This window comes from Lepidochelys kempii, chromosome 5, assembly GCF_965140265.1.
Source record: "Lepidochelys kempii isolate rLepKem1 chromosome 5, rLepKem1.hap2, whole genome shotgun sequence".
NCBI lineage: Eukaryota > Metazoa > Chordata > Testudines > Cheloniidae > Lepidochelys > Lepidochelys kempii.
The window spans coordinates 38,924,226-39,066,176 of NC_133260.1; the positions used below are offsets into that span (position 1 = coordinate 38,924,226).

General features: G+C 43.2%; 1 protein-coding gene across 1 annotated transcript; it reads right to left on the bottom strand.

Annotated features, from left to right (window-relative positions):
• Positions 1-55,472: 55,472 nt before the first annotated feature.
• Positions 55,473-116,800, bottom strand: DEPDC1B (DEP domain containing 1B). The gene is made up of 11 exons (XM_073346190.1): positions 116,721-116,800; positions 114,506-114,771; positions 94,273-94,408; positions 81,046-81,173; positions 79,376-79,506; positions 78,177-78,224; positions 71,920-72,060; positions 65,583-65,749; positions 63,439-63,615; positions 57,201-57,386; positions 55,473-56,504 (listed from the first exon to the last, which is right to left on the bottom strand). The coding sequence occupies exons 1-11, from the start codon at positions 116,766-116,768 to the stop codon at positions 56,343-56,345; spliced, it is 1,590 nt and encodes a 529-aa protein (XP_073202291.1). The 5' UTR covers positions 116,769-116,800; the 3' UTR covers positions 55,473-56,342.
• Positions 116,801-141,951: the final 25,151 nt, after the last annotated feature.

Consider the following 141,951-nt stretch of genomic DNA (forward strand, 5'->3'; position numbering starts at 1 on the left):
AGCATCTCATACTTTTATAGTAAAACACACAGAATATGGAGGGTCAAAGCATGGCACATTTCTGAAAAAAATTCATTTGAAATAAAGCTGACAGGAATTTATAGCCTGATGCTGCGTTAACCCTGTCAGGTTGATAGCCCCAAGGTGAATTGTATTGAATCTCATACAGTACAGTATCTCAAATGTTAATCAGCAGCTAATACAATACTTCCTAATTACAAGCATTCTTCTTTATAGTATGTAATTAACTTGAAAAGTCAAAATTACTCACAGACTCCTGAAGATGCAATAGCAAACTATTTAAGACAGGAAAGTCCAAGCCAATATTATAAACACATATAGGAGCAAACATGCATAAAGTCAGGAACTGACAGGCCTCTGGATTACTGCAACTGTAGCAATCACGCTCATACACGCTGGACTATAATTTATGAAACTGAGCTCAAGAACCAGCCAATCAGTTAGCTCCTCATAACAAGTCTAACTGGCTCCAGAGAGCTGCAAGTGCTGCAATAGAACAATAAAGATGAGCTACCCCACACATTAATCTGCTTATCTGGGATTGCTTTCTGTCAGAGAGGGAGAAAAATAAAGAGAGAAAAATCACAGCTTCATTGTTTAAACCGAAGAACAGGTGACTTGTGTCAACCTAACAAGATACATGGAGACGGATCTCTTACTATTTTTAGATCACACGGGGTATATTCAGGCATGCCTGGGCTTAGGAATCATAACATCCATTTCCACTGGAATATTGTAAGAGCAAACAGAACCATCCTTCCCAGTAATAATTATTGCTTCATTTCTCTCTTGCTGGTAATTTAAAAGATAGTGTTGCTGTTTAATGTGGTTTGACCTTTCACTAATCTATTTAGAGCAAGTTTTTGTTTAGACTGCAGGTGGTCATTCAGATTATCAAAATGCAGTGAAGAGCAAGCAGGAGTCGCACAGTCCTAATGTAAAGAAATATAGGATTTAAGATTTAAAAGGCCATGCTTTTCCATAAGGAAAAAGAGGAGGATCAGGAGTGAGTTTAATCATTTTTAGGTACACAGATTATATAAAAAAAAAAAACCCACCCCCAATACCTCAGAACAATTAAGGACAGATAAGAGTTAGAGACTGGTTTCAGAGTAACAGCCGTGTTAGTCTGTATTCGCAAAAAGAAAAGGAGAACTTGTGGCACCTTAGAGACTAACCAATTTATTTGAGCATAAGCTTTCGTGAGCATCCGTGATGCATCCGATGAAGTGAGCTGTAGCTCACGAAAGCTTATGCTCAAATAAATTGGTTAGTCTCTAAGGTGCCACAAGTACTCCTTTTCTTTTTGAGTTAGAGACTATATCTGTGTGGGAACTGGAATCTCCATTTAATGGAAAATGTGTTATTTCACCTTTTGCTTTCATTCCAATTTAGAAAGAAGAAAGAATTTTGAAATTTCCTGCAAAATGATTGCTAATTCGTTTTGAATCAACTGAAAAATTGTTTTGATTTTGAATTTTTTAAATTGTATCAAAATCAATTAAATTCAAAACAAAGAAAAAATCAAAAAATTTCCATTAAGGTTGAAACACAACTTTGACCCTAATGTTTTTATTTTAACAAATATCAGCATTTTCTGATGGAAAATAATTGTGTTCAAAAATGTTCAGTCAGCTCTATTAGCTACATTTTGCGTATAGTTAGAACAAAAAGAACAAAGATGGCTAAATGGCTCTTAAAGTGAGCAGTCACCCAATTTGTGCATACAATCCTGGTAATTTTTCATAAAAACATAGATATGTAATTTCACACACATTTTTGGGGTGTGCACATAGGCCTCTATTTTTGCTTTAACATATTGATTCGTTCTTTTTAATACTCCTCCTTCCTTCTGCCATTTCTTCCATTGTCACTCATGTTTTAATCACTGCAGAAATTCCTCTGATGTGGTACATGCTATTTATCCCCCTCCACCTTTTGCAATCATGATACCCATACACACCAGTTTAGCTACATATTTTACAGCTTTGGGTCGGTCTATTGCTGCATATGGACCATATGGACCATCTTGTCCTGCTGGACACCATTATTTGGTTTATAGAAATGTGAGGTTTCAGTCTTTGCAAACAAAAACTTGTCATATAAAACTTACAAAATCCCTTTTTAGGTTCCCTGCCTTCCAGCCTCACTACTACCCATAGTCTGGCATATGTTATTTCTGCACTGCATCTTTTTAAATTTATATAACTTTTTATTCGATGCTGATACCAAAAAGACAATGCACATTATCAAATAAAGTACCAGTAATGCACTGAAAAGGTACAAAGTAATAATCTAGACATTGGATAGTCAAGATTTCCGGGTGTCCAATTTCAGTCTATTAGAAAATAAAAAATGCTTTATATCATATGGTAACTGACATTGTATTTCATTTTCTCTAAACTAGAGCCAAACTAGAAGCCATTCATCTTCAAAGATTGCAGCATCCCACAGTCTGTACCAATAGTAAACAGTCTTTAATTGAATCCACTCTTCTTGAGTTAGAAAATGCATCAGAATCCAATATTTGAATATTAGGATTGCAATTTTATTGGACAAGCCAGCTGACAGAGATGAAGCTTGGAGTTCAAAGGGATGAGAACCCAAATACAGATATTTGGACCTAAATTGTGGGTCTGGGGACAATACTACATAGAGTTGTAAGAAGAGGGTGGTTGGCTACATTTCTTACTTGTCCTGGAAAATATTTTCTACTCATTATTATAAAACATTTGGGGAAATTAGACACCTATAATCTGTAGACATCTGTACCCCTCTCAAGTCCCTGACTACCATAAAGTTATGACCAACTTTTAATGCACAGAACTCTTCTTCCTATGATATTACTGTTTTATATATATATATAATCTTTAAGATTATAACTTGAGTTCTAATGAAAAATCAAAGCCCCAAACATTTCACTCCTATTTAACGACAATTTCACTAATGCGTGTATAGCTGTTGTCCTTTTGCCTGTAACATTCATTGTAGGAGTACATCTTTGCTCTACATGTAATGAAAGATGTGGTTATTCAGATTAGATTTTGTGTGTTTCAGTGGAGAAAAGGGTACTGTTTTTAACTAGGGTAGGTCTTTACAATGATGTATTCCTTTCTTGAACCAGAAGTAAATTAACAGGTGTTTTTGTAATAGAAAAGACAAACAACATGACAGGATTTTATGCCTTCTCTTAAGCCTATTCAACAGAAGTTACAGCTGTACATAAATGAGGGCAATACCACTTTGAAAAGGGATCTAATACATTTTAACATGTATACATTATGTGAATGTCCCTACCATACTGCTTTTTCTGTGATAAAATGCTGCAATGTATGCCTTACAGTTCATTCTACCAAGTATTCAACGAGACCCAGCAAGACCCAGAAGTATGCCCTGAGGTTAAGAAGATAAAAGACCTCCCTTAAAGGTACGCATCCATAGTATCTTAAGTGGAACCTGGGACAAGTTTGTAGGAGTTTGGGGTATATTTACAGATAAAGCGTAAGTGTGGAAGTATAATCAGTTTTGTTAGGACAATTTTAACCATTATATCTACTAGCACTCTTATCCATCAGCCCAAGTTATTTTTACAAGTTGCTTGAATAAAAAGGGAAGTGTAATGGGATCACCACCCACCCCAGGAGTTTGGGGGTCACCACCCTCTCAAGATTGATCCCAAGAGAAAAAATAAATATGTTCAATTTTCATTTTCCTCAAACCAGGGCAGCAGGAAGCTAAAGCAATCACCAGTTGGCTTCCTTCCACCTAACCCAAGGAAAAACCACCACGCAGAGCTGTTTCCGTTGACCAAAGGTCCCAATAAAAACAAACACAAACAACACAAGTTCCTTCAGCCTAGGTCAAGTGAGATCCCAAGAAAACAGTCCTTACTATAGCTGTAGTGTTTTGGGAACAAATAGCTCTCCTGTGTCAGTCAAGAATTTAATTTTACCCTATTGCCAGTCCTGAGCTTGATTCAGCAGGTTCCTAGATCAGAAAAGAAGAAAAAAGCACCACTCAAACACCTCTGAAAGCCTCTGCTTCTTTTTATGGTTCCCCAATTAGCAGGTACACCTGCCAGCTCCCTCTTCTAACACCCAAATGAGCCACTATTGTCAGCTCCTTCCTCCAAGACGAGCAGTCTTTGACAGTTCATTTTAATTTTCAGGCCAGTAAAGAGGGTTAACCCCTTCCCAGTTCAAGTACGCATGGGGCACATACATGAGCTTTGATCAAATGAGGATGCTTTGTTTCCCAGACAAAATCCACCCAGGTACCATCTTAATTTGGGATCAGTCCATCCTCCCTGCATAACTTTGACATACAAAAGGACTTCCAGTTTAGTAAAGTTAAATTTAGGGTAGTAATAGTAGTTCTAGTAGGCATCCTTCAGCCTCGAGAGCCCATGGATACGCACCCCTGAGAGGTAAAGAAGTCACTCAGGGCAAAGTTGGGGGCCTTCTCCAGGGCACAAGCCTGGACAGATGATATGGAGCCTGAGTTGCCCATGCATCAGGACTCCCCCTCCCCCCGGCATCACTGGTAAAATCCAGAGGAGAAAAAGAACCAATACATCTGGTACCTGATCCACTGCAGGAGTTGCCGGAAAGATACTAAAATGTTAGTACCTGACCTTCTTAGGGGCTCCACTCCAGATTTTCTGTCTGTCTGAGTGTACTCTCATCGCCTTACATTCTCTTGAATTCACCCACAAGGCAGGGGGGCTTTTCTGTCGGGAGTTGCTCCCTTAGCCTTATGCCCTCCTGGCTACCCACAAGGCAGAGGGTTTGACAAGCTGCAGATAGTACCATCTACTCTCATTATGGTAGCAGGCATAGCCTGACCTGACTACAAGGTTAAGTTTATTGCCAGATAATTTACCACAATCCTCAGATAACAAAGCCTGAGTTGAGTGATTAAGACATTTACAGAAAACAAGGGGAAGGGAAACCCACAATACTACCTCGTGGTTGCTACCCAAATCAAATAATGATCTATTCTTATTCATGTATTTTTGTCAAGTTATTCACCTCCATAACTTCACCCCAAAATGTGTGTGTGTGTCTAATTGAATATTCTTATCCCAAGGCGGCCTTTTGGAATTTTTTGATCATCAAGTTTTTGGTTTCACAGAATGGTGCTCCCTTAGAGTCAGCTAGTCTTATCAGTGATGCTAACAATACCTGTGATTCCACCACCCCACTTACATCTTTCTTTTAAAAGTCTGGAAGAGAACAATGATTTGTGGGTAATGTTTTAATGTACCTCTGCTGGATTAAGTTCTAACACACCAACAGCCATAGAACTTGCACAGGAAGACACACCAAGTACCATCATCATCAACAATTTCAGCCTGGAAATTAGCCACAATTTTCATATGTGAAAACCTCTTCCCTCTTAAAGCAGAAGATTTCATTCTTTAGGCCAATTGATAGCATACTCTTCTGCAAAGCAAGGGATGCCACTTCTAGTCATATTAGTGACCTCTTTCTTCCCCTCCACGTGGCCCCCCCCCACCTAACAATTATGTTTTCAAGTGGGAAATATGCCCGTTCATTCAAAGGAATAGCACAAGAAATTAGGCTGTATTTCCGAGGCAGACCAGACCAGGCTGAAAAGCTTTTTGTTTAACAAGAGCAATACGTATTGCTTGTTGCTTTTCTACCATATTCTTTTCTTTAAAGGCTGATATACCTGTGATTCTAAGTCAATACCTTAGAGTTATTGTAACCCACACACCTCCTGCGTGTGATGCTCTGTCCCATCTTGTGGCACTGCAACCACTTAGAGAGAGATTAATGAGTCTTCTCTACAGCCTTAGCTAAGGACCGTATGGCTTTTAGCTCATGCAGTAGAAGCTCATGCATTTAGCTCTAGAGGTCCCAGGTTTGATCCCACCCACCAATGACCGGGGTCTGCTGGTGTTACATTATCATCAGACAAACATGAACTGAAAAATTTGCAAGGTTTAGACCCTGATTTTGCAAAGACTTATTCACATGCTAAGCTTTACACATTGCAAGTAGTTTCAGTAAAGTCAATGGGACTAATCATAGTGCATGATGTTAAGCACATGAATAAGCCTTTGCAGAATCAGGGCCTTAACAAGTAATTTATGTGTAAATGACTTCAATCTTTCTGTATGTGTTAATTTGCACACTGTTCAAAGACTCCCTTTACAAAAGCAGAAATATTGAAAGTATGTATGATCCGTGAACACTTTAGCTGTGTTAAAAACAGAATCTTGACCAATATGCAAGAGAAAAGCAACCTACCAAAACAACAACTACCAGAAATTGAAACCGCAGCTTACAGTAAATATGGACAACCTCTAGATAAGGTCAAACTGCGCATGACTATGAAATCATGCAGAAAGAAGACAAGGCATGTAGGGTAAAGTTTTCAAAACACGCAACTGCCTAAATTTATTTAGGTACTTTAGACAAATTTTACCCACTATCAAGTTGTTCTCCCTCCTATATTTAGGACAGTCATCGCTATGAAGCCTCTTATTACCCACTTTTTTTTTTTTTTTGGGTGGATCATTAACTTAAACCAGCTACATACAACATCGTGTATGCAACTAATTTCTTCTCCTCCTCATCTGCATCAGCTAAATATTAATTACTACTGCTAGTAACCTACCCTGTCCTCGCATTCTGCTCCCATATTTCTGGAAATGCTTGACCCCTCTTCTAAAACAAAACAAACAAACCTTTATTAAGTTGAATACTTTATTCAAAAACAGAGCAAAAGTTTATTTTCTGTTATGTACTTAGCCCATGGAAGGACTCAAGTAAAATATTGCTTCAAAAAGTGACCTCATTTATTATTGTTTATTTGTATTTCAGTAAAGCACAGAGACCTCAGACAAGATCAGGGCACTATTATATTAGAGCCACAAAGTTTTAGGCCAGAAAGGACCATCAGATCATCTAGTTTGACTTCCTGTATATCACAGGCCACCAACACCACCCAACACCCAACACCCGAAAATAGACCAAAGTACTACAACCTACAGGAGATTAGACTATTGTGTGCCACAGGCAGAGAATAGGAAAAACCAAAGAGCACCAATGCCTGAGGCACATGCAACATCAGGGAAATTATTAAGTACGTGTAAGCAGAGTCAGGATGAGCTCTACCCTGACATCTGGTGGTGAGTTGTGGCAGGTTGTGAAAAAGAACTTCAGGGGCTGATCTCATTTGCATAGGTACACCCACCCTGCCTAGATGGTCACTTTGGCTGCTGTGGGATCCCCAGTTTCTCTGTTATTGGGGCAGGAAGAATAAAGTGTTATTATCCTGATTATGTGAATCAAAGACAGTGGATTTGGTTTTGGTTTTTTGTTATGATGGACTCGCCATCAACTAAGTAGCACTCGCTAGGCAAGGGACATGGGTTCCAAAAAATCAGTGAACAAAAAGAAGTTGGGGACAGGCATTTGTGCCTTGTGGTATAGGCCCTGTCTGAGGGCCTCGAATGCTAACTGCACTTTTTTCTCTCTCCACTGCATAATAGCAGAGCTAATTTTGATTCCACTGGGAGTCTGGTTACAGATTGCAGAGCTGAATTCACTTTGGGCCAATAGTGCACCAGCACTGGGGCTCCCCTACTATGAGCTGAAATCACTAAGTACTGTGTTAAGTAGTAGGGGGCTGAAGATATATTGCTGAGCGGCTCGAAAGACGGCTACCAGGAAGGAGCAGCTGGTGGAGCAGCTTGCAGGACAATTAATGGAGAGGAGCAGCTGGTGGAGTGGAGCAGCTGGTGATGAAGGCTGCAGCAGAAACCCCCGGAGAGGCTGGGCAGTTGGCCATCGGAGCATGTAAGGTGCCCCTTTACTCTCCCCCAGCCCCATTCCACACAGGCTGCGGGGGTTAAAACTCTGCAGATGAACTTTTGAACTCTGGACTCACCAAGGACAGACACAGAGACTTTGGGGTTGTTGGTCTTTGGGTGACTTTTGGGTTGCTGGACTCAAGAACCAAAGGGAAAGGACACAGCCAAATTTGCTTGGGGTGGGTTTTGCTCATGGTCTATGTTATGAAACCTGTTGGTGGTGTTTCCCCAACATGATGCCACATTGTTTCTCTCTGTTATTAAAAGGCTTTTGCTACACTCAGACTCTGTACTTGCGAGAGGGGAAGTATTGCCTCTTAGAGGCGCCCAGGGCGGGGGTGGTATATATTTGTCCCAGGTCACTGGGTGGGGGCTCAAGCCAGTTTTGCGTTGTGTTATTGGAATGGAACCCCTAGATACTGAACCCGGCCCTTGTTGCTGCCAACTCTGACGGGCAGAAGGGTTACATAAGATACACTCACATAATCCTGGCATGTGTCCACACACTCATGCTGCAGAGGAAGGCAAAAACATCCCCAAGGTCAGGCCAATCTGAGCTGGGGGAAAATTCCTTCCCAACCCATCAGTTAGACCCTGAGCACGTGACCAAGAGCCATCCAGCCAAGCACTTGAGAGAGAGAATTCTCAGTGCCACCTCAGAGCCTTGGCCCACCCCACCCAATGTCCCATCTCCAGCCTTGGCTATCCTGGATTCTTCAGAGGAAGGAAATTTTTAAAAATACCCAGGGGCCAGAAACAGGGAATCCCTTCCTGACCCCAGAAGGTGGCTGGGTGAAATCCTGAAGCATGTCTTATCCTAAAAGCATGTCTTGTCCTAAAAGCTGAAACTGAACCCCAGGACTGTGTGCCCTGCCCCAAACATTACAAGCAACCCCATCATACAACTGCACTCATAAATTTGTCCAGCTATCTTTTACAGCTAGTTAAGTTGTTTGCCCCCACAACTCCTATTGGGAGGCTATTCTAGAACCTCAATCCTCTGAGAGTTAGAAACCTTCTTCTAATTTCTAGCCTGGATTTGTTTATAATCAGTTTATATCCATTTGTTCTTGGGTCAAATAGCTCTTCACCCTCCCTGATATTTACCCCAGTGCATTTAGAGAGTAATCATATCCCCTTTCAGCCAGACTAACCAAGCCAAACTCTTCCAGTCTCCTCTCATAAGACAGGCCCTCCATTCCTCTGATCATTCTAGTAGCTCTGCACCTGTTCCAGCTTAAATTCATCTGTTTTGAACATGAGTGACAGTACTGTACACAGTATGCCAAATGAGGTCTTACCAGTGCCTTGTACAATACTTTTCCTCTCGCTACTGGAAATGTCTTGCCTGATGCTATCCTAGGATGACATTTGCCTTTTCACAGCCATGAGTGATTTATAGGCATCTTGTGATCAATCTACACACCCAGGTCTCTCCCCTCCTCTGTCACTCCCAACAGATAAGTCATACTCCTACTTTTTGTGCCAACCTTATTAATAAAAATATTAGAATAAGACTGATCCCAAGATCAATCCTAGAGGAACTCTTCTAATTACCAGTACAATCATTTACCTTTCAGCAGAACCTGTTGCTGTCTCCCCTGTAGCCTGCTCCTTACCCACCTTACAATTCTTATGCGGATTTCCATCATCTCTAAACTGACTAATAATTTCCTATGTGGTACCAAGTCAAATGCTTTATTGAAGACCATGGATATTAGAACTCCTGCACTTCCTTTACCTTAAAAAAAATCAGTTATTTTCTCAAAAAAGAAAATCATGTTAGTCTAGCATGATCTACCTTTGGTAAACACATGTTGCATTACATCCCCTTTATCATTTATGTCCATGAATTTAATTATTCTTTCCTTCACAATCAGTTCTAAAGCCTTGCATACTACTGAGGGCAGACTAGCAAGTCTAATTCCCTGCATCATCGTTTTTCCCCTTTCTTAAATCTAGGTATGACGTTAGCTATTTTCCAGTCATATTTACTACCCCCCAAAGAGAGAGACTGATTTTAAATCTTTTCTATTGGACTTGCAATCTCATCTGCCAGTTCTCTCAGCATTCTGAGATGGAAATTATCTGGTCCTCCCAATTTGAATGCATTAAACTCTAAGTTTTTCTTTCCACTCAGATGTGATAATTTCCATTTCTAGACACTCATTTCCATGAGCCATATGGCCTTCAGGCACATGTTCCATTATCATCATCCTTAGTGAAAAATGACGCAAAGTATTCATTTAGTTTTCAGTCCATACTTAGAATATCTTTAGTCTTCTTTCCATCCACACTGCATAGCAGCCTAACCTCATCCTTCCTTATTCTCTTTATTTATAACTAAAAACCCTCTTATTATTTTCATTTTCTTGGCAAGAGCTAATTCAGCTTGACTTTTAGCCATTCTAACTTTATTCCTACATTTTCTAGCACCCATCATGTAGCTTTGTTTGTTGATCAACACCTTAGTCGCTCTGCTTTCTTCTATAATAAACTTTTTGAAGTGGTTATTCATCTAGCTGAGTCTGGAGCCTTTCCAGACAATTGTTTTCCTTGCTTGGAATGCAAATTTCAGATAGGTTTTTTTAATAGCTGATCTGAAGAAATTCCAAGCCTCCTCCACTTTTAACGCCCTAAATCAGTCCAGCTGACCTCTTTAACCAATTCCCTTAATTTCCCAAAGTCTGTTCTTTTGAAATTAAAAGCCATAGCTGATTAAATGAAAGGACAATCAAAATGAGGTAATGTAACTGGATCAATGCATGATTATTAGATAGAAAAGTATTTCTGACAACTAGTCCTTTTAGGATGTCTTCACTACTTACTAAAAGTAAGACTAAAACTGCATCACCTCTTGGTGGTTCAGTGACAATTATTTGATGAAGAAAACTCATCTATCACATCCAGGAATAACTTGCCCTAGAGTATGAGTAGTATTAATTCTCATATCTACATCTGGAAGTTAAAATCTCCCATTATGACAATTTCCAATAGTATTTCTCTCTACCAATATTAGAGAAATCTCTATCCATATCCGAGTCTGACCCTATGGGTCTACAGCAGACCCCTAACAGAACCTTGTGATGGGATGTCCACCCCACGTAAGACCTGAGAAGATTAATGTGGGTCAAAAGGGGCCAATTAACCTTACAGGCTACATCTGTAGGGGACCCAAGAATTAATATGGCCTAAATGCAGATAAAGCCCAGCTGGGTGTGGAGCTGGCATAGGAGTATAAAAGCCAGGAACAAAGAGCAGAAAAAGGTAGCAATGAGGAGGTCTGCAGTCACTCCCTAGATGGAAAGGGAGTTGGCCAGAGACAAGGAGGAGATTCAGGGGGAGAGTAAGCCCTGGGATCCTGTCCTGGACTAAAGAGTCTGACAAGAAGCTGAGAAGGGTGAAGTAGCCATGGGGAGCAGAGAAAACCCCAGAAGTAAACCAGAGATAGGCAAGAAGATAGCGAAATTTGGTACAAGGGAGCCTAGGGAAACAGCAACAGGGTCTGAGACTGAGCAGACCTAGGATTGTTAGTCATAGGGTCCCTGGGCTGGAACACAGAGTAGTAGGTGGGCCTGGGTTCACCTACCAGCCCTTGGGAAGTGGCACAGGACCCGGCAATGTGGGCCGGAAGACTGTTGGAGGCAGCATCTGGAAAGCTTGTCCAATGGGATTTTGTTACCCTGGAAATGCGGGGGGAAAAGGGGTGGGGAAACATAGCAACCCACTGAAGGGCTGAGTCACAAAGAAGGAAATCCCCGAGTCTTGGAGGGGGAGAGAAAAAGAGAGCAACCGATGAAAGGGAGTGCCAGATAGGCGAGAGCTAATTCCAAGACCTAGCAACAAGGAGGCACACTTTTGGTGTGTGGATGCTTCACAAACCTCTTTTACAATCCTTCTCCAAAGTGATTTTGACCCAAACAGATTCTGTTTTGTTGATATTATCACGTTTTATTTCTTTACACTTTACTGCTTCATCGATGTACAGAGCTACCCATCACCTTTATCTGTTGGTGCTAAGCACAGTGCAAACACAGTAAGAGAAAGTCCCTGCCCCAGAGAGTTTATAATCTAAATAGACAAGTATATTATTCTCTTGGTTTTACAGATGCGGAACTGAAAATTAAGTGATTTGCTCAAGAACATAGAGGAAATCTGGATTTCAAGTGTCGGAGCCACAAATTGAATCCAGTGCTCCCAATTCTTACAGTGCTTTAGTCTCAAGACTGTTCTTCCTCCCCAAATACATCACCCATGCCATTTATGTACATAGTACATAGATTCCAGGGCCAGAAGGAACCACTGTGATCATCTAGTCTGACCTCCCGTATAAACACAGGCCATAGAACTTCCCCCAAAATATTTCGTAGGGCATAGCTTTTAGAAAAACATCCAATCTTGATTTTAAAATTGCCAGTGATGGAGAATCCAGCATGATTCTTGGTAAATTGTTCCAATAACTGCATACCAAAATGGAAAAAACACCAAACCCTACATTAAAAGAACATATTTAAGTTAGCATTTGAAAGTTCCAAAATGCTTAAGTTCCAGTTGCCCAGGCAAACTTAATTCTGCACCCTTGTGCATCCAGCTGGTACACTGACTGAGGGATAAGTCCTGTGGAAAAAATAGTGTCTTCTGCACTTCGGAGCATTCACATGTTGACTTACTTGGGCATGTTATTAGAATTTCCCTGAGGAACACAAACAAGAGAAAGGAAATGGCAATTTTTAATGGTTTGTGTCTCAGCTAAATCTGAATGGAATTTTATGGGATAGAGAAGAGACATTTCCCTGGCTCAAAGATGCTCCCCCTGCTAAATATCAAAGGCCTGTTGCAAACTAAAAAGGCATGAGAGCGTCAAGAAAAATAGGTCACTAGAACCTTTTATAATGGAAAGCATTAGACAACCTTACTAAAGGGGTGACTATGAGATTATGGCACAAGCTCTAGTTACTGCACAGTACAGCCAATAAGAGGCCTCTGATTCGGGGGAGGAGGGAAGGGCCAAACACATGAGTCTTAAGATGTAGAAGGACTATATTAATTCCAGCAGAAGATGACCTAAACAAGGAAACAAATAGAGTAATTCAAGATTATAGTTATTTGGTATACAGTCTCTTTAAATGTTACATCATTTGTTAATGTTTTGGCCGAGTCTGATCTTGAAATGGGGTTATTAACCATTTTCTGTTGTGCAGCAATTGGGATTGTTTACTTTGGCAGGCTGGAAGAATTGTGTGTTCTTTTTAACAGTAGCCCATATTGTACTATCCATTTTCCAGCAGAACTACCCACTGATTTGGTACAATACAGTCTAAGGTTATCATCATAGTTCCAAAACAATGAGTTATTTATTTTCAGAGAAAGGGAGCTCGCTAAAATGTGATGAACAGAAAGTGTTCCAGGCTTCTCTGAGTCACACTTAGATCACACTTGGAATTTAGAATTTAATTAATCCCATTTATTTTTTAGGGAGCAATGACTATTTTGTTTTATTAACATACACACGGATCTTCACCTTTGCTTTCAATGCATCAAGTAAGGGAGAGTCTTCTTCCAGACATCTAAGCAATTAAGCCCCTAACAAAAATTGAAATTTTAACAGTAAGACAGTACCTTGCCTGACTCTGGTGCTATTCACCTAATGCATTTAGACATGAAATGAGGTTGGGAGGTGTTTGGCAGAGTAGGCAGCACCTAATATGACCTTTTGTGCGGCAGAATGAATTGTGAAATAACTTGGTCAGACTCCATTGCTGGAATTTTAAGAATAAATCATTTCTAGAAAGAGAGAACAATATGAAGATCATTTCTGCTTCATCTAAATTTGTTGAGAGGCCTTCAGTTCAATAAATCAGGATTGGAGGTGGAGGGAGAAAAGAGAACCAAGTTTAACATCAGATATTTTGGGGCTGTACACAGTCATCATAAGCAGTTTTTCTATTCTAGCATAGTACAGGAGAGCCACACAGATCTCCATATCTGGTACTGTAACATCGTGTTAGGCAAAGATTATCCAACTAAGGATATTGAAGGTTTCCCATACACAACCTAATACATGCTGCCTCAGGTTGTGCTATAGCAGTCTAGTCAAGAATCTACTTCTAGGTCAAGAATCTAAGTTCCCTTTGTTCAAGTGGAAGGGGAGTGCGATGTGGGATATCTCCATTCCTGTACACTGTGTGTGCAAGCTGAAGACTTGGGACGCATATTGAATGGATGGATTTGTTACTAGAGATTGGTCCACTGCAACTAAGAAAATATTGAACACCAATACGTTTTAAAATTTTTCTTCACATTTTCCATAATTGACTTCAGGCCAGTAAAATCTCAGGGGAATGGTGGCTCCAATTTTTGATTGTTTGAATACTACAGAACCAGAGAAAGCTTTCGGCCTCCTATTGATGCCATGAAAGGCAGCCCTGAGTAGAAGAGGAAAGTAAGATAGGAATGTAGAAATTACACCGGGCCGAAAGAATGTATCAGATACTGTGAAAGCTTGTCTTGTAAAAGTAGGCTACATGCAGTCACAGACTAATTTATTTATTTCTCTTTAATCATTTTATACACATATATATTTTGCAACAGGAGAACGGCATTGCTTGCTAACACTAAGGCTACGTCTATACCGGCAACTGAACGACAAAACTTTTGTCTTTCAGAGGTGTTAACACACACACACGAAAGACAAAAAAGTTTTGCAGACAACAAGCACCGGTGTGCACAGCACTTTGTGGCAGAAGAACACTCCTGCCGACAAAGCTAACCCCACTCGTTGGGGGTGGAAGTTTTTTGTCAGCAGGAGAACTGACAAACGGTGGCTATCCTGCACGCCTTGTAGCAGCACGGCTTTAGTGACACAGCCATGTCCCTAAAAGCTGTATAGCATAGACATAGCCTAAGAGACCAGTCTCAGTGGTTAATCTGACACATGCTTTTATTACTGGAGCTTTTAAGTATTCTGAGTTCTGGACTGGGTGTTGTAAGGATACGAGAATAGTCATACAGGCTGAGCCATAACAAAAAGCTTGTGTAGGGAATACGAGGTTTCTTGGGCTTTTTTGCTGCTGCTGCTGCTTTTTATTGCCTTACACCTTCTGCTCTTTCCACCCATAAAATGTAATTTGATATGTTTAGTCGCTGAGAATGGACTGGAATGTATCTTTTAAATTATACTTTTAATAAAAATATGTATTATGTCTCCTTGAATTAAAGCCATATATTATTATGGCTTTTCACATGCCTGTGTTTACTAGGAGCATTCATACTGTTGCGTATGGAGAAAATGAAGAAATCTTAATTGTCCCAACACCAACTAATCATTTGTATCCTCTTGAAGTGGTACCTTGGTCTCCGCCCATTCACTCTATCCTGGGCAAGACAGCACCAATATACATTTTGTTGATAATATAACTGGCCAGGACACCATCTTGAATATAAAAACTTCAGACCCAAACCAAATACTCAATGTCACAATGCTTTTCAGCAACAATACGTAGATATTAAGGTAAGCAATGTGAGAAATCCACAGGTGATTGATCTAACATTTCAGCTATTTTTGATCTTCCAGCCTACACGAGGGGGCCTTCAGGCACTTGGGAGTTGTCTCAGGCGATGCTCCATCAAGATATCTGCACACCAAGCCAAGCGGACTGATGATTTTGTTGTTGCGGTTATCCTGATCTGCCTTGTCCCTAACCCTGAGGTCAACAATAATCCTTACTCATTGTGTTATGCCCAAATAGAGGCTATTAAATCCTAGAGCAAACCATTCTTATTTGTCTGTAAGACAGCGTGCACATTATGGTACTATATGAATATAATATTCATATATATTCATATAATCAGATTAATAATTAAGTAGTACTGTTAACTACAGCATCAATCTAAATAAAACTTCAGCTATGAAAAGTTTAACGGAAAAGAGTTTGAGAGAGTACAATGGCAAAAGAAAAACAAAAAAGTTTACATGCTCCCCTACAGAAGACTTTACTAAAGTTGTATGCTTCACTAAGACATGAATTAGGAGGCCATTTAAAGCTAGTGAATCATACAAGTTGCTACAAACCCTTCAGCCATACCAAATTAAATATTAACAATCTTGGATAGCTAAAATATATAGGTATGCCCCTAGAAAGCAAAATTTTCTGACAATTCACTCTGATCACTAGAACATACCTCATTGTTTATACAGTAGTATCTTTTAACCCAATTTCTTTAACAATACAAACTACTGAAAATCTGAATTTATATGTGAAAATATTTTTTTTCTTTTTTTCTTTTTAATTGGGGCCTTCACAAAGTTTTCTGATTAAAAGTCAAACATTACATTTCATATCATTACCTCCAATTCTGAGAAATGTCTCTTCACCTTGTATTTTGCGCTCAACACTCCAATATTTTTCCATTAAGGTACACACATTTGAAGTATTATTTTAGTCCTGTTACTGTACAGGAGTACAAGCTTTCAAATTCTAGCTTGTCAGGATTGATGCAGAAATAACAAGGCTAAACTCTAGCATAAATGACAGTAGGCTTGACTTGCTAAATTCTATGTTCCATTTAATACAAGCTTTAGAAATCGAAACAATTTAGAAACCAAAGTTGCACACATCCTCTCATTTCTGAAAACCTCCAGTTTCACTACATACATTTTACCAGTTTCATAAAGGCTCCATCAGAGAAACCCAGTCTACAAAGAAAGTAATTAGCAAAAGACAGAATCCTTGGCTTCAGACAGACAGGAGTGCACACATATATTCTTTAAAAGACAAAAAACCCACCATAGCTCAGCAGCCCAGCTGGGAAGTATTCAGTAATAATAGTTTCAAGTGTGCTTTGGCTTCTTTTTTCTTTGCCTGAGCAGTTTTTTTTTTTTTTTTTTTTTTTTCCTTTTAGCCTTTTCTCACTTCAGTTAGGTCAGTAGTGACCAGCTGCTGGATCAGTGGGGGAGTTTTGGGACTTGGCGTGAAAAAATGATCTATTAAAATCAGATTATAAAACTGAGCAATATCTGATGTTTACAGGCTGGCCAGCCCCCCCCTCAAAAATTCATATTTAGCATCCATTTGTTTGAATACTTGACAAACAGCAGCTCAGACAGTTCTGATAGCTCACATAGTGAAACTGGTCTAACAGGAATAAAGCCTCAATCTGCTTTTGAAAAAAATCAATGGAGAATTTTTAGTGGGTTTTTTTTTTTAAGATTATAAAGTTCATGAAATGAAAATCGATATAATATATTGGTATTACTTAAGAAGCAAAGTCACCAGAGCTCCAAACTAGCGTAGTTATTTTGGAGAGACTGCAAGTTGGATTTTAGGGTTTTCTCATAGCTGGAATTCTTTTACAACCAATAGCCAATGGATTACTCAGGAGTCTTAGAAAATGGCCCTTCCTCTAGACGAAGGATTTAGGCTGCAGACACCTGCAATTCACTGTGGTTATCTCGGTAGTCTGACTTAAGTACAGAACCTCAGGGGCAATGGCCCCTAAACCTGTCTCTAAGTATCCCACCCATTGGAACACTAACACTACGGTGCAAAGTCCTACCCATAAAAATTCTAATTCTCGCTCAGGGACCCCAAACCATAGGAACCTCCAAGTTCCCTATACTTAGGAACCATAAGCCAAGGGCAGAGAGTCCCATTCACAGAAACCCCAACCCCAGCTGCATCTACCCTGCCCATAGGAACCCCAACCCTAGCTCCAAGTTCCTACTCATACAAAACCTGACCCTAGCCCCAAGAACCGTACTCATAGGAACCCTAATCATAGCTGCAAATATTCAACCCACAAGGTCCAAGTACTGCACCCACAGGAACCCTAACCCTATGGCAGGGAGCCCTACCCAGAGGATACATAAATCTAGCTCCAACTACAATATCCATATGAACCCTCACCCTACCTCCAAGTACCCTATCTATAGGAACCCTAACCCTACCCACAGAAACCATAATGCTAGCTCGAAATTCCCTCCCCATAGGAATAGGAATCCTACACAGGGGACCTCTACCCATAGCAACCCTAACCAAATGGCAGGGAACCCTACCTTCTTTGTGTTTTGTCAAATCTGCAGTGAAAGCATTCTTAAAATGAACAACATGATGGGTCATCATCCGAGAGTGCTATAACATGAAATATATGGCAGAATGTGGGTAAAACACAGAGGAGGAGATATACAATTCTCCCCCAAGAAATTCAGTCACAAATTTAATTAACGTATTATTTTTTTAACAAGCGTCATCAGCATGGAAGCATGTCCTGTGGAATTGTGGCTGAAGCATGAAGGGGCATACAAATGTTTAGCATATCTGGCACGTAAATACCTTGCAATGTCGGCTACAAAAGTACCATGCAAATGTTTGTTCTCACTTTCAGGTGACATTGTAAATAAGAAGCAGGCATCATTATCTCCCGTATATGTAAACAAACTTGTTTGTTTTAGCAATTGGCTGAACAAGAAATAGGACTGAATGGACCTGTAGGCTCTGAAGTTTTACATTGTTTTGTTTTTGAGTGCAGTTATGTAACACAATAAAATCTACATTTGTAATTTGAGCTTTCACGATAAAGAAACTGCATTATGGTATTATATGAGGTGAATTGAAAAATACTATTTCTTTTGTTTATCATTTTTACAGTGCAAATATTTGTAATAAAAATAAATATAAAGTGAGTACTGTACACTTTGTATTCTGTGTTGTAATTGAATATATTTGAAAATATAAAAAAAATCAAAAATATTTAATAAATTTCCATTGGTACTCTTTGTTTAACAGTGCAATTAACACTGTGATTAATTTTTGAGTTAATCTCATGAGTTAACTGCAATTAATTGACAGCCCTACTTCTTATAAATATCTGTCAGAAATAAACACTGCAAATACCCTTTGCACAGTTATCCTTACACAGTTAAAGTTAAGGCAGTAAAGTTAACAGTACCTGAATGACCCTTTCACTCAATCCTATGTCCTCCTGCTCCAGCACTCAGGCCTTCCAGCCCCACTGTTTGAGTCCTCCCATTTACCACTCTGTCCCTCCAGCTCTTACGCACTGCTACCCAGCCTTTCCTCCACAGCCAGCTCCAGGGCTGCCACCTTTGGCCTACTACTCCTGCTCTCATGCAGCCTCTCGCTGTCCCCTAAGACAGGTCTCCCTGACATCAGGCAATACTACCCTTGCCTTTGCTGGCTAGATGTTGGATGCAGAGGTTAACACTAAGATTCATTACAATACATGCAGTCACTATTGCCAGCTCTCGCTACTTTATGGTCAGTCCTCTGATATTTGGTGGTTTCTTCATTTACTATAGCCCCAGCTCTTGAATCATGAACATGAAAACCTCAGCTTTCATTAAAAAATGGTTTCTAGCCCTTGTTTACCTCCACAGTTTTGAAGAAAAGCTTGAAAGTGTCACCTAAGTTTGTCCTAAAAGCCCAGAAACTGGAAGGTAAAGAAGATTGTTGATTTTTTTAAATCCATGCCATTTTCATGATTTTAGGGGTCCCGTCTCATGATTCTCGAATGCTTAGGGTTCGCAATATTACTGAATTAGAAACTAGTACTCACCATTTTGCAGTCCTCAAAATTTGTTTTTCTGCATAATTTAAAACGTTCACAGATCAGTTTACAAAAATTCTTCTTTCACAACTTTGCACATTTGAGATTCTGCACAGTTACAGTGACAACCATCTTTGGCAATTATGGCTTTTAAAGAAAAGATAAAATGGGGTAGACCACCACTCAAAGTAACACAAATATTAGATATTATTTAGAGAGAGATACAAACAGGTCAACTCTGGATGGAAGGGGCCAGAGACATACACTTCAGTTCAGCCTCAAGGAATTCGTGGGATCTATTGGTTTCTGCATCAACCAGTCAAGAAGTTGAGAATTTAAATCAGAATTTGGGACCGCAAAATTCAATTAGCCAAGTCTGAGGTGGTGGACATAGTAGTGCTGATGACAACAATAACTTGGCAATAGATAGAGGCACTCTGTCTTCCACCATGACCCCACTGTGTAATAAAATAAAATAAAATCACTGATTCTATTGGCCTGAATACTGTGAATGCAAGGGGCAGAAAAATAAATGTGTGACCCCCTTACCTCACCTTGACCAAACCTCATAAAAATTTTGCAAGTGGGGAAATTCAAAAGATTCACAATTTGGATACTTGTCCAAGACATCAGAACTTCTGGAAGATCCCACCAGGCCACGTGGCCTCTAGTTCCTCAATACCACATAAATCTTACTGGCTATTTGTTTTGTTGCATCCCACTTAGCATCTTTGGTGGCTTCAGGGGACAGACAGGCTCATTTTTCCTTAAAATTCTGGGTAGTTTGTGCTCGTACATGTGTGTTTAGATGGAGGGGAGATAAAGAACCCTCTCCTCCCTCAATCCACTAAAGCTCCAGAGAAAAGCCAAAATGGTTTCTGTTAACCAGCCTAACCATGGTGTTGTTTCTTACGTCCTGATTGGCTGCACCTACATGTTATTTTGATCACTCAACCACGCATCTTAAAAATTAGAATTGGGACATCATCGGAATGGCCATACTGGGCCAAACCATGGAGGGTTAGACTTTCTCCACACCATTCATATTCTCCAGGGTCATCTTTTTTTCCAGGCTGAATAGTCCCCAGCCCTTTTAATCTCTCCTCATATGGGAGTTGTTCCATTCTCTTAATCATTTTTGTTGCCCTTATCTGCACCTTTTCGATTTCTAATATATTCTTTCTGAAATAGGGCAACCAGAACTGCACACAATATTCAAGGTCTGGGCTTACCATGAATTTGTATAGTGGCATTGATATTTACTGTTTTATCTGTCCCTTTCCGAATGCTTCCTAAAATTCTCTTAGCTTTTTTGACTGACACGGAGCAGATGTTTTCAGAGAATTATCCACAATAACTCCAAGGTCTCTTTCCTGAGTGATAACAGCTAACTTAGACCCCATCATTTTCTATGTATAGTTGGGATTGTGTTTTCCAACATGTGTTACACTGCATTTATGAACACTGAATTTCATCTTGTTGCCCCGTCATCCAGTTTTGAGAGGCGTCTTTGTAGCTCTTCGCAGTCAGCTTTGGACTTAACTACCTTGAGTAATTTTGTATCATCTGCAAACTTTGCCACCTCACTGTTCACCCATTTTTCCAATGTAATGAATACATTTCCTCAATGTGAATGAGTGGTCAAATATTAAAGAGAGTATGAGGTTGCATTAAGAAAAGAAGAGAATAATAATGAAAATATTATAGCACCAATATATAAATTGATGATGGACTCTCTTTTGTTCAGATCTGAGCACCCTATCTCAAGGGGAATAAAGCAGAAAAATAGGTCCAGAGAAGGGCTACAATCTGCCTGAGGACAGATTAACAAAACAGTTTTATTTAGAGAGAAGTAATAATATCAAAGGTATATAGAGTAACAATGAGAACAGAGAAGGGTAATAGAGACTTCTATGTGCTTTTTCCTCTAACCCAAGAATAATGGGACACCCAATGAAATTAAAAAGGCAACATTTTAAGTTGACAAAAAGGAAAAAAAGTTTTTAAAAGTTACAGCACAATTAACCTTTGAAACTCACTGCTACCAAGTATTTACAGAAGGAGAACTCAATGTCAAAGAATTAGACATTTATATTGGGAATATTATCCAGTTATACTACCCTGTAGCTAGAAAAGAAATTTACATAGGATTTCAGCTTTCGTGTTTAGGACAGTGTGCTACCTTGGGTTCCTTCCTATACGTATATTATTGTATAATGGTCCACCTTGGGAATTCCTCTAAAACATCCTTTACTGTCCATGGACGGTGAAACAATACCAGACAAAATACACCAACAGTCCGATGTGGAACGGTAATCCCTATATTCCTTTAAAATAGAAAAAAAAGTCTCTAATAGTTCACTTATTTTCTATGCTTCTGGCTATTTTATGAGCTAAATACTGGACCCTTTTTGTGTGTTGCAATAGAATGGTATTTGTTCTTCTTATTTAAACACAATTGTTCAGTTAAGTTTCTTGACAATGGTGACATTATACTGCATGTATTTCAGTCAGATGACCTTTAAAATGTATTTGTTTGACTCCACTAAGCACTTTTTAATAAGCATAAATCTGGCACTAGATAAACTCATGCATCATTTTTGTTTTCATAATATACATGCCTGAGCTCAGTGAGTGACTATTTAAAAATAATCAGAGAGTGGCTTTATTGTCAACAGAACTATTATTCAGTTTCCCCTCTCCAACCAAACATAGGTAACAAACCAAGTCCTCACCTTCCCAGGGTAGTAAGTAGAGTGCTCAGGGAGGTGGGAAGGATTCCCCATTTCTGTAACCTACTACATACTCCATGATGCCTTTTTCCTGGATAATTTATTCATAGGTTATAGATTGCTAAATATTACATCTGCATTACCCTTTGAAACGTTGTCACTACTTGGGATCTGTCCTTCTATTTGGGCACTTTGACCTACTTTCAGGAGGCAATCTCATTTTTCTATGTATCACAAAACACCTTCTTACAACATCAAGGCAGCTCTTGGAAAGTTTATGGGAACCCAGATTAAATAGATATTTCTTAATTTATACTGATCAATGCATTATTATAGTCACTCTAGTTTCCATATATTTTCAATATTTGACTGAATGTTTTGATGTCCACATACAGAGTGTATGGGTTTGGCTACCTAGGAGAAGCTTTTGTTTATTAACTTTAGTGAGTTCAGAATAAACTGCCTTTATCCCCACAAGTTTTTCTTCCAAATAATCTGGTGTCTCATTCTGCATTAGTTAATTCACATTGGAAGTGGAGTAGCTCTACATTACAATGAGTTATCCCCCTGAAGCCTTAGAAACACGAAGCAAGATGGGTCACTATGGAGCTTTGAAGAACTCTGAGACAAACACACTGCCTAACACACAAGCAGTCACCCATACAACACACTGGGATCGCAGAAGAAAGAAAGGAGCTGTTAAAAAGTGACTGCAGCCATTTCCACCAGGGACCACAGACAAGTGAAAACCTCATGGTTAAAAAATATTAGAGCAGGGGTCTCAAACTCAATTTATCTTAGGGCCAGGGCCTGTCCTCAAATCCTCCCAGCGGGCCAATAATGTCACTGAAGATGGTGTTCAGAAAGGAAAATGTTTATATTGTATATTTTATTTCGAATTTCTTAGAAATAATAAAACTGTCCTACAACTTTATACAATTCTTCACCGGCCAGAGAGTTTTTAGTGTTTGCCAGACACCTGGCAATGCTTCAATTCTGTCAGTTTGTTGACGTTTGGCCTCAGCGACTGAGCAGTTGAAACCTTCAGGATTGCAGCGAGGTGGGCATCAGATAGTTGGGTTCGGTATTCAGACTTGTTTATATTCGTTGTGGAAAACAGGGACACTGTCTCCATGGCAGACTCTGCCCAGCAACTAATGATGCTGCCTCCATGGCTGACTGCCCAGCGACTAGTGATGATATCTCTGTCCCTCTCTCCCAGCCAATGATAGCTGCGGGAGGCAGCACCTGCAGCAGACAGAGCCGGCAGAGTGGCTGCATGCGTCTCTCCTCCGCAGGCTGCAGTGGGAAGGTTCTCGAGCCGCAGATGGGCCGTAGGCCGGGACTTTGAGACCCCTGTATTAGAGGCTAATGACAGATCTATAACAGTTGAACACTTATTCTTTGTCTATCACTAAATCATCATCCTACAAGATCAGTGTTGTCTTTGCTCTACAGCCAGACAAAGCAGGAGGTGAAATTAGAAAAGGAACTCAGGACTCCCAATCTCCCCAAGCTGCTCAGCCAGAAACCCTTTCCAAAAGAGGGAGGTCAGGGATAGGAGATTACTGGATAGACGGTCATCCTCAGAAGATTGCCTCAAGAAACAGTGCCAAATAGTTGCTAATGTAAAGGAAGCTAACTCTTCAGCAGCAATGGACCCAATTCTCTGTGTATTCAGAAAAGTAAGCTACTTTGTTTTGTGGGCTGGGGGGAGGTAAGAGGGGGAGGCTTTATGTATCCTTGCTAAGTGTGTCAGATAACACACAATGTTTTAAATCACACTATTAAACTGCTAAAATCTATAAATAGCAACTACAACAACGCTCTGTCGCAGACCAATGCTAAGAATATTCTTACTATAAATTATGACAAAGTACAATCATCTACCAAAGAGAACCTTACTTAGGCTGAGAAAAAGTCAAATGGCCTACATTCTCGTTATGTTCACGCTTTGCAGTAAATTTATTTTTATTAGCGAAACCAAAAACTTTATCCCATTCCCAAAAGCCGAACTCCCTGTTCTAGGCTGGACCCTTGGGAAGATATACACCACATGCACGGTGAACAAGGGGAAATGCAGCACAAGTGAAACATTCAGACCACAGAACAACTGCATCATTTAACACATTCTTTTGGGGCTGAAAGCTCCAAGGTACCTACCAGAACATTAGGACTAAAAATTATCTCCCCATGTAAATAAGATATTTATGAGAAGCCGCCATGTATCACAGAATTTAGAGCTGGAAAGAATTACAGTACACAAGCTAGATCCCCAGGTGTTACAGAGCATTGTGCTTGAAGATTTTTCCTAAAAAGTGGCAATTAGAAGCTGGGCTGATGTATTTTGTATAATATTATTCCCCAATACCTGTTAAGACAGTACGTCCCCAAACCTATTCATGAATCTTCGGCTATCCCTTGATACGAGGATGATGTCTGAGTTTTTAAGTGGCTGAGGAGCCCAATTCTTGCCCTGCAGATTTTCCCCACAGAAGTGACAGGTGTAATCTTGGAGGTGGTTTAGGTTGGACATTAGGAAAAACTTCCTATCAGGGTGGTTAAGCACAGAATAAATTGCCTTGGGAGTTTGTGGAATTTCCATCATTGGGCATTTTTAAGAGCAGGTTGGACAAACACCTGTCAGGGATGGTCTAGATAATATTTAGTCCTGCCTTGAGTGCAGGGGACTGGTCTACTCTAGATGACCTCTCAAGGTCCCTTCCAGTTATAGGATTCTCTGTCTCATGAGCATATCTGTTCTCCTCAAAGTGAGCTGTGGCTTGCTGTATGGTGTGGTGCCACTGTGTTCTGTTCCACACCACGTTCTCCCAGTTTGTTGGGTTGACTCCTCCCTTTGTAACGCTTCCACTGCCCTCTGCAAGCCCTTCTTCCCTGACTTAACTGAGAGAAGAATACTTCCTTCGAATACGTACACAGTGGCCAGCCCAGTGAATGTGGTATTTCTTGACCTGCACTTCTATACTGCTGATGTTGGCTGCAGAGAGAACGCTGATGTTAGTGCATTGGTCTTCCCAGCTGATCCTGAGAATCCTCCTGAGGCAGCGCTGCTGGAACCACTCCAGCCGCTTGAGAGGACGTCTGCAGTTACCCAGGTCTCACACCCATAGAGCCAGAGATGACAACTGCCTTGTAAACCAGGGATCTACAAACAGGTACCAAGGTCTTATCATTGAAGACTCATTTGAGTGTCTTCCAAAAGATGTGCTGGCACAGTGGATCCTGTATTCTATTTCTGTGTCAGTGTTGGACGTTTGGAAGAGGTGGCTGCAAAGATATGGCAAATGGTCCACATTTTCCAGGGGTTCTCTGCTGTTGGTGATTTGTAGAGTATGAAGAGTAGTTTGTGCAGATGAGGGCTGGTAGAGGTACCTTGATTTTCCCAATGTTGAGAGACACACCCAGGCTGTGATAGGCATCTGCAAAAAGATTTAGGGTGCTTTGCAGGTCAGCCTCTGGGTGTGCAAGAATGACACAGTCGTCTGCATACTGAAGGTCAGTGATGCCAATTCTCATGATCTTAGATTTTGTTTGGAGCCATTGAAGATTCAGGAATTGGCCATCCATGCGGTACTCAATCCCGATTCTGTCATGAAGGCAGTCATGCATGAGAATCAGGATCACGGCAAGGTAAATGGAGAAGAGTGTTGGAGCAATGACACAGCCCTGCTTGACAACAATGTGAATGGTTTAGTCTCTGAGCCGTAGCACAAAATGGTGGCAATCATCCCATCATGGAGTAGTCTAATGATGGAAATGAATTTCTGTTGACAGCCAAATCTACACAGCACCTTCCATCGGGCATCATGATTGTTAGAGTCAAAGGCCTTGATTAGGTCAATGAATGCCATGAACAGTTCCTGCTATTGCTCTTTGCAGTTCTCCTGAATCTGTTGTGCCGTGAAGATCATGTTGGTTGTGCCTTGGGATGGCCTGAAGACACTCTGTGATTCAGGGAGGAGTTCCTCGGCAAAGGGGTGGAGGCAGTGTGACAGAGCTCCTTCTCTGCCTCGCTGGATTCTGCTCTTGCACTTAGCGGTGGGTTGGGATATTCCTCTATACCTCAGAATTTCCCCACGCCCCTAGACTTGCTGTCCATACCTTGTCTGAGCAGGGTTCCTCCTGGCCTCCCTGAGGGGGGAGGGGAAGGGGAGCCTCTAGTCTCTGGTAGTCCCTCCAGGCATGGTGGCAACAAACCAGGCACCCAGTTTAGTCTCTCCCCCTGGCAAGGTCTCTTCCCTCAGATGTCTGGGGCTCAGAAGGGTTGTTCACCCTGTTGGGTAGGGTTTCCCCTTCCCTTCGCCTCTGTGCCTGTGGGGTTTTCCCTCTTGGTGCTTGCCAACGTCTGCACCGCCCAGCTCTCCAGTAGTGCACTTTCCTCCCACTACTCCTATTGCACTCCCCTATCTGGCTGGAGGGGAGGCTTTTAGCAGGTTCTGGCAGGCCCTTGATTGGCCCTAGATGTCCTTATTAACCTAAAGTAACCTCTGTTTAGTTACCAAGGGAAAAGGGATCTGCATATCCTGGGGCTAATATACCTGCCTTCCAGCACTCTCCTGTAGCCATCTGGCCTGATCCTGTCACAGCAGCTTAGTAGGATCTGGGCAAGAATCTTCCCTGCAATGGAGAGGATAGCAATACCTCTGCAGTTCCCGCACAAAGATTTTTCCCCTTTCTTGAATATTGTAACAATGTTGGCCTTCTTAAAGTCAGGTGGAATTTCTTTACAGGTCCAGATTTTGTTGAGTAGTTGGCAAAGTTTGTGCTGGAGCATTGTTGCACCATCTTTTAAAACCTCAGCTAGGATACTGTCTGGGCCTGGTGCTTTGTGATTTTTTTGTCTGAGCGATGACATGCCAGACTTCCTCAAGAGATGGCGAACCAGCAAGGTGTTCCATTGCTGAACATTGTGGAATGAACCCGACGGTGACTTCAGAGACCATGGATTTGTGGTTTAGTAACCTCCTTTCAGAGTTGTTTAACAGCTTCATTGTCCTTGAGAAGGGTGGCGCCATCCTCAGAACATAACGGGGTTGGGCCTTTGGAGCTTTTGTTGCGTGAAAGAAGTTTCTCATGTGATCCTGGTCTACAAAACCCTGATCTCAGAGGCCTTTTTCAGTACAAATACTAATGAGCGAGTAAAACAAAACCAAACTGATCATGAATAGATTCTCATAAAGCTGAGAGGACTTCCAACCTAGTATCATGGCTCTCTCTATACCATTCAGCAAATAATGACCCTAAATCTAACCTGAACAGGCTTCAGTCTGAAACACTGAAGTCTAAACCAAGACTACTTCAACATGAAATTAGGGCTTACACTCGTTAAGCAGCCTGGGGAAGGAGCCAGCTTGTGTCTCTTTAGAGAGTGCCTTGCTCACCACAAATATCCCATGAGAACTCAGCACACCTCCAGGCATTCACAAGGAGGTGGAGTGAGAGAGAGGGAGAGAGAAAGAGATGCTCTCCAAAAGGACAATGTAAAGCATTGGAGTGGGTGAGGTAATATCTTTTATTGGACCAAGCCTTTGCATATGAATCAGCAGGGGGATGGGAAGTCCATAGGAAGGGAAGAATAGCAGGAAGACTTCCTAGCTCTTGAAAGAAAGCAAGTGAATTTTTAGGTGATACGAGGCAGGCAAAAAAACATTTGAATAGTCTATCAGTTGGGGGAATTCAAGGGGCTGGAGCTCTTGAAATCACAGAACATTGGGTCCTTCAACCAAGGAGGTTGATGTCTCTGGGAACTAAGTTTAGGTAAGAAACTTAAGCAAAAATTTTAACTTGCTGAAAATTAAGTTTTAGGCTTAGAAATGCATTTTCATTTTTGTTTGCTTGTAACCCTTTCTATCTTTATTCCTTACACTTGGTATCTCTTAACTTATGACTTCTTGTTAATAAACTTGGTTTTACTTTTACACTATATACACACCACATCAGTGCTATGATTGAAATAAAAGTGTTTGTCAAACACGAGTTAAATTAATGAACTGCCAATTACTGACTCTTTAAAAGGAGAAACAAATTTAAGTTCTGTGAATATTCCAGGAGGAGGCTGAACACGCTAGAGACAGACAGACAAATCTGGGGAATTTTGGATGGGGTGTTGGGGTGACTCTCCAAAAAAGTAACAAGGCAGTAGAAACCAGGGTGTGACCTGCATGCTTGAAAAGGTGGCTGCTGGTGTCAGAGCTGTGAGTCACAGCAGCATAGCTTTGAAGGCACCCACAGTTGTAGGGCAGTTGGTAACACAACCCCTCACTGGCTCTGGGTCGAACTCCAAAGTGTCAAACCACATTCTGTATTATTTTCACTACTGCAGTTTGCTTGGTTTAAGTATAAAGCAGCATGTGGCAATATTAATTAAGTTCTCTAATAATACCAGACAAATCAAACATGGTTGTATAATTGTTACCAGCACCCACTAAAAGTGTTTTTTGTTTTTGTTTTGTTTCTCTGATATCAACACCATGAAGATTTTGTTTAACCTGTTATATCTCCTGGCTTATGCTCTGCAGCGTACTTTGTTACATTCTTATCACTTATACCTTCATTACTTTTGGCAAAATTATAGGACAGTTTTATAAGAGATGTTTTCAATTTTTTTGCCTCGATCATTTCCACTGTATTTGTTGTTGTCTTATCAACTGACTTTTTGGTCACATTTAAACTGGATCTTCCTGTGAGCAATGCATGTGCCAACTAAACCAGGTGGGTCAGAGCTTCACTTGCATGTCAGTTTAAAGAACCAAGTGAAATCTCATGACGTGTCAACTGAAGACTAGACTATAGTCATGCAGGTCATCGCTAGAATACATACATCAATAGCAACTCTGAATAGGCATTCAGTACTTGACACTTATTATAAAGAAAATGCAAGGCCTCATTAGTTTGAAAAGGAAATAATACAATACCATAGACTTCAAGCTATATTGATCACACCATAGATCAGTGAAGACATCACCTCCACATGATTTATTTTTAAAAGGAGAACACCTAGAAACTAGTTATTGGAAACTTCCTTAAAAAAAAAAAACTCCTATGAACATGTCTCAGCAGCTGAGACTTTAAGAAAAATAAAGATTGTAACAAGCAAAAAAAAAAAATCACAACATTTTGGCTCTATGACAGCTTGTGACCACTTGGTACAATTATAATTTATGATAGTATGGAGGCCACCCTGTTGAGCCCTCTTTCAGTCAAGCATGTGTTGCAGGTGAGCTCTGCCTCACTTCATTTGGGTTACAAACAAGTCCAGACAGATCCTTTTATGAAAGATCATCTAGTCTGCCCTCCTGTAACATGGGTATAACCCTAAGACCCCTTTATGTCAACTGGGAAAGGCACATGCAACATACTGTTGCCAGAATATTGAGCCAAATAGTGTCTTGTAAGGTATCATATAAAAACTGGTGAGATGCTGATCGTTAATATTATTGCATGATGTATGTACAGTTAGCATGTATAAAATTGTGTGTGCGCTGGAAATGTTACTAAACTATGTTAGACCAAGCAATATGAGTTCAGTGATTAAACAAGTTTGTTGTTGACAAAGGGAAGTTGTTCTGGCTGTTTCTCCAATATAAATTGAGCAAGTTGAGGCCAGAGACAATGGAAGTACATTTACATCTAACATAAACAAAATGATTAAGGCCATAGAAAAAGCAAATTGGCCAGAGGATGAGGAAGATAGCATGATGTCTGTGACCCAACAGGGGAAAGGAACTTTGTCTGGGTTTTCTGGACTATAAAAAACCAAGATGAACCCCTCAAATACTCTTCACTTAGAGGATTGTCTAGGAACTTCTCAGATTCTCACTAGCATCTCAACTGGCCCCTCCAATGCAACAATCTTTTCTCCTAGCACAGACACCAACTTGCCGTTCATGTACATCAAATCCCTTCTGTCTGCAGGCTGGAAAATAACGTGGCATATCCATTACAGGTCATCACCACTGTTCTATTGCTCACTGTCTTGAGTTGTGGGTTAGCCAATTGCAGGGCCTTTACCAGCTTCTCCCTCAACTGGGCCCTTTTCCTTAATTAGTCATCAGGCTTCAGAGTGCTCAGCAAGCCAGCCCTTCCCTGCTGATACCTCCTGGTGTCTGCCCTGCTATGCAGAAGGAGGCAACCCTTATGCTGGCTCCCTTCTCCAGTTGGCTGGGGGAGAGAGAGTCTTGCCCCACCCTCTCTACAAGGCTTCTGGCCCCAAGCCCTTAAACAGTAACAGGATTTCCTCCCAAACACTTCTTATTCCCAGGACTACTTCCTCCCTCCCAATATCTTCCAGGTCTGTGTATATATAATTGGACTCTTCAAACTTTTAAAGGGCTCCGCCACATGATGGGGGTGGGCTGACAATTAGGCCCCATTATCCTTAAGGGGCAGACTAAACCATTATGTACCACAAGCTGTTACTTTGTACTAACAACTTCCAGCTTTAGCCATTAAACGGTATGTCTACACAGCCCACAGGAGCAAGCCTCCCAGCCCAGGTCAACAGAGTCAGGCTAGTGGAGCTCGCACTAACTCTCTAACATAGCTGTATTGACAAAGCTCTGAAATTGCAGCCCAGGCTGGAGCTTTGGCTCTGAAGCCTACCTACCTCCGGCCCTCCCTAGGCTTCCGAGCCTGAGCTCCATCCCAACCCACAACTTCCAAGAGCCTTCTACACATCTATTTCTAGAGCATTAGCACGAACCTGAGTCTGTCAGTCCAGGCTAGGAGACGTACTTCTGTAGGCTGTGTAAACATACCCTAATCCTACACATTGACCTACATGGGTGAACCTCTGTGTCTACACGGAGGCCCACGGATTTCACAGTTCAGCTTGCAGAGTCAGGCTTTAATCTTCATTTGTCCATTCCAGGAGATACTCCATTTCCTGGTTACAGAATGTTTAGATCCCTCTGTTATAAATAAAACAGTGTTTTGTAACTATGTGAAGGTGACCACCTCCTCCACAGTTCCCCGAACAGAGGGGAAAGGAGAATAGGTTTTAGGGCTGAATATGCTCAATGATTTTTATATTTGGTGTAACAGAGGAATTATTTTGTGCTTATAGCTATTTATAGTGCTTAGGTTCTATAGGCAGACCACTGTGCAGCTTGCTAACCAAATGTTCTTTGCAGGCCACTTTAATACCCTGCTCCTTAAAGAAAATCATACAGGTGAATCCTAGGAACTTTCATTGAGCCTGATTGACAACAAGTGGGGTTCCTGGCAGGGCAAAACTCTATCTACACACCTCTTAGTGAGAGAGAAAACCTGGCTCTGTCCAGAATTTGTCTGTCTCTAGTCCAGAGGTGGCAGTGTTCTGCCAAACGTACCCAGAATGCTAATGAATTACCCCAACATGAGCCAACAGTGAAAGTAAATGACACAAGCGAATCTACTGAGTTTTTGTATTCCATCTACTAATCGACGGTCTCGAAATTTTAAGATGGAATAATTTATGTACCAGAGATGCGAGTTGTGAATTTTACAAGTGAATACAAGAATTCAAAACCCTTCTTGGCATCTTAAGCATTCAGTCAGATCATATACCCAATACCAAATGATTTATGCAACTAATCTACATGATGTGAATTACAAACAGTGAATATACACAAACTGTCTGTGAGCCAGATGCAGACAAAGATTTATTAGCTAAAGAAATTCATGAATAAAGAAGAGCGTCACCATCAGCTCATGCAACATTCCGTGCAGCTGTTGAATAAATTTATTCACTCAGCTCATTCTTTCCAGATACCTCCTACTGTCACTTTTCTAAAGAAAGGGCTGTCCTGATGGAACTACAACTCTCACAGAGTCACTATGGTGTGGAGAGAGAATGGGGAGTTTTTCCAAGAGACTTATATTCAAATGGGTTTGTCCTATATGGAGGGGAGTGGTTCCCTGGGACCCAAAGTAATGTTTTCCTACCTCTATTATGGGATACATCTGGGAGGCATAGCTGATTCCCCCAAAACAGAAGTCAAATAGATTTGGCTCTGGCCCCGCAAATGCTTCTTCCTGCAAAAGAGTCAGTCTCTATTGGTGAGGCCTCTACGAGGAGCTTTGGGTACAAATTTTGTGGGCCCCTTTCCCACTCTTCATCAATGGATCCTACCTGAATCTAATCCTGGGAAAGCTCTATACAAGTATTATAATTTTGAGCTACAATTTGCGAGAGACTGGTGCTTTGTCAGTTCCTCATGAATTTAATTCCCTTGTCCTGTCAAGATGAGAAAGCCTTTTTATCATTTCACTATCTTCCCAGGACAATTTAGCCCAGTCTTGAGAATTTGACCTCCAGTTTCTCTCATGAATAATATGTCAAAGTGTATTAATTCAAAATCATTCAGTTCGAAGAGTATCAAGCTGACCTGTCACTAAATTTTCAGTCTGGCTTAATGGCCCTACTGCTTCCTTGATTGCCTGGCTGCTTGCCCCTCAAATATTTAAAGCATTTTTCATTACGTTCACCTTTATTAATATTTGCACTGGTAGTTCTTGACAGAGTACAACCTCCCAAATTGATCCTCAGGCCCAGTGCAAGTTGTTTTTCCTTAATTATTTTCAAAATTTCTTCATTCACATACGTGATAATAGGCATCACAGAAACTTGATGGAACAATGATAATCAATGAAACTCAGCAATACCAGGGTACAAAATATACAGGAAAGACGAATAGATCATGGTGGTGGGTGAGTGGCACTATAGAGTCAAATATATTAAAAATCTTAAATGAATCAAAATGCCACAGAATCTCTGTAGACAGAAATTCCATGCTTGGATAATAAGAGTAACACAGTAGAAATATACTACCCATTACCTGACCAGGATAGTGATGGTGACTGTGGAATGCTCAGGGAGATTAGAGAGCCTGCAGAGAAAACCCAGCATTGACTGGGTACATCTCACCTGAGGACGGGATGCAGAGATAAAGTGTATTGACTCTATTAATGATCGTTTCTTGGAGCAGCTAGTCCTGGAACCCACAACAGGAGAGGCATTCTTGATTTAATCCCAAGTACAGCAGAGGATCTAGTCCAAGAGGTGAATATAGCTGAACCGCTTGGTAATAGCAACTGTCAAGGTTCCTTCCCCACTCTGAATGCTAGGGTACAGATTTGGGGACCTGCATGAAAACCTCCTAAGCTTATCTTTACCAGCTTAGGTCAAAACTTCCCCAAGGTACAAAATATTCCACCCTTTGTCCTTGGATTGGCCGCTACCACCACCAAACAAATACTGGTTACTGGGGAAAAGTTGTTTGGAAACATCTTTCCCCCCAAATACTTCCCAAAACCTTGCACCCCACTTCCTGGACAAGGTTTGGTAAAAAGCCTCACCAATTTGCATAGGTGACCACAGACCCAAACCCTTGGATCTGAGAACAATGAAAAAGCATTCAGTTTTCTTACAAGAAGACTTTTAATAGAAATAGGAGTAAATAGAAGTAAAGAAATCCCCTCTGTAAAATCAGGATGTTAGATACCTTACAGGGTAATTAGATTCAAAACATAGAGAATCCCTCTAGGCAAAACCTTAAGTTACAAAAAAAGATACACAGACAGAAATAGTTATTCTATTCAGCACAATTCTTTTCTCAGCCATTTAAAGAAATCATAATCTAACACATACCTAGCTAGATTACTTACTAAAAGTTCTAAGACTCCATTCCTGGTCTATCCCCAACAAAAGCAGCATATAGACAGAGACCCTTTGTTTCTCTCCCTCCTCCCAGCTTTTGAGTTCTCCCAGCTTTGTTTCTCTCCCTCCTCCCAGCTTTTCAAAAACAACTTTTGAAAGTATTTTGTCTCCTCATTGGTCATTTTGGTCAGGTGCCAGCAGGGTTACCTTTAGCTTCTTAACCCTTTACAGGTGAGAAGAGTTTTCCTCTGGCCAGGAGGGATTTTAAAGGGGTTTACCCTTCCCTTTATATTTATGACAGCAACCATAATGTAAATAAATTCAACATCCTTATTGGGGTGGGGGGGAGAAATACTAAGGAAACCCACTACAGTAGCATTTACCTTCAAAAGAGGAACTATGCAAAAAAGTGTGCAAGCTGATTAAATGGAAATTAGAAGGAAAAGTCAGAAGAGCGATATGCCAGCGAGCTGCATGGAAACATAAGAGGCTCAAACTAAAGATATACCCCAAATAAAAAAATAGTAAAAGGACGAAAAAATGGCACCATGGCTAAACAGCAGAGTCAGTTAGAAGCAAAAAAATCAGCCTTTAAAAGCTGGAAGTCAAATTTTACTGAGAAAAACAGAAAAGAACATAAATGCTGGCAAGTCACATGTAAAAATATAATAAGGCAGGCCAAAAGATTTGAGATCAACTAGCAAAAGACAAAAACTAAACAGCAAAAAAGTTTTTAAAATGTGTTAGAAGCAGGAAGCCTGCCAGTGAGGCCAAGATACTGAAGGAGCACTCAAGGAAAACAGGGCCATTGCAAAAAAATTCATTTAGCTTCTCTGCATTTGGCTTCAGTGCACAGGGTCAGAGAGAGATCCTCAGATCGGCCACCTTAAAAGAATGCTCAGATATGGGGAACTGTCCCACTCTGAGGTTTCAGTTGTGGAGATTTTGGAACAAACTGATAAATTAAACAATAAGAAGTCACCAGGACCAGATGGTATTCACCCAAGAGTTCTGAAGGAATTCAAATATGAAATTGCAGAACTGTGGTATGTAACCTATTGCTTACATCAGCCTGTGTACCAAGTGACTAGCGGATAGCTAATATCATATCAATTTTTTAAAAAGGCTCCAGTGGTGATCCTGGCAAAGCGGTTGAAATGATAGTCAAGAATGCACTTATCAAACACATAGATAACCACAATATTTTGGAGAAGTGTTAACACAGCTTTTGTGAAGGGAATTCATGCTTCGATGTATTAAAATTCTCTAAAGGGATCAACAAGCATGTAGATATGCATGATCTAGTGGATATAGTGTACATGGGACTTTCAGAAAGCCTTTGACAAGCTCCCACAGCAAAGGCTCTTAAGAAAAATAAGCTGTTATGGGTAAGAGGGAAGGTCCTCACACAGACCAATAGCTGGTTAAAGGAAAGGAAATGAATGGTAGGAATAAATTATCAGTTTTCACAGTGGAGAGAGAGGTAAATAGCAGGGTCACCCAAGGATCTGTACTGGGACTTTTCAATTCACAGATTACGTGGAAAGGAAATAAACACTGAAGTAGCAAAGGCTGCGAATGATACAAAATTACTCAAGACAGTTAAGTCTTAAGTTGACTGGAAGAGTTACAAAGGGATCTCACAAAACTGGGTGACTGGACAACAAAATGGCAGATGAAATTCAGTGTTGATAAGTGCAAAGTAATGCACATTGGCAAACATAATCCCAACTCTACATACAAAACAGTTGAGTCTTGTGATGGGGGCCACTCAACTCCAGGATGCCTCCTGCTGCTGTGAGCAGTTCTGCAGTCCTTTTCACACTCCTGGCACCCCCTGTAGGTTGTCGATCTCACTTGGTGGGTCTTTGGTGGCTCAGCCCACCAGCTGGATCACACAATCAGAATGATAGCCTTCCAGGGAAGCAGAAAGTCCAAAAGAAACTGTCTATCTGCCCTCTCCAGGGTCTTCAGCCACAGCTCTGGGCCGTTTAAAATTCAGCCTTTCGCTTGCGCTTCCAAACAAGCCTTGTCCCCTTCTTGGGGTTTACACCACTTCACCAGTGGTGACTAACACTTCCTTATTTACTTTCTCCATACCAGTCATGATTTTATAGACCTTAATCATAGGCCATTAGTTGTCTCTTTTCCAAGCTGAAAAGTCCCAGTTTTATTAATCTCTCCTCACACAGAAGCCTTTCCATTCCCCTAATAATTTTTGTTGCCCTTTTCTGAACCTTTTCCAGTTCCAATATATCTTTTTTGAGATAGGACAACCACATCTGCACAGAGCAGTCAACAATTGGGTGTACCATGGATTTATATAGAGGCAATATGATATTTTCTGTTTTATTATCTATCCCTTTCTTAATGATTACCAACAATCTGTTTGCTTTTTTGACTGCCTCTGCACATGGAGTGGACGTTTTCAGAGAACTATCCACACTGACTCCAAGATCTCTTTCTTGAATGATAACAGCTAATTTAGACTCCATTATTTTATATGTATAGTTGCGATTATGTTTTCCAATGTGCATTACTTTGCATTTATCAACATTGAATTTCATCTGCCATTTTGTTGCCTAGTCCCCCAGTTTTGAGAGATCCTTTTGTAGCTCTTCGCAGTCTGCCTTGGTTTAAACTATCTTAACTAATAACTAATGGTTCATGGTCATTCTTTTCTGTGTTATGTTTTATTTAGTCCATGGTCCTGCCTTATTTAGGCCAGGTGGATTCCTCTGCCTATATACAGTCAGTTGCAGGATTGAGGCTCTAGTCTGAAAGCTTCAAGGCATTTTATTTTGGATATAAAACACAGGCGCCAGCTTTCCATGGCACCAGTGGGAGCTCGCTGCCCCTTGGCCCCACCTCTTCCCCAAGCGCACCGCGTTCCTCCTCTTCCTCCCTGCCCCCCCAGCTGTTTCACGGTGCAAGTGATGGGAGGGAGGGGGAAGAAGCAGGACTCGGCAGCGTGCTCAGAGGAGGAGGCGGAGGCGAGCTGGGGCGGGGAGGGGAACTGCCGGTGGGTGCAGAGCACCCACCAATTTTTCCCTGTGGGTTCTCCAGCCCCGGAGCACCCACAGAGTCGGCGCCTATGGTATAAAATGTCAGGCAAAGCCATGGTGCTGTACACAAAGCTATATTATATTAATAAATACATTAAAACAATGTTATGGTTGGACAGTCAAGCACTCAAAAGTTAGCAAATGCCCAAAATAAGTTTCCCTGAGAAACTTTAATTTGTCCCCTTATGCATAGGCATTATGACACAGTCTTTAAATTATATGACAGTACTATTTTTTCTTACAGGACCTCTGCCTCATTCAGAGCACAGGATGGATGGTGGTCAGGGAGAGAATCAGGAGTGTGTTGCTGTTGTCTGGAGGATCCCCTGCTTCATTTGTTGCAAAAGCTGGAAAGTATGTGCCTATTGTGGGTACCTGGAGATGATGGGCCTAGGCCTGCCTGTAGCTAAAGGCCCTTCCCTTTAGCCAGGCAGGAGGGGCTAGTGGACCCAGGATATAATTGAATACTGGGGACAACAAATGAAAAAAAAAAAAGGGATGGGAGTGAGTGTCACTGGGTGGAAAAATCAGGGAGAGGAGACCAAGCAGAGAACCTCCAACAGTGCCTTTGAGGAGCAGTGAGCAACTAGGGAGTTAGTGGAGGCCACCCAGAGGATCTCTGCTCAGAGACATGACTTCACAAGGGATTGGAAATAGGCACCACCGTTGCAGAGCACCCCCATCCAACTTCCTTCTCCTGGCATGGGGGGTACTAGGCATAGTTTGACTTCTGTATTTGGAGGCAGGGGGTTTAATAACATTAATAGGTATAGGTCTAAATTCTAAATATACGGATAGTTAGTGGTACTTAAATTACAGCGTACTTAATGAGTGAGTCGGGGTAGAGGTGGCACTCCCTCCCAGAGCTGCCTGGCGTCATTGCTAACCCCCATCCCCGGGGGTTGTGCCCCAGTTTGAAAACCTCTGTAGATCCAGAGGTGATGCATGGGGCAAGTCATATGCCCCCCAGAACATTTAAATTGTGCCCCCCCACTATCAATGTATACAGTTGGGGGGGCAACGCCCCCCAGTCTCTACCCATGGGTGGATGGCCATCTGGGCCAGTTCCAGGAGCACATTGATGAGGAGGTCCTGAAACTTTGTAGGAACAAGGATGGGAGGTGCCAGGATCAGGAGGTGAGAAGAAAAGTGCAGCCAGAACCTCAGTAAGAGGCTCTGGAGGAGCCAGAAGAGGGGCTGCAACCTGACACACCCTATGTAGATGTGTGCCAGGGTCTCCCTCTCACTGCAGAAGGCCCAAGCACCAGGAGAGTTCATGATCCGCACCAGGCACATGCCTGTGCTTATGGCTCCATGGAGGAGCAACCAACTAACATCCCCAGCAGGCTGTGCGACCAGAGTGGAGTACAGACTGGTCCACCAGGGTTCCTCACACTCCACAATTGGCGGGACACAGGGGTGCAGAAGTGGACAGTGTGAAGCATGAGCACATACAGATATTTTCTGGGTGTGGTATGGAGGTGGATTGGCTGGATACCATACAGCCACCTCAGAAGAATGTCAAGGGTGGCCGGGGAGACTTGCATGGCAGGGGCCCAGTGATGAGTTCTGGAGGGCCAGGGGTAAGAAGCGCATAGAGAGTGCCCGTCTGCAGGACCTGCTCAAGGAAAGGAAAAGAAGCAGAAGGCAAGGCTGCCCTCACCTCCCAGAGCATGAGACAGGAGATACTCAGAGTGAACAGCCCCATGCACTGGTTAAGTGCCAAGCTGGGAGGTCTCTGGTGAACAAGGCAGAGGATTGCAGGAACAGTAAGGACAGTCTCCCTATTTCCTACATTTTTAAAAAAACAAAGTGGAAAAAAATATCAAGAAATTCAATCTTGTGGAACTATATTAACTCCCCCATGGTTCATCAGCAGTGTTAGAATGCCAGCACAGACCTCTGCCACTTCAGCTAATGGAGAACTGACAGCAGTAGTAGGCTTCCATCCTTTGTGGGCCAGTCATTAGAGGGAGATGGACATATTTCTTCAGTGGGTTTCATAGCTATTTGCTGAAAGCAAGGGAAATGGGTTCTACTCCAGATTCTGAAAAGAGGGCAACCTAAGTCACAGACCCTTGTTTCCTTAAAGCCAGACATCTACTGTCCTGGCCCCACAAGCCTCTCTTTTGTCCAGTCCCAACTTTGTTTCTACAGCCTATCCCACCCCACCCCCAGCTTTTTGACCTAGTCACCCCCACTCTGTACCACCCAGGAGTTGGCTCCTCCCCCCCTGCATTCCAATTAGGCTTCTTTCTTTTCCACCAGGTTGCCGGAGCTCCAGCAGGGGGAGCACTGAGGGCACTAGAGAGATTCTCCAACAAACCAAACCAAACCAAACCAAACCGTACATTTAGTCTGAGGCAAACAGCTGGCATAGAAAATTTCAGCCCAGCCAGCGAAAGTTTGGTAAAGTTTTAAGAAACTGCAAACAGAGTCTTACAATAGAAAGTTTTGGACAACCTAAACTATAGGCATTACTGCCTGTGACACTTCTGATGGTGCACTGATTTTCAAAATCTTTTAAAGTTGATTGACAGTAAGTTTACTGTTACTTTACCCTTTACAACTAGATACAATGCAATTTTTTTCTTTAAGAAAAACAAAACAAAACATGACTTTATAATCCAACAGAACATTTCTCACATGACGAGTTAGTGGTGCTGAAACTGGATGTATTTCAAATGTGTCCAGCACTTAAGAGGAGGCAAACCCATCCTTAAGTACTGTCCTGTATATGGATAGGCTTAAGCACGTGGTTAAGAGTATTTCTGAACTGGCCCCTTAATAAATTGCATGTTCTAGGAGCTTTGTTTTATGATCATTTCCCAATTTTACTCATATGAATGATTTCTGAAGTACCATAGCACTGAAAAAGGTCTGAGAGTCACATCGTGCCCCCTCCTCACCGAGCACTCAATTGGAGAGAGAAACTGTTTGAGGACAGATGAGTTCACTATAAAAGGGATCCTCCATAATCTTTCCTATATGCTTTAAAATTTGTATAAGATGGTAAAATGTGTGGTCTGGATTTAATTTAGAAAAATCTTTCCATCATTCATTACTGGAGAATATCTCTGCATTCCTCGAGTTGATTGATGGTTTGCAAAAGTCTGAAATGTTCTTGTTATGAAAGATGGCATCTCTCAGGAAAATGATTAAAACAGAGACTACTTGTGGATATTTTTAATATCTAGCAACTTAACCCTAGCATTTAGCTTCTTAAATGCAGATTATATGGAAGAATGTGTCATATTTCTAATCATAAAGAGGAAAAGACCTCATTTGCCAGATATTGTGCTGTGCTTTGCAGAGCTGTAGCACAGAACTCACAGCTGAGGCAGCTAAGGTGACTTGATCCAGGGGCCAAAGCAGCCCTAAGTGTAACTTAGCTGTGAAGGGCAGCCTGTCCTAGGCTGCCTTTGTGAAACTGCTCACAATGTCCACATCCTTAGGTGCTGTGGCTTTGCCCCAAGCCCTGTCCCAGCACACCCCACTATGCTAGAGTTTGTGAAGGGGTTCTTAGACAAAAACCTGCAGCTGTACTCCTCGGTTTCTGGATCAGGAGGGTTCTTCATCAGAAACATCCACAAAGTTTAGAGCCTCTTTCCCCAGCATATGGGGTTGGGGGAATCTCACTCCATATTTCTAAGGTACTTATTGTCATGGTATCTAAGTGCCAAGCATAGCTGTGGAATTAGTACTAAAAGTGCCCCAAATGATCACATCTCTCAGTCTCTCCACACTGCCAATAATTAGTTTTCTTCTCCTTATATTCCATCTCCTTTCTTTGTGGGAAAGAGGTCAGTAAGGAAAGGTTACTCTCCTTGTGCAGTAACTGGAGTTCTTCGAGATGCGTGTCCCTGTGCGTGCTCCACTTCAGGTAGTGATGCGTCCCAGCACCGATCAGAAATTTATGGTAGCAGTATCCATGCGGGTCATGCATGCGCAGTAGGCGTCTCGCGGTGCCATTTGTGCCGCAAGTAACGCGCACACAACTCAAGCTCTCCAATTCCTTCTCTACTGCAGAGTCCTCACTGCGAACTCCAAAGTAGAGGGGAGGAGGGTGGGTAGTGACGCACGCTCAGGGGGACACACCTTGAAGAACTCCAGTTACTGCACAAGATTAGTAACCTTTCCTTCTTCTTCTTCTTCGAGTAGTGTCCCTGTGGGTACTCCACTTTAGGTGACTAGAGAAGTGCCTCTCTGAGGGCTGAAGAGACTTTGGGTTTGTTCGAGTCATTGAGGTAAGTACTGTGAGGCTCACTATGGCGTCAGCCCAGGGGTCCTGTGTGACTGCACAGTGCTTTGCAGATGTGCGGACGGAGGCCCAAGTGGCCGCCTTAGAGATCTCTAGTATTGGAACGTTATTGAGGAAAGCTACTGAGGTTGAAATGGATTGAGTAGAATGTGCTCTAACATGTTCTGGTGGTTCTGTATTCCGGATATGGTAACACATTTGAATGCATGTGGAAATCCATTTGGATAATCTCTGTGTGGATATAACCTCTCCTTTCAGTAGTAGAGATAAAAGTTCAGGGGATTTCCTGAAAGGTTTGGTTCTTTCAAGGTAGAACGCTCATGCCCTTCTAACGTCTAGTGTGTGTAGAGCAACTTCTGTTGGAGTACCATGAAGCTTAGGGTAGAATGTTGGTAGTTGAATAGACTGGTTCATGTGAAATGCTGAGGCTACTTTCGGTAAGAAATTAAAGGTGTGGACATAGCGTGACCTTGTCCTTGAAGAATGTTGTTTATGGAGGATCTGCCGTGAGTGCCCCTATCTCGCTCACCCTTCTGGCCGAGGTAATGGTGACGGGGAAGTCTACTTTCATTGATAAGTGGAGTAATGAGCGGGTGGCTAATGGTTTGAAAGGTAGTCTGTTGAGGCATTTCAGTACCAGATTGAGGTCCCATGTTAGTGTAGGTTTTCACACGTCTGGGTAAACATTTATGAAAGAGTTTTGTAGTTGGGTGTGCGAAAGTCAAAGTGCCATCAATCTCTCGGTAGAATGCTAAAATGGCTGCAAGATGGACTCTGATCAAGCTCATCGTTAAGCCAGTGCTTTTTAACTCGAATAGGTATTCTAAGACTAATGGTAATGGTGCTGAATCACTCATCAAGTGTCTTCCTTGACACTAGATAGAGAACCACTTCCATTTTTGAAGGTAGGTATTTCTCGTAGTCAGTTTCCTGCTGTTTAATAACACGTTTAACTTGTTCCTAGTAGGTTATTTCAACATGGTGGAACCATTCAGGAGCCACACCTGCACATGGAGTATCTCCAGATTCAGGTGGAAAATGTGATCATTGTGTTGAGAGAGCAGATCTGGCCAGCAAGGGAGAGCTTGCGGGGCGCATATCGCCATGTGTAACAGGCAAGGATATCATGCCTGTCTGGGCCATGTTGGGACTATAAGGATAATGTTGGCCCTGTCTGCTCGTATCTTGTGTATCACGCGTTATATCACTGGTGTTGGTGGAAACACATACATGAGTTGTGCCTCCCATTTGAAGAGGAAGGAATCCCCTAATGACTGTAGTCCCATGCTCTGCTCTTGAGCAGAGCATGACGCATTTGCGATTCATCAGGGATGTGAACAGGTCGATGGTGGGAATGCCCCACCGTTTGAAGATTGAACTCAGGACCTCTCTGTTCATCTCCTATCCATGATCCTGAGAGAAGTACCAGCTGAGCATGTCTGCTGTCGCATTCTAACAACCTCAACCTGTGCCGAGATGTTTACATTGTGTTTTATGCACCAATTCCAAAGTCTCATGGCTTCTGTGCACAGAGAATGTGAGTGAGCTCCTCCTTGCCTGTTGATGTAGAAAATGTAGGTGATGTTGTCGGTCATAATTCAAATGGATTTGTTCTGTGTAGGAGGTAGGAAATGTCTACAGGCAGGAGGTAAAGGGAATAGTGTATCCAGACTTGATAACTTCCAACACCCATTGGTCTGATGTTATGGTGGCCCAGATGTGGTAAAAGAGCCGGAGTCAATGGCCAAAAATTGGGGATGGGTTGGGTATAAGTGCAGTTTTGTGAAGGAGGTCGTTCAGACCCTCGACCGACTTTTCAAAATTGTGGTTTTGGAGATGCTGACTGAGAAGTCAGAGCCTGAGATTGAGATGTTCGCCAGCGTTGCGATGGTTGACGCTGGCATTGATTATCGTATGGTCGCTGTTGTTGTTGCATGTTTGAAGAGTCTCTAGGTCTCTGATATGGTTGGTATCGCCTTCTCTTTGCAGGGGCGGGTGTAAATCCCCAAAGTGTGGCCCAAGAGTCCTTCACTGAATGAAGCACCTCATCCATCTTCTGAGAGAAGAGTTGTTCCTGGTCGAAAGGTAAATCCTCTACTTTTGTCTGGAGTTCTTTTGGTATCTTTGAGGCCTGAAGCCATGAGGCTCAGTGCATTAGTACAGCTGTGGTTGTCATTCTGATTGCCGTGTCCAATGCCGCTTTAAGGGCTGTTTTGAATATGAGCTGGCCCTCGGTGACAATGGCCTGGAATGGTGTCTGTTTTTCCTCTGGGAGCTCAGATGTGAACTGGGCAAGTTTCCCATAGTTGTCATAGTCGTATTTGGCCAGTAGTGCTGAATAATTGGCCACTCGAAACTGAAGGGTGCTGGAGGAATATACTTTGTGTCCAAACAAGTCAAGTCTTTTGTGTTTGTTGTCATGGGGTGTAACCTTCAATTGTGGCTGTTTGTTACAGTGATTTACTGTCTTGACAACTCGGGAGTTGGCAGGCAGGTGTGCAAATAGAAAATATTATGTGCCATCCCAGGAGGCACACTTTCTATCTGCTCTTTTGCAGGTGTGCAGAATAGAAGCAGGTGTCTACCAGACTGTCTCTGCAGGATCCAAGAAGGCCTGGTTGATGGGAAGGGCAGTCATGGAGGTAGATGCCAGTTGCAGTATTTGTACCAGCTTGTGCTGGTTTGTCTTTACCTCCTCTAGTAAGATGTCTTAGCTTTGCACAACTCTCTTGAACAGCTCTTGAAACTGTTTAAAGTCACCCACCAAGGTTGATGGTGGGGGCATAGCCACCTCATCTCGTGTCCCTTTGCCTTGTAGATCCCTGCTGGGTTTGCCATGGCCTCATGCTGGTGGAGGTTGGAATGGCTTTCTGGCAGATTGTGGGGTATGCATGCCCAATGAGCGAAAGATAGCCTTTGTGTCCTTCAACCCATGTAGTCTGGCATCATTTGATTGGAGAAGATCCCAGCTCCATCAAAGGGGAGGTCCTGAACTGAGGCCTGCATATGCTGGGAAAGGCCCACCGTTTGCAGCAAGGAGCTGCATCATATAAGCACCGCCAATGCAACCACCCTCACTGCTGAGTCCACTGCATTTCATGCCATTTGCAGGGAGCATCTGGCTGCTGCAGTCCCTTCCTCTACAAGGGTACTGAACTCCTGACCCTGACCAAGGGAGTCCTGGAACTCCTGGAGGCTGTGATGGTGCACTCCACAAGGCTTTATGGAGATATGCTTATGAATGTATATATGAGATAACTGGAACATGTTTTATGCTACATATGCCATGTAACATATCTCTGTAAAAGTTATGATCTACTGAATCTATTCATTCTCTTTGTATGCATGTATCATTTTTGTATTCGAAGTTATGAATATTGTCTGTGTACTGGCTTGATTTTTAAGTAACCTTTGTAAAGCATTTGGTCAGCTTCTGGAGAAAGGAATGTGCAAAGTAAGTGCCCAATCAAGAAGCACTTAATGAACAATGGATCTTGGAATGCTCCAATCCACATAAGAAGTCTACTTGAGGATGTTCAAAGAAGAATGTGAACCATGGTTGCTACCTCTAAGAGAAAGTCTATTTAAACCCCAGGGAGACCCCTCCATTTTGTCTTCAGCTGGCTAAGGAGATAGCCTCTCCACCCCCTAGGATACCTGAAAGAAACTGGAACTACAGGGGATGTGAGTGATTGCTGAGCCTAGACTAGAAGGAGACTAGTCTGCAAAAGGAAGCTTAGTGGGTGAGGATTTTATCTGTATTCAGTTTTATTATTGTACTAGACTTAGACTTGTGTGTTTTATTTTATTTTGCTTGGTAATTCACTTTGTTCTGTCTGTTACTGCTTGGAACCATTTAAATCCTACTTTCTGTATTTAGTAAAATCACTTTTTACTTAATTAACCCAGAGTATGTATTAATACTGGGGGGGGGGGGAGCAAACAGATGTGCATATCTCTCTATCAGTGTTATAGAGGGCTGTCATAAATATAAAGGGAAGGGTAACCACCTTTCTGTATACAGAACTATAAAATCCCTCCTGGCCAGAGGCAAAACCCTTTCACCTGTAAAGGGTTAAGAAGCTAAGATAACCTCACTGGCACCTGACCAAAATGACCAATGAGGAGACAAGTTACTTTCAAAACTGGAGGGGGGGGGCAAAGAGTCTGTCTGTCTGTGTGATGCTTTTGTTGGGAACAAATCAGGAATGCTCTTCATAACCCCTCAGAACTTCTGTTAAGTTAGTAAGTAATCAAGCTAGAAACGCATTAGATTTTCTTTTGTTAAATGACTGGTAAAATAGGTTGTGCTGAATGGAATGTATATTCCTGTTTTTGTGTCTTTTTGTAACTTAAGGTTTTGCCTAGAGGGATTCTCTATGTTTTGAATCCGATTACCCTGTAAGGTATTTACCATCCTGATTTTACAGAGGTGATTCTTTTACTTCAATTAAAATTCTTCTTTTAAGAACGTGATTGCTTTTTCATGGTTCGTAAGATCCAAGGGTTTGGGTTTGTGTTCACCGATGCAAATTGGTGAGGATTTTTATCAAGCCTTCCCCACGAAAGGGGGTGGAGGGCTTGGGGGGAAGACGTCTCCAAGTGGTCTCTTTCCCTGTTCATTGTTTAATATGCTTGGTGGTGGCAGCATAGGATTCAAAGCAAAGTTTGTATCTTGAGGAAGTTTTTAACCTAAGCTGGTAAGAAAAAGCTTAGGGGGTCTTTCATGCAGGTCCCCACATCTGTACCCTAGAGTTCAGAGTGGGGAAGGAACCTTGACAAGGGCAAACAATTTATGAGTTTACCCTGAGTACAGGATAAAATGGATTTATTTGGGTTTAGACCCCATTGGGAGTTGGACATCTGAGTGTTAAAGGCAGGAACAGTTCTTAAGTTGCTTTCAGTTAAGTCTGCAGCTTTGGGGCACATGGTTCGGACCCTGGGTCTGTGTTGGAGCATACTGGCGTGTCTGGCTCAGAAAGACAGCATGCTTGAGTCCCAAGCTGGCAGGGAAAAAAGGGCAGAAGTAGTCTTGGCACATCAGTTGGCAACCCCCAGGGGTTTTCTGTGATCCAACTTGTCACAGAGGCCATCCCAGAGGTTAAAATTGTATCAGCCCAGCAGGACCTGATGGTTTGCCACCCAGAATTGTAGGCTGGTAGTTGAATAACATTTTTCTGCCAAATAAGTCAAGATTCTTGGCCTCTTCTCTCTTGGGGGTAGAGGCACTGGGGACCTGCTTGTCCTTGTTGGCTGCCGACACCACCAGCAGAGGTGGGTATACAAGTACTCGAAACCTTTGGCCGGCACAAAGGTACTTTTTCTCGGCCCATTTCGAGGTGGGTGGGATGGAGGATGGGGACTGCCACAGAGCCTTAGCAATCTTAAGGACCCCCATTGTGTATGAATAGGGCGATCCGGGCGGGCATAGAGGCTGAAAGGACATTGAAAAGGGTGTCCTCCTGCTCCACCATCTCCTGCACTTCCAGCCCCAAGTTCTTGGCCACCCACCTGAGAAGGGCTTGGTGTTCTTTAAAGTCATCTGGGAAGAGGAGGCTGCCCTAGTTGCTAGTGGAGGTGCTGAGGGCTCAGCAGCTACTGGAGAGGAAGGTTTTGCAGTGGGCACCAGATCCTCCACCCTCAGAGTGAGCTTCCGGTACCGGGCCCGGTGCTGGTGGGGCCATCGATCTTCGCTCTGACTCAGCCACTGATGTGCTTTGCGAAGGGGGCATCGTCATCACCAGAACGCCCCATGCTCCCCAATACGGCCACTGTGTTGGCCACTGGCCTAGCTGCCACTGCGCTGCTGTAGACAGCAGAGCCATTTCCAGTGCCCACTCCAGTTGCGGAGATCGGGGAAACTGAACTGGGCCTCCACGCTGGAGGAACCACTCTCTGTGACCAGGGAAGAATCGTCAACGCCTGGATCTGCTTGCTGGTCGTGGCTACGGGTGAGTGCTGACCAGGTGTAAGCATCCAGTGACTATACCAGGAAGAATGGTCCCGGTACCAGGGAGATTGGTGTCAGAGATAACGGTGCCAGGGGGACTGCTAACACAAGGGGGAGCAGTCCCGTGGTGCCAGCAGCTGAGACCGACATCTAGATGTGGATCAGCGACCCCTCAGTGGGGAATAACGTCTCAAAGTCCGGGGGAGAGTTTGGGCAATTGGCGCTGCGGCTGCAACCTGCCACAGGATTGCTTTTCCAGCGACCTACAGTGCTTACCCACCCCCAGAGGGGTCTTAGCAGTTAGCTTGCCCTCTCAGGGAACCTTAGTCAAGAGAGGTGCTCCGACTGACCACCACAGGCAGTAAGAAGGAACTGAGAGGGCATTGGCCAGCAGTGCCAGATATACCGCAGCGTGAGCATGGCACTCGAGAGGGCACTACAGCCAGCCCCACGGGTACTGCTAAGGCAAAAAATCTCTGACAGCTGCACACATGGGCATGTGTACACCTAAAATGGAATCGACATCAGTAAGCACACAAAGAAGATGAATTGCGTACAGGAGATGTGTCATGGTCTGAGCCTGTCTCCGTGTCCTCTCCTCATTCCTGTGTCTCCAAGAGTTGTGGTGTGGGAGACTCTGGGTTAAAGCACAGTTCATGTACATGCACTGTGAATGGTCTAGAATGCTGACCCCTAGATGAGCTCCATGGTTCCCAATGGGCCCATTACATTGGGAAAGCCATAGGAGGGTACATCCATGGGGATCCGCACCATGGTTGGTTCAGCTGGTGACTTGGACCCAGTGGCTCCATGTTGGTTGGTGGGCCTTAGGTGAGGAGTGATGGGGAGATAAGGGGTATTTTCCCTGCATCTCCTCCTCCTCCTCAGTGGAGAACTGTGCCATGTCTTGTGGGCTGTGATCACCTCTGCAGTGAAAAGTTGGGTCACATTATTTGTTCTGAGTACAGTCAGCCACCGGCTGAAATTGAGTTCTTACATTTTGCAAGAAGTTCACTGCCAGGGTCCTGCCAGTCAATCAAAGTCCCATTAGCGACCTCGTACATGGACTAGAATCTAATTTTCAAGTGTGTGAACCTAAAGTTAGGCACCTACATAAAAAGGAACCTGATTTCCAGAAGTGCTCATCACCCACAGACACAGACTTCATTAACAGCCTTCATGAAGGCTATGTCTGCAAGGGGAGGTTAATTGGCATAGCTATAACAGACTAAGCTATTCCGCTATAGCTATGTAGTTAATGTCCCCTTGTAGATAAACCCTAAGAGGAAAGGGCACGGTTTCCTTAATAGCAGAAGATGGAACAATATCCGTCTGTTGCAATCCAAAATATGCGAGGAGCCTAGCATTAGTTTTAGGATTTAGTACCACATTGAGAGTTTGTGGTCAGATGTCCTCACTCACTGATGAAGTTCTAATATTGAGAATTTCCTTAAAGTGTCTCCCTTTCACATCACTATCTGAAACAGCCCCTGTTTCTGACTCCCAGTCACATACTCTAGCCACCAGACCACAACCACTTTCCCTGAAGTAGACTCCGCTAGCTGGGATTATGGCTAGGTCTTCCCTGCAGAGTTAAATCAAATTGTCTACATCTGAACTAACTCCTCCTGAGTTTGCAAAAAATCACACTGTGAAATAAAACTCAAACTGAGCAGAGTGTTATTAGCATCTGGTCAGTTGTACAACTCAAGCTATAGTCAATACCTATCTGATGAGTCAGCCAGCTGGAATTAAAAGCACCATCAACAGTTGAGTTAAGGGGTTGTTTGTGTGGACAAAACTTGAGTTAAACACGGCAGTGAAGACAAGCAGATTGCTAGTAATCATGTATTACTGGTACAGGCCTATCAATGACAGTGTTTATGGGACACTGTAGTGTCAGTGTTTTACATGCTTCTATAACCTCTTGTGCTACTGAGCTGCTGTGTGGGGGAGTGAGGGAATTCTGCTGTCATCACAAACAAAACCCCATGTTTTTGCAAGAAGTCTAATAAAAATGTCATGATTATGTTCTGGCTCTGAAAGTGACTCTACAACTAACACTCAGTACTCCCAAAGTTTTATTGAACTCATTAGTGATGCTAGGGCACAAACCAGGAACATAAAACAAATGTTAATTAAATGTGTCATTATAAACATGGGAGTGTAGCATTATGTTGTGATAAAGTAGAAGTGTTTTAAGAAGGTATTTCAAAGAACAAAAAACCACCCCTATTTAAATAGTTTATTTTTTATATTCACTCTTGATGATTTTTTTTTTTTTAAATTTAGCTTCTCAGACAGCTCTGTAACGCTGGAAATACAGCCCTGTTCTGTTCAACCAAATCAACAGCTGGATATTTGTTTATTATGCTGATAGGCAGGATATTGAGAGATAGTTTGTATTTTTGTTTAAACAAGCAATAGGCATTTCTGTGCTATGTAATGAGACTTTATTGGGGGGGTTGAAGATACTGTAACCGTAAAGCAGTAATATCAGACCAGTTCTGAGATGGCAAAGTGTGTGGAATTTCAGTTTCATTTTATAAAGTAAGATCTATATCAAGTGCACTACAATTAACTACACAACTCTGTCTCCATTCTTTTCCTTCAGTTATATAGGTAGAATAATGTCACAAGGCTGACCTCTACTGGGAAGCTTTTGACCTCTAGCTGAATCATGAATTATTGAATGATAGAACTCCTAAAACAGAAGCAAAACAAAAACACACACACACACAAACCTCTTGTGTGTTGCTCGGGGAGGGATGGGGGGGGGGGAGAAAGGATCCTTTCAAACCCCAGATATTTAATGTAGGTTCCATCACCAAAGCTGTTTACTATCCCTTTGGCAATAGGAAAGCTGCCACTACAAACACATATTCATCAGAGAATGAACTATCCAGAAGCTCACTCTCCCTCCACAATTTAACTGTAAAGATAGAACATCAGATAGCTGCTTTTAATAACGTTTACTCTAAGCATGAACATTATATTTAAACATTAAAATTGCATAATAAATCTTGATAACAGGAGGCAAAGGTCAGGCTGAACACACACACACACACACACACACACAGTTGCTTTTTTAATCTATTTTTCTACCCTCCTAATGCAGGGGCTTCCAGGGGCTAGACAGTCCCCTGCCAAAAATTGATTGTCAGGAAGTACAGCTGAATTACAGGAAGGTTCTCTCACTATAAACTAATCCTAAAATTCTAGAAAGTCATGTGATAGATCTAAGTATCATTATCACACAGGGGAAAACAAAAAACATAGCAATGAGAAAGGAAGCATAGGAGGCCCAAGGCTCATACGGGTACAAGAGACAATTCATCATATCACTTTTGAAGTCGAAGATAATTTTCTATTCCAGACATCAGTTTTACTCAGAGCAGTTGCACATAGCCCCAGATAAACACTGAATACGTTCTTAGCCCCCATGCCACATTTTCCAGGTATCAATCAAGTTCATAACCAGTGCAAAACAAAGAAAACATTAAGAATCATACTTAGCATTTGAGAGCCAATCAGCAGAATATACTTCAATGCCTCTATCCTTCCTTTACCTTTCAGTAGAGACTCCTTGCATTAGAACAAAAAGACTTAGCTGCTAGCCTGACTACAGTCCTGGGAAGAGCACAGCTGCATTTGCTTACCCCACAATTAGAGTAGGGGAGGGAAGCACCTGTGCCTTGTTAATTGTAGCTGATGGCTTGTCTTTTCCTATACCTGCATAAGTGTTATTGTTTTAATCTGTAGAACATAAACTGAGTACTTCTGACCCATGAGGATTTCCCTGCTCAGTCCTAAAGGATCTGTAGACTTTGCTACAGGACAGGAGAGCAAATCAAACTTTTAATGACATATATTGTTAGCCTTAAATTGCTGTAAGTGAAACTAATTAGTTAGTACAGAGTTATGTTCCTGATGTGAGGAGATTCATGGTTTAAGGCCAGAAGGGACTGTTAACCCATTTTTTCTGAAGTCTGACTTCTTGCATATCACACTCCATTAAATTTCACCCATTTCTGTGGCTCTTTTCTGCACTCTCCAATTTTTCAACATCCTTTTAAAAATGTTGACACCATTTAGTGCAGTATTCCAGTATGAGTCTCATCAATACCATATACAGAGGTAAAATCACCTTCCTCCCCCATAATACATACAATGATTGTGTTAGCCCTTTTTGCCACAGCATTACCCTGGGAACTCAGGTTGAGTTGCTGGTCCACTATGACCCCTAAATCCTTTCCAGCATCACAGCTTTCCAGAATACAGCCCCACATTCTGTAGTTATGGCCTGGATTCCTTGTCCCTAGATGTATAACTTTGTACTTGGCTGTATTAAAATGCATTGTATTTGAATGGACCCAGGTTAACCAGCAATCCCAATAGCTCTGTATGCTTGCCCTGTACTCATCATTTACAGTTTCACCAATCTTTGTGTCATTTGCAAATTTTATCAGCAGTGATATTATATTTCTATCCTGATCATGGATGAAAATGTTGAATAGTATCCAGCCTAAGACTGATCCCTGCAAAACGCCACTAGAAACACCCCCATTCAATAATGATTTCCCACTGATGACTACTTTTTGAGAGTTAGCCACTTCTTAATCAATTTGTGTGTGCTTTATTGATATTGTATTGTGCTAATTTTTAATCAATGTCATGCAGTAATAAGTCAAAAGCTTTACAAAAGTCCAAGTAGATTACATCTCTACAGACACCTTTTATGGTTTTCCATAAAGCCATTTTGACTGGCATTAGTTATAGTCTTATCCTTTAATTCATTCCCGTATCAGGTTTTTCATTATTTTGCCCAGGATTGATATCAGTGATCTGGCTCATCTCCCTTTACCCATTTTGAATATTGGCACAACTTTAGTGCTCTTCTAGTCTTCTGGAATTTCCCTAGTATTCCAAGATTTATTAAAAATTAACATTAGCAAGCCAGAGGACTCTGCAGCCAGCTCCTTTAAGACTCTTGAGTACAAGTTATCCAGGCCTGCTGTTTTTAAAAGGTTTATCCAGAGTAGACATTTAACATCCTCCTTGATTAGGAATGGAATGGAAAATACTTCATCATCCTCAGGTGATACAAGCACATGATCCTGCTCCTTTCCCACGACAGAGGGTTAAAGGGGGCCTTGTCTGTTGTTATTTAATTTTCACAACAAAGCTTTATTTTGAATAGAAACTCACTTCTTTTATCAGAATCAAAAGAGCAACAAGAGTTCATTTTAAAAATTCATGTGAAATAAGTGAATGGCAAGTACTTGAGCATGAGGTTCAGAGGCAGGTTCCCTAGGATTCTCATCCCATGTCTGTCACTTTGCATTGTGGAAATTGCACACTCCTGCCTCAGCATCCCCATATCCAAATTGACAAAGACAGTAACATACTGGCATACACTGCAAGGATGGTAAAGCACTTTAGCTGTTCAGTGCACAATATATTAATTTGACAAATGCATGTGCATTCACACCCCTGGAGGGGTTGCCTGTGGTGATTAAACTAATGATCTGAAAGCATAATCTATACTTGAGTTGAAGGACCTGCTCCATAAACTTGGAGGCAGTGGCAAATAAATCTCTGTGAGCAAGTCACTAGGTGGGAGAACGAGCCCAGTGTGTTAGCATGGGTTACAGATAGAAAAAAGAAGACCTGTAGTAAAAAGGAATTTATATTCTATGGTAAAATTGATCTTTCGAAGAAAGATGAAGACCACTGCCGATCTATCTCAGCAACAATTTCATTTTTTTTTTTAAATGGCCAGTTAGGCTGTTGACACTCCCTTCTTTAAGATGGAACAAGAGAGAAGCCAGTAAAAATTGGGAAAGGGGTGGGAAGTAGTGCTTTGCCCAAGCCTTGTTCTTACGACTATTGTGGAATTAAAAAGCAAAATTACATGGGAAAATTGTTTCTGAAACTAGTTTCTGAAAACAAGTCCTAAGTGTCTCAGTTCTAGAGGTAACTGCACCTGACTGATTTGTGGTTTCCTTGGGGGTACCTCACATCTCAGACCTTGAGCGGTCACTCTCCTTGGGATGGGATCATTCAATCCACTCCTGCCTGACCAGGGATTTAAGCTGCAAGCTCCTACAACTCACAGGGAACACCCTCAGGTCTGATTATAGTTCAGCACCTAGAGCTCTGCTCTCTCAGGGGCAATGACAAGATTAGCCAGTTACCAACCAGCCTTCATACTACAGCCAACCTCTTTGTATTCCTTGTAACTTGAAAGTGGGAAGTTGATCAAGGTTTTTTAAACCACCCTCAACCCTACAACAGAGTCCACTGTGGAGACTCAGACTCAACTCTTTCAGAACTGTGGCTCATTACAGATATGAAGGTGGGACGTTATTGACATAATCTGGGATCGTATAGATCATCGTTGCAACCAAGGTCCTATAGTGGCACCAAATCTTATATAAAGGGGGTCAAATGAGCTGTCTAAGACAAGGTTATGGTTTGCTGATTATAATTATGCTGTCTATATGTGTGTGTCATTTTTGTAGTTGAAGTTATGAATATTAGCTCTATAATGTCTGTATTTCAAACTTATGCTATGCTTCTGGGCCCTGGTCTACACTAGGACTTTAGGTCGAATTTAGCAGCGTTAAATCGATGTAAACCTGCACCCGTCCACACGATGAAGCCCCTTTTTTTTACTTAAAGGGCTTTTAAAATCGATTTCCTTACTCCACCCCTGACAAGTGGATTAGCGCTTAAATAGGCCTTGCCGGGTCGAATTTGGGGTACTGTGGACACAATTCGACGATACTGGCCTCCGGGAGCTATCCCAGAGAGCTCCATTGTGACCGCTCTGGACAGCACTCTCAACTCAGATGCACTGGCCAGGTAGACAGGAAAAGAACCGTGAACTTTTGAATCTCATTTCCTGTTTGGTGTTTAATGTGCTTTAATGTGCTCCTAATTGCCAAAGTGAGCTGAGCGGCCTCCATGCTTGCCTTGGTATGGCATCTGCACAGAAAAGACACGGAACAATTGTCTGCTGCTGCTTTCACGGAGGGAGGGAGAGAGGGAGGGAATGGGGGTCTGATGATATGTACCCAGAACCACCCGCAACAATGTTTTAGCTCCATCAGGCATTGGGCTCTCAACCCAGAATTCCAATGGGCAGCGGAGACTGCGGGAACTGTGGGATAGCTACCCACAGTGCAACACTCTGGAAGTCGACGCTTGCCTCGGTACTGTGGAAGCAGTCCGCCGAGTTAATGCACTTAAAGCATTTTCTGTGGGGACACACACACTCAAATATATTAAAATGATTTCTAAAAATACGACTTCTATAAATTCAACCTAATTTCGTAGTGTAGACATACTCTGGGTGACACCCCAGACAAGTTGGTGTCAGCTCTGCCTAGCCTGCTTGCTGGCCTATTAAGTACCATCAGCTATACAACTGACCCAATTGAGAGAAGGCAAACACGCCTTGTGACTCAGCAAGGTATGCAGGCATGTGCCTATGGTCAGAACTCTGAGGTTTTTCCATGCCATGTGATGGACAGCTTGTCTTTGGAACGAAGAAAGAAAGACCACATGGCAAGAAAATATAAAAAGCTGCTGCAGCTCCTCCATCTTGTCTTCAATCCTGCTTCATACCTCTGGAGGAACTTCGCTACACTGAAGCTTTGACCCAAGGACTGATGACCCATCCCAGCTGTGGATAGAACAGAAGTACTTGTGGCCCCTTAGAGACTAACCAATTTATTACAGCATAAGCTGTCGTGAGCTACAGCTCACTTCACTTGATTTGAACCTGCAGTTTATTCTATCACTGCTGCAAGCCTGAACCAAGAACTTTGCCATTACTCTGTGTAATTGATTCCATTTAACCAATTCTAGCGCTCACCTATATATTTTCCTTTTATGAATAAACCTTTAGATTTTAGATTCTAAAGGATTGGCAACAGCATTATTTGTGGGTAAGATCTGATTTGTATATTGACCTGGGTCTGGAGCTTGGTCCTTTGGGATTGAGAGAACCTTTTTTCCTTTACTGGGGTATTGGTTTTCATAACCATTCATCCCCATAACGTGTGGCACTGGTGGTGATACTGGGAAACTGGAGTGTCTAAGGGAATTGTTTGTGTGACCTGTGGTTAGCCAGTGGGGTAAAACCAAAGTCTTCTCTGTCTGTCTGGTTTGGGTTGCCTTGGTGTGCATAGAAACCACAGCCTTGGGCTATAACTGCCTTGCTTTAAGCAGTTTGTCCTGAATTGGCACTCTCAGTTGGGTCTCACCAGAACCAGCATCATTACAGACGGCTATGATGAAAACCACTGCCTCCAGGGAATGACCTTTAAAAGTTTTGTTTTAATAACTGAAAAAATTGGAAGTGCTGCAGTTCAAGTACAACCAAAATATATACAAAAGAACAGTAGAATTCGTTATATAGAACAAATGCATCCTCATTAAAAATAAAATCTGTAGTTCTTATTTAATTTTTGACCTTGCCACAAATACCTCCCTTTTCACAGAAAATATAAGGCATTTGATTTTCAGATAAAAATGCGTAACTTCCATCCAGTTAGTAACTAATTTTGTACAGCAATATTTAGTAAGATCATGTGAGTTTTCAAAGGCCTGGCCATGCACCAATGAAGTCAATGGAACTTCAACAGGTGCTGGATCAGGCCCCAGTGCAACATAAGAATGAGGAAACAAAGGGTACACTGTTGAAATCAGCATTATAAAATATATCAGGGCTACTACCTGAGACACAATCAGCAATGCAGTACAAGATCCAGTGTTTCAAGTTCACCCAAGTATGTACAATGTTTTAATCCCTCAGGCATGCCAGCTATAAACAAAGATAATACAATCTCCTTTTCAGGAAAAATGCTGTTGACCAGTGACAAACAAGACAGTGAAATATATACATAAAAATACATCTAACACTTGAAATGACAACTAAAAGTATAAAAGCAAAGAATTTTTTCCATATTATCATTCATAATGATTATAATGATATAATGACATCATAATGATCTTGTACTTAAAAATAACAAATCATTAAAAATAGCCAGTGACAAAAATACTGATAATGGCTCAATATAGCATCCCCTCCAAAACATTTTGCCATTACAACCTTTTCCCACTGTTTCAGTAGTTAAACTTTTTTCCAGTCATTAAATGCTATTTAGGTTACATTTGCACAAGATCTATCTGATCGCTAATATACGGAGATACAGTTCACTAATGACTCTGGAAATGTTACATTCGAAAGCTTCTGGTTCTTTGAAATGGTTGAAAAGGCTTTTTCAATGCCCACATCAGCAGTTGTGGTTTCTGTTTATTTTTTTCCGGAAACAGCACTGCCTCACTTTCATGAGTAGGAAATCGTTCTTTATACACTTCAGGGTAGGATTTCTGAAACTAAAAAAGAAGTACAGTTTAAACAAAACTCCACAGCAAAAGCTTGACATTACTAATTCAACTACTTAAAAAAGAAACAAACAAAGCAAATCTCAGTTACACAAGTCAGTAAAAATATGCTTTCCTGTGCCATGCAGTCTAGAACTATGCATTTAAAACTTGGTCGTCTTTTCCAATAGGATTTGTTTTACTGCAAAGCCCCTACTGTGAGAAATTAAAGTAAAAATAAATTACAATTATTCAATCTACAAGAGAGTGTCTACATTCTAAGTTTTAACGCCAGTTTCCTTTTCCTTTTGAGAACTGGAAGCTTATAATTTGATACAGACTTTTTTATGAAAACGCCTCAAAATCTCAAAGTACACAAAAAAACATTTCCATCTTTTAACTTCATTAATCTAAAGCCATGTCTACACAGGAACACTCAGGAAAGTAAAAGGAAATCAACCAAAAGTGCAAAGTCAATTTGCATACATAAAAGTATGTTAACACCCCTGCATCCCTCCCCATGAGGATGTTCTCAGTCACGATTTGATGTGTCTTTAGTTCACTGTAACTTAATCCTCAAGGATTAAAAAACTATAAAACTGGTCTTTATACAGATGTAAAAGATGAGAAGCAAATAATATCAAATCCGTCACATACACAGAGGTTGAAAAGAAAACACAAGCAATGATTTTTGAGAGTTTTCTTTACCTGCTTCAGCTTCTTCTTCTTGTCTTTAACAGATATTTCTTTATTCATTGTAATTTCTTCCAACAGAGCTGCCAGTGGTTCTTGAGAGCCATTTACTCTTTGGTATTCAAATTCATCTGTACTGATTTGGCGACAAAACGACGGAGCAGGAAGAGTTGTATCAGTATCAGCGTCTGCATATTTAATCTGAAGGAGAAAGGGGGTGGGGGGGAAAGGACTGTAATTTCAAGAATAAATCTGGAAAAATTGGCTTGATTAAAGAGAGGGCCGGTGTTATTCACTGACCACTGTGTGACCTTGATCAAATCAAGAAACATGTTGATGCTTCAGTTCACCCAGGCCATTTATTGTAGAAATACAGAATCACTAAAGCACTTCATCATAAATTAAGGAGAGGAGGAGGAGAGAGAACCCTGGCACCTGTGGAAAGAAGGTAAATAAATAGAGGTGTTAGGAAACAGACAGTGTGGAGGAGAGGCGGGGGAGTGCAGTGATAGGATCTGAGTAAGTGAGGATAGCACCAAGAAGCAGCTAGCTGGCAGAAGGAGAGTGAACAGCTATTAAGCGGCTTCTTCTCCCCCACCCTCCCCCACATACTTCCTCCATCGGGAAATTGCAGAGTCTGCCAAAAGGGGGGGGGGGGGAGGGAGAGAGAGAGAGAGTGTGTGTGTGTGTGCAGGCATGCACAAAGAGGGATTTGGCAGTCTCAGAAATCCATAACCCTTTGATTGGTCCTCTACTGTTTCCAACACCACTTTATTGGCAGGAAGGGATGAATTATATTTCCCAAAATCCCTGTAAAGCAAAGATTAGAAAGTTGACTGAGATCCTTGGTTGAAAGATGTCAGAGAGGGGCAGAGTACTATTATGACCACTAAAAAAACCCTTGAAACCATGTAAAACATGTCCCAGAATCTTAACATGGACAGTTTAATATGTAGGACACCCTGCAATCTTAACTCAGTTGCAGAACACTACAATAGAATTTCCTGTGCAGATTTAGATGAACAAGCATTTACTCCAAATTAATTAATTTAATCTTACACTTTTTCCTTGTCACTCAGTTCTACGTTATTGCATAGTAATTGGGAGCAAGATGACAACCTTCATGTGGTGCTTCTGTTAAGTGCTGGTGTTTTTTGTGCTCTGTGTTTTGTGCAAATCCACCAACACAACAATGTTGGCAGTTGGTCACTGGAAGTTGTTTTACCGACCTCCCAGTGAACGCAGCACCAATTACACTTCCTCAAACTATCCTTTCTAGGACCAAAAAAGAACAGTTGGGCCAGTCCTCCGAATATACCAACTTAATGTTGGAGGGATGTCCAGGGGAAAAGCGGATTACCCCTCGTGAATCCTCGAAGACCATCCTATTCAAACAATAATACAATAATAATAAAATAACAATATGTGAAATGGACTAGTGGATGTGGAAGTTTGAAAGAATTAGCGACCAGTGGAAGTGATTAGAATCAGGGACATCGTTATAGTAAACATATACAAGCCACCTAACATCATGTGGCCTGATCCCATCTTACCTTACCTTCCTCATCTGGCCATTTACACAGGTGACTTTAACAGCCATCACCAAGACTGGGGATACTGCTCAAATGACACAGCCGGGGAGCAGATCACAGAATGGGCCTTCCTTGAAGACCTCCACCTGCTCTATGATCTGAAGCAACCTGGATCTTTCTGGTCTACGATGTGGACAAAGGATCACAACCCTGACCTGTGTTTTATGACCTGTAATAGCGCAGGTGTCCTACTGGCCACAACAAGAACCATCCTGAGTCACTTCCCGCATAGCCAACATTGCCCAGTCATCCTCCAGATTGGCCTAGAAATGCCTCTTCTGCAGTCTGTGACAAAGCCACGTTGGAAATTCTGCAAGGCTGACTGGCCCGCCTACACTTCAGAAACAGAACCTCGGATCTCACGGCTCGTAACCGGTACCTAGAAACTTTGGTCATTTTACAAACATCCTAAAATCAACCACTAAAAAGTACAATCCGTGTGGACACTGCAAGGCTTTCATCCCCTGCTGGACAAAAGAATCAGTCTCTCCTGAGGGAATATGAAAAGAGCGGCAACCTAGATAAGCCCTATGCTGCTTTGGTCCTTGAATTTGGCGCGCCTGGAAAGGTGGAAAGTGACCATTGAAAGCCTTGACTTCACCCATTCAAGCTGCAAGGCAAGGGCTTTTTTGCAGCAACTTGGAGGAATCCAGCCAAAACGCAGCACTTAACAAAAGGTGCTCTCATCTTCTTTCTAACAGCAAGACTCCGACAGACAAGATTACATGTCAGAAGTTCCAGCGGGAACTCTGAAGAAACCTTCAACAATGCCCAGAGGAATCCCCATTCTCTTCCCCATATTCTGTCAAGGAGATCAATGTTGAGCTGTTGGAAACCAAAAGCTGGAAAGCTGCAGGGGTTGATGGTATTCCTCCAGAGTATTCCTCTCAAAAATCTGGGGAGAGGGGGACGGCAATGGCTGGCGGCGCTTTTTACTGTCATGCATAGAACTAGAGAAGTGCCAACAAGCTGGTGACAGGTAACAGTGGTTGCCCTACTGAAGCCTGGGAAACCCCCAGAGGACATAATCAGCTACTGCCCCATCTCTCTCCTCTCAACCACCAGCAAACTCATGGAACACATGCTGCTCCACCGTCTGGCTGATATTATTGAAGACATCCTCCCATTGGAGCAGGCAGGATTTCGCCTGAAGAGGAGCTGCTGTGACCAAGTAGCTTCACTTACCAGCCACATTGAGGCAGGAGACCAAGAACTCTTAACTCGGGCATCCCTCAGGGCTCTGTCCTGGCCCCAATATTTTTTAATCTATACACTGCAGATATACCAGCAACGGAGTCAAGGAAATTCATGCCCTCGCTGTTCAGCATGCAAGCCTCCATACCATCAGCTGCACCCTAACCCAGGATCTTAGCACAATTGCTGATTATTTCCAATCCTGGAAATTTAGGCCTAATCCAAAAAAAACCCATGGTAACTGCTTTTCATCTGAACAATAAAATGGCTAACACCAAACTTGATGTGCAGATCTGCGGTGACAGCATCAGCCACGAAGCTAATCCAAAGTATCTTGGCGTTACACTGGACCAGAGTTTGACCTTTCGACAACATCTCGAGAACACCCACAATAAGGTCAAGTCCCTTGTTGCGCTTATCAGAAAATTGGCCAGAACATCCTAGGGCTCCAGTCCACGGATCTTACGAACCGCAACAATTGCCTTGGTATATTTTGCAACTGAATATTGTGCACCAGTGTGGTCTCATAGCACTCACACTAAACTCCTTGACACTCAACTCAATAATGCTATGCGCACAGTGTCGGGGAAGCTCAAATCTACTCCAGTTGACTGGCTCCCCGGTCCTGTCGCACATCCAGCCTCCTCCACAGTTTAGAAGAGCTGCTCAAACATCTCACTTTCTTAATCATGTCAATGCAAATACGACGATCCAACTGCACCATGACTTGCAGAACCCACCAAAGACTAGATTAAAATTCCGCACCCCTCTATGGAACCGTATTAAGATCCTTACACCCAACTTTGATGCTGAGGCTCAATGGAGAGTCACATAGAGCACCTTGACTGCTCAAAACAAACAGCTTGTCGTTGATCCTGTTGAGGAACCACCAGGTTTTGATTTATGTCGGAAAGACTGGTGCAGATTGAATCGCATCAGGACATCTCATGGGAGATGTGGACAAACCCTCTTTAAATGGAAAATGAGGCAAACACCTGTATGCGACTGTGGTCACCAGGCACAAAACGATAGAGCACATCATAGCTGAATGTTCCCTTCATTCTTTTGCCGGGGGCCTGAAGGACGTTCACCAGCTCACTGCTGCGGCAATGTGCCGGCTATCAAACTTAGATATAAATTTGAGTAGGTAACAACAACTACAAGCCATATGAAAGAAAAAGAAGAAGACATAGTAATTGATTAATCAAACAATCTAAGGCGCTATAGGCATAGTAAACACACCTAACTCTATTGGTATGGGGGAGGGAGGAAGATTTGCATGTCGTCCAAATAACTGACAATAAAACATACAACCACTCATTTATGAAACAGAGTAAACAAAACCACAATCCAAACTAATCTAACAGGAGCCGGCATGTTACAGTGTTATACAATAGCAAACTTCACAGCTCTTCAGAGACACGAAAGCTTTGAAAGACAGAGCAGAAAAGTATTAGAAAGTGTGACACTTAAGGCTGCAGTTCTATGTGTGTTACTGTGAAGATTTTACAAGATAAATCTATCTCTTGCTAAATCAGTCACAAAAAGGACTCAAACTTTGAAGTCATTATTTTAAATTTAGTCGCGAAATCAGTCTGAAAAAATAAGTAAAGCACAGAGTGAACTACATTAAACTCCCTCCCATCCTACCTTCAAATAATCAGTGAATGACTTGGGTAAAACTCAAACAAACAACAACAAAACGCAAACAGTTGAGAGGTTCTGCTAAGTCAGCGAAACACAGTGTTAGCTAATGGTTTGTACAACAGCCTCAGTAAGGAGTTGATCTTGCTTCTCCCCATTGTTCTAGCCTTCTGATCCTGTATGTACTTTCTGTATGAATAAATTGTACTGATGGCTTTGGGGCAAATGACTCACAAAGGTTTGCCTAACTGAACATGCCCCTACAGATATTCTCAGAAGCTGCGCTGGGAGTTATCAGGGGAACTAAGTCCTCTCTCATAAAGGGTAATGAAGGATCATTAAGACTAATGTCTATACATGCAGGATTGGAAGAGGGCAAGGAGGATATTGTCCACCTTCCATACTTGGGGAGGGCTGGGGTAAAGGGTGAGGTTTGGGAACATGGCAGAATGGGTAATGCAAGTCCTTTAATACAAGGGACAAGGTTATTAAGGGAAGGTATAGGTCTTGAGACAAAGAATCTCATTTTTCTATAAAGCAAAAAGAAATTTTCCTGAGTTGCAGGAAACATCAATCACCAGGACTGGTGAGAAAGTGAAATTAGGATTATGAAGAACTATTGAACATAAAAAGGTTGAGTGGCGCTAAGCCATTGTGAAGCTTGACTTCCCTTAACAGATTTAACAAAAAGAGGCAAACACCTTCTCTCTGGGAGGGACTAAAAAGAATCAAAAATAAATTCCTGCACAAGACTACAAGGGTGGCACTGTGATTATGGCATCTAATATCCAGATTTTTTTAAATATAAATATAGTGGCAGACATGTTAGAAGAGAAGACATCCCTTGAAATTCCACAAGGCTTCCCTTTTATATGACATTTGAAACCCATACTTCTGAAGCAGAACCAGCCCAGGAGGAGAAAAAGGAAATAATTAAGTTTCCTTTTTAAGCTTCAAAATTTGTGAGCCAGCTAATTTAGACCATCTGCTGGAGTTGCTGAATGAGGATCTGTGTTGACCTCTGTCCTGCCATACTGGAAAAGATACTTCCTGGCTCTAGGTGAACAAGATAGCCATTAGTATTGTAGGTTAGGTATGACTGAATACATTCCGGAGTTCACCTGCAGTAAGTGGATAGGGATTTTTATCCCTGACAGAAGAAGCAGTTAAGGATTCATTTAAATTTGGCTGAGTGCCTTCTCGAGTCGGTTCATCTTAGTACGGCTGAAAATAACTTACATGCTATCCATAACTAGGGTTCTTATTTCTCTTTGATTTTTTACTTTGTTTTCCTCTTCATCCTTTTAGAATTGGGATCTCCCTGGAGATCAAGAAGAATAAAATGTTCTCCCCCAAGCCATGAATCACTAGCTCAGCCACTGCTACAACCCCCAGCCTTCCCCACGTGCAGGTTGGTGTTTTGTCACTGAATTAAATTTTAGATAAAACTTTCATAAATGCGACTGGGATTTAGGAACTCAAGTCAGTTAGGAGCTTTTGAAAATTTTACCCTAAATCAGGTCGCAAATCCCCGCCCCCACCATGTTTCATTAGACCATCACCAAAAAGCAATGCTTCATGACATGCAATGGGTATAGTCTCCCCCTTCACTATTACTTTGCCTGAACTACCTGAGGTCTACTTAGGGTTTGTATAAATATACAATGTATATAACGTGTTGCTGGCAGCAGCAATTCATTCATGCTATATGCAATGCCTAAGATATCAGAGAGATAGCAAAAGCTGTAAGACTTGTCTTGTTTTTAGGAACAGAAGGGAGAAATGTCATGTGATGACAGAACGAACACTTCTATTAGCCCTACCTGGACTCTTCGGAGATGTACTACATGCTCCTCTATGACAGTCTGTAAGGAGGAGGGAACATTCAAGATCTCTTGGCAATTGTCCATCAGGAATGTTACTAGTTTAGCAGCAAGCAGTTCATCCAAATCCACTTCATCTTTAGAGCAGAGGATGCAACGAGAAAACGCTTGAACCATCTGAAATAAAAATCAGGAAACGACGTATATATTTTTCCTTGTTTGCAGGAAAAATTGTAAATGGTTTCAAAGTGTAGACTTCAACAGAAGCAACGTGTTTCCAATACACAATACTTGTTTAAATATTGGTGTAAGTGAAACTGTTAAACCAGACTGATGAATGTATTGTTTGCACTATATATTAGATTGTTCCAGGGGTGCAGTTGCATAGTCTAGCCTTTATTTCAAACCTAGACTACTGGAAATAAACTCCATTATTGTTAAGACCTGAAAAGATAGCCATTTCACATGGGATATCAAACCAAACAGAAAACAAGAGTAGTATTTCATTATAATAAATCATGGACTGTTACGTAGTGGAAAGTCACAAGGTTATCTGGATTTCCTTATTGTTAAACAAAGAAAATGTTTTTAAGTAATTCTAACTAGATTCCAGAAAGCTGTCCAGCTCATTGTCATGCAGCTCTGGACCCAAATTACCACAGCTGGTTAGACACAGGTGCAAGCTACCACATTAGTTGTAATAATTGTAATAATTAATTGCAATCATCTTTTGTCTATTTTCCAGTCACTACTTGCCACTGTAAGCACAGCAGGCAAATGGAGTTCTACTTCTCTGCCACATGCAACAGACTAACTTTTCAACTGTTACATTAAAACACTGTATAGAATACACACAGAGGATAGATTACACCACTAAAAATAATGGCACTTAGGAGGTTTTAATCAAGTTATCATGTATAGTTAATTAAAATCTTAATCACTAAAAACAAATATAGGAGCATTCACTCTGATTTCATTTTACAGTGAAAGGGACATGATTAATTTTCTTTTGTGCTTTTATTTGCAAAATACTCAAAGGCAAGAAAGCCATATTTTCACTATCCCCTTGGTTCTATGTCACATGGAATCTTTGCCATTTATGTCTAATAGAACAAATGGCAATGTGACTTTGCACTGCTTACTGTACTTCCTTGTCCTCACTATACTGTCATTGGTGTTAGCAGCAACACAAACACAGGAAACAGGGTTGGAGAGAGGGTCTGAGCATAAACCATGACTTTGTCAAAATCTAATAAAAATGGCACTTAAAGCCAACATTTTTATAGCAGAGTGGTGAACAAAAATATTGAGAGTCTGGCATACATTTTCCTATGGATGAGCACTAAGTAAATCAAATTCTGGGCTCTGTATACACACAACAATCTCTCTTTAACCTTTAATCTATGTCTGAAAAAGGCAGTGACTGCAGTCCACCTGAAGCATCTCCCATCACACACCGTCCCCCCAGATGCAATTTCTGTGAAGGGGGAGAAAGGAAAGCAGATTACTAGAGGCACCATCCCTCCCACACACACTACTTCCCTCTATAGCAGTCCATCCGAAATCCTGCTATCTGGGGGAGTGGGAAACTAGCCATCCCTCCCCTCCCCTGAAGCACTCTGCTGCAGTAAAAGCCTCATGGCCAAAACCATTCTCTGTGTATCCGATACTCCATATTAAAACCATAATAATCTTTAAGTGGCCCCTACTTGTTCTCTCAAACTGCGGTAACATAGCCATGAAGTTTTTCCTCAACTGTTAGAATATAAAAAAAAAGAAATATGGTATCTCACTAGAATCTTTTACAAATAAATTGCTTGTCAAAGTTTCACCCTGAAGGCACCAGAGGTTCTCAAAGTACAGCAGCCTGTTCAGTTTAAACAAATTTGATACTGTGGGAGACCAAGTATTTAGGTTACAACTCATGACTGTTATCCATTTCCATGAAAACAGGGAGAACTTCCAACTTCCAAATGGTGCTCTCATCAATCACGATCTATATGGCTGAAATCATCAACTGAACTTTGTTTGCTATCATCTCCAAAGTGTACTGTATTTTGTATGTATTAACAAGAATCTTTCATCTATGTTGTTTCAAGATTTCATAAGCCTTGCTCGGTTTTTCACATTAGAAATATGCATACCAGTGTTCTGGTCCCAGCTGAGTCACAAAGAGGTGGCAGATCTTTGTTGAGGCTGATCCTTGCCATCATCTTCATCAGTAGTTGCAGCTTTTTCCGATTTTCTGGTGGCAGCAGAAGACAGGAAACCCGAAGTGCTTCAATGGCCTTTTTGTTTTTCTGTAGCAGACCTAGTTTAAACAAGATTTGAGAGATTTATTTAAATTAATTACCTTTCCTAGTTACAGTTTCCCCCCAAAAAATCTTAAGAACACACATCTAAAATCTATTTTCCAAATTTTGCTACCTACTCCTCTGACCCCCTAGCAGAATTCCATCACACAAAGTTGAACAATAATACAATTTGAACTTATATGTTTCCCCCTTGTGTACTAGTTCAGGAATTCACGTAACTTTCTTCCAGTAAATTTGAAAATGAAAAATGTAAACATTACCACCACCACAGCCTGGTGAGTGAGAGAGGGAAAAAGTCACTTTATGGTATTTGTGGTTACGAAAGGAGCAGTCACAGTCTTGTGAAAGAAATGCTGATAGAAACAAAATAGCAAGAAGCTTGAACTCTCTCATCACGAAAGATTAATGTATTGGTACAGTTACCATGCAAGAATGTTTGAAATTTAATAACCGTGGCTGGATCATCTCACCTTGCTGTACCATGCAGCTTTCCCCTCCCTGAACTCAATCAATCATGATTGGAGGGGACCTTAGGAGGTCATCTAGTCCAACCCCCTACTCAAAGCAGGACCAATCCCCAATTTTTGCCCCAGATCCCTAAATGGCCCCCTCAAGGATCGAACTCACAACCCTGGGTTTAGCAAACCACTGAGCTATCCCTCCCCCAATAGGGTTGCTTTCCATATAGAAATGGGAGATCAGACAGCATTGCCAACAGCAGGGTAATGTGAAGTTAGGCATTCTCTCTGACAAGGAATGATTAGAGACCCACAAAGGTCCTCACCCTATACATCCAAGTGAACGTATCATGTCGATATCAAAGCATCTCAATTATTTCATTGCAGACGCTCCCTGGGTTACGCAAGACCCGACTTATGCAAATTCACACTTACAGAAAAAGTTCCATAAGCCAGAAATAGGATTTTCGAGTTGCGGAAATGTTTGCGTAACGTACAAGTATACGTTTCCGACTTATGCAAAATTTGAATTACGCAAGGCTTTCCGGAACAGAATGATTAGGTAAGTCAGGGGGCGTCTGTATTTCTTTCGTATTGTTTACCTTTGCAAGGTATTATTTAATTACATATTAATTTATCCATTTCTGCAAATTTGTCTGGCATTGTTCTCATAAAACGTGTTCTGTTGCCCATTATTAGGTATTCTAATTTTTTTTTTTCCAGTGATTCAGGAGCCATTGCCTGGGTCCAAAGATTTAGGACTGAATTTTTTGCTATAAAGAGCAAGAGTAAGAGTAGCTTCCTTATTCCTAACTTAAATCTTCTTAACAGACCAACTTCAGACATGTGTCTTCAAGTCCTGTTCCAGTTCATATTACATATTGTAATATGTATACCCTCTATGCTCTCCTGCTATAAAACACATCTGCTCTCTACCCATCCTATCCCGTTGCTAACCTTTCTATAACTGTTGTTCTTCTATAACTGTTGGACATGTTGCACATGTCCAACCCACATTTGATGTGTGTGCTCCCCATGCAGTCACCCAAAATGTTTCCCTCAGTGGTACCCGTCAGGTTGGCTTTGGCGCCCTCTGGTGCCATGCGCTCATGGTGCTCTATAAAGAGACCGGCCAACCCTGCACCATTTCAGTTCCTTCTTGCTGGCTAACTCCGACTGAGGAGTAGGAGGCTGGGACATAGAATGGACATGTGCAACCCATCTTGAAGAACAACATTTACAGAAGGCTAGTAACTGTCTTTTCTTCAAGTGCTTGCATATGTCCATTCAATGTTAGATGATTACCAAGCAGTTCCTTAGGAGGTGGGCTCGAAGTTCATGGACATGCGGATTGCAATACTGTCCTACCAAAACCAGCACCGTCCCTAGCTTGCTGGGTGATGGCATAGTAGAAGGAAAAAGTATGTGCTGCCGATCAGGTCACCGATCTACAAATGTCCTGGATTGGGACTGGGCAACAAACGCTGCTGAAGAAGCTTGTGCTCTTGTAGAATGGGTGGTCAGGATGGCAGGTGGTGGCATAGCCGCCTGCTCATACTACATGAGAATGCAGGAAGTGATCCAGGATGAAATTCTCCAAGCCAAATTGGGTCTTTCACCCTATGTGTTACTGCCACAAATAGCTCCATGGATTTATGGAACGGCTTGGTCTTTTCTATGTAAAAAGGTAGGGCATGCCTAACATCCAGTGTGTGCAAACACTACTCCTTCCTATTCTTGTGCAGTTTCAGGAAGAAAACAGACAGGAAGATGGTCTGATTACTGTGAAACCACCTTTGGGAGGAATGCGGGATAGGGGTGAAGTTGTAACTTGTCCTTAAAGAACACAGTGTACAGGGATTCTGAAGTAAGGGGCCTAATCTCAGAGACCCTCCTCGACAAGGTAATTGCAAAGATGACCTTCCAGGAAAGGTATGACAGAGGCTCAAAGGGAGGGCCTGAGAGTCTTGACAGGACCAGGTCTAAGTTCCACAGGGGTATGGATTCCTGGATCTGTGGGTAAGCCCTTGAGGAAATGAATGGACATTTCATGCGAAAAAAATGACCAACCATCCACTGGAGTGTCGAAAGCTGAGATGGCCGCTAGATGTGCTTTAATAGATTAAATAACCAGGCCTTGCTGTTTCAGCAGAAGCAGATACTTCAGCACAGTCTGGAGAGGTGGCCTAGCGGACAAGAGGCCTCAATGGGAATGACCAAATGGAGAAACGCTTCCACTTGGCGACATAGGTAGCTCTAATAGATGGTTCCCTACTAAAACCTGGCAGTCTTGCTCCAAACAGGCCAGCTCCACTGGATTTAACCATGGAGCTTCCATGTGGGCAGGTGGAGGGTGTTGTAGGTTTGGCGGTGATCTTGCAAGATCAGGTCCAGGAGGGGAGGTAATGGCATTAGGGTCAATTACTGATAAGTCCAATCAAGTGCCAAACCAGTGCTGGTTTGGCCAGGCTGGGGCTATAAGCTTAACCCTTGCCCTGTCCCTCTTGGCCTTCAGAAGACTTAGTGTGGTCCTGAAGGGCTTATTGAACTTCTGCTGGTAGGCCCAAGGACTGGAGCCAAGAGCACCTTCACATGGCTATCGCGGATGCCATAGCTCTGGCTGCTGCATTTGCAGCATCCAGGGCCACTTGTAGGGAAGCCCTGGCTATAGCCTTCCCTTGTTCCACCAGAGTGAAGAATTCCTGCCTGGACTCTTGGGGGAGCAAGTCCTTAAACTTTTATATGGGAGTCCCAGATGCTGAAATCCTACCTCCCTAGCAATGTTTGCTGGTTGGAGATGTGGAGCTGTAAGTTGCCAGTAGAACGTACCTTTCTGCCAAAAACGTCCACCTTCTTTGAGTCTTTTGCTTTGGGGGTCACCCCTGGCAGCCCCTGCCTCTCTCTTTTGTTGGCCGCCAAGACCACAAGGGACCCAGAAGGTGGGTAGGAGTAATAGTACTTGTACCCCTTGGTGGGAACAAAGTACTTCTCTCTCCTCTTCGAAGTGGCAGGCAGAGAGGATGGTGTTTGCCACAGGTTTCTGACTGGACCCATGATGGCCTCATTTAGAGGTAGAGCCACATTCGACCACCATGGCCAAGTGGTTGACCAGGCTGTGGGAGGACTCTTTAACTACATCCACTTCCGGCACTAAGTTCGAGGCCACTGTCTTCAATAGCTCCTGGTGAGCCATGAAGTCGTCCTGGGGCATTAAACTGCCCATCCCCGACATTGACTTGTCTGGGGAGGAGGAGGCCTGCACTGGGCCCTTCTCCTTTCCTTCTGCACAGACCGAAACCCGCAATTCCAGCTCCTGAGGATCAGTACTGGGATCAGTACCGGAGTCTAGGTTGGGCACTGCTCGGTGTTACAGAGGAGCCATTCTAACACCACGGAGTAGGAAAAGCTAGAAAGAGGGTCAGACCACGGGGGAAAACCCCCCGGGTTCCAAAAAGGCCATTGCATTTGCACGGGCCAATGCCCACTGATCTGGTAAGAACCCCCCCACTGTGATCCACCACCATGTAGGGCTGTCTGGTGGGGCACTGGTAACGGCCCCTCTGCTGGGTGCACAACTCCACCTCAAACTCTGATGATGAGTCATCGTCAGGAACCACAGAGGTGCTGTATGCGTCAGCTCCAAGGGCCAGTGCAGCATATCCGGGGATTGGTGCTGAAGCAGGTGAAGCCCATGTCAACATCAACAGGGCCAGCTTCTCTCTAAATCAGGTGGGCAAACTGCGGCCCACGAGACCCTCCTGCCCAGCCCTTGAGCTCACGGCCAGGGAGGCTAGCCCCTGGCCCCTCCCCCACAGCCTCAGCTCACCGTACCGCCAATGCTCTGTGCGGCGGGGCTGCGAGCTCCTGCCGGGCAGCGTGGCTGTGAGAGCTGTCTGCCTGCCCTAGACTGTATGGCAGTGTGGCTGGTTCCAGCCAGGCAGCATGGCTGCGAGTCCTGGTGCTCTGAATGACATGGTACGGGGGCAGGGAACAGGGTGGGGGGGGATTGGATGGGGCAGAGGTTCTGGGGGGGGGGCATTCAGGGGACAGGGAACGGGGGGGGGGGGTTGGATAGGCGTGGAAGTCCCAGGGGGGGCCTGTTAGGGGGCGGGGGTGTGGATAGGGGTCAGAGCAGTCAGGGGACAGGGGGGTTGGATGGGGGTGGGGGGGTCCCGGGAGGGGGCGGTCAGGGGACAAGGAGCAGGGGGATTTGGATGAGTTGGTGGTTCTGAGGGGGGCAGTCAGGGGCAGGAAGTGGAAGCCAGGCTGTTTGGGGAGGAACAGCCTTCCCTACCCAGCCCTCCATACAGTTTCGGAACCCCGATGTGGTCCTCAGTCCAAAAAGTTTGCCCACCCCTGCTCTAGACGGTAACAAGGGCTCCAGTACTGAATGAGAGCTCAGGGCAGAATGTTTCCTTCTGCTCACCCTCACCACCGGTGCCGACTCTTGCACTGCCAGCTACGGCAGTACCGAAAGTGCCAGCAAGTCCTTGACCACAACGAACACCTCCCTGGTGGACGGCACCACAATCCTGCTGGTGCCACGATGTTCCCCAGTGCCAACAGCTGGTCCCACACCAGACTCAACAGAGCCTGTCAACGGGGCAGAGTCAGTGGTGCAATCTGTGGAGCGGGGGCAGAGGACTGGCCAGACACAGGTTGCACTCCACTCCGCTTCATGGGCTTGTCCTTTCTTAGGCCCAGGGAATGCCCTCTCTTGCACCGCTGCTTCTCAGGTTTGAAGCCTATTTATTCAGATATCCTTAGTAATAACAAGCTTTAACATTGGCTCCAGTACCATTATTTGTAGAAAACAATATTCCTAATAAACTTTTAAAAACACACTATACATTTCTGCCACAAGACAGAATTTTTCTTACGATACATAACCATTATATTTTACTACAGACCAGGTTCTCTTTAGAAGATGGAAATGCAACCTCCTCAATGTTACATATAGAACAAAGATTCTCCAAAGGCCAGCTACTGGAACATTGGTGTCTGTGCTCTTGGAGTAAAAACTTTCAGTACTGCCTACATCCTATTTTCAAAAGTGCATAAGTCACTTTTAACTGGAAGTGTGCAAAACTTTTTTCATTTCCACATAAACTTTGGTATAAGTGAAGTGGGGGGGGTTGTATTCTATTTGTGAAGAGTACTGCAGCTGTGAAATAAAACCCTGTCAGTGCTGTGTGAAGTGAAATACAATGTACAATGGAAGTAACACACACACACAAAAAGTGTGTGAAAGAACAGGGAAAGATTTTAATTGAATAGGATTTTTTAAGCAGAGACTTTAATACTAGCTAGTAAAAACATGCACAAATGTATACAGAGTGCACAGAGAGAAAGTCAATAATAAAACTTAAGAGCTGAGCCCCTTTTGACAATAAGATTTAGCTATCTAAGTCAGTCAGGCCTTGCAATGCTGAGTGGAGCCACACTTCAATACCCTTAAAAACCTGGTCCAAGGCCTTCAGCCTCGTAACACAACTTAAGGTATGTAACAATAGCACTGTGTTGTCTTAGTTTTCAAAATACATTTAAGTATTAGAATATTCTATTTATAGCTAAAGTGGAAGGAACACATAAAAAAATTTGAGAGACTTGTTAAATCTTTTTAAAAGTTAAGATAATTTGTGGCAATGGGGTGGAAAAGGCACAATTGTTCACAATTCTTCTATTTATTATATTACAAGCCAACTTACCTAACACACTGACGAAAACATCAAAAAGATGAAATGTGAGCAGAGGTTCCTTCATCTGGCCATAGTAGTCTGCTATTGTTTTGAAGACATCTCTTTCAAATCCTAAGTATGTAGGTTGCTTCAAATCTGAACAACTGGGCCCTAAGAGAGGAAATGAAGCCACAAACAGGGTCACCTATTTTCATTTCTAGCCAATACAAGCAAAGTTTCAAAAGGGAAAAATTTAAATTAATTATTCAAAGTAGTAGTTACACAAACTGCAACTAATCGAGTGAAAACAGACATAATACATGAAAAAATACCCATACAGTTCTTACTGCCCTTAAAATGAGTCCACTCCTTGCTATTTACTGCTCTACACCAGGGGTTCTCAACATTTTTTTTTCTGAGGTGCTCCCAACATGCTATAAAAAACTCCATGGCCCTCCTGTGCCACAACAACTAGTTTTCTGCATATAAAAGCCAGGACTGACATTAGGGGGTATTGCCTGAGGCCCCCAGGAAGCTAAGTTGCTCAGGCTTCTTCTTCAGCCCCATGCGGTGGGACTTCAGCTTTCTGCCCTGGGCCCTAGTGAGTCTAACACTGGCCCTGCCTGGCAGACGCCTGCTCGCGGCCCTCCAGGGAGCCTCAGACACTGCTCTACACAATACCTTCTTTTAATCAAAGTATTACTCTCAAGTTTTACATCCCTTGGTTGAAATGCACTAGTACTAGAATGCTAGGCAATGAGAGATGAATGTTTGAAGTTGTTACTTAATTAGGTTTCGGATAGTATAAGCATTTATCTCCAAATACATGTTCATAGGAATATGAACCAGATGGCCAGTGCAGCTGCGGCCCTGTAAAAATCTCCCATGTATCTGCTCTATGCCAACAGGATAAAGCTCTCCCGTTGACATAATTAAACCACCTCCAGCAAGCAGTCACTATGTTGGCAGGAGACACTCTCCTGTCACACCGTGTTCTTCGGTGTAACTTATGTCGCTCGGTGTGTGTTTTTTTTCACTCCTCTGAGCAACATAAAAGTTATACCAGCAAAAGTGCTGGTGTAGACATAGCTTACTAAGATCATTCTGGAATTGAAGGAAAGAGCAAGACATTAATCAGTATTATCTAACTGCAACTGATATGATTTTTATTTTCAAAATAAATTCATTAATAGCTGTTACCTATGTAAACGCACTCAGTAATTTCAGACACAAAAGTTAAAGCAGAGTTAATATTTGTACCTCTGCTGTGGTTTCCTCTCCCAGGCTTTTGCTGAGGACATATGCAGTTTCTGTCTGAACTTTCAGGTGCTACTACAGCCAACTAACTGAAATGGAGGGGGAAAAAATATCAGATTTAAGAAACAAAAACCCAAAAGTTGATATTTTCTTCACTAAATTTAGTTGGCTGTAGTAGTGCTTCTTGAACATACAAACAGGGACTGCTTATGACAGACTTCTGCAAAACTATGAGATTCAAAATGGCTTCTTAGTCTTTGCTAGGAAAAGGAACCACATCAGAGATAAAAATACCAATTCTGCTTTTAACGTTTTTTTATGAAGGTACTGAAACATCTAGATGGGTAATATTCAAACACATAGCAAAAATATTTTACTACAATAGGTAACATTCCCTGCTTTAAGATTCAATGTTTTGTTACTCTCCACAGCTAGAAACACTTTAGCCATCAGTACACACACATTCAAAGCAGCAGACTTTTCTAAGCCTTAGTTCTCAAACAGTGAATTGATAGACATTTATTTGATCCTTGATGGGTTACAACGACTATGTAATTACCACAGCTGTCACTACATTTGAACCTTGGACATATGTCATTCATATGAACGGTCAGCATCCTACATACTATTCATTTCAAAGCACCACTCTCAAAACAAGCTATTCTGCTTTCAAAAAAAATATATAAAAAAGGAAATGGCCCAACTTGATTATCATGCACACTGTGTAAAGAGTTGTCACTTTGGATGGGCTATCACCAGCAGGAGAGTGAATTTGTGGGGGGGGGTGGAGGGTGAGAAAACCTGGATTTGTGCTGGAAATGGCCCAACCTGATGATCACTTTAGATAAGCTATTACCAGCAGGACAGTGGGGTGGGAGGAGGTATTGTTTCATATTCTCTGTGTATATATAAAGTCTGCTGCAGTTTCCACGGTATGCATCCGATGAAGTGAGCTGTAGCTCACGAAAGCTCATGCTCAAATAAATTGGTTAGTCTCTAAAGTGCCACAAGTACTCCTTTTCTTTTTGCGAATACAGACTAACACGGCTGTTACTCTGCAACCTGTCATAAAAAAGATGGTCACCAAACTTCATGTATGGATTATAGACAGAGCTATAAAGCCATCCTGTAGCTCAGGTTGCCTAACACTTATCATAATTAAGGGTCTACCAAATTCATGGTCACGAAAATCACATCTCTGACCGTGAAATTTGGTCTCCCCTGTGAAATCCCAGCTCTGAAGGCAGAGTGTACAGCAGCGGCTGCTTGCCAGGCACCCAGCTCTGAAGGCAGCTCTGCCACCACCAGCAGTACAGAAGTAAGGGTGGCAATATCATAACATGCCACCCTTACCTCTGCACTGCTGCGGGCGGCGGCGCTGCCTTAAGAGTTGGGCACCTAGCCAGCAGCCACTGCTCTCCCACTGCCCATCTTCAGGCAGCCAGCAGCAGCGCAGAAGAGTAGCATGGTATGGTATTGCCACCCTTACTTCTGCGCTGCTGTTGCTGCTGGAGGCAGTGCTGCCTTCGGAGCTGGGCACCTACCCAGAGCTGCCGCTCTCCAACCGCCCAGCTCTGAAGGCAGCACAGAAGTTTCCATCTATGCCACTTTCTCTATTTATGCACCCTTTTAAAAAAAAACTTCCACAGTCCCACACACCGCTTTTTAGTTTCTGCCATCTCTCTGGAAGCAGCATGGATCCTGCAGAGCTCAGTGCAGTTAAAATGACCTTTGTTACTACAGGACACATGATTCTCCTGTCTTTGCAGAACTTGAATGAATACTACAACAACCGAGTATGCAATGAAGAAAATATGGAGATGTTCAAACACAACAATAACTGGATGCCGATGACCACAGTAAATAAAATGCCAGGTTGCTGACGGCATTCATGGAGCAGTTCCTCACATTGAATCGCTGCTTCTGAGACCAAGAAATGAGCACTGATTAGTGGAATCACATTGTAATGCAGGTTTGGGATGCAAAAGGCCACATTCCTGGATCTGCATGCTAAGCTCACTCCAGACCTCCACCGCAGGGACACCAAAATGAGAGCTGCGTTGACAGTGGAGAAGCAAAAGGTGATCACATTCTGGAAGCTTCCAATGCCAGATTGCTATCAGTCACAGGTCAATCGGTTTGGAGTTGGAAAATCCACACTGGAGGCTGTTGTCATCCAAGTGTATAGAGCTATGAAGTGTACGCTGCTGACAGGACTGTGACTTTCACAAATGTGCAGGAAATGGTAGATAAGATTTGCAGCTGTGGGGTTCTCAAACTGTGATGGGGCAATAGATGGCACACAAAGCCCTATTCTGGCATGAGCCCACCTTGCCAGCAAGCACATCAACAGAAAAGGATACCGTTTCTGTGGTTGTACAAAGACAAGTGAATCACCACGGACACTTATGTGATATCAATGTGAGCTGATCAGGGAAGGCACATGATGCTCACATCGCTAAGAATACAGAACTTTTCCAAAAGCTGCAAGCAGAGACATTCTTCCCTAGTAAGCACATTCACATTAGCAATGTTGAAATGTCAATAGTGATTCTGGGGGACCCAGTCTACTCCTTGCTTTCCTGTCTCATGAAGCCATACAAAGAATACCATGATAGCACCAGAGAAAGATTCAACAACCAGCTCAGCTAATGCAGAATGGCTATTGAATGTGTCTTTGGTAGACTGAAGGGTCAGTGGCATTGTTTACTCACTAGATTGGATCTCAGCAAGAGAAACATGATCAGCAGTATAGCTGCATGTTGAATACTGCTGCGAAGTGAAGGGGGGAGAGCTACCGCAAGGATGGAGGGGAGAGATGGACAAGCTGTCTGCAGAATTTGAATAGCCAGACACAAGGGTTATTAGAAGAGCCAACAGCTATACATCTGAGGGAGGCTTTAAAAAAACATTTTGTCAGCCACAATATAGAGTTGCGTGACACTTTTATGAAATAGTCTGTCTTGTAACGAAGCTTAAATACTGGTCGGTTATCGCCTCCCATTATCAAATTCTATAATGCGTCTATAATGCTTGGTATAAGCTAATATACAGTAAGTTTCCAAAAACAAAACTTTATTGTGTGCAAAAAACAGGCAACAAAATTAAAGTGCAAACATATAAGGTGCAAACCTTTAAGCAATGCTAACAGGATGAACCATACTTTAAAACCCCCAGTAAAAAAAACACAAGTAAACAATGAACATTTATGTTCATATACAAAAAAATTTCAGCATAAAGTATTGTGGCTGATCCTGGGATTTTCACAGTTGGTATATAGCTATGGTTCTCCTTGTTGTCTGCCGGCATGGAGTAGTAGGGGATAAGGATGTACACCATGCTGTCATCTTTTATGTTGGGTGTGATGGGAGCACCAACCATGATTTTGGAAAGGCTACTGAATACTGGATCTTTGGGCACATAGGTCAATAATGCTTTGCAACATCTGAGTTTGTTACCTGAACAAACCCATGATGTCCTGGTGCATTTCCAAATGCACTTCTCAGTCCTTTTTCCTCTCCTGCAACAATGGCTCTCTCCATTCTCAGTCCTTCTCCATGGTCAGGTCATAAGGCTCCTCCAAGCCGTGTTCATGGTCAGAGGCCACAGAGGAAGGGAGGATCTCACAGCACATACCCTTTCTTATTTGCTTCTCTAGCTTCCTGATACGGCTCAGATGTTCAGCTGGCAGAAAGGGGCTACCTAAAAAGAGTGGCTGTGAGGCAGGGATCTCCCTCACGTTCTTTGCAGTGAAGACTGATGCAAAGAATTCATTTAGCTTCTCTGCAATGGCTTTGTCTCCTTGATTGTCCAGTGGCTGCTCTAACTGTTTGGCAGGCTTCAGCTCCTGATGTCCTTAAAGCATTTTTTGCCATTAGCTTTTCTGTCTTTTGCTAGTTGTTCTTCAAATTCTTTTTTGGCCTGCCTAATTATAGTTTTACACTTGACTTGCCAGAGTTTATGCTATTTTCCTTAGTAGGATTTGACTTCCAATTTTTAAAGGATGCCTTTTGGTCTCTAACCACTCTTTTCTCTATTGTTTAGCCATGGAGCTTTTTTCTTTTCTTTTTGGTACTCATATTGTTTATTTGTTTGTTTTGATTTGGAGCATATATTTTCTTTTAGCCTCTTTTATGGTGTTTTTAAATAATTTCCATGCAGCTTACAGGCATTTCACTCTTGTGACTGTTCCCTTTAATTTCGAATTAACTAGCTTCTTCATTTTTGTGTAGTTCCCCCTTTTTTCTAAAGTTAAATGCTAGAGTGCTGGATTTCTTTGGCATTTTCCACCCTACAAGTATGTTAAATTTAATTACATTATGGTCACTATTACTGAGCGGTTCTACTACATTCACCTCTTGGACCAGAGGCTGTGCTCCAGTTAGGACCAAAACAAGAATTGCCTCTTCCCTTGTGGGTTCTAGGACTCGCTGCTCCAAGAAGCAGTCATTAACAGTGTCTAGAAATTTTATCTCTGCATCCCATCCTGACATGATATATACTCAGCCAATATAGGGATAGCTGAAATCCCCCATTATTATTGCGATTTCTGTTTCTGTAGCCTCCCTATTCTCCCTGTGCATTTCACAATCACCATCACGGTCAGTTTTGTTTGTTTTGAGGGTTTTTGTAACTTAATTTATTTTCACTCTAACTGCTGCTTTAATTTACATGGGGCTAAGCCATCCATAAATAACATGGTTCTTGAATATCAATATGCATAAACACCTGCTATAATAAAACTACATTTTTATAGCCACATGCCTACAAAAAGGTCATTGGACCATTTTACAGAGATTTGTCACAAATGAAAGCTAAATAGTTAAAAGCAAAACAGCTTCATATACTCCAGGAAATATGTTGCTTTGGCAAGAGTATTTACCAGATGACCCTAAAGATCTTTTCCATCTCTACTTTCTAGGATATGAATCAGAGGACATAATTCTGACCCTTTAAATAAAAAGGATTCGGTGAAGTGAGATAGGAGTTACTTCAATTTTGTTTTTATTAGAATTTGGTGATATACTTACAATTTGCTAGACACTTCATTGCTGACAGTACCCAGTGAGGTAGCTCTTCTTCTCAGAAAGGAGGTTGTGGAGAAGAGATGAGAATTTAAAACAGTTAACAGTCTGGCATAATACAAGAGAAGTTCAAAATCTTTCAGTAAATGTGGTTTAGATTACAGTTCTCCAACACCTTAAAATACTGCCAGTTGGGCTACTCCAAGGATACACTCTATCTTACATGCCACTGGCCAAATTTTATACTACTCCAATTTTATGGAGAAACATAGCAGTAAAGTAGTTTATGAAACAGTGGCAAACATCTAAATTTCAACTGAGACATTTCCCCTAGTACATATATAAAAATATATATTTTTAACAGTAATTTTAAAATATAAGGTTTGGCTGGAGTTTTCAGTCAAAAACAGGGAAATTGTGGAAGATTTAAGAATATACTGTCTTGATGCTTCAGAGACATTATAAGAATGTCAGAATGGCTATACTGGGTCAGACCAAAGGTCCATCTAGCCCAGTATCCTGTCTTCCAACAGTGGCCAGTGCCAGGTACTTCAGAGGGAAACCCAAGTTCTGTAGGGGGCTGATATGACAGTAGGAAAAGGCATAAACTCCTCTGACACCTAGAGTGAAGGGAGGAGAAGGATGAAGGAGCCCTGACCTTGTGTTAGTGAGAAAATCTTCCACCTTCACTCTCAAGTACCTTTGCATCTTGAAACCTTGAACTGCCTGTGGGTGGATCAGGGCAAAAAACAAAAACTGATTCACACTGGTAGGACTCTTCAAAGGCCATTAGTGGCTGACTTAAGCCTGGTCAACACTAGAAAAGATATACCAGTATAAAGACACTAGTTAGGGTTGTCTTTTTAATCAATATATTTATACTGGTATAAGCCCTAGCGTGGATGTAGTTACACTGATATAAAGGTGCCTTATATCAACATAGCCTATTTCGCTTCCTGAACTGGAATAATCAATACTAGTATAAGCACTTTTCTACAGGTATAAATGTGTCCACACTAGGGGAGGGATTTCCACTTTAATAATACAGGTGTAGTTAAAGGAAAAAACTTTCCAGTGTAGACAAGTCTTAAAAGACCCCAAGACAGCCAACAATACAGCCTTAAAAGAAAAAAAAAATAATTTAAAAGAACTATAATCAACATAGGAAGGCTTAAAAACATAATAAAAATCTCCAGCCCACTCACTTGTTTTGTCTTCCAAAATGACGATGCCCTGTTTATTGACATTGTACACATTGTGGATGATATGCTTTGGGTTCACAAGCTTTGTATCCAATACTTCATCCAGAGAATCCAGGCCCAAATCTTTTTGCAAGCTGTTAAAATAAATAAATAGTTTACATCATCTATATTAAAAAACAAACTGGGAACAATTCACTTGTTTAAATTAATTCCTTTCTGTTTGTTTTTGTCATCTTTGGGGTGTGGAAGCTTGAGGCAGTTTCAAGAACGTTATTTGATCATTAATATTTTCATGCTACACATTTCATTGATGTATATCCAGTTCATCTCATAAAAATAACATGCCATTTTAACAGTTTACACTATAAACATTATTGGTTAGGTTCCACCTGTGTTGTCAAACAGCCAGTGTATTTTTTAACCAGAGGAAAAAAATTATATATATATAAAATTCATACACACACACAAAATAGACAGCCCCCTACATTGTGCAGGATATTAATGTTGGATTGCCTATAATAATAATAGAATATAGATTAATAGATTACAAGGTCAGAAGGGACAATTGTGATCATCTAGTCTGAACTCCTATCTAACAAAGGCCATAGAACATCTCCAGAATCATTCCTTTTGAACTAGAGCACAAGTCCCCAAACTGTGAAGTGCACCCCCCTAGGGGGGTGCTAAGGAATGTTTAGGGGGCACAGCTGGGGACCGGGTCAGCCCCCACAGAGGGCAGGGAGGGAGCGCCATCCAGCTTTGCTCCTGGCCCCACACCTGGGGCCCGGCCCCCAGCCCCAGCCCCCTTACCTCTGTCCAACCCCAGCTGCCCCCCATCCCCTTGGCCCCGGATCCTGTGGGGCAGAGGGCGCAGACAGGTGTAAGTGGGGTGCACGGTAAAAAGTTTGGGGACTACTGAACTAGAACGTATCATTTTAAAAAGAAAAATCAAATACTGATTTTAACATAGCCAGTGATAGAGAATCCATCACAACCCTTGATAAACTGTTCCAATGATTAATTACCCTCATTGTTAAAATTTTACAGCTTATTTCTATATGTAGGAAGCTTGTAGAATTTTTTTCACCCAGCTGATCAGATCTTCCATTTCCTATGTCCTCAAACTAAACATTTGGGGGAGGGATAGCTCAATGGTTTGAGCATTGGCCTGCTAAACCCAGGGTTGTGAGTTCAGTCCTTGAGGGGACCATTTAGAGATCTGAGGCAAAAATTGGGGATTGGTCCTGCTTTGAGCAGGGGGTTGGGCTAGATGACCTCTTGAGGTCCTTTCTAACCCTGATATTCTATGATTGCACTTTTTATTAGTGATTTTTAGGATTTCATGTTCCCGGAAGAGCTGTTAGAATTTTACCATCGTGGAAAGAGAAGTGAGGAGAAAGATTTCACCACACTACACAAACACATACAGAAAAATTTGCTATATAGTATCATAGAAAGAGGAATTGTTAAAACTGCTAAATACAAAAGAGATTATTCACAAATCACAGGCTGATAGTCAAATAATAAGCAAGTCTAATTAGTTTAGCAAGTATACACCTAATGGCAGTATAGCAGTAAAGAATGGGCGAAATTATGAGAGGTAGCAGAGAAGGTGAGACTGTTGCCCACTATACACATTAGCGTAAAGGTGGAGGACTCACAAACACACTTACTGTGATAGCGTCATGGATTTCCATATCTCTTCTATATTTGCCTGTGTTAACTCTTGGCGGTGCACAAGTCTGCAAGCTGGTACTTCTCCTATTGCTATACTGTGACGTTTGAACCACATTTCAGAATTCTGGATTACAAAAGAAAAAAAAAAAAAAAGAGCACATTCCTTCACCTACCAATTTTTTCAATGATAAAATAGTATAGCACTTACACAGTGTAGCATGCTTCCTCTTCCAAGCACTTTATGAACAATAACAAATGCTCGTAAAATCCGTGAGCAGTAAGTATTATTTAGATTTTATAGATGGGAAGCATCTTTGCCTCAGTTAAGTGATTTGTCCAAAGCTGCAGAAGGAGCCCATGTCAGAGCAGTGCTTGCGGTCCCAGTTCAGAGCACCCTCCTGCACCCCAAACTCCTCATCCCCAGCCCCACCCCAGAGCCCATATCTCCAGCTGGAGCCCTCACCTCCCTGCTCCCGCACCCCAGCCTGGAGCCCCCTCCCGTACCCTGAACTCCTCATTTCTGGCCCAACCCCTGAGCCTGGACCCCTAATCAGAGCCCTCACTCCCTCTCACACTCCAACCCAAATTTTGTGAGCATTCATGGCCCGCCATACAATTTCTATTCCCAGATGTGGCCCTCGGGACAAAAAGTTTTCCCATCCCTTCTCTAGCATGTAAGTCACTCCCAAATTTGTCTGTGTGTGCTGCAGCCAGCCAGCCATAACTTGGCTTTTACCAGCCTCAAAGACTACCACGGGATTACCCCCACCACACTCCCAGATTTCCCCCCAGAAACCTATGTCCTGTACTATCCATCCTCTCCTGGACAGTACAAATATATTGAGCCCGTTATTCCATTAAGGGAATAATATGCACACAACTTGTTACCCCAAATAGAGTTGCCCAGCCCCTTCAACTTGAACTCACTGGTCAGGATCCCTCCCCACAGAATCCAATGGCTACTTGTTCTGTCTCTTCAGATGCAGTGAAGGTAATGGGTGGGGGGAGGGATGTCTGTCCCTTCTTTTTATAGTTTCAGTCCCCCAATTGAAAACATTTACAGCTGAGACCAAGGAGACAAAGAATCTAGGGGGAATGATATTAGCTACTGGTTTTTTTCACCTGCTTGAACTTCCTTTGTTTTCCCTCCCTGCTTGATGATGCTGTTTAGTACTTAAACGTAAATTAAGGCAAGTGCAAATTCCTTCCTTTGTTTAGGACAGACCTAACTTCTGCCTAGGAAAGCTGCGGGGTTTGGAACATCCATTAATAACATACAGGGGGATCTTATAACTTCACATACAACGTGGCCACACATATTTTACCAGGACAATACTGACCAGCAAACTATGAGTTTTCAAATGATACTTTACAAAGCATACTTTGTACAAAGATTATTACAATCATGTGTAAGGTTTATTCGATCATACATTTGCATTTAACAACAGCCTCTACCCTTTAAGAATTCCCAAAGAACAACCAGGTGAGAGAGTCATTCTCAGGTCTTATGTACACGGTACTAGCAAAGCACACTAGAGGGGTATGACTTGTGAAGCATTTGAATGTGTTTCAAACAGGACTATGTTAAAGCAAACTTGGTACCTTTTAGAGCAGGCCAGCAGGGTCTACATGGGGCAGCCCCTCTGATGCATTTTGCCATGCTGTGTAGACCAGTTCATGGTCTTCATCTTGCTTGGCTCTGTGCACGCTGATGCAATTTAAGTAGCAAGTCCTAGCAGGTGTAATGCAGACAGAAAACGAATGCAAATAGGTAAAACTGAGGAGACCCAGCAAAGCTAGTTCTTCACAAAAACTAGGATGCCAATAGTCATTTCTATCCTGACTGAAAGGATAAAACTGAAGCAGCAGAGAATGAAAGACTGTATGACCACCACACAGAGGTCACACTTTGAACCCAAGTGAAACAGTATGCACTGGTGGGAGTGTCAGGATACTGTATATTAATAATCAAAGCTAGCATGAAGGGAACAAATAGCAACTTTTCTTAATTACTAGGAGTTTTTCCTTTTTAGCCTAAAAGATGACAACTGCGTTGTATGGAGTGGTCTTTATTTTCACAGGTCTGGGCGGACGATTGACCTAAGACAGCTGCAGCAGCACAGGAGCCAGCAAACAGAGCTGTAAACAGGGGAGTTTGAGTGGGAGTTGGCAAGAGGAGTTTGTGGGGGGGGGAAGACTAAGAGAGCCAGGCAGAGGAACAAACAGGGTAGTGAAGGGAGTGTGTGGTGGTCTGGCAGTGGTTTGGTGCTCGTTGGGGGTTTGTTTTGCTCTGGGTGGTGGTGTTTTGGTTTGGTTTGTGTTTCCTGGACTAACAGGACTTAGATGAGAAGGCTGTGACAGATACAGAGGCAGCAGTGGAAAACAAAATGAAGATGACTGCATGTGGAAGCTGCGGCATGTACATGATCCTGGAGGGGGTACCTAAAAAGAGTTTCATCTGCCACCTGATAGAGCTGATGGAAGAAAAGATCCGAGGATTGGAGAGGCAGGTGGAAACTCTGGTTGAGTTTAGAAGGGGGTTCGAGCGGATGATGAAGCAAAGACATGAGGAGGCTGAAGTGAAAAACTCAGATTTGCAGATGGAAGCAGGACCAAAGAACGCTGAGGAGAGACTGCTGGGAGGCATATGACTAAGAGAACCAGGCAGCGGAAAAGACGGGCTAGTGAAGGAGAAATAGAGCTCAGGAACAGGTTTGCGGAGCTGGAAAATGAAGAAGGGGCACAGTAGGTGGTCACTGAAGGTGAGAGGGCAAGGAAGAAGAGAAGAGCAGCTACTCCTAAAGGAAGAGGGGAGGAGTCAATGGAGATAACACCAAATATGAGCCCCAGGAGGATACAGCATGGGTTGCAGAGGATTGCAAGGGACAATAGGAATCAAGAGGACTTGCAGCCAGAGGGAACAGGGGATAGACCGAAGAATCGCACCATCACCAGGAAAAGGCAGGTCTACATGATTGGAGACTCCTTACTTAGAAGGATAGACAGGCCTGTAACAAGAGCGGATCCAGAGAACAGAAGGGTGTGCTGTCTGCTGGGTGCCAAGATATGGGATGTGGACCTGAGGCTGAAGAGGATCCGAACGGGAGTGGGAAAGAATCCACTGATTGTCCTTCATGTGGGAACAATATGATACGGCTAGATTCTCGCTGGAAGTATCAAGGGAGAGTATGCCAGACTGGGGAAGACGCTTAAGGAAATCGAGGCTCAGGTGATCTTCAGTGGGACTCTGCCTGTTCCTAGAGAAGGGCAACAAAGGTGTGACAAGATTATGATGATCAACAGATGGCTCAGGCAGTGTGCTATAAGGAGGGCTTTGGGGTGTATGGCCACTGGGAAGCATTCATGGACAGAGGACTGTTCTCTCGGGATGGACTTCATCTGAGCAGGGAGGGAAATAGACTTCTAGGATGGAGGCTGGCACAACTGATTAAGAGAGCTTTAAACTAGGAATTTGCGGGAGATGGTTGGGAGATGTCCAGGTAATCTCCACGCCGGATTTTAGCATTGAGAGGGAAGAAAACAAAGTAAGAAAGGATACAGCCGTGGGTAGGAGAATGGACATAAGGAGGAAGGGTAGTGTAGATACCAGTCTAATAGGTCATACTGGCTGTAGAATGACTGTGCCTAATCGGGTAAAGAATGTGAGCGAGGCCAAACAGCAAAAATTAAGATGTTTGTACACGAATGTGAGGAGCCTAGGTAACAAAATGGAGGAACGAGAGCTATTGGTGCCAGAAGTGAAACCAGATATAAGGATAACAGAAACATGGTGGAACAGTAGTCATGACTGGAGTACAGGTATTGAAGGGTATGTGCTGTTTAGGAAAGACAGAAATAAAGGCAAAGGTGGTGGAGTTGCATTGTATATCAATGAGGTAGACTGTAAAGAAATAAGAAGTGATGGAATGGATACAAAAAATCACATTGGGGAAAAAAGCTACTAGAGCATCCCCTAGGATAGTGCTTGGGGTGTGCTATAGACCACCGGGATCCAATTTGGATAAGGATAGAGCCCTCTTTAATGTTTTCAATGAAGTAAATACTAATGGGAATTGTGTGATCATGGGAGACTTTAACTTCTCAGATATAGACTGGAGGAAAAGTGCTAGTAATAATAATAGGGCTCAGATTTTCCTGGATGCGATAGCTGATGGATTCCTTCACCAAGTAGTTGCTGAACCAACAAGAGGGGATGCCATTTTAGATTTGCGTTTGGTGAGTAGTGAGGACCTCATAGAAGAAATGGTTGTAGGGGACAACCTTGGTTCGAGTGATCATAAGCTAATTCAGTTCAAACTAAATGGAAGGATAAACAAAAATAGATCTGTGACTATGGTTTTTGATTTCAAAAGGGCTAACTTTAAAAAATTAAGGAACTTAGTTAGGGAAGTGGATTGGACTGAAGATTTGTGGCTCTAAAGGTAGAGGACGCCTTGGATTACTTTAAATCAAAGCTGCAGAAGCTATCAGAAGCCTGCATCCCAAGAAAGGGGAAAAAATTCATAGGCAGGAGTTGTAGACCAAGCTGGATGAGCAAGCATCTCAGAGAGGTGATTAAGAAAAAGCAGAAAGCCTACGAGGCGTGGAAGATGAGGGGGATCAGCAAGGAAAGCTACCTTATTGAGGTCAGAATATGTAGGGATAAAGTGAAAAAGGCAAAAAGCCATGTACATTTGGACCTTGCAAAGGGAATTAAAAGCAATAGTAAAAGGTTTTATAGCCATATAAATAAGAAGAATACAAAGAAAGAGGAAGTGGGACCGCTAAACACTAAGGATGGAGTGGAGGTTAAGGATAATCTAGGCATGGCCTAATATTTAACAAATACTTTACCTCAGTCTTTAACGAGGCTAATGAGGAGTTTAGGGATAATAGTAGGACGACAAATGGGAATGAGGATATGCAGGTAGATATTACCACATCCAAACTCGAACAGCTTAATGGGACTAAATCAGGGGGCCCAGATAATCTTCCTCCAAGAATATTAAAGGAACTGGCACATGAAATTGCAAGCCCATTAGCAAGAATCTGTAAACTCAGGGGTTGTGCCGTATGACTGGAGAATTGCTAACATAGTTCCTATTTTTAAGAAAGGGAAAAAAAGTGATTCAGGTAACTACAGGCCTGTTAGTTTGACATCTGTAGTATGCAAGGTCTTGGAAAAAATTTTGAAGGAGAAAGTAGTTAAGGACATTGAGGTCAATGGCAATTGAGACAAAATACAACATGGTTTTACAAAAGGTAGATCGTACCAAACCAACCTCATCTCTTTCTTTGAGAAGGAAACAGATTTTTTAGACAAAAGAAATGCAGTGGATCTAATTTACCTTGATTTCAGTAAGGCACTTGATATGGTTCCACATGGGGAATTATTAGCTAAACTGGAAAAGATAGGGATCAATATGAAAATTGAAAGGTGGATAAGGAATTGGTTAAAGGGGAGACTACAATGGGTCCGACTGAAAGGTGAACTGTCAGGCTGGAGGGAGGTTACTAGTGGAGTTCCTCAGGGATCGGTTTTGGGACCAATCTTATTTAATCTTTTTATTACTGACCTTGGCACAAAAAGTGGGAATGTGCTAATAAAGATTGCGGATGACACGAAGCTGGGAGGCATTGCCAATATAGAGAGATATCATACAGGAAGATTTGGATGACCTTGTAAACTGGAGTAATAGTAATAGGATGAAATTTAATAGTGAAAAGTGCAAGGTCATGCATTTACGGATTAATAACAAGAATTTTTGTTATAAACTGGGGATGCATCACTTGCAGGTAACAGAGGAAGAGAAGGACCTCGAGTATTGGTTGATCACAGGATGACTATGAGCCGCCATGTGATATGGCTGTGAAAAAAGCTAATGCGTTCTTCGGATGAATCAGGCGAGGTATTTCCAGTAGAGATAAGGTGGTGTTTGTACCGTTAGACAAGGCACTGGTGAGACCTCATTGTTAGGATATAGATATTCAGGCCTGTCTGTAAAGGCCTATACCCTAAGAATTTAGGTGTATTCTTATCACTTTAGCTAGTTATAGAGGTATAAGAGAAAGAATCAAAATCACTGTCTGCCGGTGTAAGGTCCTTCTCTTACTGTGACAGTCTGAGGCCCTGTGCTTAGGCTAAGATCTTTGGCTAAGCAACAGAAGCAGCCATAAGCTGGGAAGCGACCGGTCACATCCTCACATTCCAAACTAGTCATATTGAAATAAGGTGCTATTGGGCTGTTAGGAATACAATCCTGTCCTGATAATGCCTATCGCCTCCAGAGAAAGGGAAGTGCCTAGAAAATGTAAAAGGAAACTTAGTTTGATAGCATCCTGTCTGGCAAGAACTCACTTATCAATAGCTGGGATGTGAAATACTCACTTCTGTATTGTTTTGTCATTATAGTTCCCACTTTGCTATTGCTTATTTGCATGGTCTCTGTCTGGTTCTGTGATTGTTTCTGCCTGCTGTATAATTAATTTTGCAGGATGTAAACTAATTAAGATGGTGGGATATAATTGGTTACATAATCATGTTACAGTATGTCAGGATTGGTTAGTTAAATTTCAGGAAAATGATTGGTTAAGGTATAGCTAAGCAGAACTCAAGTTTTACTATATAGTCTGCAGTCAATCAGGAAGTGGGTGGGTGTGTGAAATGGGAACAGGGAATGGGGGTTGGGAAATTGGAATCATGTTTAGCTAAGGGCCGGAATGGGAACAGGGACACAGGTAAGGCTCTGTGGTGTCAGAGCTGGGAAGAGGGACACTAAGGAAGGAAACTTGAATCATGCTTGCTGGAAGTTCACCCCAATAAACATCAAATTGTTTGCACCTTTGGACTTTGGGTATTGTGGCTCTCTGTTCCTGCGAGAAGGACCAGGGAAGTAAGTGGGTGAAGGAATAAGCCCCCTAACACTCACCTGGAATATTGTGTGCAGTTCTGGTCTCCCATGTTTAAGAAGGATAAATTCAAACTGGAACAAGCACAGAGAAGGGCTACTAGGATGATCTGAGGAATGGAAAACCTGTCTTATGAAAGGAGACTCAAAGAGCTTGGCTTGTTTAGCCTAACCAAAAGAAGGCTGTGGGGAGATATGATTGCTCTCTATAAATATATCAGAGGGATAAATACCAGGGAGGGAGAGGAATTATTTAAGCTCAGTACCAATGTCGACACAAGAACAAATGGATATAAACTGGACATTGGGAAGTTTAGACTTGAAATTAGATGAAGGTTTCTAACCATCAGAGGAGTGAAGTTCTGGAACAGCCTTCCAAGGGGAGAAGTGGAGGCAAAAGACCTATCTGGCTTCAAGACTAAGCTTGATAAGTTTATGGAGGGGATGGTATGACGGGATAGCCTAATTTTGGCAATTAATTGATCTTTGACTATTAGCAGTAAATATGCCCAATGGCTTGTGATGGGACACTAGATAGGGTGGGATCTGAGTTCAAAGAATTCTTTCCTGGGTGTCTGGTTGTTGAGTCTTGCCCACATGCTCAGGGTTTAGCTGATCACCATATTTGGGGTTAGGAAAGAATTTTCCTCCAGGGCAGATTGGCAGAGGCGCTGGGGGTTTTTCGCCTTCCTCTGCAGTGTGGGGCACAGGTCACTTACAGGAGCCATTGGCCATTATCTTTGAAAACTCATGGCGATCAGGAGAGGTCCCGGACGACTGGAAAAAGGCTAATGTAGTGCCCATCTTTAAAAAAGAGAAGGAGGAGGGTCCTGGGAACTACAGGCCAGTCAGCCTCACCTCAGTCCCTGGAAAAATCATGGAGCAGGTCCTCAAGGAATCAATTCTGAAGCACTTGGAGGAGAGGAAAGTGATCAGGAACAGTCAGCATGGATTCACCAAGGGAAAGGCATGCCTGACTAATCTAATTGCCTTCTATGACGAGATAACTGGCTCTGTGGATGAGGGGAAAGTGGTGGACATGTTGTTCCTTGACTTTAGCAAAGCTTTTGACACTGTCTCCCACAGTATTCTTGCCAGCAAGTTAAAGAAGTATGGGCTGGATGAATGGACTGTAAGGTGGATGGAAAGCTGGCTAGATAGTCGGGCTCAACGGGTAGTGATCAATGGCTCCATGTCTAGTTGGCAGCCGGTATCAAGTGGAGCGCCCCAAGGGTCGGTCCTGGAGCCGGTTTTGTTCAATATCTTCATAAATGATCTGGAGAATGGTGTGGATTGCACCCTCAGCAAGTTTGCAGATGACACTAAACTGGGAGGAGAGGTAGATACGCTGGAGGGTAGGGATAGGATACAGAGGGACCTAGACAAATTGGAGGATTGGGCCAAAAGAAATGTGATGAGGTTCAACAAGGACAAGTGCAGAGTCCTGCACTTAGGACAGAAGAATCCCATGCACCACTACAGACTAGGGACCAAATGGCTAGGCAGCAGTTCTGCAGAAAAGGACCTAGGGGTTACAGTGGACGAGAAGTTTGATATGAGTCAACGGTGTGCCCTTGTTGCCAAGAAGGCCAATGGCATTTTGGGATGTATACGTAGGGGCATTGCCAGCAGATCGAGGGACGTGATCGTTCCCCTCTATTTGACACTGGTGAGGCCTCATCTGGAGTACTGTGTCCAGTTTTGGGCCCCACACTACAAGAAGGATGTGGAAAAATTGGAAAGAATCCAGCGGAGGGCAACAAAAATGATTAGGGGACTGGAACACATGAGTTATGAGGAGAGGCTGAGGGAACTGGGGATGTTTAGTCTACGGAAGAGAAGAATGAGGGGGAATTTGATAGCTGCTTTCAACTACCTGAAAGGGGGTTCCAAAGAGGATGGATCTAGACTGTTCTCAGTGGTGGCAGATGACAGAACAAGGAGTAATGGTCTCAAGTTGCACTGGGGGAGATTTAGGTTGGATTAGGAAAAGCTTTTTCACTAGGAGGGTGGTGAAACACTGGAATGGGTTACCTAGGGAGGTGGTGAAATCTCCTTCCTTAGAGGTTTTCAAGGTCAGGCTTGACAAAGCCCTGGCTGGGATGATTTAACTGGGAATTGGTCCTGCTTCGAGCAGGGGGTTGGACTAGATGACCTTCTGGGGTCCCTTCCAACCCTGATATTCTACGATTCTATGATTCTCTGTACCTTAAAGTCTTTAAACCACGAGTTGAAGACTTCAGTAGCTCAGACATAGGTCAGGGGTTTGTTACAGGAGTGGGTGGGTGAGATTCTGTGGCCTGTGTTGTGCAGGAGGCCAGAGCAGACGATCATAATGGTCCCTTCTGACCTTAAAGTCTATGAGTCTCACATAGTTCAGTAATGAATGAGTTTATCTGATTAGGTACATCAGAGGGTGATGCTGCATGCACTGACCTTGCTAATCTGCCACCCTCCCTGCTTCACAATACATCTCCCACCCACTACAGAAGTTCCAAATGGATGTGCCTTTTCCTCTTGTGCCTCAAGATTTTTTTGGTAGTTCTTTAAAAAGGAATTAAACTGAAGATGCTATCATCCTGTCACTGCATTCAAGAGCAACTGGCATGCCTGTCCTGTCTTTCTTTAAGGAACAGGCGGATATAGCTTGTTTCATTGATATTAGCTTATTTGAGTGACTGCTGACATTTGAAGGGGAATGAGGAGCAGAACTTGAAAAGTTGGCAGTCCTACTCTGCATAAATCCAAAAACTGTAACCAAGTTAAGCCATGTTACTGACTAACAGCAGAAGGAACTCCCTCTAGCCCCTGATTAGAAGAATGGTGAGTAAAAAACATGGCCTCAATAGCATGGGTTAAGGTATTATTTCTCAAAATGAAAGGTGCACCCTAATGGAAGAAAGGCAGTAGGTAGGGCAGCGGACTGAGGGGGGAGGAGGCAGGGTGCAGCAGTGTGTGCATAGACCTCTCAATGGCTCTCCACCGTCTTAAAGATTAATTTTATATTATATATATATATAAAAATAAAAAAAAGGTGTAGCTATAAATGGTTGCAAAGAAAACCTTCGAAGGATAAGTCTACACTGCAGCTGGGAGGTTTAATTCCCAGCTCGGGAAGATTTACAGACACTAGTTCTGCTCGAGCTAGCATGCCAAAAATAGCCGTGTGGCCACAGCAGCTCAGGCTAGCCACCCAAGTACATACCTAGGATCTCAAGCAGGGCTGTGCTTGGGCAGCTAGCCTGTACCGCCATGCCCATACTGCATTGGTTGAACTCTATTAGCTTTTTGGCTATGTTTGCACTGCAGCTGGGAGTTGTAATTTCCAGCTTGAGTAGATGTACACCTGCCAACTCTGCCCAAGCTAACATGCTAAAAGTAGCAGAGATCTCTGACTATGTTTACGAAATCCTGAAACAATTGCTCTGCGGCCTGAACTGTGCCATTAATTTCAAGGGATGATAACTTAGATGCCAACGACAGTTGAAATATCAACAGTGTTAACAATTTCACTGATCAAAACATGTAAGAAAGACATTATCATATTATCAAAATCTGCACCTATTTCCAAAGTGTGCATGGGGAGTGTGTGCTTGCGCAAACACACAGGATTAGCCCAGAGGAGGGTTGGAGACATGAAGATGCATAAAGTAAAATGCTCAGGCCTTTAAACAACATATGTCAGGGATGCAAGCTAGAGCACAATTGGTTTCATGTTTATGATGTGGAGCCTGGGAGGCAGTTTGGGAAATGCTGGGATCAGGTAAGGATTAAAACAGAGAGATCCTCCAAGTTCACACAGCAAAACAATCCAACACAACTGCTCTCTATAGCTGCAGCATATTTTACTCCTGGGGGAATTCTGTGCCAAAAAATTAAAAATTCTGTGCACAACATTTTAAAATTCTGGAAAATTCTGCATATTTTATTTCTCAAAATAACACAATATAATCACTCCAGTTTCAATTATTTTGGTATTTTATTTCAAAATACCTGTCAATAAGTATGTCAACAAAACAGACAACAGGAACAAAGATTCCCTCAGGAGCAGAGAGTTAAAGAAACCCCTACAACAACCCAGTTCCAATTGGAGTTGCTGGAGAGAGCAGTGTGGGGCCCCCAGAGCCCAGACACCTGCACTCCCATTCCCCCCAGAGCCCATAGAATCATAGAATATCAGGGTTGGAAGGGACCCCAGAAGGTCATCTAGTCCAACCCCCTGCTCAAAGCAGGACCAATTCCCAGTTAAATCATCCCAGCCAGGGCTTTGTCAAGCCTGACCTTAAAAACCTCTAAGGAAGGAGATTCTACCACCTCCCTAGGTAACGCATTCCAGTGTTTCACCACCCTCTTAGTGAAAAAGTTTTTCCTAATATCCAATCTAAACCTCCCCCACTGCAACTTGAGACCATTACTCCTCGTTCTGTCATCTGCTACCATTGAGAACAGTCTAGAGCCATCCTCTTTGGAACCCCCTTTCAGGTAGTTGAAAGCAGCTATCAAATCCCCCCTCATTCTTCTCTTCTGCAGACTAAACAATCCCAGCTCCCTCAGCCTCTCCTCATAACTCATGTGTTCCAGTCCCCTAATCATTTTTGTTGCCCTTCGCTGGACTCTCTCCAATTTATCCACATCCTTCTTGAAGTGTGGGGCCCAAAACTGGACACAGTACTCCAGATGAGGCCTCACCAATGTCGAATAGAGGGGAACGATCACGTCCCTCGATCTGCTCGCTATGCCCCTACTTATACATCCCAAAATGCCATTGGCCTTCTTGGCAACAAGGGCACACTGCTGACTCATATCCAGCTTCTCGTCCACTGTCACCCCTAGGTCCTTTTCCGCAGAACTGCTGCCTAGCCATTCGGTCCCTAGTCTGTAGCTGTGCATTGGGTTCTTCCGTCCTAAGTGCAGGACCCTGCACTTTTCCTTATTGAACCTCATCAGATTCCTTTTGGCCCAATCTTCCAATTGGTCTAGGTCCTTCTGTATCCTATCCCTCCCCTCCAGCGTATCTACCACTCCTCCCAGCTGCAGGGCAGTCCCCGGCCCAGAAACCAGGACACCCAGAGCCTTTACTCCTCCCCCACTTCTTTACTGTCCCGCCAGAGGACATGGTGTGGTGTGGCCTGGCCCTGACCTTCCTCACCCTTTGTCAGAGCTGGCTGGGTCTCCCGGGCCCTCTCCTGTCCCTGGGAGAATGAGGACCAAAGAGCGTGCAGCCTCCAGCCCAGCCAGTCTGGGCGCTCTGCTCACTGCGAGCTGGGCTACGTGTAGTCCAGTGGCCCCTAGTGGCGGCCAGAAATTCTGCGAGGAAAACAGGCAATTCTGCATTCCACAGTGGTGCAGAATTCCTCCATGAGTAACATTTATTGTGAGCAACTATGTGGAAGCCATAAAAACTGTAGCTTTATAAGAGTTTTAAAAAACCAGTATGGTCGCGCAACCTTCAAGTGAAACAATCATGCGATACAATTCCAACAAAATGACCATTTTATCCTGGAATGAAGCAAATTTGTTGTTGTTTTACAATACATTAGCACATTAGTTAAATGTCAAATATATAGATTCATACATTCCAAGGCCAGAAGAGACCATTGTGTCCTGTATAACACAGGCCATAGAACATCCACAAAATAATTCCTAGCTTATCATTTAGAAAAAAATCTACTCTTTATTTTAAAATTGTCAGTGATAGATAATCCACCATGACCCTTGGTAAATTGTTAAAATGGTTAATTACTCTCACTATTAAAAATGTATGCCATATTTCCAGTCTGAATTTGTCCAGTTTCAATGTCCAGCCATTAGATCGTGTTGTACCTTTCTCTGCTAGACTGCAGAGCCCATTATTAACTATTTGTTTCTGATGTAGATACTTATGGACTCACCCTTCTTTGTTAAGCTAAAAGATTGAGCTCTTTAAGTCTATCACTATAAGGCATGTTTTCTACTCCTTTAATCATTCTTGTAGCTCTTCTCTGAACCCTCTCAAATTTATGAATTTATCCTTTAAATTATGTACTTGGTAAATTCTGTAATGTAATTTGTGAACATAAAAATAATCAAATGAGAAAGCAACCCATTTGAGAGAGAAAATCAAAACAACCAATGAACTATAATTAAAAATGAAAGAACAATGACTTCCTTTAAGCAAAAACTCAACATAACAAAAATCTATTTCTTTCAATTTTTCTACAGCCAAACACTATACATCAAAAAAGAAAAGATTGTTAGTTTATTTTATCCCTTCCCATTACCTATTTTCCCTTCAGAATATCAAATATTTTAGAAACTGGAAACAAGAAATCTTACCATCATGAAAGGCTTCACTGGGATGTGTTCTTGGGAAGTGCCTGCTTCAGGAACATTCCAGTCTGGAAATTTAATTACTTCCTTTCTATATGGAGGCCTTGTTGGATATGGTTTCAGTGGTGAGGAAGGAGGAAACCTAAATAACATTAAAGATAACACTTCAAAAAAAAAAAGCTTCTAAATATTGTGCAATTTTATATTTACTATTTTCAACCTGTGTCTTTCTACATTACTTGATATGTGGGTGCACATATATACATCTAGTATGTCTGAATACTTCTCCACATTAGGAGATGTTGATCCTGCTAGGAAAGGTTTAAGTGGATTCTGCTTTCTTACTGAATCAGGTGGGTTGTCACTCATTTGCACCTCTTAGATTACATCTTCACTGAAGAGATAATTTGGGCTCCTTGGATGTTATCCCTCAGATCCTTCTCATTCACATACAGAACACTTTCTCTCTAGGTTAGTGGTTCTTTCATCACGAGCTAGCTGGCTATCTGAGGCTATAGCAGGGGTTCTCAAACTGGGGGTCAAGACCCCTCAGGCGGTTACAAGGTTCTTACCTGGATAGTCGCGAGCTGTTAGCCTCCACCCAAACCCCGCTTTGCCTCCAGCATTTATAATGGTGTTAAATATATTAAAAAAAAACATTTTTAATTGATGGGAGGGTTGTACTCAGAGGCTTGCTATGTGAAAGGGGTCACCAGTAAAAAATGTTTGAGAATCACTGGTCTATAATCTAAAACCCAAGTAAAGATTTCACGTGAGCTGGTAACCCATTCCCTTTGCAGTGAGAACACAACGCAAGTCATTTGAATGCTGACAGTCCTCCAATGATTTCCCAAATCCCTCTCTGTGTTCCCAGAAGGAAAGACAAGTTTTTCCACAATTCACTGGGAAACAATCAATCATACAGCAGTACAAAGAACCATGGATTATGTTTCCACTGATACACACAGTTCAACGAAGCACCAGTCAGAACATGGTAACTCAAGTGTGACCTTGCAGTGGCTGCTCACACCTGAGCTAGGGTAACCCAGGTGCTCAGATGCAGCTGCTGATCACCTAAGTTCCCTCTAAGCTGCACAGCTGTGTAGCAGCCTACTAAGCACTGTGCAGGCACTCAGGGCTGCAGTGGGGAGAGATGTCGCGGCGGGGAGAGGCGCCCCTCCTCCGGCCCCAACCCAGCCTGGCCAGTACCAGGTTTATGATGGTGCCAGGCCCACGCTCAGCAGGGGCCCCACTGGCCTGGCCCTCCACTTCACTTGTGCTGTGGCCCTGAGGCTGCAGCGCTGACTCCTCTCCTCTCCTCTCCGGCCCCTCTCCTGCACTCCTCTAGGACTGCCAGCCGGGGAAGCGTGGCCCCTCCCCTGGCCCCAACCCAGCCCAGAACTGCCACAGATGGAGAAGAGGCACCCCCACCCAGCCCCAGCCCAAACCTGCTGCGAACAGGGAAAAGGCACCCCAACTCAGCCGAACCCCGGACCTGCCACATCCAGAGGAGAGGCGCCTATCCCATGGCCCCAGCCCCGGAGCTGCTGCAGCAGAGAGAGGTGCCTCTCCCCTCCAGCCCAGGTGCTGCTGTGGTGGGAGAGAAAGGTAGGGGGAGTCCTCTCTCCCTGCTGTAGCCCCAGGTACACCAACCCCTCAACCCCAGCCCTACCCCAGAGCCCTCACCCCCTCCTGCACCCCAACCCTCTGCCTCAGCCCTGAGCCCCCTCTCACACTCCGAACCCCTCAGTCCCACCCCTGCCTCATAAATTTTGTTATGTGCACGAATATGGAGGTGATGTGGAGCCACATCCAGCCCTTCAGACATTTTAATCTGGCCCTCAAACTCCTGCCAGGATCTGTGCTATGCTGTGGCTCCACACAGCTCACAGAAGCAGCGGCATGTTCCCCTTCCAGCTCCTATGCATAGGGTCAGACAAGGGGCTCTGCAGCTCCCATTGGTTGGGAACCATGGCCAATGGGAGCTGCAGTGGTAGTGCCTGTGGACGGGGCAGTGTGCAGAGCCACCTGGCTGCACCTCCGCAACGGAGCTGGTGAGGGGACATGCCGCTGCTTCTGGGAGCTGCTTGAGGTAAACACTGCCTGGAGCCTGCACCCCGACCCCCTGCCTTGGATTCCCCTCCCTCCCTCTAAACCCCTTGGTCCCAGCCCAGAGCACCCTCCTGTACCCCCAACGCCTCATTCCCAGCCCCACCCCAGAGCCTGTACCGCCAGCCAGAGCCCTCACCCCACCTCCATACCCCAACCACCTGCCCCAGCCAGGAGCCCCCTCCCACACCCTGAACTCCTCATTTCTGGCCCCACCCCAGAGCCTGCACCCCCAGCTAGAGCCCTCAGCCTCTCAACCCCCAATTTCATAAGCATTCATGGCCCACCATACAATTTCCAAATCCAGATGTGGCCCTCGGGCCAAAATGTTTGCCCACCCCTGCTATAGTGTATGCACTTTGTTTTACGGCAGCTTGGGAAAGGTTCCTGCCTGTCCAGTCTTGATGTGTTTTACTTTCAAAAACCAAATAAAAATGTATTATTTTTCTTTAATCAAGTCAACTGTATGATTTACCGCTTGTGTCACAATCATACAACTGAACAATGAGCTACTCATAACATCTGGAAATCTGAATTTTAAAAAGGCTTGTTACAGTAATGATTAAATAAATCAAATCTTAAAACATGAAATTCATGTAAAAAGAGAGAAGAGCCTAGGAGGTAAGACTAGTTCTCTGTGGAGGGCTTTCTCCTGAAGGTAGAAGAGCTGGAGAAACTTGAAGTGTTCAGGAAGAAAGTCTAGATTCCAACTCCTTCTGGGTAAGCAGAAGGAAAGCTGTAGCTAATACGAAAAAGCGATCCAATAATTGTGAACTGTGATGTGGTATAAACAAATCCCACACTGGGCAATACAGGGTTAATGAGCTAATATGGGTTTAGGTAGCCCCATCCCACCACACCTGTAAGAAATGTCAGATTTGGAGGAACTTAAAAGGGAAAGACATAGTATTGTTGGTGGCAGACCAGAAAGGAGAGCAGAACCCCAGTCTCCAGCTCCTGGAGAGAGGGTTGACTGAAGGCAAGAGCTTTTCAGATGACCACTGCCCAGCAGCACCACCCTGGAAGAAGAGAGGGCTTGATGCTGATCCACCTACTTGAGGGGACTATTTTCCCTATATTAATCTATGGGACCACAGCTTAACAGGAACATGTTTAGTAAGGTGCTCTTTCTTCAGGCTGTGGGATTATTCATTTGTGTTTCTTTTTTGTGTTCATTGACAACCCTGGAAGGAGGCAGACTGTCTAGGGCTCAGCCAGAGGCCAAGTCCCTTACGACTAGACTAGTGTGATGGAATGCCCAGCACTGCAGAACAGTGGCCTTGGTGAGTGCATGGGGACTAAATTAGCTGTTACCACTCAAGAAAGAGATCTTGGAGTCATTGTGGATAGTTCTCTGAAAACATCACTCAATGAGCAGCGGTAGTCAAAAAGCAAACAGAATGTTCGGAATTATTAAGAAAGGGATATAGATAATAGGACAGAAAATATCATGTTACCTCTATATAAATCCATGGTATGTCCACATCTTGAATACTGTGTGCAGATGTGGTCACCCCATCTCAAAAAAGATATATTGGAATTGGAAAAGGTTCAGAAAAGGGCAACAAAAGTGATTAGGGGTATGGAACAGCTGCCATTTGAGGAGAGATTAATAAGATTGGGACTTTTCAGCTTGGAAAAGAGATGACTAAGGGGGGATAGGATTGAGGTCTATAAAATCATGACTGGTGTGGAGAAAATAAATAAGGAAGTGTTATTTACACTCCTTCTCATAACACAAGAACTAGGGGTCACCAAATGAAATGAATAGGCAGCAGGTTTAAAACAAATAAAAGGAAGTATTTCTTCACTCAGCACACAGTCAACCTGTGGAACTCCTTTCCAGAGGATGTTGTGAAGGCCAACACTATAACAGGGTTCAAAAAAGAACTAGACAAATTCATGGAGGATAGATCCATCAATGGCTATTTGCCAGGCTGGGCAGGGATGATGTCCCTAGCCTCTGTTTGCCAGAAGCTGGGAATGGACGACAGATCACTTGAGGATTACCTGTTCTGTTCATTCCCTCTGGGGTACCTGGCATTAGCCACTGTCGGAAGAGAGGATAGTGGGCTAGAGGGACCTTTGGTTTGACCCACTATTGCCGTTCTTATGATCCTGGTAGTGGGGCTGGCCTATCCCACTATCTTGGGACAAATTTGGGAGTACTCTCAGAGGTAGTGGGTGGAGTTAATATGGGCCTAGAGCCCCCAGAAGGGCTAACTCAATAGTCCCTAGGAAGTGGGGACTCAATCCCCTAGCCAGTGTAGATGAGGAACTGGACCCTGGAAGAATGTGTCCAGCCAATGTGAGGGATAATAGGCTTGAACCCAGGCCTACGGGTCCCCAGGCAGTGCTCAGCACATGGACACCACCAAGCAGCTCACCTGAACAACTAGAGAAGGGAGCTAGCTCACAAAAGGACCCACCCTCAAAGTTCCTCACTGGAAAAAACATCCAGCACCACCAATTAGCTGGAAAGCTCTATTTAAACCGTGAAGAGTCACAGGAAGTTGTCCAAGCAACTACAGGAATCCCTGGCTGGCTGCTACTATAGACTCTGCCTACTTACATGATTCCTGAGCCCTGCCTTCCCGCCTCTCTGGCTGTTCCTGGTTCTTGTCCTCCTTAACCCAGACTCCTGTGTATTCCTGGTACCTGCCTCACTCCAGGTCCCTGCTCCCACATCCTACCCTCCTACTCTCTGGTGGTTCCAGAGAGGATGGTTCTAGACTATTCTCAGTGGTAGAAGAGGACAGGACAAGGAGTAATGGTCTCAAGTTGCAGTGGGGGAGGTTTAGGTTGGATATTAGGAAAAACTTTTTCACTAGGAGGGTGGTGAAACACTGGAATGCGTTACCTAGGGAGGTAGTAGAATCTCCTTCCTTAGAAGTTTTTAAGGTCAGGCTTGACAAAGCCCTGGCTGGGATGATGTAGTTGGGGATTGGTCCTGCTTTGAGCAGGGGGTTGGACTAGATGACCTCCTGAGGTCCCTTCCAACCCTGATATTCTATGATTCTATACCCAACACTTTGACCCCTAGCTTGACATCTGACTCTGTCTCTCATCTTTGGCTTGGAACCTAACTAACCATTAAGCCTCACCACCCATGCACAGTCCCTACAACCAAGGGGAAGCTCCCCCAGAAGTGCCAGCTAACAAGGAACTTAGGCCTGTCTCCTACAGGAGGGGGACATTTTAACTAGAGTGACAGAAATTTTCCCCAAAATTCACTACCCACTCCTCTAACTGATCAAACATTTTCATTGATTTTCAAGGGGATTCTCTCTCTCTCTCACACACACACACACACACACACACTCTTCCCTTCAGTTTTGTTGACAAGGCTTTCTTCAAAGCTCAACTAGCTAGTGCAAGCGACTCAGCCAATACTGAGTAGATTGCAGGTTCTCTGCACCTGCATCTTGGGGGGAAGAGCAGTATGCAAGATAAAAGTCCTTTCAGGGTGCAGGTTATCCTATATGGGGAAGCGTTTTTGAACAAACGAACACACACACATACCCATTCCCAAAACGTCACTGTGACAGGTTGGATCCCCCTTCTGGGGTGCCACCTGATATACTGGAATTTCACTGAGCCTCTCTTGCTCAACCAGCCAGGGTTCCCTCTCCCTGCTTTGCTGAATTAGGCTCTCTGGCCTCTTGTAGCACACACACACACAGGTAGGGCCACACCCCGCTGCAGTCACAAACTGAAGTCAGCTTTCTGCGAGAGGACTCCCCCAGCACTCACGTGCCCACCACTTTTGGGAGATAAACTCAAAATAATACTGTCTTGCACTGTATAGAAAAATCTGCACAGCGCAAGCTCATAAAAATCCACCCTCTTCCTCAGTGTGAAGAGAAACGTGCACAACTTCTTGCCCTCCCAGTTAGAAATTACATAAACTGGGTTTTATTATAAACAAGAAATAAGTTTATTAACTACAAAAGGTGAATTTTAAGTGGTTAAAGAGATAGCAAACAAAACAAAGCAGATTGCCTTAGTAAATAAACAAAAGCCACAGACTGAGCTTAACACACTAGATAGGTAAGATACAAATTAACAAATTCTCATCCTGAGTGATAAACAGGTTGGCAGATTCTTAAGGCACAAGTTGCCTTTGCTTTCCCAGCTTTTCATACACAGGCTAAAAGATCCTAGCCTGGGACCATCACTTCTCACAGTTCAGTCTTTTTTCCTCAGGTGTTTTCAGGTGTGTTGTTGTAGGGAGAGTGAGGACCCTTCCTGTTGTCACTGTCCCTCTTTTATATCTTCCCCCCACTTGCTGGAAAGCTTTTTGCTGTGACCTGGGTTAAACAGTTCCCATTGTGTAGTGCTATCTCTGAGAGGTTTCTATTGCACACAATTCCTGGGGTGATCCTTATGCTTGTGTGCATTTCTTCAAGAAGCCACTACCATTGTTTGGCCTCATCCAACATAGCACATTTGAAATACAGAGACATGGTCAATATTCCCAGCTTCAGATATAAAAATGATACATGCATACAAATTGGATAAACACATTCAGTAAATCATAACCTTTCCAATGATACCTTACATGAGCCATCTTCCTAAAGTATATCTTAGTCGTACCATATTCATATCACAACCATATTTCCATGAAGAATATGGGGTTTAACGTCACAACCACCATCACCAGAATCCCTCTTCAAAAGAATCTTTATAAACCAGAGACATGTCAAAGCCTTGGCAGGGATGGTTTAGCAGTATCCAAAGAAGGGCATGAACTCTTACTACAGACAACAAAAGCCTCCTCCACACATATGTCACAACTCTAGTAGTATGTCTTATAAGCAATATAGTTAATACCCTCACTACTAATTACATCATTTTTAGAGTTTTAAATGACCATGTCTGTGGTGCTTTTCTTACGGTCTCTTGGCCTATAATTCTCTCCCGCCTTTTTTCCAAGCAACCTCCATTTCATCTCCATTGTTTCAGCATTCCCACTGCTGCCCTCCCTGCCGAAGCCATAGATTCAGGAAGAGTGATTAACAGGCAGAAGCACTGGCTATGAGGAAATGAGACTGATAGAGCCAACTCCTGGCAGTCTAAGAATAAACAACAGCACCAGCATTTTGTACAGTGAGGGAAGATTGTCACACCCCAGATCTACCCTCTTCCCCTTTGGAAGGAAGGTAAAGTAGGCTATCATACCTCTCACAGTAAGAGGTACTAGTGGGCTTGTTCACCTCCTCCTGATAGCATTGAACTCAGCTTTAGGCAAAGTCACACTTTTGGGTTGTGGAGCCAACGGACGGACCACCTCAGGCTTTGAGATGGTTAAAGCTAATCTGATTAATTATTCATAGCAAGCACCCTAGATACAGCAAACCAAGACTGACCTTTGGGGTTAGTGAAGCCTTCAGCTGAGAGTATTGGATGTGGGAGGGGGTGGGAAAAGAGGGAAACAACGCCCCAGAGAAGTTTATGGTTGAAGTGGTGACTGGAGACAGTGCCACCCACACTGCCACCAGTCGTGAAAGAGCTGCCACAATCCTCCCAGATGTCAGCCAGCCATCTGAGGTGCAGGTCTTTTTTCTGAGCAACTTTAAATGCAACTGCTCAGATTCCAGAAACTGCAGAACCTACAGGTGTCAACACTTTTACACACCACAATGAAATACAACACCCAACAGCACTGAAGCCTCAAATTGTGGCAATCAGTGAAGACATACTGATGTATAAACCATAGGTATTTGCCATTACAAAATGATAAGTATTCTCTTGCATTAGGCTGTACTTAATATGTTCATATTTTTGGTGGTTTAATTTCATAAGCAATTTAGGCATTTGACCATGTGCCTGGAAGTTTTAGTCAGAGTTTACTCACTTATTTTCTCCACTCCTATAAAACAGAAATGGAAGACTACCCTTTACATCTTTTAGTAATGGTCTTATGTACTGCATCATTGAAAGTCACCATAAAAAGGATCAATTTAACAGTTTACATAAAGTATAAAGGTGACTACTGTCCCCAAAACTTGTGTAGTATTTGTTGATTCAATTAAAAAAAGGAACATACCTACATTCACCTCTTTTTCACCCCTACCTACACCATTACAGCTGAAGACATATTTGCAAAGCAGCATTAAGGCAAGTGCACCAGAGGGAGCTCCCAGGATATTAAATATACTGAAAAATAAAGATGGAAAGCGAAAGTTGTTTTAGTGCATATTGAGCATGATTGGGTACTGGAAATCCAAACTCCACAGTCATAGATGGCTTAAACAAGTCAAAAAAAATATATCAAGCATACTTGAAGAAAGATTGTGTCTATTCAAGAAGAAATCATGCAAAATTCTTGATTTCACTCAAAAATTGCCTAACTGACTTTCTCTCTCTGCAAATATTAAGCAGAACACACAAAATATGTTGAGTATTTAAGGATAAGAATTGAATACCCACCAGTGCCAAAAGATTGCCACCAATATTTCAGAGTTTAAGGCCAGAAGGGACCATTATTTTAACTAGGCTGACCTACCACATATCAGAAGCCATCATATTTCACCCAAATACCCCTATACTGAGCCCAAAGACTTTAATTAGACCAAAGCATTTCAGTCCTCGGGAAACTAAGTTGTGCATCACAAGCAGAAAACAGGAAAGATTAAGTTGCCATCAATCCACAAAGCCTTCACAATGGCATGGAATTGATTAGCTGAGATATGACCAGATGACCATTGCACAGGGATAATCAATTAATTTTTTTAAAAGGTCCAAATTTCTTGGTCAAGGTATAGTCAAGGTCCAGAGTCCAGAGAAAATAATAAAAATAATGATAATAATAATAAATAATAAATAAAATAATAATTATAAGTAAATAAAAAGATTTGGGGATCAATTCAAAAGGATCTGGCAGTCCGCCTATTGACTACCCCTACCCTAGCCAGGTGATCCGTGCCCCATGCTACAGGGGAAGGTCGAAAAAATCCAAGGTCCCTTCCAATCTGACCTGGGAAAAATTTCTCCCCAACCCCAAATCTGATGAATAATTCTGAATACATCTGGTCAATTGCAGGAAACAAAATTCCTTCCTGCCCACTGCAGGTGGCCAGTTGAAGCCCTGAAGTATAAAACTTGATGACAGTCGTGGTCTTTAATGCAGAGCTGCAAGGGTTATGAACATGCTGAGGGCAATGCAAGCATTTCTGTTCTCCCCATGAAGAGGAGGCTCATGAAGGAAGGAGATGAACTGGGGGATTCACAGAGTTACAGATTCCAAGTCCAGAGGAGACCATCACAACTATCTGGCTCAACTGCTTGCACACACAGGCTGAGGAATTTTCCTTAGAAAATGTATTAGAGTTTATCTTTTCAAAAGATTCCTAATCTTGTCTAAGGGTATGTCTAAAATTAAACACCCCCAGCTGGCCCATGTCAGCTGACTCTGGTTTTGGCTGTGGGGCTATAAAATTGCAGTGTAGAATTTCAGGCTCCAGTTGGAGTCCAGGTTCTGGGGCCCTCCACCCTTGCAGGGTCCCAGAGCTTGGGCTCCAGCCTTAACATCTACACCACAATTTTACAGCGCTGTAGCCTGAGCCCCACAAGCCCAAATCAGCTGACAAAAGTGTTTAATTGCAGTGTAGACATATTAACACCCCCCCCCCCCGAAAAAAAAAAGACTCCAAATGACGACAACCACTTCCACTGGTAAGGTCTTCCAATGTCTGATTACCCTAATAGTTAGGAAATTGCATCTTATTTCAAGACTAAATTTGTTCAGTTTTCAGCCATTAAATTTTCTTATGCCTTTGTCAGCAAGATTGAAAAACCCCACTATCAAATGTTTTCCATGTGTAAGTACCTAAAACATAGCAATGAGGTAACCTCTCAACCTTTTTTTTTTTCCTATAAACTAAATCAGCTGAACTCCTTAAGCCTCAAATCATACGTTTTCCAGCTCTAAGATCATTTTTGTGGCCCCTTCTTTGAACTTTCCCTAGCATTTGTGGTATCATTAGAGGAGGTTTTGGAACAAATTGATAAATTAAACAGCCATAAGTCACCAGGACCAGATGGTATTCACCCAAGAGTTCTGAAGGAACTCAGATGTGAAACTGCAGAACTACTAACTGTAGTCTGTAACCGATTGTTTAAATCAGCTTCTGTACCAGATGACGGGAGGATAGCTAATGTGACGCCAATTTTTAAAAAGGGCTCCAGACATGATCCTGGCAATTACAGGCCTGTAAGCCTGACTTCAGTACCAGGCAAACGGTTGAAACAATAATAAAGAACAATATTGTCAGACATATAGATGAACATAATTTGTTCAAGAAGAGTCAACATGGTTTTAGTAAAGGGAAATCATGCCTCACCAATCTACTAGAATTCTTTGAGGGGGTCAACAAGTATGTGGACCAAGGGGATCCAGTGGATATAGTGTACTTAGATTTTCAGACAAGGTCCCTCACCAAAGGCTCTTACGCAAACTAAGTTGCCATGGGATAAGAGGGAAGGTGCTCTCTTGGATTGGTAACTGGTTAAAAGATAGGAAACAAAGGGTAGTATAAATGGTCAGTTTTCAGAACAGAAAGAGGTAAACAGTGGTGTCCCTCAGGGGGGTCTGTTCTGGGACCAGTCCTATTCAACATATTCATAAATGATCTGGAAAAAGGAGTACACAGTGAGATGGCAAAATTTGCAGATGATACAAAATTATTAAAAATAATTAAGACCCAGGCAGACTGCGAAGAGCTACAAAAGGATCTCTCAAAACTGGGTGACTGGGCATCAAAATGGCCGATGAAATTTAATGTTGATAAATGCAAAGTAATACAAATTGGAAAGCATAATCCCAAGTATACATATAAAATGATGGGGTCTAAATTAGCTGTTACCACTCAAGAAAGAGATCTTGGAGTCATTGTGGATAGTTCTCTGAAAACATCCGCTCAACGTGCAGCGTCAGTCAAAAAAGTGAACAGAATGCTGGGAATAATTAAGAAAGGGATAGATAATAGGACAGAAAATATCATGTTGCCTCTATATAAATCCATGGTACATCCACATCTTGAATACTGTGTGCAGATGTGGTCGCCCCATCTCAAAAAAGATATATTGGAATTGGAAAAGGTTCAGAAAAGGGCAACAAAAGTGATTAGGGGTATGGAACGGCTGCCATATGAGGAGAGATTAATAAGATTGGGACTTTTCAGCTTGGAAAAGAGATGACTAAGGGGGGATAGGATTGAGGTCTAGAAAATCGTGACTGGTGTGGAGAAAATAAATAAGGAAGTGTTATTTACACTCCTTCTCATAACACAAGAACTAGGGGTCACCAAATGAAATGCATAGGCAGCAGGTTTAAAACAAATAAAAGGAAGTATTTCTTCACACAGCTCACAGTTAACCTGTGGAACTCCTTGCCGAAGGATGTTGTGAAGGCCAAAACCATAACAGGGTTCAAAAAAGAACTAGATAAATTCATGGAGGATAGGTCCATCAATGGCTATTAGCCAGAATGGGCAAGAGTGGTGTCTCTAACCTCTGTTTGCCAGAAGCTGGGAATCAGCGACAGGGGATGGATCACTTGATGATTACCTGTTCTGTTCATTCCCTCTGGGGCACCTAGCACTGGCCACTGTCAGAAGACAGGATACTAGGCTAGATGGACCTTTGGTCTGACCCAGTAGGGCCATTTTTATGTTCTGTTCGTTTCCACATCCTTCCTGAAGCCCAGACACCCGAATAAAACATAGTATCCTAGCAGCAGTCTTACCAATGCTGTATACAGAGACAAAATATCACTTCCCTTCTTCTACTTGATATTCCCCTCTAGACATGCAAGGATCAGATTAGTCATTTTTGCCATGACACCACACTGGGAACTCATGCTGAGGCAATTTTCAACAATGACCCCTAAGTTTTTCTCTGAGGCCTTGTCTACACTACCTCTTAAGTCGACATAAGTTACATCACTCAGGGGTGTAAAAAACCCATCCCCCCTGAGCAATGTAACTTACATTGACTTAACATGGTCTCCACACTGCGCTATGTCAGCGGGAGATGCTCTCCTGTCAACATATAGCGTCTTCACCAGACCCGCTAAATCAATGCTGTTGCATCGACCAGCTGTACCAATTTAGTGTCATAGTGAAGACACGCCATGAGTCACTGCTTTCTAATACAGTGTCTTGCACCCCTTAAGTATAACCTGCATTCTTGGTTCCCAGATATATTACCTGGCATTTAAGTGTATTAAAAATGCATTTTGTTAGCCTGTGACCATTTTACCAGGTGATTCAGATCACTCTGCTACAGTACTCTATCCTCCTTTACTATCCCACTAATCTGTGTGTCATGCGCACACTTTAACAGCAAAGACTTTATACCATCATCTAGATAGTTGATTAAAAAAAAATATTAAAAAGTGTTGAACCATGAAAGCTTTCTAGAAATGGCCCCCTCATTGACACTGAGATTTGTCAGCAAGCCAGTTTTTAATGTGTCCCCTATTAAGTCCATATAATGCAAGATTTTTTAAATCAGAATGCCATGATGTACCAAGTCAAATGCCTTGGAGAAATCCAAGTGTACTATACCAACAGAATTGCATTTATAAAGCAGATTTATAATCTTGTTTTAAAAAAATCCAACTACAGACAGATTCAAAACTGCTTTAAGATATTTGAAAGGAGGACATGAATGTGAAAGGACAATTTTCAGCACACAAAAGAAAGTCTTTTCACCAGGGAAAAAACCCTTAGGTCACAAAATGTCACAAGATAAATTACATTTAATTAAGAAATGAGTTGAGTGGAGATTAGTTTGTTATAAGAGTAACATGTGACAGAACTATATACAAATAAAGTGATTCTACTATAACTAGAGCCCTGCAAATCCACGGATATCCACTTTATATCCACAGACCATTTTTGCAGATCGCAGATGGGACGCAAACACAAATTTTGTATTTATGCAGAGTTCTAAATATAGGGTCTCAAAAGGCAGTGAAACACATCTCATAGCCTATGAGGCTGCTTTCCCGCCTTCCAGATCCCATATTCCCTCACCCTCCATATACAGAGAAAGGGGAGGCGATAGATTAAGACAGGTAGTAAAATCCCACATGCTCCTATTGCCGCAGTTTAAGCAGTCAAGCAATTTAGAAAACCTCTCCTGACTTCATTGCCGTATCAGGTCAGTCGGAGAGGGAAGCCATACTGACTTACTTTGCAGAAACAGCTTCCTCCCTCTCCGACTGACCTGATATGGCACAAATTAAGCACTGGCTAAGCAGCCAGAGAGCACCTTCACCCCTCTCCTGTGCGCCCCTACCCCCTGCACTCCCCCTCCTATGCCCCCTTTACCTCCTAAACTGTGCACCCCCCTCCTGCATCCACATGGGGAAACTGTCATGGAGCACCTGTCATTGCTCCTCACTGCCCCCTCACAATCCCTCTAGGAGGATGACTTGCCAAGCTGAGAGGTGCCAGGGCTCAGCCCCAGCAAAAATTAAGCACTGTAGCCCTGTGATAGTATTCCCCTTGCATGCTTCCACAGGGAGAACAGTGGCTGGTGCAAAGAAACTGGGCTTACTGAGCTCTAAGTGTGATGACTTTATAAATCGCTCTAAATAGGCGACAGTCTTTTTTATTTTATAGTTCAGTTTGTGATTTTGAGCAGTATTGACTTGAGACATTTATTTTATTATTTTTAGTGTAAAAGGCTATTTGTTCTGATGCCTGTTGTATAATAAGATTGATGTTTAAAATAACAACAAACAAACAACAATAATAGTATGCACAATTATTAAGCCATAGAGGCACGGTGAGATAGCGTGCTGCTGCGGGTATGGTGCGGATGCAGATAAAAGACGGACTGTGGATCGCTGGTCGGATACAAGTTGATTCTTGCGGATCAGATACGGATCCACATTTTTGTATCCGTGCAGGGCTCTAACTATAACATGGATCAACCAATATAGTCATACACTGAAACATGTACTGTTAGTTAACCTGAACCATTATCTTGTATATTATAAGATACAATGTAGAAAAAACATTTCTCAGGATAGCTGAGCTTTCATGCAATAAGAAGAAACAAGCTGTGAAAGAGTCACAATCTTACTGCATACTTTAAAATAAAATAAAAAGTATTCCAAGTTCATAAGAACATAAGAATAGCCATACTGGGTAAGACCAATGATCCATCTAGCCCAGTGTCCTGTCTTCCAATAGTGGCCAATGCCAGATGCTTCAGAGAGACTGAACAGAACAAGGCAATTATCAAGTGAGCCATACCCTGTCATCCAGTCCTAGCATCTGGCAGTCAGAGCCTTGGCGGCAGTCAGAGCGTGGGGTTGTGTCCCTGATCATCTTAGCCAATAGCCACTGATGGACCTATCCTCCATGAACTTATCTAATTCTTTTTTTAACCTTCACATCATCCCTTGGCAACAAGTTCTGCAGATTGACTGTGTGTTGTGTGAAGAAGTTCAGTACTTTCTTATGTTTGTTTTAAACCTGCTGTGTTCCCTCTCAGGTGCATGCCTACATGGCCACACATGAGGTCATCAAGGGTCTGTGCACCAGCCACGCAGGCACGCACACTGCTGAGCATGGAGAGTGTGGAGGGTGGGGGCAGCGGGGTGAGGTGACGGGTGTTTGGGGGTGCTGGGGGGGGAGGGAAAAGAGGCGCCTCTCCCCCCCAGCCCCAGCTCCGACCGGGGCTGCGGCTGGGACAGGAGAGGTGCCTCTCCCCCACAGCCTCGGGGCCGTGGAGGGGAGAGACACGTGTGTGTGTGTGTGTGTGTGTGTGTGTGTGTGTGTGTGTCTGTCTCTCTCTCTCTCTGACACCCACACACATCCCTCTCCCCTCCACGGCCCACACACACACTTTGTCACACACAGAGTCTATGTCTCCCACACATACACACAAAGTCTTTCACACACTTGTATTATTGTTGTTGTTGTTACTTCTTGATACTTCCTGCAATGCACATATATTCTCTGTAATTTTATTCTTTCAAAGCGTTATTTTATATTTCATCATTTTTATTTCTCTCTTATGCTTAAATTTAATTCTTTGAGTTGTGAGTTCTAAAATGCCTGACCTGTCCTGGTTGGAGTAATTATCCCTATGGTAACTTTTTTAAAATATATATATTATCTCTAGGTTTTTTGTTTCTACTGGTGGCGCACATCCGCACATTACCTTGGTGCACATAGCAAAATTCATTCCGCAAATGGGTGGAAAAAATTAGAGGGAACATTGCTGCTGCCTATTAATTTCATTTGGTGACCCCTAGTTCTTGTGTTATGAGAAGGAATAAATAACACTCCCTTATTTACTTTCTCCACACCAGTCATGATTTTTAGACCTCTATCAGATCTCCCCTTAATTGTCTCTTTTGCAAGCTGAACAGTGCCAGTCTTTTTCCTGTCTCCTCAAATGGAAGCCATTCCATAATGCTAATAATTTTTGTTGCCCTTCTCTGTACCTTTTCCAGTTCTAATATATCTTTTATTGAGATGGGGCAATCAGAACTGCACACGGTATTCAAGGTTCATAAAGAAAATGAGAATTATAGTAAGCAGTTGCTTATAGATCAAAGATCTATTAACCTGGTTTAATCTTTCAAACGAGTTTTGAAATTATTACTAAAATAGATGAGTTAAGATCATAAAAATAAACCAGAAAATGAATGAAGGCTACGTCAATTAAAAGATACTGGTAAAACATATAATCTGCCAGAGATTAAAATCTATATAAATGCATACAAAAATACCTCAAAAAGTTCTCTCAAAATGTGGGAGGAAGGGGGAAAAGAGGCATGAAAACTAGAGAGTTAGCATTCCTTACTACCCACCTGGAGTGCAACGCTTATTGCCCAAGCAGAGATTCATTCCAACATAATAAAACACCACCACCACATTTACACTGATTAATGGTTACTTAGAGTTGAAGTTTCACAACAATGAACGACAAATAATAAGACGGCACATGCAGAACTTGTCAAGCGTTAGCTCTCAAGACAGTTGCACAACGCACCAAAGCAAAATAGACAGCACATGAAACAGATCCGTATGTATCTTCCTTCTCAATAAAGTGTGTCATGGACCAGTCACAGAGCACACCCTGATCCAAATACTTGTTGACCCATCACAGGTTCCACCCACATGCATCACAACTAAAAAAGAAAAAGCCCATATTAGCGCCATGAAATTGCTTCCCTTGAGCAAAGAACTGTGGTCAAGATACCAGAGAAAGATGGGTCTTCAGAAGGAATATCAATGAACCCGTCAAGAACATATGTAAGTGAGTTCCCTAGAAGAGACTTTTTAGAAATAGGTTAATATTGTTTATATTTAGTAACAGTTTTGAACATCATTTATTGTTCTATTTGTTGTTTTTGTTAATAGTGATATAAATTATATAACAGAAATGGGAGCTGCCCCTTTATGACTAGGGTAGGGCATGGGGAGTGTGCAGGGCATATGCTGCTGCTGAAGAAAGGAAATTGGCCTGTAGGCAGGGACAACTAAATCATCTCACCACATCCAGTGGTGCAAGTAGGGTGGTACGGTATGGTATGCCATACCAGTAGGATATTTGTAGCCGGTACGCTGTACTGGAAAGACACTGGAGGAGCAGAACATGGAGCTGCTGTACCGCCCCCAGCCCTTCCACACGGCTGTGTCTAGCATCCTCTGTCCGGGGTCTGTAGGCAGCCCCGCCAGAGGACAGGGCTGGGGGGCAGGGCCCAGGGCGGTACAGCCTCACCAGAGGAGCTGCACATTATGCTTCTTTCGCCACTGCAGTTCCCAGGAGAGCCCTGCAGTTCAGACCCCAGACAGGAGACGCCATGCGTGGAAGGGCTGGAGGCATGGTTGGAGGTGCTACAGTCACGCCGGAGGAGCTGCTGGCGTGGAGCCGCTGGGCGGCCCCACGGTCTGCTCCTTTCACTGCTGCGGTGAATAGGACGATCCGAATAGGACAATTAATACCATTAATACTATGTAAAAGCACTGTCAAACAGGGTTTTTTCAAATGAAAGATTCTGTTGAGTTAAAGGAAAGGAATTAAGAGAAATTGTTAAAATGAAAGTCTTAATTCTTTATGTTTCAAATATTAAGTTTTTTTCTTCTTTTCTCTATCTTTAATAAAAATGTTACAAATATTTTAATGGTGGTTGTTACCATGGGAGTACGTGGACACGAAAACCCAGACAACACTTAAATGAATTTTACCTATTCTGATGACCCCAGCCAATTATCAGCTAGCAAAAGTTGAAGACAGGAGAAGTTACTAACATGCATTCCTTTTGTTCCTCCTCACCTCTCATCCTAGGAAAGAAGATTCTAAATAGATTGCTTTCTGGCTCCACTTACCAGAAGTGCAGGCAATCAAGTTACCTATCTGAGCATCTAATCAGCCTTCTTCCAATCAACTAATGACTTCCTGGGCTAAAGAGATGTTAATAGACAAGACAGACTAGAGGAGATATGCAAGAGAGACACAAGCAAGCGGGGAAAGAGAAAGGGAATTACTGGTGTATAATTTTACCTTCTCAAATGTCTCTATCTTCTTACATGCTAGGAAGAAATATTTCAGACAGGCTGTGGATGTATCAACCATTACTCAAAGAAAATTGACATCAGTGTGATGCTTGTAGGACTGCACACCTTAAACTATGCATCCTGAGAGGTAAAAAAGATCGACTCCCAGGAGTGAGTGAATGACAGCTGAGCCGTTGTGCAACAGTAGTGCTCTTGCCCTGGAGAAACCACACACCAGAAGAAAATATGAACCTCTACTAGGGGAAGGTGGCTTTAGTATATCCATCTATTCATGTAGGCAACAGCAGCCCTGGTGCCACATTGAATCAAGACATGTCTGCTCATGACACGGAGCTCTCAGGCCTAAAGGACTAGGAAGAAGGCCCTGAGCTATAGAAGAGTGATATTTGGCCTCTGTTTGGCGAAAGACCAAACCCCTTGAATGGAAAAGTAGCCCAATGTTGGCACCCCAATTTGAAAAGCTGCAATATAAAATATTGAATAATAATGGTTATAAGGAAAGAAGGGTCAGAAAGTAGGATGTAGAGACCCTCTTGAGGAAATGGAAGCTGTCAAAAGGGAAGACTGGAGGAACAAAGTGATTCTCTCAGAGAATAGCACTAGGTTAGCTGGGTATGGTTGAAATAGCCAAAGGTGAAAACAGATCCAACACATTAGGTACATGCTGGTTACAAAATGGCTCAGCACATGATGATGTAATAATTGGGGCCTAGCAGGTGAAAAGTAGGTAAAGGTTAATGCATTGTCACAATGATCTGTTTTATACGATTGTTTAAGAAAAGATGTAAGAAGGAGACAAAAAAGACAGAATTTATTTAAAAATAGAGATGCTACCCAAGGACTTTTAAGATATGACTAGTAAACAAGAGGAGATGGGGACTCGGAAATCAAGGGACCAAAATTGGTGCTTAAAAAATTAGATCTAATTGGTGGAAAAAATAACAAAAGGATGGACAAGTCTGCCAATTGCCCCTTTTGGGGACCCTTAAAAAAAAAAAAAGACATGGGGGAGGAAAGAAAGGAACTTCTCCCACCCCACTGCACACACAACAGAAGGATTTTCATCATGACACCAAGTGGGGACAACTTTTGACTATCAGCGCTGCACCAGCGAGGACTCCAGCCGGATACATGTGAGATCCTGGTCTGTCTTCCTCTCCTTCCAGTATCCCTTTTCATCTCCTGCTATCTTTCTCTCCATCAGTTTTTACCTGATCCTGAAATGAACTGCACTACACGGCACCAGCATTACAAAAGGAGATTGCCATGATGCGCAAGCTTGCAGCCACATTTTCCAGTTTAAACAAGAATTGGTCATTGAAAATCTACAATTTACACCCCAAACTACAAATCTTCAATTCCAATGTTATTTCCATCTTAATACATGAATTTGAAAGCTGGAAGCTGGTGAAAGGTACAGACAGACATCTAAATGCCTTCAAAAGCAAATGCCTTGGAAAAATACAAGGTAATAAATGGAATGAATTTGTAACAAATGCTGAAAATCATCAGAGTTCATCAACCCTCTATCTCTAAAGTTATCCAGAAAAGACAATCAAAATATTTGGTACATGGTTTAGGAATGAAGCCAGAACAATTACCATGGCAGGTATGCTATTAGGCAGCTGGAGGAAAACATAAAGGCACTAACTGAAAGAATCCCTCCATTTAACAATACTGAGAGAGGGAAAACTTATGGGACTTAAAAAAGAGGCCACACAAAGAGCAGTTCAGGATAGACAGGGATGGTGGAGTCTTGTTCACATGCTAAGCAATATCTAACAGTGCAAGAAGGATTCAGATTCAGAAAACACCTGTCTCTTCTCTCCCTAAGGTGTTGGAAAAAATGGCCCCTGCAGAAACTCCTGAACATCAGAGCAGAGTAAGGAATTTAGGGGGCTGAAGGCTAAGAGAGAGAAAGAAAACAGGAGGAAGAGACCCAGAAGAAACTCAATGGAGTTATCTCTGGAGTTGATTTTCCCAGATGCCCATGATAAACGAGGACCAAAACTTCCTGGAAGTGTAGTCAGGAGTCCACCAAGGGAAGTACTCAAGCGTGTATAATTAATCACATGCATAAGTGTTAGTCCATTGGGGACTTTAGTGTATGTTTCGATTTATTTAGTAAAAATATTGGTCACAGTAAGCAAAAACTAGGTTTGTATACTATAGATTATTTGGGAGTGACTAGAAACTGTTTATATATGTTGCTCAAAAAATAAAACTTCAGATACAAGGGTGCTTTAAGTAACATTCCCAATATTAACAACAAGGAGTTCAGTGGCACCTTAAAGACTAACAGATTTATTTGTTCGTCTTTAAGGTGCCACCGAACTCCTTGTTGTTTTTGTGGATACAGACTATCATGGCTACTCCCTGATACTTGATTCCTAATATTAGAACATAGAATCTCTGGGTCTACTGAAGAGAAGGACTGTAATAAAAGATAACGGGTGAGCATGCTTAAAGATAAGTAGATGCACAAAGTAAGTGGGTTTGCAAAACCCCTAACTAATGTCATTAATTCCTTACTTTCACAAGAACTAAATTCACCCAGGATACATCATACAATGATTTACCTATATAAATGACTGTCGTCCTCAAAGTCTTCCTTGCCCCATCTTCCTTTGATATCTTCAATAACATGATTTTTCAGAAATTTTTTAAGCAGCTGAATTGTTTGATTACGAGTCACTTCTGGGCCAAAGTTTTGGTTACATCTGAGCAGTTTATGTAACCAGTCTACTGCCTCTGAGGCTTTGAAGCAACACTCATAGTTTTTGAAAAGACTACGATGCCTCCGTAATGGCATCCCTTCACGAAAGAGTTCAATGGTCTGATTCCACTGGAAAAGAGGGGGGGGAGAGAGATACAATTACAGGAGCTCTAAAAATAATCTTTATGGGTGAAATGATGCTGTATGTGAAATCAATACCAATACAATTAGAGCATTTTGCAGGCATTGGTTTTAATGGATACAAAATAAAACTGCAAATATTCAGGTCCCGGAGTTATCAATCATGTCACAACTGTGGCCAAAGTTTTGCTGTTAGCCTGAGGACTAAAACCACTAGACAGAATGAAAAATACCTGTACTGCTACATCTCCAGTGCCATGCCCCCAGCAAGTTAAATAAATCTGCTGAACATAGAGAATATTCGTTAAATAGAGCATGGAGTAAAGTATCAACTCCTCATTTAATACATTCTGAAAGTTATACCTTAGAGTACATCTACATGAGAAAGCTACACCAGCTTAACTTAAAATCAGTTTAAAAACCCATATAGTGAAACCAGTGCAAATGCCTATGAAGGTACTCAGTTTCAGAGTGACTTATTCCAGTCTTGCTTAAACTAAAAACAATATAAACCGCTCTTAAACTGAAATAGGAGCAGAGGAGTTTGCACCGGTTTAAGTAAATCAGTTTAAAACAAAACACACACATATTTTTAGGCCTGGTCTACACTTAAAACTTTGGTTGACGTAGCTATGACACTCGGGTCATCAAAAGTCCTGAGCACCACAGCTATGCCCACCTAAACCCCCAAAATAGACATTCTTCTATCAACCTAGCTACTATGTCCTGGGGAGGTGAGTTACTAGTGACAGACTCTGCTCCTTCAATTGCTGAGTGTACATTAGCCCTAAGGCCAGGTCTACACTAAAAAGTTAGGTTGACCAAGCTATGTCACACAGGGGTGTGAAAAATCCACATGCCTGTGTAACAGTTAAACTGACCTAACCCCCAGCATAGACTCCACAATGTTGGAAGAACTCTTCCATCAACCTAGCTACCGCCTCTCAGGGAGGTGGATTAACTACTAAAGCGACTCCGGTCACTGTAGTGAGTGTCTACACTGAAGCACTACAGCAACATAGCTGCAGCACTGCAATTGTGTTCCTGCAGGTGTGCTGCTGTCGCAGTTTAAGTGTTGACACAGCCTTAGTTAAACTGGTGTAAGTTTGTGCATAAGGAAGAGCTCACTGTAGGTCACTTCTGCTTTTATTAAACCTTGAACATCCTTCTTGGTGTCACTCTTCCTTTTCTCTCCCGTAACAGCTCACAGTCTAACAGACCCAGCAGGGTGCGAGTGTACAAGTGTGTGTCAGTATTTTGGGGCTCAGAGCCAGGAGGTGAAGCTACTGGACTAAGATACAGTCGTGGGAGGCCATTTGGGGGCTGGGATAGCAGAGGGCAGGAAGAAGGCTGCAGGTAGAGGGAGAGACCAAGGAGACTACAAATAGCAGCACTGCGGAGGTGGGGGGTGGCCAGGATATGGCAGCCAGGCGACTGGAGGCAGACTAAAGAGGGAAAGAGGCAGGTGCGGGGGGAGGGGAACTAGACAGGGCTCCGGGGACCAGCCCGAAGGACAGGGGCGGGGGGCTCCGGGCACCCCTCGGGAGGGCTCTGCCATTGCAGACCGCTAGGGGGGGCGAGAAGGGGGGCTCCGCGGACCGCTGGGAGCGGGGTCAGGCCGGGAGCTCCGGGCACCGCTCGGGGGGGCGAGACAGGGGGGTTCCGGGGACCGCAAGGGGGTGAGGGAGGCCGGGGAGCGCGAGGTCGGAGGGCTCGCCTCCAGGGACCGCTCGAGGGCAGGGGGGCGAGGCTGGGGGGCTCCGGCGACTGCTCGGAGGGGACGGGATCGGGGGGGGGGGCTCTGGGGACCGGTCCGGGGCAGGAGGACTGGGGGGGGGCACGAGGCCGGGGGGGGGGAGATGCGCCGGGGGGGGGCGTTGTGCCGAGCTCGATGCCCTGGCACGGCCGGATACTGCAGCATCCGGCCGGGAACTTACCAGCCGGGTTGCCCGGTAGGGCCCGGGGCCCACCAGTCGCGGCTCCATAGCCCGGTAGGCCCCGCTGTCTCCACGGAAACCCGACAAGACACAGGACAAGGCGGAGCCGAAGAAGAGTTTGAATTAGGGCCCCCACGATGCTGCCCTCTCATTGGACTGCAAAGTGACCACGTGACCCCTCATCGCTCCCTGATTGCAGGGGCAGGGGCAGGACAAAGAGGCCAATGCATCGGCCAGCTCCCAGCACAACGACTGTGCAGCCTCGGGGGAGTGTACGGGGAGGGGGCACTGGGAGGGGGCATTGAGGGTAATGGCGGGGGCACTGGCAGGGGCACTGGGAGGGGCATTGGGAGGAGATGGAGGGGATAATGGGAGGGGGCATTGAGGGTAATGGCGGGGGCACTGGGAAAGGGCGTTGGGAGGGGAGGGAGGGGGCACTGGGAGGGGGCATTGAGGGTAATGGCAGGGGCACTGGGAGGGGCATTGGGAGGAGATGGAGGGGATAATGGGAGGGGGCATTGAGGGTAATGGCGGGGGCACTGGGAAAGGGCGTTGGGAGGGGAGGGAGGGGGCACTGGGAGGGGGCATTGAGGGTAATGGCAGGGGCACTGGGAGGGGCATTGGGAGGAGATGGAGGGGATAATGGGAGGGGGCATTGAGGGTAATGGCGGGGGCACTGGGAAAGGGCGTTGGGAGGGGAGGGAGGGGGCACTGGGAGGGGGCATTGAGGGTAATGGCAGGGGCATTGGGAGGGGCATTGGGAGGAGATGGAGGGGATACCGGGAGGGGACATTGAGGGGTGCTGGGAAAGGGCATTGGGAGGTGACGGAGGGGGCACTGGGAGGGGGCATTGAGGGTAATGGCAGGGGCACTGGGAGGGGCATTGGGAGGAGATGGAGGGGATAATGGGAGGGGGCATTGAGGGTAATGGCAGGGGCACTGGGAAAGGGCGTTGGGAGGGGAGGGAGGGGGCACTGGGAGGGGGCATTGAGGGTAATGGCAGGGATACTGGGAGGGGCATTGGGAGGAGATGGAGGGGATACTGGGAGGGGGCATTGAGGGTAATGGCGGGGGCACTGGGAAAGGGCGTTGGGAGGAGAGGGAGGGGGTACTGGGAGGGGACATTGAGGGGTGCTGGGAAAGGGCATTGGGAGGAGTGGGAGGGGGTACTGGGAGGGGACATTGAGGGGTGCTGGAGGCGGGTGCTGGGAAAGGGCATTGGGAGGAGATGGAGGGGACACTGGGAGGGGGCATTGAGGGTAATGGCAGGGGCACTGGGAGGAGATGGAGGGGATAATGGGAGGGGGCATTGAGGGTAATGGGGCTCACAACTAGGGGGCTAAATTTCTCAACTAGAGATTAGCTGGAGCAGCTAGAAGGGTATTAAATTACCAACACATTGGGAGAGTGTTAAGGAGGCAAAACTCAAACCCAAAGCGTCAAAGAACAAATTGTACTGATGTGGCAAAGAATGCAAAGAGGAGAATTTTTTCAATTGCTCATACTGTATATCAATGCTAGCAGTCTGGATAACCATCAAGAGGAATTATAAATTCTCCTTGATGAGGAAAAAAATTATATACTTGAAACCATTAACTATAACCTCTTCAGGAAAAATAGAGTGGGTAGAAGAGGTGTGTGGAGTGGCATGCCCATAGCATGAGTTAACTCATTACAGACAGGTTTCAGAGTAACAGCCGTGTTAGTCTGTATTCGCAAAAAGAAAAGGAGTACTTGTGGCACCTTAGAGACTAACCAATTTATTTGAGCATGAGCTTTCGTGAGCTACAGCTCACTTCATCGGATGCATACCGTGGAAACTGCAGCAGACTTTATATACACACAGAAAATATGAAACAATACCTCCTCCCACCCCACTGTCCAGATGCTTAAGGTGTTAAAAGAAATGGTGCTGTTATGGGGGAGTTGGATTTGGGAGACATATGCTAGAGGTTTCACGTGGTCAGTAATAAAACTTCCGTCCAGTTACTAAAAATTATAGATGATTTTCTAATATAGAAGGTACAGCATCCAACATGAGGGAATGCTATTTTGATCCTTATTACGACAGATAAAAAATTAATCACTGGACTGGATGTTGGTGTTTGCCTAGGGACCAAGATGAGGAAAATTATGAGTGACGTTGATTGGGAGAAAAAAATTAGAGAGAAACTGGGATTTTTTTAAGAGGAGTTTATTGGATGGACAAAAAGATTCCACAATCAAGAAAGAGGAAAACTTTGGTTAAAAGTCCATCCTGATTCAGTGTTGAAGTGGAGTAGGCAATTAGAAATAAGATATAGATAGCAATCAATAGAAATGAGAAGTTATGAAGTGTAGAAAAGTGATAAGGGAAGGGAAAATAGGGAAAAATCCATAGCTGGGAGGGCTAAAGCACAATAAAAAGGGTTTTTTAAAGAATATTAGGAACTAAAGACGTTCTAGAAATGGTATAGGGATATAAGCACATTACCAGATAGAGATGGTCAAATTGTTAATAATGATTCCGAAAGTATTCAATAATTATTTCTGTTTTGTGTTTGGAAAGAAGCAGGATGATGTAGTGTCACATTCTGGGTGCAATCCAGACCATGATGGGTTGTGTCACTGTCTGCCCTGTAATTTGGGTGCCTCCCAATGCTTTGCTGTTGTAGCTCCCAAGCTGGGCTGCTCACAACCAGCCTCCCAGCATGCAGATTGCACCCTGAGTGTCTGTGTGCTCACAGCCCTGGTTCAGCAGCTCTGACCCCAGCAGCCTGTCTACAGCCCCACTCTGGCTTCCACCAGCCTTGGTTACTACTTGCGGTGCGACCCCCACATAATCCCAGTCCCAGATTTTTTCCAAAACCACGTGCTCTGCAATGTCCAGCTCTCTCCTGGGCAGTTCAGAGATATAATTTGGTTGATTTGTTCCTCGAAAGACACAAGAATACACCACAGTTTATTAACTTAACTGAGTAAATACACCCTTCCCTTGAAAAACAGCATTGAGCTGGTTTATTGTAAAAATGAAATAAATTTATTAACAAAAATATATATACAATTAAGTGAATTCAAGTATAAGGAATGAAGATAGAAAGAGTTACAAGTAAAACAAAATACACTTCTAAGAGTTTACAACTTAATCTCGGAAGATACAGGCTTTATTCAAGGTTGTTTCTCTCAGTCATTCTTTTTCCCAGCCATGGCTGGCTTTCCCTCAGTCAAGATCTTCCACAAAAGTGCAAGATGTTGGCTTCCCTTGTGAAAGAACTTTGCCTACTCAGGTTTCTCACCTATATTCAGTTCCAGAGACTTCAACCCTGCTTGGTTGAAGGACCCATCTTTCTCAGGTTGCAAGAGCTCTGGCCTCTTGTGTCTGTCTAGTGATGGATGCCACAGATGGCTCCTGCCCTTCCTTGTATCTTCCAAAGTTCAATTAACTTGTTTCAAGACGAAGGATGACCTCATGATGTTCTTCCCTTCCTATGGGCTTCCTATGCACCTGTATGATTTCTATGTAAATGGGGCTTCCACTGTTTCTGATTCCACCCTGCTTAATTTACATATGAGCTCTGTAGCCATTCCTGTCCTCCTGTGATTTTTCTCTCCTGTCTGGGCAGATTATACAGTCTAATATCAATGAGTATCCATAATTTCTTATGTAGTATTAATACATACATTTCACAATTATATTAATCACCAGTGTGTCATTAGCATTCAGAAAAGAACCACACTGTACACTTTTATAATACAGTAATATTGTATACAGTCAGTTGATTCTGTTGCTTATCACTTCAAGTTCAGTTCCCTGTCTTTATATGCCAGTAAACCTTTGAAATGGATTCTTCTGCAAAGCTTCTCTCTCTTGCTAAGTGTAGACACTATTGTGTCATCTTCCCCACTTGTTAGTGTATGGTTTGCTTCCACCTTTTGTTAGCTTGATGGGTCTATTTACTGTATATATGTAAATTGAGGTAACACACATTCCTTTGTTTAGCATACACCTGTTTAACAACTCCCCCTGACATACGTGGTTTGAACACCTTTTAGTTATCATTCCAGCATATATATATTCATAACTCCTAATGCCTGTCACGCACATACATCACACAAGAATATTAATTGTCAGTGAGTTATTAGTTGTCAAATGATATCTCCCAAGGCATATGTTGTACAAAGATTACTAGTGGATAAGGTGTGAATACAGGGGTGCTTTGTGTCACATGTATTTGTATCATATGAAGCCAATGAATTTCTTTCCAGCCCATCAGCAGACCCTAATAACTTGCACCAAAAAATCCTAGAAGAGTTGGTTAAGGAAATCTCAGTGACTAAAAAATTAAAGAATAGGAACATAATTAATTCCAGTCAACATGGTTTTATAGAAAATAGATCTTGGTTTGGAGGAGGGGTAGACTGGGTACATCTGGGGAAGCCTGGCTTCAGCAGGGGCAGAGATCCCAGCTGGAGGTAGGTAGTGGGAGTGAGGGGCCCAGCTCAGTGTGCAGTTCAGGCTACCTAACCAAGGTAGGATGCAGCCCTCCAGTAAATTGCTAACAGTGATTTTTATACACAGCAGCTTACGGCAGGAAAGAGCAAGAAGCAACCTCTTACACGTTAATGGCTTCTACGGTACCAACCAGTGGCTTACTAGGATGAGAAGAGGCGGAACTAGAAATGTTGGTCGGGTGAGCTACATGTGGGAAATGGTGGAGGAGGAGAAAGACACACCAGTCCTCTCTCACGTGCGTAAAGTTACTGTAACAATCATGTAATAAAACTGTCAACATTTTAGGACATAGACAATGATTGAGATTTTTCTCATTGGCCCTGTTAGCAACTGTGAACGTTTCAAAGTATGACCATGATTCCCATTCCACTATAACAAAATATACAGGGGAGGGGAGCACTGAGGAATTACATAGCAACTGTGTGGCCTAGTGGAAAGATCACTGGACTGGGACTATTCCTATCTCTACCACTGGCTTGCTGGGTGACCTTGGGCAAGTCATGTTACCTCTCTGTGCCTCAGTTTCCCGTCTGTAAAATGAGGATAATGATGTAATAGTGTTTGAGATCTACAGAAGAAAAGCATTACAGTACCATATCAACTGCCAACCTAAGTGAGAGCTACAACTGTCTAAAAAGCCACTAACTCCTACCAACAAACATTTTTCTTTCTGTTTAAAAATCTAGGAATTAAATGGCAACAAAATTCTGTCCCTGTCCCGCTTCCTGGTGTCCTAATTCTCCCCTCCCCATCACCTGGATCCACAACCCTCTCCTGCTATTCTCCCCTACTCTTGCACGCCAATCATCCACCTCTCCCAGCAAGTGTTTGCTTTTCAGGGCCTTTTGAATATTCTGCTGTATTCAGATTATAATTTCCAGAAATAAAAAAGCTTTGACAAAGGCAGGCTGGAGCCGAATGCCAGCTTTTTTAACTTCAGATATCTGTCTTGGGTTGGAGTCAAGCACACAGAGCTCAGGATGGTACTCCGATTCAGAGACAGTAACATACCATTGGAGCTACACAAGTTCTTTTACATAGGACTAGTTTTCCAGATAGCCTTTCTTTCAGCACCTGAGCAGTGTAATCCATTAGGCATATCCAGATAAGATTGCCTTTGTGGTAGGTGGTCCGTTACACCCAAAAAAAAAATAATAATAATAATAAAAATAATATTGTTCAGGTTACTCCCAGTTCCAAAGTACCGTCACTTACCCCAGGTAAATTGCACCTTTGATCTCACACCAAAGACAACGCCTGTAGCCAATCCTGTAATAAACTAAACTAGGAAAAGGAAATAAGAGTTATTTACAAGTTTCCCAGCTGGAGGTGGGTAGTGCGACAAACCAGGTAAAATACACAAACACACAAATGAGTTACAGTCTTTGGTTCCAAAAGATAATAGAGGCTGCTGTTTAATATGCAAGCCCTCTAAGTCCTTTAGGCCTAGCCCACGCTAAGTAGCTGTGGATCCCTTGCTTATTCTTAGAAATCTTGCCATATCCAAGTCCAAGCAGCATAGAGATGCAGTTTCTTCCTGTCTGAGATTTTTATTTCCTTCCCCCATAGTTCTAGCTGATGGTACCAGTCCCCATGCACATCTCCTCTTCATGGGCACGGGGAAAGAAATGGAAGTAATTTGTCCACTGATGTTCCACATTGGTTTGTCTGATGTCTATGGCCCTTCTTTTGTTGGACAGGTGATAACACTTCCTGTGGCAAACTAGTATTTCATACTTAGTAGTGCTTTTCTCCTGACTCTGAGGGTTTACAGTTCCAGGGCAAACACTTAAATATTACCTTCTAACATGGGATATGGCTATTATAAATGAGATTACTGCTTGCAGCAGCTTATAAGCATTCCATAAAGTCTAAACACTAAAAACATTTTCATAAACTTAATACTTATTTTAACAATGCTAACACACAGGTGAGCCAGATTGGTTTCCAGCTATTCATCTGTCAGTGTTCAGTGAGGCCTAGGGGCTTTGGCATGAGCTGGCATCTAGTCTGCCAGCATTACAATATCTAAAAGATTTCCTACGTTCCTGAACAAAGATCACGTTCAGCAGCTCCGCTCCTCAGGCACAACAGAACAACTCTCTACAATAAGGATGAAACTTGTCTGTGCAGTAGACAGAACTTTCTGAGGGGCGTGACTGAATGCCCCCAAGAACGAAGGACCCACATAAACCTCACCACCTTCTGCTCCAAGTGCAAGGCCTCTGTCTATGTCTACTCTAATATAAACACATAGCAACATGTATATTCAAATAATTAAAAACAAAACCTAAAATCCAGCCAGAACTAGACACTGCACTGCACACTCTTCGATCCTTGTGGAGAGGATGAAAGAACAAACACCATATGACAGATGTATAGTCACTTTGCTTAATGCACTATTGGAAGGCACTCAGATACTGCAGTGATGAGTTTGATATAGGATGATACAATAGATGTAATATATTTAGACTACTGTCAGGCATTTGACACAGTACCATGTGACATTCTGATTGAAACGTGACCACTCTATACGTCATCATTAAAGCACACGTTAAAAGGTTTAAGAAATGGCTAATTGTCAAGGTAGTTGTCAACGGGAAGTCATCACGGAATGGAGGTCTTTCTAGTGGGGGTTCTGCGGGGATCAGTACTAGGTCCAACACTATTTAACATTTTCACCAATGACTGGGTAGTAAATATAAACTCACTCTTGATAAAATTTGTGGCTGACCCACTGCTTGGCAAAGTGGTAAATAATGATGAGGCGAGAGTAGTCTTACAGAGAGACCTGGATTCAAATAGAACATGTTTAGGAACAAGGAACACAGGCCATACCTACCAAATGCGGGACTGGAAAACAGTCACTCTGGAAAGGATTTAGGGGTCTGTGACTTACTGTTGTGCTGCGTAGCACTTAGGTCACTGGGTCCCAGCTCTCCCCTGTCTCGCGTATCCCTTGCCAGCACTCACTCCAGCTCTGTGGCAGTCCCTCTTCCCGTAGGTAGTAACTTGGCCCTCCAGCCAGGTTACCAGTTGAGTCAATTCCCTTCCAGAGTAACAGAATCCAACAAGATATAGATGTCCAATGTCCCCACAAAATGAAGAGCCTTCAGCCCTCCTCCAGGTTCCTATGGGCTGCGTGCCCTTGACTCAGATCTCACAACATCTGTATTCCCCCTTAGTCTGGAGAAGGGTTTGCTCTTGTTTCATGAGAGAGGTTTGGCAGAGGAACTTGGGTCCTCCCTCTCCACTAGGCGCTGACTAAGGGCTCTACAAGTAGCAGCAATATCAAGTGTCTCCCTGGGACACTTCCTACTACTTACTTTCCCTGGGCATGATCGCAGTACCAAACAATCCAAGTGAAGGCTTCCTTAATCCTTAGAGATAAATTAATCCCTGCTCTGGGATAGCTGCTGTTTGTGGACCCACCTTTCCTGCAGCAAGGGCTTCTGCTATATGCTTGCACATGAGCTGCTGGGCTATTCCACTAGCCTATGTGCTATTTCCTCCCCTAACTGAGCTGCCTGGCTCTCTTTTAAACTCCTCTTTGCAGAGGCAGTGGTGTGGGAGCCCAAAACTGCTTAACCCAATTCTATCCCAATGTGGGGTATATATACCCCAACGTAGGAGTATAGAATGATAGAAATATAGGGCTGGAAATGTCCAGCCGCCTCCTGCTAACACACAACCAAGTAAACCTAGACCCCCCCGATAGTGGTTTGTCCAACCTGTTCTTAAAAACCTCCAGTGATATGGATTCTACAACTTCCCTTAGTATTTAACTATCCTGAGAGTTAGAAAGTTTTTTGTAATAGCTAACGGTCACAGGGTAACTGCTCTCTGAGGATAGACTGAGTCTAGCTCCTCTGCACTGGAACAGCTGATCCTAATCCAGCTAATTAAAGAGGGCTGGGGAGCAGTCACGTTGGAGTAGAGCTAATGCTGGTGGTGGGTCCCTGGAGCAAGGTGGCCAGGAGCTCAAGGAAACAATCCTGTGGCTGCAGCTCCAAAAGGGGAGCAGAGCTGGCAGAGGTGAGGAAGCTGCCAGGAGCTAGAGTACCAGAGTCCCATGGGAGGGGTGGCCCTGAAGCCTGGGTAATGAGCTAAGACGGCCTTGTTTGGTTTGCTATCCTTTGTTATAAAAAATTTAAATAAATAAACCTCCTTGACTGAGACTTGAGACTGAATGTGGCAGCATGTGCTTAGAGCCAGGGAGTAGTGGTGGCTTACGTGTGACACTAACCTATATCTCCCTTACCGTAGATTAAACCCATTATTTCTTGTCCTATCTTCAGTGGACATGGAGTACAACTGATTACTGTCCTCTTTGTAGCAGCCCTTAACATATTTGAAAGCTGTTATCAGGTTCTACCCCCATCTCCTACAGTCTTCTCTTCTCAAGACTAAACATGACCAGTTTTATTAACTTTTCCTCAGAGGTTGGGATTTCTAAACCTTTGATCACTTATATTGTTCTCCTCTGGACTCTCTCCAGTTTGTCCACATCTTATCAAAAGAGTGGCACCTACAATTGGACACCTTACTCCAGCTGAGGCCTCACCAGTGCCCAGCAGAATGGGCCCATTACCTCCCATAGCTTATATATGATGCTTGTTAATACACCCCGGAATGATATTATTCTTTTTTGCCATTGCATCACATTGTTAGCTCATACTCAGTTTGTGATCCATTATCATCCCCAGATCCTTTTCTGTAGTAGTACTGGCTAGCCAGTTATTCCTCATTTTATAATTGTGTATTTGATTTTTCCTTCCTAAGTGTAGCACTTGTCTTTACTGACTTTTATCTTGATTGCAGATGCATTCTCCAATTTATCAAGGCCCTTTTGAATTATAATCCTGTCTTCCAACGTGCTTGCAACCCCTCCCAGTTTGGTGTCATCCACAAATTGTATAAGCATACTCCCCATCTTCCACTCTGGTATCCAAGTCATTAATGAAGTGGACAAGTAACTGAACAGGAGCTCCCGGTGCAGTGCAGGGGCTAATGTGATTGTTGGATATATAAACAGGAAAAATGAGTAAGAACATGGAGGTGATTTTACCTCTATTTATAGCAATGGTGAGACCAATACTGAAATACTGCATCCAGTTCTGGTGTCCACATTTTTTAACAGATTATCAAAAACTGGAGAGGGCACAGATCCAAGGGCTTGAGAAAATGCCTTACAGCGAGAGAGTTAAAGAGCGCCATTTGTTTAGTTTATCAAAAAGAACATTGAGATTTGACTTGATTAGGGTGTGTAAGCACCTTCATGAGGACAAAATACTAGGCATTAAAGGGATCTTTAATCTAGCAGAGAAAGAGAACAAGAATCAATGTCTGGAAGCTGAAGCCAGACAAATTTAAATTAGAAATTAGGCACAAATTTTTAACGAGAGTGATCAACCATTGGAGCAAACTACCAAGGGAAATGGTAGATTCTCCATGTCTTCAAATCAAGAGTGGATGCCATTTTTGAATATACATTTTAGTCAAAGACACTTTGTTACTGGACTCAGGACAGGGGTAACTGGATGAAATTCTATGGTGACATACAGGATATCAAACTAGATTATCTAATGGTTCTGTCTGAAACAGAATCGCGGGCCGAGGGACGTGCTGGCCGCCGCTTCCAGCAGCTCCCATTGGCCGGGAGCAGCGAACCGCAGCCACTGGGAGCCGCGATCGGCCCAACCTGTGGAGGCAGCAGGTAAACAAACCGGCCAGCCCGCCAGGGGCTTTCCCTGTATAAGCGGCGGAACAAGTTTGGGAATCACTCACATACAACATTAGAAACCATTTTGTATGTTTCCACAAACTTGATCAAACTGTCATGTCTGTGATGGAGTTCTGGAATTAAAACAGAAAGGAGGCTAAGATATTCTAGCCACACACAGAGTTCACCACACTCCATTAAAATGTACCAAGCCACATTGCAACTGTCTGAGTCTCATAGCAACACTAAAAACACTAGCTACTTCAGGTAACTGTCATATACAGGAATAGGGTACTATTCCTTTAAGGAGCTTGTGAGTACCTAGAGTGTTCACTGTTTTCTATGCTGTTTGAAGCCCTGTGGACAGCACTAAAACTAACAATAATCAATTGTAATGTTTACTTGCTATTTAGGAAAGTGATGAACAGGAGAGGTAGGTACTGAATCTATTTGTGGGCTGGGGGGATAAAATAATACAAATAATTTTTTTAAAAGGCTGAAAGAGGAATAGAGCACTGGAGATATTCACTGGTAGCCTGGAAGGTACGGGGAGAGGTATAGTGTTGTGGAGATGCCCCCTACTCACAGCATCTTGCAGGCTATATGGCAGTAGCATAAGAAAGAGGGCGATTCTCTCATCCAGCAGCTGAGGGTGGTTGCTTCACACCTATCAGACACTCACTAGACTTAGGGTGATATGAAATATGTAAAAGATGGAGCACATATGCAGTGTCCCAAGGGCAGCACTCTGCTAAGATTATCTATATCTAGGGTCCTGCCAAATTCACAGCCATGAAAAATGTGTCATGGACCACGAAATCTGGTCTCCAGCCATGAAATGTGGTCTTTTGTGTGCTTTAACCCTATACTATGCAGATTTCATGGGGGAGACCAGCATTTCTCAAACTAGGAATCCTGACCGAAAAGGGGATTGCAAGGTTATTTTAGGGGGGGCATGGTGTTGCGACCCTTACTTCTGTGCTGCCTTCAGAGATGGGTGGTCAGAGAGTAGCAGCTACTGACCAAGAGTTCAGCTCTGAAAGCAGCAGCACAGAAGTAAGGGTGGCAATACCATACCATGCCATCCTTACGTCTGCACTGCTGCTGGCTGTGACTTTGCCTTCAGACCTGGGCTCCTGGCCAGCAGCCACTGCTCTCCGGCTGCCCAGCTCCAAAGTCATTGCAGCAGAAGTAAGGGTAGCAGTACTGCAACCTCCCTACACTAACCTTGCAAACCACCACCCCCGCCCCTGGCAACTCCTTTTTGGGTCAGGACCCCTACAGTTACAACACCGTGAAATTTAAGATTTAAATTGCTGAAATCATTACATTTATTATTTTAAAAATCCTATGACCATGACATTGACCAAAATGGGCCATGAATTTGGGAGGGTCCTATCTATATCCCTCTCCAGGAGCTGGTATCAGTGGTGAGCAGTGGATTTTTCATCATAGTGTTTCCTTCGATCTTGCTGGTGGGGCCCCACGCACACAGTTTTCATATCAGCTCTGACTTGTAGGTGTGTGGTACAATGGTAAGACCCTGTGTTAATCACGTATGTTCTACCGTTTCAGTAAGGGTGTTATCAAATGGATTTTTCTCCTCCATGTAATAACTTCAAAATGCAAGTGATGCTCTTTTTCTGAAGTTTGACTTAGCTTTCATGTTAGTTATTCTAATTTCATATTATCATCTAGTATCTAAACAAGCTCTGCCAGCCTGGAAGTAACTGAAGTTTTGTTGAAGTAAGTGGTTTACTGCAACAAGTGCAAAAGACGGATTTTTATCACATCTATTAATTTTTGATCATTAGATCACACACAAGGCCCTGCAAACCAACAAGGTCACACTCTCCTGAACAGGAAAAGTACTTAGCACTACTGCCACAAGTTTGGAAAACATGAGAAATAAAAAATCATGGAATCGTATTTGGGACGATGTTTTGCAAAATGCCAAAAATGCAGGAATTTCTATTAAGGGAGAGGAGGACAAAAGGTGTTTGGAGACCAAGGTAAAATTTAAAACCAAGCGACTTCATTGTGTACTCAAGCAGTGGAGCAAGAGAACACCTTCCAGCTGAACCCCAGAACCTTAAGCAAAAGTGGTGCCAACCACTTTTTTCCCCCAGTTATTAATACATTAATGGGGAAATTAAAAGAAGGTTTTCTGAGGAAACGTCAATGCTTGCCAGAAGTGTAAATGCCATTCTGACTTGTGAACCTCTCACAGTTGACAAGGTGCTGGAAATCTAAGGGAAGATCATAGCAAGCAATGCCAGTTTAGCAAAATCTGAAATGCAGATTGCACATACTGATACTGAATCTCATGGACAGGTAGTAATGTTAGAAAATCTGAGATCCAAGCTAACAGCCTCAGATTTCTGTAAACTGATTCAGTTAGCTCTTCACTGTCTGCTGGCTCAGTAAAATCTCAAACATCCTTCTCAGCAATGCATCAAATTAAAACATACTTGAGAACAATAAGCCAGGAAAGGTTTTCAGCTTTGGCTATCCTGAACATTGAATCTGACATCACTGAAGACATTGATCCTTCAGAAGCAGTGATAATTTATGCTACCAAGGGAAACAGACAACTTCTACTGGAATAAGAAGGTAAGAGCAAGGTTTTTATTTTTTGTGTTCTTGCTGAATGTGTTTTACTACCGATGTAAGTGGACTAACACAAGATAAACAGACTGGCCACTGGGTTGTGGTCAAATGTTGTATACAGTAAGCAAGCAATGTTTCTGTTTGCAGCTTGAATATATATGTAAGCAGGGGAATAATCCTGTTATTGTGGGGAACCTTCCTGGCTTCTGCACTACCCCGGTGAAGTGGGCTGGCAAAAGGATCTGAGTCCTCGCTCCCACTTCCTTTAACCAGAGGCCTCCCTGCTCTTGAGGACTCCCCTTCCACTCTCCTGTCTGGCAGAGTCCTCGTAACCCCAACAAGGCTGAGCCTCAGATTCCTGGGGGGCTCAACCCCCAACCCTGCTGTGGTCACATAGGACAGGGACCAGGGTGTCCCCACTCTGGGGTACTCTCTCTGCACTGGGCACTTCTCTGACCCACTGACCATTACATACAATTTAAAGCAAATGCAAGTTATTTAATCAACAATTAATTTTAAAAAGAATAAGGAAAAATGGGAAAGGTTAAAGGATTCACTTCAACCCGCTCTGTGGCAGGGAACATCACAACCAGTGTCTCTGGAATGTCCGGGCAGTTCACAGTCTGTTCTTGTAAGTCCCAGGCCTCCTGCTCAGGCCCTGGCTTTGCTGCAGGGATGCTGTGGGTCGGACACTCGCTCTGGTGGTGGCCACACGCTCTCAGATTCTAGGTGGCAGGGCCCTTCTTCCCAGTGTTGCCACCGCCCTGTCGGGGTTATCAATCCCCCTCTGAGTCTGGTCTGCAGAGCCTCCTGGCTGAGGTGTCTCCCTGTGCTGGGCCCACTGCCCAGGGTCCCCCCTCGCTCTCCCCAGCTGCTCACCGCACCCAGCTCCGGACTGCTCCAGCTCCAGCTCCACCATGCTGTCTCAGCTCCAGCCCCACTCTGTCTCAGAACAGCTGCTGCTCTGCCTCCAGCTCCCTGGGCTGCTTCTCTGGCCCCTCTGGCTCTGGTTGCTGCAGCTCTGCTCCCAGGGCAAGTCTGCTCTCTCTGGGCTGTGCCTCTGGCTTTGGGGCTGCAGCTCTGCTCCCAGGACAGGGTCTGCTCTCTCTGGGCTGCTTTTCTGGTCCCTCTGGATCTGGCACAGCTCAGCTTGGGCCCCTGTTTTCTCCTTAGCTCGGCCCCACTCTGTCTGACCCAGGCAATTTGAGCTCACACAGAGGACAGGACCTCCCTGGCCTCCTGACTCCCTGATTAGCCGGTCCGCCCTCTGATTAGCCGGCCCGCCCTGTCATTCAGGCTGACCTGGAGCATTGGCCTCTCCTCATTGCTCCTAGGGACTGTCAGTCTCAGGGTCCTGATTTCCTGTCGACACTTCCCCTTTTAGTACTGGGAGCTAGCCAACCAAAACATCCCTACTGAATTTTAGTAAGGGGGCATTTTATTTTAGTTTTAATTTAATTTTAGTAAGTCCCCTTACATATACACTATTATACACCAAAACCACTGCTGTCGGAATCGCTCAATTCTGAATGGCACAAAATGTTCCTGAGCACAGTTGCTATTAAGTTTCATTCAGTCCCCCAAAGAACATTTTCACCAGTCACCTGTGCTGGCTGGAATGTGAGACTTTGTTCTCCTACCCCCCGCCCCCGCAAGTTTCCTTCCCTCTCCCCCCCGAACCTTATTTCTTCTTCTTATCCCTCTCCTTTTTCCTTCTGTCTAATAAAAGTCTGGCTCAGCCAGCCAATACTACATATTTTACAATACCGCTGAGAGCCTGTGACCAGAAAACCAAGGAAAACAATGCCCTACACAGCCCCACACTGGAACAAGTTTGCCAGGTTTTGGAGAGGCTGATAAGGCTGAAAGGCTGTGCCTGTGTTTTTCCAGCCGAGAGGTTGCAAGTGAAAGTCAGCACCAGAGACAGAAGCTGCATTTGCTATCTTTACTGTTCTTTTCTTTCCCCTTTTGTACGTGTTTGTCCTGTTTTGTTCTCCAGGAAACAGGAAACAGCAGCTTCAGTCCATATTAACTAGCATTTTTTCTTTTCCCCAGTTATTACCAGTGATGTACTGCTAAATTTTATAGTACAGGAGCCCTGCAGAAATGATCTCACATTGGTAATTCTGTCACACGAGATAGTTTCTAAAATCTATCTTGTGTGTGACATCACCATAAAGTACCCATATTCAAAACCTAACTAACATTTTACCAGTAAATTTTATCTAACTGAAAATCTGTGCAACAGCAATTATGAGACTTCACACGTTAGTAATACATACACATATCTCATCAACATAAAACACACATAACTCAGCTTTTATCTGCCAAACAGTAAACTAAGGGTATGTCTATACTACGAAATTAGTTCGAATTTATAGAAGTCAGTTTTTTATAAATCATTTTTATATAGTCGATTGTGTGTGTCCCCACACAAAATGCTCTGAGTGCATTAAGTGCATCAGCTCGGCAGAGTGCTTCCACAGTACCAAGGCTAGCATCGACTTCCAGAGCGTTGCACTGTGGATAGCTGTCCCACAGTTCCCGCAGTCTCTGCCACCCATTGGAATTCTGGGTTGAGATCCCAATGCCTAATGGGCCGAAAACATTGCCGTCGCTGGTTCTGGGTACATGTCGTCAGGCCCTCCCTCTCTCCCTCCATGAAAGCAATGGCAGACAATCATTTTGCGCCTTTTTTCCTGAGTTACCTGTGCAGACGCCATACCACGGCAAGCATGGAGCCTGCTCAGCTCACTGTCACCGTACGTCTCCTGGGTGCTGGCAGATGCGGTACTGCATTGCTACACAGCAGCAACCCATTGCCTTGTGGCAGCAGATGGTGCAATTGGCCTGAAAACCATCGTCATCATGTACGAGGTGCTCCTGGCTGCCTCGGTAAGGTCGGTCAGGAGTGCCTGGGCAGACATGGGCACAGGGACTAAAATAGGAATGACTCGACCAGGTCATTCTCTTTAGTCCTGCCAGCAGTCCTATTGTACCATCTTCTGCTGAGCAGGCAGGAGATGAGGATGGCTAGCAGTCCTACTGCACCGTCTGCTGGCAGCCAAAGATGTAAAAGATAGATGGAGTGGATCAAAACAAGAGATACACCAGATTTGTTTTGTATTCATTTGCTCCCCCCTCCCTCCCTCCGTGAAATCAACAGCCGACAATTGTTTCGGTGAGGTCTGTCAGGGGCATCTTGAAAAGTTTAATGGAGATTCAGTCCTGCCTGAAATACTAGGGGGAGGGATAGCTTGGTGGGTTGAGCATTGGGTTGAGCATTGGCCTGCTAAACCCAGGGTTTTGAGTTCAATCCTTGAGAGGGCCATTCTGTGTGACAGTTGTTTTTGTTTCTCCTTAATGTAAAGCCATCCCCTTTGTTGATTTTAATTCCCTGTAAGCCAACCCTGTAAGCCATGTCGTCAGTCGCCCCTCCCTCCGTCAGAGCAACGGCAAACAGCCCAGCAAGAACAGCCACCTCCGAATGTCCCCTTAAGAAAAGCACCCTATTTCAACCAGGTGACCATGAATGATATCACTCTCCTGAGGATAACACAGAGAGATAAAGAACGGATGTTGTTTGAATGCCAGCAAACATACACTGCAATGCTTTGTTCTGCAGTGATTCCCGACTATGTGCTGTTGGCCTGGCGTGGTAAAGTGTCCTATCATGGTGGACGGAATAAGGCTGCCCTCCCCAGAAACCTTTTGCAAAGGCTTTGGGAGTACATCCAGGAGAACTTTATGGAGATGTCCCCGGAGGATTTCTGCTCCATCCCCAGACATGTTATCAGACTTTTCCAGTAGCTGTACTGGCCGCGAATGCCAGGGCAAATTAATCATTAAACACGCTTGCTTTTAAACCATGTATACTATTTAAAAAGGTACACTCACCAGAGGTCCCTTCTCCACCTGGTGGGTCTGAGAGGCAGCCTTGGATGGGTTCAGGTGGTACTGGCTTCAGGTCCAGGGTGAAAAATAGTTCCTGGCTGTCGGGAAAACCGTTTTCTCCGCTTGCTTGCTGTGAGCTATCTACAACTTCATCATCATCATCTTCCTTGTCCCCAAAACCTGCTTCCGTATTGCCTCCATCTCCATTGAAGGAGTCAAACAACACAGCTGGGGTAGTGGTCGCTGAACCCCCTAAAATGGCATGCAGCTCATCATAGAAGCGGCATGTTTTGGGCTCTGACCCAGAGCGGCCGTTTGCCTCTCTGGTAGGCTCGCCTCAGTTCCTTAAGTTTCACACAGCATTGCTTCAGGTCCCTGTTATGGCCTCTGTCCTTCATGCCCTGGGAGATTTTGACAAATATTTTGCCATTTCGAAAACTGGAACGGAGTTCTGATAGCACGGATTCCTCTCCCCATACAGCAATCAGATCCCGTACCTCCCGTTCGGCCCATGCTGGAGCTCTTTTGTGATTCTGGGACTCCATCATGGTCACCTCTGCTGATGAGCTCTGCACTCACCTGCAGCTTGCCACGCTGGCCAAACAGGAAATGAAATTCAAAAGTTCGCGGGCCTTTTCCTGTCTACCTGTCCAGTGCATCTGAGTTGAAAGTGCTGTCCAGCGCGGTCACAATGGAGCACTCTGGGATAGCTCCCAGAGGCCAATACCGTCAAATTGCGTCCACAGTACCCCACATTCGACCTGGCAAGGCCGATTTCAGCACTAATCCCCTTGTGGAGGTGGAGTAAGGAAATCGATTTTAAGAGCCCTTTAAGTTGAAAAAAAGGGCTTTGTCATGTGGACGGGTGCAGGGTTAAATCGCTTTAACACTGCTAAATTCAACCTCAACTCCTAGTGTAGACCAGGGCTAAGTAACAAGGCACTTCCAAAGCACATGTGCATTTCGTCAAAAAGCTCATGGGCGATACATGTAATATACTGGTTTTACAACATTAATATTCTCTACAAACTTCAAATAAAGCATTTAAGTTTCCAAAAGAGTAATTTACACTGATCTCAAACTTTACATAGATTTTAAGTTTCGAGTCTGCAAATTTGGAACGGTATCAGGTGATTTACTTTATGATAAAGGATTATACACTTCTCTTCTAGAGCAGGATTATGAACAAAGGTGCATGAGACATTTTCTGCCTGCTTAATGTCAGAGAGCTAATAATGAGAATTACCACTTTTCCTTCGTTAATTTCACAAATGCTCATGGGCCTCTGTGGCATGTGAGTTTATGCTCAATTGGCTGAATTTTCAAAAGGTTCTCACCAAAGTTCTTGAGTCACCATTGTGTTACTTCAGTTTCAAGTTTGTGTAACTCTGCTGGAACTAAATGAATGGAGTTACATCCCTGTAAAAGCAGAGTTAAAAGCAGGCCCCTTTATATCTGAACCCTCAATTTTGCCCCTGGAAAAACTTGCAATTTAAGCACAAACAGCATTTGTTGGTCATTCCCCAGTCATGCAGCTGGGCACCAAATGCAAACAAGTGGTCATCAACAAATTTATATCCTGTTTTTGAAAATGTGTTCTCTGTGTCACAGAAATCAAACACAAGGATCCATATTGCCATGCAATTTAAAAAAAAAAATTAAAACAACGAACCAAGAAAAAAAAGTCCCACGGTCACACCTTACTTTATGCTTAATCAGTCTGAATTGTTCATGGAATGCTGAGAGAACTGGAAATACTCCTATTTGGTTTAAATTTGTCAGATTTTCATCATGTTTAGATAGACCTTTGCCTCCTATGATGTGTCTCAGGATAACACAGGGATGTGAGCCCTTAGTGTCAGGAAGTCTTTTCTGTGTCTACTATGAAGCAGCTCCCTGAATCCACCAGCCTCTGGCAACATAGGCACAACCTTGCAGGCCTCCACAAGCCTTGCTCTCTCTGTACGGGTTGCAATGGGCACACACCAACCTCTGAGTCCTCCAAGCTTCCCACTGGAGTGCCCCGCTCCTGCTTCATTGAACACTCATAGAACACTCAGATCCACTACTCCTGAAGGAATAGTACCCCCTGCTTTCAAGATTCAATTCAGGATCCCCAGTCTACTTAATACACACCATTGGCAGGAGGAGGGAGAGCGAGAGAAAAAATACAAGAATGAGCTTATCATCAAAGAACAAATTCAAGTGACAGAAAGTAAGAATATTGGGGGGAAATGAAAAAAATCATATAAATTGTTTATAAATTGTTATAATATATAACATAATAAAATCGTATAAAAAATCATAACATAATTTTTAAAGCCTAAGCTCACAAGGCATTCTGCCCCATCTACTACAAAATAACTTACACCAAGTCCTTTTCTCAGCCTTTTCAACCAGTTTGGCTTCTCATAAGATCAGGCCCACTGGCGTCTCGTCATCACACGTTGAAGGAATAGGGGTGTATCTCCATACCCCTTAATTTATACTCACAAAAGTTCATTGTCCTTATTTCAAACAGGGCTCTCCCTTGTTTTCTTCTTGTCAATGTCCTCTCTTTGACGATTTCACAATCCTTCATTATCAATCCACTCAGACGCTAAATGACTGCCCCTTCTGAACCATACAATACCTAATTTACATGTAAACAGACAGATGGATAAACATTTGTTGCCTGAAAGAAAACCTGCTTTTTACTTCTTTGATGACCAGTCCCTAGTCACGGAATTTAAGAACATAATTTTCAGTAGATATACATAATTCCTTACACAACACCCATACATATATTTTGCAGTGATTATGATGACCAGTGTGACACAGACTTTAAGTAGAGACCTGACAAGGTGTTCTTTTGGTGAACTCAGGGGATCTCTGTACCCCTGTGCCCTCTACCACTTGGCATCCGGAAGTTCTTGGCTCACATGTAGGACGGAAGAATCCCATGCACTGCTATAGGCTGGGGACCGACTGGCTAAGCAGCAGTTCTGCAGAAAAGGACCTGGGGATTACAGTGGATGAGAAGCTGGATATGAGGTAGCAGTGTGCCCTTGTTGCCAAGAAGGCTAACGGCATATTTGTCTGCATTAGTAGGAGCATTGCCAGCAGATCAAGGGAAGTGATTATTCCCCTCTATTCAGCACTGGTGAGGCCACATCTGGAGTATTGCATCCAGTTTTGGGCCCCCCACTACAGAAAGGATGTGGACAAATTGGAGAGAGTGCAGCGGAGGGCAACAAAAATGATCAGGAGGCTGGGGCACATGACTTATGAGGAGAGGCTGAGGGAACTGGCCTTGTTTAGTCTTCAGAAAAGAAGAGTGAGGGGGGATTTGATAGCAGCCTTCAACTACTTGAAGGGGGGTTCTAAAGAGCATGGAGTTTGGCTGTTCTCAGTGGTGGCAGATGACAGAACAAGGAGCAATGGTCTCAAGTTGCAGTGTGGGAGCTCTAGGTTGGATATTAGGAAACACTATTTCACTAGAAGAGTGGTGAAGCACTGGAATGGCTTACTTAGGGAGGTGGTGGAATCTCCATCCTTAGAGGTTTTTAAGGCCCGGCTTGAGAAAGCCCTGGCTGGGATGATTTAGTTGGAGTGGTCCTGCTTTGAGCAGGGGGTTGGACCAGGTGACCTCCTGAGGTCTCTTCTAACCCTGATCTTCTATGATTCTATGAAATCTATTCATTTTAATTATCTAATCAATTTGTAATTAGACACCACATCTTCCATTCTGTAGATACTGGGTTGAAGAGGTTCAAGTTCACACCAAGTTCTTTGAAATGTAGCACAGACTTAAGGCCATGCCAAAGGAAAGGATTGAAATCAATTCTTTTTCTCATAGCACCAATAAAAGTACGTTTTCTTGCTCTGTTGAGTGTTCCATTCCCCAAAACTAGCATCTGTGCAGGATTCTAACTCCAGGATCCTAACAGCAAGACTAGTGGAACTCTCCTAGTTTGCTGCCTCCCCCACACCCAGAGGCTGCCCTACCTACAGGCAGTTAAAGAGGGTGGCAGCTGCCTATGGGGTGGCAGATTTCTGGGAGAAGTGGCTCTGCAGATGGGGGTGTGAATTGCAGAGCACTGACACCGCTGCGTAGACTCTGCTGGCATGAACTAAAAGGTACCTTTGTGTGTAGGGTGACATATTCCTTCGCCTGCGGTTAGTACCATCCTTTTAGCCATCCAAGAGACTATCAGATAGTGGGTTCCCTCTAAAAGCTCTCTTCAGCTCGAGAGAAAAGGAACAAAGCATGTTGTTAAAATGAAAGCCTTATTTAATACTTTACATTTGAAATGCTTTAACTGGTTTTTCCTTTTTTCTTGTATTTTAATAAAGGGTTAAAAAGATTTTTAATGGTGTGTTTGCCATGGGATTAAGCAGGCTGAGGTCTCTGTGTACCAAACCCCAACCCTTGTTTAAAACTGTTTAATGTTGGACAGTTGCAGGGTCATGTTAACACCTTTGACTCTTTGGGCCCATATATTCAAATTAAATTAATACAACTCCCCTATGGGTTTTAATGCCACCAGTTGAGCGGTGTGCCTTGTCTACACTAGACTTTTCTAACATATGCTAGCAACACATGTTTTATCCAGGAGTGGAAGTAACATAAAAGAGTTACTGGTATGGGGGCCCAGCTCTGGGCCCCTGGAAGGGGCGGGGCCTTGGGCAGAAGGGGTGGGGCTGGGGTCAGCCTCCCCCAGCCGGCCCTTCCACAGTGCCCGGCTTGCACTGCCCAGGGCTCTGGTTGTGATTTAAAGGGCCTGGGGTTCCAGCCGCTGCCATGATAGCAGCGGCTGTGGCCGGGAGCCATCGACCCTTTTAAATAGCCAGACCCTGGGGCAGGTACCCCTTTTGCCCTCTCCCCTCGCCCGCCCCGGTCAGTGGCCCTAGTGGGAGGGAGGGGCAAAAGGAGCAGCAACATTAAAGCACTGCTGCGGCAGTGTTTTAACATCTGCTGTGTACAGGCTGGTCCCGGCGCCCACGTCTTACCAGTACAACATACCAGCCCACTTTCACCTCTGGTTTTACCCTAATCTAGGTAAGGCCTGGGAGAGCAGTATAGCACCTACTGCTCCCATGGGACAGAAGTGGAGGAGAGAATGAGTTAACATGGCCAGCACAGGCAGAAATGTGAGAGAGAGAATGGGAAGTCTCTGCCTGTAGCAGGCAGCAGCCATGCCTCTCTCAGCAGCCCAGAATAGTGTCTTTATCTAAAAGAAGTAGTTACAGAAAAAGGCCAGGCTTTGAAGCATCTAGAGTTCAGGAGAGGTATTTACAATGCTAGTTCTAGTTAGAACCAGCATTGTAAATATCACTGCCAAACATCACTGCCAAGCTTTGTGCAGCTCCATGTGACATTTTATGCAAATGATGTTCAAATTGGCTCATCGTCAAATTTGTATAGGATTATAAACTTCAGCTCCAAGTCAATACACCTTTCTCTAAGCAGTGCCAGGAGTAGACAAGGAACACCACAAAACGTGGCAGCTGCTGTTGGTAAGTGAGTGCCAAAGGGTATTTTAGGAGCACAGGCAAAAGGCTACTGAGGGCAAGAAACAGGGCAGCTGGGTTTGGGGGAGTGTCTGAGTGGAACTAGTGATAATTGAGGGCTGGTGTAGGGGCTGGTAGAGGATAGGTAAGGGAAGCCATGGGGAAAAGATGTGGGGAGATGTGGGTGTAGGAGTTTGTCCATAGGTGGCTAGCTGAATGGCTGTGTAGAGCTGTTGCTTCTACTTTCTACTGGTTACTGTCTCCAGGACATCTGCTTAGCAAACCCGGGATAACATGTGAATCATTTGCAGGAACCTGGAAATTTTCCTCCAGTGAAAACTTTGATGGCTATACAAAAGCACTGGAAGGTACCAGACTACAGAGGTACCTACACACCTAAGGCCCAGTTTTAGGTACCACCGTGATTCACAAAACACCATGCAGCTGCTGCCTACCACTGTAGGTGCATAAACTCACTCAGCACCTAAATTTCCACTGTAAAAGTTCCCTAGGTGCCTATGGCTACACCTACACAGCAAGCGGAAAACCTGAGCAGCGAGTCTCAGAGCCTGGGTCTACAGACTTGGGCTTGAAGGGCTTATGCTGACACTCAAAATAGCTGTGTAGATGTCCAGATGGGGGTGGAGTTCATAGCCTGAGCACAACCTCCACACAACTATTTTTAGCACCATCACATAAGCCCAAGTCTGTAGACCTGGGCTATGAGACTCTACCATGTTTTTTTGCTTGCTGCGTTGAGATACCCTAAGTTTCTGCCCCTGGGCACGTGCACTGACTCATTCTGGCCATCCAGATGTCTATCTCACCCCTAAGTCCTTGTGCTATCCATGAACCCAGACAAGACTGGCCAAGGAGAACCTAGCTCACTTGTGAGACCCAATCCCGTAGGTGTGCTCAGAAGTTACTTTCAGGCCTGGATCTCAATCGCAAGCTGGCTGCCAGAGGTGGTGGAGGTGCTGCTATCACCTCTGTTATAACTTTTAGCCCAGTGGTCAGAGCACTCGGCTGGATTGTAGGAGACCCAGGTTCAATGTCCCCCCCTTTCTGCTGCTGGGGAAAATGGGTTTGAACACAGGTCTCCCACACATCTCAGTTGAGTGCTCTAATCACTGAACTACAGGCTCTTCTGACGCACAGCTCCTACAGCATCTCCTGCTGAAGCTGTTCCAATGTGTATAACTAAACAGAGTCACTGGAGTAGGGGGAACTGGACCTGGCCTGTCTCACCTCCTGTCAGGGGTGATCTGTCAGGCTGTAGAGTTATTCTCAGTCCCTCTCTTTCTGACCCAATGACTATTTAAATATTTATACAGCAGTGCTCCTAAAGGTGGTTAATACCATTTTTCCTCACTCAGTAATGCTGACCAACAGGAAATTTTACTGACATTTTAGTTACAATATTTGTACTTTCAAATAGTACATGTCCAAACCTCATTGGTAAGAGTAGTATATGTCTGTGAAGAAAGGGTAGTATATGGCTCTAGTATTGTAGGCATGGTTTATGGACCAACATTTAATATTGAATTTGGCTCTCACAAGGGAATGACTTATAGACTAGTGCCTGAGGGGGCTTTTTGTTTGTTTTCGTAGCCAGAAGAGTAGTAACTTTTTTCTTAATGATACTAAAACTACATTAAAGTTCTCTGCTGTTACTCTAAGAAAATTCATGGGTGCGCACACAACCTAGAGCCACTTATGAGCTACCAGTGCTGCATTCTATTTTAGAGAATTTTCAGTCTTGTGAAAAGTTTGCTACATCTGATAATCTTGGCAATGGGAAACTGATTGTTTAAGGATAACATAGCATCTACAAATGCTTGCTGATTTCTCCCCTGCCCATCTTTTCAATCAAATATTTTTCTTGGTCACTTTTTCCTAACACTCCTATTACAGGTAGCCAGTTCTGGCCTCCAAGACATCCACCTTTCTACCCCAGAGCTGTCCAAAATAATCTCCCCTTACCAGCCACTCAAACTCCCCTCAAAGATTTTCTCCCGATTGAAAGAGTCATATTTAAACTAGGCCTAATCTACTGCCCTCTATGCCTTCACCCTCTCTTCTAAATTGCTCTCAGTACCACCTTTCTTCCAGGAGGCCAATAAACCCTAAAACACGCCTTGCTTAGCTTCACTAATGAACAGTATTGTTTTACTTGTTCTTTCTCTCACTTCCCTATTTGGACGTTATCTAGACAAGTTTGCAAACTCTTCAGCACAAGAGCTTGGTCTTCATATATGTCTAGAAAGCGCCTTTCCCAATAAGACATTAATCCTGCTTTGGGAATGGATTTTAGCCACTATTTTATAAAGTGAAGATGTCATGTACACTATGTAGTACAGACAGTGCGAGCACTAGGTTTTCAGGAAACTCCTAAAGTTAGAGTTTCATCCAGCAGAGGGCTCTAATACCTCAGCTAAACCTTTGAAACAAGACTCAAACCAAATTTCCCTCAGTAACAATAGACACCCATTCATACTGATTGTTCCATTTTCTCTACCCACTTATTCTGACCTAAAACATAATAGAGAGTGGGTCTGAGTTTTTCCAAGCATGGTTTGGGCACAGAGACAAACTGATTCATTTTATACAAAAATGTATTGGACTTAGGGAGAAGCCTGTCTAGTTATTAAAGAGGAGAGTCACTAAAAATGCTACATCAGGCTCTATAGTTTTGAGTGACCAAAAGGGTTTTGTGCACTGTAGTGAATTTGAGAATAATTTGATTTAATAACAAACTATTACAACATACTGCACATACATACAAACCTATAGGATGAGTCAGGACCACCCCTCTGAAAGGATGAGTTCCCCTTCAACTGTTACCAACTCAGATGTTTACTTTCAACAACTTTGAGGTGGAGAGAAGTAGGCCAAAGGACTTGTGAAACTGAAGTTGCCTCTGCTCTTGCTTAGGGGTGAGCCAAGTGTGTACACCATGAAGGAGATAGGATTATTTTATGCATCACTACTCACCTTCCAGAAATAGGTCAGCAACATTC

Coding starts and splice junctions, on each gene's coding strand:
- DEPDC1B (XM_073346190.1), bottom strand. CDS start 116,768: ATGGAGCCGCGACTGGTGGGCCCCGGGCCCTACCGGGCAACCCGGCTG. Junction 81,174..94,272: donor CAGTGAAGCCTTTCATGATG/GTAAGATTTCTT, acceptor TTTGTAATCCAG/AATTCTGAAATGTGGTTCAA. Junction 63,616..65,582: donor CAGCTGGGACCAGAACACTG/GTATGCATATTT, acceptor TTTTTATTTCAG/ATGGTTCAAGCGTTTTCTCG.